At 41.2% G+C, this 144,179-nt stretch overlaps 3 protein-coding genes across 7 annotated transcripts in view; 2 read left to right on the forward strand and 1 right to left on the reverse strand.

Annotated features, from left to right (window-relative positions):
- Nucleotides 1-27,993: 27,993 nt before the first annotated feature.
- On the forward strand, nt 27,994-90,666 carry LOC137279154 (integrin beta-PS-like). Of its 5 annotated transcripts, none has more exons than XM_067811631.1 (21): nt 27,994-28,106; nt 29,127-29,202; nt 30,279-30,367; nt 30,483-30,593; nt 31,844-31,907; nt 32,245-32,285; nt 33,725-33,792; nt 71,209-71,260; nt 71,616-71,668; nt 72,047-72,143; nt 72,878-73,005; nt 74,838-74,901; nt 77,344-77,434; nt 80,821-80,933; nt 81,280-81,342; nt 81,698-81,785; nt 83,520-83,626; nt 85,786-85,872; nt 88,408-88,561; nt 89,451-89,549; nt 90,076-90,666. In XM_067811631.1, exons 2-21 carry the CDS (start codon nt 29,154-29,156, stop codon nt 90,084-90,086), a joined length of 1,629 nt encoding a protein of 542 aa, XP_067667732.1. In that variant the 5' UTR covers nt 27,994-28,106; nt 29,127-29,153; the 3' UTR covers nt 90,087-90,666. The 5 variants fall into 5 exon arrangements, with proteins under 5 accessions (XP_067667732.1, XP_067667733.1, XP_067667734.1 ...); XM_067811632.1 differs by having other exon boundaries at nt 72,878-72,945; XM_067811633.1 differs by lacking the exon at nt 30,483-30,593.
- Nucleotides 90,667-97,059: 6,393 nt separating this feature from the next.
- LOC137277270 (galanin-like G-protein coupled receptor npr-9) lies at nt 97,060-100,225 on the forward strand. The gene is made up of 2 exons (XM_067808929.1): nt 97,060-98,094; nt 100,055-100,225. Exons 1-2 carry the CDS (start codon nt 97,060-97,062, stop codon nt 100,223-100,225), a joined length of 1,206 nt encoding a protein of 401 aa, XP_067665030.1.
- A 36,157-nt stretch (nt 100,226-136,382) lies between these two features.
- LOC137277271 (ras-related protein Rap-2a-like) overlaps nt 136,383-144,179 on the reverse strand; it is a 9,687-nt gene continuing 1,890 nt past the window's right edge. Inside the window, exon 3 of the mRNA XM_067808930.1 lies at nt 136,383-136,504. Within this exon, the coding sequence (XP_067665031.1) occupies nt 136,383-136,504 (122 nt within the window). The remainder of the gene's footprint in view (nt 136,505-144,179) is intronic.

Here is a 144,179-nt window from a genome sequence, read left to right on the forward strand (position 1 = left end):
AAGTAATCACGGCGTGTCATTACGCTCTATTCTCTATATCAGGGTCCCACACCTAACATCACTTGTGTACCAAGTCCTTAAGGTTGTATCCCATTACAACTGGACGACGATCTCCACATTTTCATCCCTTAGAATTGTTGTTATCCACAACAGTTTTGTGATTATATTATAGTTGAAATACATTTGTTAATACCAACATGAGTCCTTCTAAAGTCCTTTGCATGTTAAATATACATCGCCCGATATCCATATCCGTTGATGTCTAAAGCATTCTATATTTGTCACGCGTAGGTTATGATATTCATACAGCTTGTAAGCACTTCTCGCGTCTGTTTTATAGCGGACACAAACCGTCTTCCATATAACCGTCATTACACAGTGTGCAAAGCCTCGTGTGTACAGGAATATTTGAATTTCTGCCAGTTTCTATTTTGAGACCATGGAAACTGCAACAAAATTCCCGAGAAAGATCTATCTGTCACAAAAACACTAGTTGCATGTCAGCCATTATACTTAACTTCAATTCGACCACATCTCAGAGCAACAGACAAATAACATCCCAGATCTAAGGTAGGAACAATGTCCAAGTATTGTATATATGTGTTGCACTAAATAACAATGTTATCAGCATCAGTCATATATGTTCTTGATGATAATGAAATTAGTTAAAGTACATTGGTGTAACTGTAAATAGTATGCACGGGCATTACTTGTAAGTAAGACTACCATGCAGTATTATTCACAAATAAGGCCAATGCTTATAGGTATGTTGAAATGTATCTTTGTTCATCTTTCGCCTAATCATTTCTGCATAGGTTATTCTCTGTGTTGTAGCTCCTTGATGTGAGTAACGTAGTGAAATTAATGGAATGGCCGTACTACTGATGCAGTCACACGGTAACTACTCGTACTCACTTGGCAGCTTTTACTTTGAAGCTCAATGGAAATCTGTATAATTTATACATATGTACATATTAAGAATATTGAGACTTTCGTTTGCTTGTCCTTGTAGCAACCAAATCTATCTACTATGTGATGAACATAGATACTTTATCCAAGTGACACAATAATATTGTTTATAACCTGTGCGTGACACTGGGTGTGAAAAAGCCATATCTCCCAAGATGTACGTTGGTACAACGTATTTGAAACGTTTTTATAGTACCAAGGAGTTATCGTTCTTGGTGGTTTCAGTCATCGTGTTAATGGCACTATAGCTATTACCGCATTATTATTACCGATTTGATATTAGATTTATGCCTTATATGTTAGAAATGATATTCGAGACGGAATGATTGTTTATAATTATTTATATTTATATGTTATCATGAACTTGGTATTTATCCTATAACATGTGTTTCAGGGCGTCTGTCAATAAAGATATAAATCCCACAACCCGCAATCAGTGTGTGGTCGTCAACATAGCCATTCACATCCCGGTTACACTTAAAAACTCCGTAAATCGTTTCATTATACACCGAAACCTTACAGTCGGGAAACATTGAAGAGTGTGGAAGGATATGTCCATATATATATACGCATGTACGCTATGTTGTCAACGGGCCAGTAAAGGTGTTGTATGTCATTTTCTACTGGTATATTTCGGGAGCGCCACCTGACCACCAGGACCCCAACTTCTCACCCCTTTATTTGCCTATTTTGTAGGGGTCGGGTATTGATTGTGAGGGTCATTCGGTGGAACATTTTTTATTAAAAAATCGTATAATCGTGCATTGTACGTGAGATTTGTTATTTTTTGGTACACTGAAGAGCGCACAACGCAAGAGTGTGAGATGTGTTCCTTGTTTCTGCCTGCTACAAAAGGTCTTCATTACATAGCAGTGCCAAACTTTCACACGGATAATGTTAATGTGTGAATTCAACATATTTGATTTAGAAAAGGACTTGATCAGTTTTAAGTTCAAGCCACTCATAAAATCCTGGTGCCCGTTGTCAATGACGTTCCTAACGATTTGTCGGACAAAAATACCCGAGAGCGTTTCTAGTCATCGAACGGAATCAATGCAAGCTACATAAAGCAAATCGAAATTTGATAATGATTGTTGTATCACATTGATTTGAATCATAAACGTTTCATTTAAGAACAAAATCTAGAATAAAATTATTGGCAGCGATATTTTTTGTATGTCATTACAGAAGCATCAGTATTGTTTGTCTAGACAGTAAAAAATTGTCACGGACAAAAGGCTTTGAATTTTGTTCTTTTTACAGGTAATTCTTTTGTATTACCACCTCTAAAGGTAGCCTTACACTGAGAGAAGAAACACGGGGCGGGGTAGGACATAAAACCAGTCTTGACCTAACTGCACAGGTTTACAGCTATTGAGTGGGTTAACCTTCTCATATTCTACAGTTTGCCCTGCGCTGTCATTACCAGTTTTATGGCATATTAATCGTGAAAATGTGACAAGCTTCTCACACCTAATCCCTTTGATAGAAGAAAACAATGCATTTCACAGTTCCTTCTTTTTATTAGAAAGAAACGTTCTTGAAATATTTTTCATATGAAAAAATGATTGTGAATGAAGGCAAATTACGGAATTAATATTCCGCTGTAATCGATTATAGTTTACTTCGAGATGCCTTTATTGCATATTATATTGAATGGATATATCGATATATAGGTACATTGATAGGTATATCGACACATTCTGCATATATTGGCAGTGACAATTTAAGTGTTCGTTGAAAAAAAGCCAGAAACTCACAGAGAAAGAATTAATTTTTAGCATTCAAATTTTTTACATGTGGAATAAATCTTTTCAACAAACCCGAACTCGCTTTCACTGATATGAATATCCGCATAGCTTCTTAATCACATCCTTGTAAGTTTATTAAAGATAAAAGATCTTCTGTTTTCCGTACATAGTATCCTGGACTTTACAGCACTGTTCTGTTTGATTAAGCACTTTTCTCAAGCCAAACCGGATCAAGGGTGTATCAACAGTTCATCACAGGTGTGTTTTAACGTGGCGCGTATTCGCTCTATCGACAGAGTAAAGTCCTGAGCCCAAGAAAGAAGCCACTGTTTGCTAAACAGGTAGAAATCGGTGATTATCTCCCCTTAATTGACTCTCCGGTGATGGTAATGCGATTGTCTGGGATCGGTGATGGAAAATGACGACGTTTTCTGATTGGAATTAAAGACGCTCCGATGCCGTAAATCTACCTAAGGAAGAAAATAGACGAATGAAAACCTGTACCAATCTCACATTTTCTTGTATTTGCAGTAGCGATTTAAGGAAGATTTAAAGCCTAATCTTTAAGGTAGCCCAGTCCGATCTAACCTTTGTCTATCCAGACAGCATTAACTCAGCCAAGTGGAAAACGACCATGATAGAATTCTTGCACTATCGTGGGTTTTAATAGAATAATTTGGTCTCTGTAATCCTATCAACTTGTCAAGTGGCTGGGAAAGAGGCTTGCAAGAAAATCTGCCTTCGTAAATAAGATTACAAACTCATATTATATTGCCCATTTCATACAAGTCTCATCATAAGATCGCACTGCCATGAAATTATGAAGAAAATCATTTCACGACATTGACCGGGGATTGAAGATGTAGTCCCCCTGGTGTACAAAAGCGTAGGAATAACGCCAGACGATTTGCCGCCGCGCAAGGAGCTAAAGCCTACACGCGCTCGGACCTCAAGCGCTAAGAAATTAGCGTCACTGATCCTCTTTTCGTTTCTTTCCCGATCCCTGCTTCGAGTAGAAGAAGCGACGGAGTTTCGTTCCGCTTGAGGTGATAGTTTTATAAGTTCTCTGCGGCGTTCGACATCGGGATAATTACTAGCGCCTAAAGTAATCATACATCGCCTAAATATGTCATAACGGAAGCCGGAGAGTTAGGGCCAGATACCTCGATGATCACTTAATTTCCCGGGAATTGCACTACGACGAATTAGCCTGTTGTCCTATCACAATCTGACGGTTGGGAATTTGTCTTGTATGGGAGCATCGATTGTGGAGTGACGGCATGTAATATGATTTGTCACAGACCTCGCTTTTCAGATTGAACGAACAAAATCAATCACTTTAAGACAAGCTGGGAAGTTAGGCAAGCGATTGCGCGCACGTCGCACGCCAAAATGCGACAGACGAGATTTCGTGAGACGTCAACGTCAAATTGTTCGGTGTGGAGTACGGTGCTTTTTAGGAATCAAATTGCACTCTATCCACTCAAACATTGTGTGGACGTGTCTAATATGTGTGATCAGTTGTATATTACTAACTTCATTATCCTGATTTTTTTTGTTAGCATTTGACTAAGCATTTAAAGAATGTGATTGGTTTTGATTCTGATGAGCCCATTTTAGCAACCAATTGCAGCAGATTGTTATCGTGAAATGAAAATACATTCGTACAACATGTCACATTATCAGCACCTAATGATATTCTTGTAACCACCATTAACCAACTTGTTACATGAGAAACGGTCGATCAATGTTGTAGGAATATTGTTCATTGTATCGGTTCGACAATTCAGTGTACAGAAAAACGTTGAGGAAAAGGCGATTGAGCGAGTTTTGGTATTACTCGGTGGTATTGAAGGTTCGACCAGATCACCGTGGAGTGGGGAAGTGGACCGTGTGTCCCCATGATGAAACTCAAGAGCAACATGCACTCGTACACGCACACACACGCACGCACGCACGCACGCGCACATACGAACATACATATCAAAACTTTTTCAGCAACATTATTATTGCTTTACTCCAAACATCATGCAAATCACATGCATGTATCTATTTCTGACGTGGGACAACAGCAGAGGATGGTGGGGGTCGTACTGGTGACGTGTTTATCGAGGGAAGATTAACAAAATCTGATCAGATTAATATATCTATCACTTGCGTAAGTAATCTTTCAGGTAAATAACAAAAAACGGGAGACAACCGTAAACGCATGGACAAATGAGCGGACGTTGCAATATCTTAATATGGCAAGTGTAACGTTACATCGAAGTTGATCAATTTCCAATTACTGCCGAGCGACGCCAAGACGTGGAGAGACTGTCCAGTCCCGCTGACAGATCAAGTAGCTATTTCCTGAAAAGGGGAGGACATAAAGTGGGCTTTAGCACCGAAACCATATCAAAAATGATATAAAATATGGTCAAAGAGACTTTAAACAAGCTAGGTTTTGATAGCCTTCTATTTGTGTTTAATAGCTTCTGAAGAAATGCCTCAATGTCGTACAAGGTCAGAGGTCTAACTCTGCAGTAAAGTCATCTCTTCCTCTATTATCAAAACGCTTCTAGTTTTTTTTAATTCCTGTTAAGCTGAATACTAAACTAATACTAAACCTCCCAAACACATATTCAACAAATCAATAAACATGCGTCCTTCATTTGTAGGACTGTCTCATGCTTACATGTACCTTATTCTTAAATGCCATTTAGTTCGAGAATAAACATGCCAGCATTCGGTGCCGATTGTCTTGTTTATTATATACAGATAAGTGATTTGTTGATCACAGGAGTTAAAAACATCCACGCTTTGAATTGAACACATGTGAAGTCAATTCTTTTCTGGCTATATACATCTTTCCAATTTTCACTGATTTAACATTGAAATATGGGTTTGCTTGCCACTTGCAGGGTTTGATTTTCACCAATATCACCGAGAGCCAATTAAATTGATGAGCCTGCTCAAGTCGAACTAACTTGTCACCTGCATACCAACTTAGAACTACACAATATGGCCATGAGATTAATTTCAAGTTGAGAAAAACGTACCCTTCCAAAACAGGAAAGTTTTTTCCCCAATTTCAATAGATTGCAAAGTTTTCATTTGCTTGAAAAACTGTTCAGTGGGGTTCTTGTAGTGACTACAAAGATTGCGAAAGAGTTTTAATTCCAAATGCAAAAACGCTAAGGCCCCGTGGACTGGAGTTATGTGGCATTTGCGTGAAAGAAACATTTGTTCCCTGTGATTTCCACAAATCGTCCTCCGATGCTGCGGATCTTTGGGTTAATTCACGCGCTTATCGCCAAGAGCTCTCTAACAGGCAGAGGCGCGTTTTGATTAACTCGCATCACGTGATTGGGGAAATCAAACACAGGGCATGAAGTGTTTGATTAAAGTTACCGCTGCACACGAGGCTGCCAATTAAAAGGCGGCGACGACAACGTCTCCTAGCTTCCAGCGGTCTGTCCTTTCACACACCACAACGAGGGCAATAAGGCACGTCGGCCTATAGCGCTTCCCGCTTTGAATTTTGACGGCATGCTTGAAACAAATTGAAAGGAAATCGCTCGAATTTGATGTGATTATGCATATCTTAGAGTTATCCCGGAGTCTTGATAGACAAATTATGATTTTCATGTGTCTTAAGGCACTTTACTAGTGATCAGAATGCTAATGGAGAACCAGAACCCAATGTACCGCTGCTTATTACCGTTGTGTCAGCCATACTGAATTGGCAAGTCACGTAACGCTGCGAGATGTCCCGCGAGATGTCCCGCGAGATTTGAGGTGCAGACGTGATAGCTCCTTCACACTACAAATGGTTATGTTAATGGTCACCTGGTAGGTACACCAGACGACTTGGTCAGTGGTAATGATGGCCGCCCCACACTGTGTTTTCGCCGAAAAGGCAAGACACGGGACAATGGGCACGCACGTGTTTTTCTATAATTGATGATGTCTGCTAGTTTCATACAAGATTCTCACTTTGATTCCCATTAGTGTCATCGATTGTTTGTCAGCTGTAGCCCTATCGTCGCGTCGGCGCGGGTTTGATCTTTCCCAATTACTACAAACTTAACACTTAATCTGTCTTTATCGGCAGTTATCATTAAGCAGCTTGGTCACCCACATACACCCATATAAATCAGACCACGTGTATGGTAATTAAAGAAATCTCGTGTAATGTGAATATGCAGCTTTAAACATACATTTTTGTAAAGACCGGGACCGTTAAACACGGGAAGACAAAATGTATCCTGACAACTGACCAAATAGTGAATTTAGATTAATATATTTTATCTTTGTTGGTGACATGAAGCGAAGGTGTAATAGTGGGACACAATTATATTACCTTCCCTCTTTATGTACATAATTATATATAATTACATAATTATTTATATATATGATGGTGATATCATTATTTTGTGTTTAAAAGACTTACAATTTCGATCAATTTCCATATTTTTGGGAATAGAATTCGTTATAGGCGAAGTTGCAATGGAAGCTAACATTATCCGTTATGTGCCTACAATTCAAGTTTCTTAGAATACGTTACGAGGTGGGGTTTTATCGAGTGGTATTCGGGTGAAATGGAACACGTGTAATTAGGACAACGCATATACTACCTCTGATAGTCTGTCTCACAGTCCCCTAACCACATTCTTTTGCCTAATGCCAAGTCTTCTCTGTAGTGCTAAAGCCTTAAATGAAGCATGTCTAGATTTCCCGAGGTTCTGAATCTCTAAGGCTCCTTCTCATTTATAATGGGTTCGTTTGTTACTGTCAAAATTATATATATTTAGAGACTAATCCTTAGTCTAGACCTGTGGCCACACCGAGCTTTAAGCAAGACCATGTATTCCTTAGACAAAGAAGAGTACACGAGCGCGCTAAGTGTACTGTGCGAGCATCGTATTCTGTCACTTGTTTGTCTCCGCTAGACTTGATCTGTAACATTCCGCTGTTGTATTTCTGCATGATAGGTGACTATGCACCATTCACTTGCTCGCCTTGGTCGTTGTATTCCAACAAGCTACATGTAACGTCTTTAAGTTGGTATGATGAGGATGAAGACTTTTATGGACAGACAACTTCTTTCTTGCACTGGATGCGACGTAACGGTGTAGATTCTAACACCGTTATCAAACCAAGGATGATAGCATCATCCTCAAGCTACATGTAGCCGATGGTCAGGACACGTTCTCAGTGTGAAACACGCAGATTGTCTGTACCTGAAACAGACCGCTCAAAGTCACATCTAGGACATGTAAAGACCCAATATGAACCTTTATACTTTTAAAATAGCATATCCTCCGAAGTGGCACAATCGGTTCTCAGGAAGTTCACGATATAATACAAACGCTTCTAGATACATCAGCGAGTTGATCAGCAATCATATGCATTTTAGGTTTTTATGCTTTTTTTCTGTGTGACAAGTTCTGGCGGAGGGATTACCCGTTTCGCACTACAAACTTTGGTGTAATTATGAAAAGCAAATAGAACACCCTCCCCCGTCTGTGAACCTGGCCAGTCATCGTTTAGAATGAATGGTAAAATAAACACGAGACCAATGTCATAAAGTCCTCCTCAATAACGTCTCTTAACTAGGGCGCATCTGAATGCGTCAAAGAGAAATATTTTGATGATATCATAACTCGACGAAATGTTATATTTCTTCAGTGTCCCTAGGGGAACAGCGACGTCCAGGAAAATAACCATCACCAGTTCCATAGATAAAACAGTGACAAGAAATCACTATTAATTCATTCCTAATAGCATTGTCATAATGGTTTATTACCGGTTCCATTTTAACATGCGCTAACCAGTTTCTTCCAGCCTAACCTTTACTGGCGGTTCTGATAGGCGTCCATTGTGCCCGGGAAAATTGCCAGATTAAACGCAATCTGCATGTGACATAACGTCAGCCTTATTTCCTGCCGGCAATGGCGGGTCACGAAAATAGGTGACCCCAGTCGCCGCGCTTGCAGAGAGTGAAATTGATGCGTTGTGTGGATTAAGACGATTAAAACGCTTCAATATGTCACACCTCGGCGGCAGTTCAAAATTCAATTACTATACATCATTTTGATGCGGCTGGTCTTGACGTCTTTGTCCGCCATTGTTGAGTACGTGCGGAGTTGGTAATGGCCGCGGTGCCGAACCAAACACCTAATTAGTAATCGGCATCTTCCGTCAGCACGAGATTGTCTGTTTCATCTTTGGAGACGATGTGGTGAGTGACAGCTACTGATTTGGTCGGCGCCGAAATTGACTCCTCCAAACGAAATGGATTCTCTCGTGTTCGGAAAGGACTATTTCCGATTTACGTAACTGAATACATGTAATTGTCTAGTTAAGGATGCTTTTAAATCAAACGTATGGACGGAGGTGGTAGGGTTAATTAGTATTAAGTATACGGCGCCGCTCGACGTCAGGTACACGGGGACAGAGACGGACGCCAACATGGCGATGCCAATTATAAGCAACACCCCTTCGAACGAGATATGAAATGATACCATGAACTGTACAGTAGATAGAGTAAGCTAGCCAACATTCTCTCGCAGTTGACTTATGTCTATCTGAGTGTGCTTCACTATAAGCAAATATTCATTCAATAAAGTGTACAATAAGGGTAAAGGAAGCAGTGTGAGTTTTGATACACCCCACTTTAGCTTAGTGTTAGGTGGCTCGTACTTCCACGTCTCCGCATGTGAAGGAAATTGCAGCCAGTCTGGTGATGAAGGTTACAATTGTAACGCATCTCATACAAACAGCGGAATAATAAAGTCGGATCTGCAATGTCACACAGAGGTGAGTGAGGAAAACCACGAATAGTAGTATCTCGAGGGAAAGCCCGAAGATTATCTCCCCTCACGGCAAACGAGTGATAATGTTTAAACACGTGTTCAACCATTACGAATTTGCTTGTTTTACGAAATCATATTCAGAATGTAAACATTAATTGCCGTAAGTCTGATAGCATGGCTTACTGCGAGACATTTATAACACGTCGTATGGTACAAATGGATCTCTCCTAGATGCATTCCAAAATTACCTCCCTTTGAGTCATGCGGAAGTTAACAATGTTTACATAAGCTCTCTACTGCCGCGTTGGACGGTAATTCAGTTGCGATGAGCAAATTGGGACAATGGGAAATGAAGTCAGCCAGAATTTTGATTTCATGTTTTCATTTTCTATCAAAATCACTTTATAATTAGAAGACTCTTCAGCAAACAATATTTACATTAAGTACTGGAAGTGTTTTTTGGCATCGATGAACAGCGCAGTTTACCAGTCATCGATTCCGTTTTGTAGTCTTTCCAATTTTAATGGCTGAAGTCTTTGCTTTCGTGATACATCTGTTGGTAGATCTGACAAAGTGGGGAAACGACAGACTTAGATTTACATTTCTAGATTTTAGGCATGTCTTAGTTTCTACACGTGTACACTGTATGATACGGAACCTCAATAGAGGAATCATTTTAAGTGCATAGTGAAATCCACGAGCATTATAAGGTATAGCAAAGAACCCGACATATATACAATATTTATAATTATGTCTATTTTAGTCATAGTATAGATCAGTAGCTCAACTTTCGTTAAACCACTGGCAACTGAAGTTATTGAATAAACCCTGCTAGTGAACAGTGCAAGGAGCAAACGTATCTGTGTCCATCGGCAATGTGTATTTCTAGGGACCTCCAGCCCAGTTCCAGAGTTTGTTGTTATTAATTGATAGTTTATTGTTTTAAATGCCCCGAAACTAGTTTGAAATAAAATGCATACACGTAAATGGTCATCTAGGTATTAAAATGTGCTTCGGCGACAGGATTTTATCCAGTTTATATATTATTCTAAAGCATAATTTTGTCTCACGGTGTGGCTGATATATTGACGACGTAACGTTGAGATGTAATCAAATCACCGATAAACCTAATATATTTAAATACCGACTCCGTGTAGGAGGAGATTATCTATCGGGAAGCGTGTTCGGCAGGCATGCAAGCCACCGGTTAGATTACATATTTACTATTTTGTCCGCCTTCAGTAATCAAACCGATATATACTCCTAGCTGTAAGATTTGTTTGAGTGATTGAGTCAGATCAGAACGGCCTTGCAGCTTAGTTCACTCACTCAAGCAGCATTGCGTGTAGTCGTGAAATACGGACAGAAGACGGTCATGATGTTAGTGGCAAGAAGAAGCACGTGTACTGAGTTGACATATCAAGAATCATTCTCATAGATTTTTGGGTTCGAACCCATGATTAATGGATCCTGAGAAGAACGCTAACTCTCTACAGAGATTTGTGGTGCATTATGCCCCGGCATCTACCTATAGTTTAGCATGGTTGCTCCAGCTGCCCACAACTAGTCGTTTTTGTCGAGACAAGCTAATGTCCATACTGCCGTACGCGTGGTGTAACTGTATCAATTTTAGTGTAATTACTGAATCCAACTGTTCATTTACATGTACCCCTGTAGAATTTCCATAAATATTTTACACAACAAAATCCGAAACTAACGTTTGTACGATATCAGTTTATTAATATGGTTCTAATTAATACAAGGCAAAGTCCTTTCGAATAGCCACTTGGTTGTTATTTATATTTACATTAGGAACTTTGAATAGAGTTTGAGTTTGAGTTGAAATTTTACTTGCAAATACGTATCATCCTGCATTCAACGGGAAAGTATAAATGGGTTATTCCGTACTTTATAATTACGTTCTGGAGTGATGGAATGATTACTTTTTCTCTTGGAATATTAAATATGTATCATATTCCATATAGACCAGACACCAGGTAACGTTTGTTTACAGCAGTCGTGATGTCTTTATATGATTCTGGTGTCAGCGCCCAGCTATTGCCACAAGAACTGCCGTGTTGTAGGACAGTATGTTAAATGAGACTAGGTATATTTTTCACAAGCCTCTATGTAACTGCAGTCTCTAATCAGTTATCACAAAGTCATCAAACGCTTGTCAGCTCAAATGAAATTGTGAAATCTCCCCTCTTCCTCAGCTGTCAAAGAGCAGTGCGTGGTAGCTGTTTTGTGTAACGAATGAGCCTTACCTGCGATTTATTTCATTACTAATCCCGCAGTCAATTTGCTGTGGGCTTACAACTCTGCCACGTGGTGAATGCGAAAACAAGACACCATGGTCATTAAGGCGACTTAGTTTCTCAGGTACCCCTTTTCTCTTAGCTGGGGCCCTCGAACCTGAATTAGTGGGCTTTGGTTGATGCTTGAGGAAAAGTCTTAAAGCCGAGATTTACTCGGCGAGTTAGAATCATGACATATTGATGAATGAAGATACCGGCGAAGAGAGACTTGCACGGGCGTACCATGTCCCATGGGAACATGGGAATCAAGTTATTCGGCAAATTGAAAATCAGATCAGTCTCTGAGCGGCGATAAAGCTCAGCGCGGCTTAGGCTCGCTTGCAGCCATCGAGGAAGGTTTTAATCAGCGCACAACACCAACCTACAAAAGTCACTTATCACTTTCGCTGATTTGATAAGGAAAACGCAATTTGCCCCGGCGAGTTTTTATTAATTGCGTTTGCCCTTAATCCGATCTAACCACTTCCCCGTCAAATGAAACACAAAGTATTAAGACATGTCTGTGAAGACGCAGCTATAAAGCGAGATGTGAGAGGCAAAATCCAGTTAAAGGGGATGAATAGGGGCCCTGTAAGGTAGGCGCCTTGGCCCATCACCATTGCGAGATGGGGCCCGGTGCATTCAAAGGTAAATGATATTTGAACGCCAATGATCTGATTATCTCTGTCGATGAAAACATTGGATCCAATAACGCGCCATTTGGGGGTGATCAATTCTAATTTTGGTCTCTAATTCTATCCACGAGCAAAAATCTGACGTCTTGAAGATTGAAGATAACACAAGGGAGACAAACATGTTAGACTCGCAAGTGAGCGAGATGGGATAAGTGGGGACGGGGGGACGTTTGATGGAAATGAAATCAAATTTTAGAATTCAATTTGTCCGGCACGTGACGCGACTCCACTCGGAAATGGCTTTTCTCGATCTCACAATAGAAAGTTTCCTACCAAAACTGGATTTGCCTAGAAACTGTTTGAAGAGCAACGATTTGATTGCTCGCGTCCCACAGGATTCCTCGCATTCGTGGGTTATAAAACGTCTATTTTTTTCGCTTTAAATCTATTTTACACCAAACTGGCGACGCATTAAAAGCAATGGGCCCGTGAGAAGGTAACTTTGAAATCCTGTAATCGACTAATGATAAAGTTTAGAAGTGTCCCATTTGAGCAGGGGTTTGAGATGTCAGGTGATAAACCCGCTCATCAGCATTTGCCATGTCTTATTGCCGCGGACGATGAGGAGTGCGTACCCTGTCTGCGGGGATCTACTTCCCCCGTGCCATCATTCATTGACACTCACAGGGCAGCGGTCAACAACCACGGGTTCCACCACCAGTCTGAGGCAGTGCTTTCAACCTCTGCTATACCCGGGGCAGAGGTGTGGCCTCCAGAAGAGTTTCCATCAGAATCTCCAGACGCCTCCAGCTTTCCCCAACAGAATCTCCAGACACTTCCAGCTTTCCCCAACCGAATCTCCAGACACTTCCAGCTTTCCCCAACAGAGTTTTCGAATCTCCAGACACCTCCAGCTTTCCCCAACAGAATCTCCAGACACCTCCAGCTTTCCCCAACAAAATCTCCAGACGCCTCCAGCTTTCCACAACAGAATCTCCAGACACCTCCAGCTTTCCCCAACAGAATCTCCAGACGCCTCCAGCTTTCCCCAACAGAATCTCCAGACACTTCCAGTTTTCCCCAACAGAATTTTCGAATCTCCAGACACCTCCAGCTTTCCCCAACAGAATCTCCAGACACCTCCAGCTTTCCCCAACAGAATCTCCAGACACCTCCAGCTTTCCCCAACAGAATCTCCAGACACCTCCAGCTTTCCCCAACAGAATCTCCAGACGCCTCCAGCTTTCCCCAACAGAATCTCCAGACACTTCCAGTTTTCCCCAACAGAATTTTCGAATCTCCAGACACCTCCAGCTTTCCCCAACAGAATCTCCAGACACCTCCAGCTTTCCCCAACAGAATCTCCAGACACCTCCAGCTTTCCCCAACAGAATCTCCAGACGCCCCCAGCTTTCCCCAACAGAATCTCCAGACGCCCCCAGCTTTCCGTAGGTCTTCGACCGTTGTCACTTTTACCGTGTGTTCCTGATTTAGGTGACAAACTGTGAAATACGTGAAATGCATTTCATAGCCAGGAATGTATAGTGCGAAGGGGAGATCTTGAGTGGAGTGGGACGCGTGTGACAGCTAGGAGTCAATGATATTATGGAAATGAGGCATATTTTCTAGTATTTGGAATAAGAAAACCTAGCAATAAGAAGTGGTCAGTGAATGCTGCATGGAATGAGAAGGGAATGAGAATGGAAATGTTCCAATTTTCGAATTTGATGCATCAGGGAAGGAGTTGAACTCGTCAATGGTCATTTATATATTCAATAATGTGTCTTCGTATCAATGTCTTACAACTTATCAGGCACAGTTCCGTGATGATTTCAAAGAGCGCCATAAGACGCTTGTCAGGCACAGTTCCGTGATGATTTCAAAGAGCGCCATAAGACGGTTCCTCTAAAGTTCAGATCAGCGGATCCGGCATCCGACAGCAAAACGTGTCAATCAGGCCGTTTGAGTGAATACTTTAAAAATGACCAAATAAGTTGCCATTTCATACTGCAACATTACTGTAACTGTACTAAGCAATACATCCCTACCTTCAGCTAAACCAAGTACAAGATCTACTGTAATGATACTGAAGCAAACATACTAGTTATATCTGTTCCAGCTTACATGTGAACAACGATTTGGCTCAGGGTCGCATACCAGACTGACGTCACAGCGTACAGTGTACATGAGCATTATATTTATTTTCTCTTCTTTGTTCTAGTTCGCCACTGAAACAAACGGCAAAATAACAAACACCACGTCCAATTTCGGCCTACGACAAAAAGTACCTGACAGGCGTTTCTCAAGTAGAATAATTTCTTCTGTTGTCTTGTGTGCAGCTAAATCTGGGAGGCACGAATACGCAATGCCACCCAGAAAGTAATAAAAAAGATAACAAATGCTATACTTGGGATAACACTTTCACAGTGAAGTGCAGATTCTAATACTTTTGTTTAGTTGAAACCAATGCGAGATTCGAACCCACACTCACAGAATCAGGTGCCTAACCCGCTCAGCAACCGTGGCTGCCGCAAAAATGGAAGTCATAAAACTGGTAGTCTAAGCCACGTGCCCATGTGATAAGTGTAAACTGAGCGGGTTAACTAGAATCTGTGCTTTACTGGGAAAGTAAAATCCGAAATATAATATTTGTTAAATCTGAAACGGCCCTTTTCAGTGCATATATAAACGTAGTTTAATTTAATACAAAGTCAATATGATTTTCATCTAAATCGTCTTTGGTTTTTAACTTTAAAGGAATTTGTGATGATCATTGCCAAACTCATACATTATTCATTCTGTGCTTGCGCAACACGATACATCTTTTAGCTTATTTCCCTTGAAGGCTTAGCATTAATATAATGTTGTTTAGTTATAGCAATAAAAATAATATCGTCATTAATAACTGCTCCACGGCGGTAGCATGACGTAATGTATTATTTTATTTAAGGTTCAGGACGACGACAAAATGGCCAACCCGATCAACAGGAGGAGATTCCAGGAATCCTCAGATAAGAACTATGCCCCATAGGAACTACAGTTTAAAACAACCCATGTTATGGCCCATACATGCTGTCACCTACGGCTGCTTAGTGGATTTGCCAAACAGAAAACATATCATATATTTATTTGCCACTCATTAACATCCATCCTCCACGCTACCAATACATCCAAATACAAAATTATATAGATAATGTTTAGCCACGTGCGTGCGTGCGTGCGTGCGTGCGTGCGTGCGTGCGTGCGTGCGTGCGTGCGTGCGTGCGTGCGTGCGTGCGTGCGTGCGTGCGTGCGTGCGTGCGTGCGTGCGTGCGTGCGTGCGTGCGTGCGTGCGTGCGTGCGTGTGTATCTAACTGTAAATGTCAGCCTTCATTGATTGTTGTGGATCATGGTGGATCGCCAGTCTAGATACGGATACAGGTTGTCTCGGGTGGAGAGACAAACGTTCCCCACATAAAACTGCTCTGCTGCAGTATAAATGATCACTATTTTCTATGTATTTGCGCAAATGGGTGTCTACACAAATGTGGGCTCTCGTCCAATGGAGAAACCGTGTGTAACTTCATATTTTGAAATTGTATTGATATTAACACAAATTTACGTGGTGGGATCTCACACTGGGTGGATGAAAGGGGTGGAAAATGGACCCACATATGAGTTGTAAGTCCGGCTATGTTTAAGAGAGACGTTTCATACATCGTTCCAATATCAGAAGTTATCAAAGGTTTCCACATGAAAAGAAAATCGATAGTTCTCTTCATATCTTTGGCCTGTTTGGTACTTACAGGATGCACTACATACATTAGACTAACATGTGACAAAAGTTGTTCGGAGTTTTCAGATAGCATTACGTCCATATTGGAGCATAAATACGCATTAGCATTAGGAGATGTAGGTAACGTATGTCTCCGTTAAGACTGATTGTTTTTTGCAATCCACCGACCTTCATCTCCAGTGCTGCATCAACTTACAAAAACTGCTGCCAGATAATACATTCAGTATTTCAGGGATATATTTATACATTTCCCCTGGCGCTGTTGTTGTGTAATCGAAACCATGTCTGGAAGTCCCAAGTGAGTGAGTGAGTGAGTTAAGATTTAAAGTCACATCGGCAATATTTCAGCCACATCGTGATTAAAACTAGTTCAAAGTTCAAAATACAGAGATATCAAGTAAATGTAAAATCCTGTCAGTAAAGGACAGTGAAGTTACTAGATTGTAAGAAATGAGTTGAAACTAGCTAGCAAATATCTTTAAAAGTAGAAAACTATTTTTGGATAATACAATGTGAAAATGGACTGATCTAGCGGACAAACTAGTTATTATTCTGACTATATTGCGTTTTTTCAAACTGTGTGTAAGGTAGAAACTTTGCTGTTGTCGTGTGTATTAACGCCAGATGATGTCTATACATTAGTTATTATTAAGTACTTATGATCAGAGTCACCTGTTTTAAGATATACATTAAATGTTTCACTACAGTCTTATACCCGGAAACCCAGACTGATGACCGGACGAGGGAGCAGATAAAACAAGTGATTAGTCAGTAGAAAGAATTAATGCTGAAAATCAGTTAATTTCCGCACGTCAAGACACCTGTCAGTTGTAACGTGACAGAACCTGAAGGAAGTACGTTCATCATTTTGTCATTCACGCATTTACGTGATAAGTGGTATTTTCTAGACTAGAAAGTTCTCTGTTTACCTAAGAGTACTTTACAGCAAGCAGCATGCATGGGCCAGCTTTGATGCCGCTCTGCTCACTCCGGTCGATGTACATAGTTCTCCGACTACTTTCGGAAACACTCCGACTTCTTTTGGAAACACTCACACTTATGTCTGTTACTGCGTTCACATTCAACAAACCACCTTCATCTGTGTCATGACTACCCTACGGTACATCTGGAAACACATGGATAACTGTCTCTGTTGGTAGGAAGTAAGACGTGCGTACATCTTATCAAGACTGTTGAACGCAAAGGTTGTGAAGCCTAGTGAAAATCTAACGTAAATCGTCACACTTCACACGATCACTTGTAGACTTCACACTTCACACTTGTAGACTTAAGGATGCGTACATTTCATATTGAAGAAGGAATGTCGCAAGACCTTGAAAGTTTGAGACCTGTCATGAACATTTTAGATCACATACCAATGACACAACGTTTGGCTGTCCGTAGATAGTACAAAGTATTTAGAATAACTGACTTTTAATCCAGAAACTAGCCCAACGTGAATACCGTATCGCTAAGACTCACACTTCTATGTTCAGACTTGATGTCACAGTCATTTTGTAATCTGTCCTGTGACAAAACGGTCTTCCCGTTAGCTATAGTAGCCCTAGAGTGGTCAGGAAAGCAGACATGTAGTGTAGTTGGTTTCTGGTGATGAAGCCGAGGAGGAGGTGGTCTAGTGACAGCATGTCCTCCATCATATGGAATTATACCTAGTTTGATTACTGAACACAACAATACTGATTCACAAACTCAAATCAACAAGAGTTTGATAGTAGTAAATCGGATAACATGTCCCGGCTTAACCACCACTGGAGTGAGGTACGTACATAAGAGAGTCCAGTCCCAGTTGTGTCCAGAAGGTTTGGTGCTTGCATTAGCTGCTCTGAGTGTGTTCATGGTGTCTATCACTGGTTTGTCTGATTCAGGATGGCACAATTCAGTTACAATACATCGCAATGTGACACACGTACGTTTAGTACACCATGATATCAATAGCCTGATGTGACGTAAGTACATTTTGATATCAATGAACTCCCCCACCACCGACTCTGCACGTAATGATTTTACTGGACACTGGGTCTTTGGACCGGTCTGACGAGGAGCCGGACAGTCACCTTTTACGAGCGTGTCCTTCTTTAATGAACTTGTACAGACATCGGATCCTTTATATTTTAAATGTCAGAGAATTACTGGTCTCGATGTACCGTGAAACAGATTCCCCTGGACATTAAGGACGAATTAGATATGACTATACAATAATTGGATCACCGATAGTCATTCCTGACACCAGGTGTTCGCGAAAGGAGTAACCATGCCCTGCATTAGCGGTGAACCGTCACTCACAATATTTCCTTAACAGTATACGTGTGTGGATGTTGTCGGAAGTCATGCGTAATCACGACGCGGACATCATGACGTCGGAACTACGTTGTCGGAACTACGTTTGGGATCTACGTTGTCGACTTGTTGCAGGCATGGAGATTATAAGGCGCTTCTCACATTAAGTTGCAATGATCTTTCAAACCTGAAAGCTGATAAATCACAATCAACAAGACAGATGCTGTATTGCGAACAAAGTATGATTCACCGGTGCCTTGTTCCACGATATGTATGTAGTGAGCCCATGCATCGGTGTAGTACCAGTACTTTATTTGTGGTAGGCACTCTTTTTCTATGTGAAAACGAATGGTAAAATATCATTATTATTTTTGATAGGGTTGAACAAATCTAGTCTCACAAACTATGTTTACACTTTCAGCAAAATAGATATGTTCACACACAACACAAAACAACATTTAACTTACAGTTCCGGTAAATACATGTATTGCGGACAGGAACGCAAGTACAATGTACATCAGGAGTGCGATTCTCCTGTCAGTCAACTCTTCACATCGCCCTTGAGAATACTGTATACATGCATATGGAAAAAATCAAATATAACACATGTATAACACAAACCGAAAATAAAAATATATTTACAAAAAAACAACAAACAAACCAAAAAAAAAACCCCAAACCAAAAAACCAAACACCCCCCCAAAACAAAACAAAACAAAAACAAACAAACAAACAAACAAAAAAAACCCCAACCCCAAAACAAACAAACGAAAAACCCATACATACATACCCATCTCTGTTTTTCTAGAGAAATACAAACCAACATTCAAATTACTTTGTGTTGCATGTGACATTCACACACAATTTTTATCTCTGAAATTAGTCTTTCTAGATTTTGTTTCCTCATTGTAAAACGATCCTAATTATCCCATGGAACATGTTCAGGATATGTATGTGTTTGTGTCTAATGACACTGTGCATGTGATCCAATACAGAGCAAACAAATTTCATATTAGATGACATACTGACATACAGGTATGTGAATATCGACGTCAAAGTGAGTTTAGTTTTACGTCACTTTTTAATAGTAATATTCCAGCAATATCACAGCGAGGGACACCTGAAATGGGCTTCACGCATGGTAGCCATGTGGGGAATAGAACCCGTGCCTTTTGCGTGACGAGCGAGGGCTTCAACCAGTAGGCTACCCTAGAGCGCGAATATGGTCAGAGTGTGTATGACAGAGGTCTGCTTACATGCGTAGAAACTAGCTCTTTAAGATGTGCTTCAATACCGCATCCACCATATGTCTAGGGCTGTTATAATCTTTCTAGATATCAGTTTTATAAGAAATGGCTGGCAATATATTCGGAGGTGACAATTTTCCGTTTTCCATTATCTTAACCACGCACTATATTCAAAAGAAGTTGTTTTAAATTATGGCTTAGAAAAGAAAATACAAGCTTTTACTGACGAAGGGATAACATATTACATTGTATAATCCATGAGTCACGTGATCATAACGGGTCCGTGTATTAAGACCGGCAATACAATTCATTACCCACCCGTCTCGGATATGCGCCGGGTTACCCGTCTCGGTCGTGCATATATCGTAAACTAGGAATATAAGTTGAACTCAGTGGTAGGAAGCAAGCATGGGATTGTGCACTTTGAACAACTGATGTACTGCTAGCTCTAAGCTGTTTCACATTCTTTACTTCAGTTACAGTATCAGAGGGTTCCAGTAACAACGTTCTCAGCATCCATAGCTTCAGAAAACTTCTTCCTCGGAGAGGAATAAAATTATGCACTAGACATTCAAAAGCCACGAGTCTGAATAATAAACTATATAATTATACACGTGTTGTGTCGAGCAACAATTCCAGATACTCGAATTCGACATAAACAAACCTGTAGAAATATTCCCTAAAAGGACGGATTGAAACTACTGATGTATGAATGTAAATTCTTAGTAATGTGTATCTGTCCAGTATTATCAGACGATCAGTAGAATACGCCACCTCCTGCCACTGTCCACCTCTCCGGCTGCCAGCGACAACCAGGTAATCGATATCTGACACAGTGCAATCTGCGACGTAAGGGAGGTAACTCTGAGTCTCTGCGATTTTGTGGTTCTTGGCATTGATTTTCGAGGCTCTCTTAGCGCTAAGACAATGGTAAGTGCCATGCATTAACATTAACTTACGACTATCTTAGCGCTAAGAGAGCTTCGAAAATGCAGGCCCTGGGTGCCGTTGTACCGCTGTACAAAGCGATCTTAGCGCTAAGGTGGCCGCAACTCCCACACCTGAACACGGACTTGAGGTAGATGTAGCGCTAAGGTTGATTTGTACAACGGCACCCTGGTTTGTTTCAGAATATAGAATATATTATGTATGCAGTGATAATCGTCACCTGAAGGCAATATCAAGGTACACAGTTCACAGCACTACGTGCTACCTTACGTCTAAAGTAGGTCCTCATGTCATGTATGTACATGTACGTCTTCGTCTCCACGTGGTACAATGTGAGAAATTCACATGCACTACTAATTTTCATCGGTGGAACAAGACCTGGTAATTGTCCCAAACACTGACTAGTAAACTTCACTGATGCACGTATGACGGATATGGCGAGTAGGACACCTAGTCTTGACTGTAACCCAGCTGAAAGACCTGGTTCCGGCTTTCAACAGCATATAGCTGACCCGCTGTCATCACGCCAAACTGTCCGAAAGAGCACTGGACCCAACTCAAAGGAAAAGTCAAACAGGAAATAGAAGCGCACAGAAAATCTTGCTTAGGACTCCAGGCATGAAGGTAATACGTTTTGCACAGTCTGGACTGGATGAATGCCAGGAGAATCAAAAGAAACATTCAAAAACAATCATTTTACACCCATGAATAAACAATTCACATTTTTTTATGTTTGTATATAATACCTCCGCGTAGCCTTTGGACTCACAATATGATCACAATCACACTTCAGTTATGCATGGGCCGAACGGGGGTCAGGTGGCCGTGTTGCCTTTGGACTCACAATATGATCACAATCACACTTCAGTTATGCATGGGCCGAACGGGGGTCAGGTGGCCGTGTTGCCTTTGGACTCACAATATGATCACAATCACATTTCAGTTATGCATGGGCCGGACAGGGGTCAGGTGGTCGTGTTGCCTTTGGACTCACAATATGATCACAATCACACTTCAGTTATGCATGGGCCGAACGGGGGTCAGGTGGTCGTGTTGCCTTTGGACTCACAACATGATCACAATCACACTTCAGTTATGCATGGGCCGAACGGGGGTCAGGTGTTCGTGTTGCCTTTGGACTCACAATGTGATCACAATCACGTTTCAGTTATGCACGTGCCGAACGGGGGTCAGGTGCACGTGTTGCCAAATCTGAAAATGATGTGGGACTTTCAGTCAGCTACCATTAAACGTACTGTGCCCAGAATGTGTCGTGTCTATACAAGAAAACAAGCGATCACATGGTGATCGGGACTGATTAAACATCACCAGGTTTACCAAACTGGTATCTAGGACGTTTACAAAGGAGTCAAGGTTTGCCTCGGATTCCCAGACAGCAGATATATTTGAGGGAGACACAGCGTGAAGCCGTGAAACAGTAAGTCAGGCATGACCATTGTTGAGGTTATATAATGTAGCACATTACTGTCGGGGGATTATGGTTCATACTGTAGACAATACGTCATTGTGGTGTTCACTGTAATGCTTCGTCGTTGCCCCAACTATTACACGTCCGCAATAATGCACTCAAATGTTCAACACGTTTTCCAACTCTCACATGAGTGTCAAACTATGTCATTCTTCCATCTCAATTCCTATTTTGAACTTAAAAGTAACCAATGAAAATGTTTGGCCAACAACACGTACAAGGATATAACATATTAACAGATTGTTTCCAAAGTTGGGGGTTGCCTTCCATAGTTGCAGGAGAGGTGAACACAGATCAGTGTCTGCACATGTCTGGACCTTCGGCGTGACGAGGAAGCGCTTTAACCATTGGGCCCCTACGCAGGAAGTACGAGATATGTAATACGCATGAAAACAACTAGTGGTCTGTTGGTCCAATGTACGTGCGGACGGACCTATTCCTTTCGATTTTCGTGTGGTTGTGCCACCTAAATATTTTGAGACATTCAGTACGATGCTTTTCTAAAGGTATCAGGTATTATACTTTTACATATCTTAACATAACTTTTATTGAAGAAAGGCACATAAGACGTGAAATGTTTATCAATAGATAAGACATACTCAACAAACATGAAGAAACACAAAATATCTTGGAGATGACCCTTGTTCCAGTAGGCAGCGCATGCCTTTCGTTCCAGGCTGAGCGAACTAATTGTCATCTATAGTTTTCAGCAGCTATTCGTATTTTTTCCAAGTTTTGTTCGATTTTTCCAGGAAACATCTTCCAGTAGATCTTACGCATCTCAGTGCATGCCCAGTTAGGCCGAAGTGTATTATTTCGATATATCCTATTTGCAGTTGTGTAAATTTGAGGATACAGAGTAACAGCCTAAAAACAGTTGTTTTTAAATCCCGACAGTACTTTAGTCGGTGGCGCTTGCAGGGAGACCTCGCGAAGTCCTAGACTGCGTCCATAAGCCGCATCGACTGCGCTTTCACAGCGACAACACGAAACTGCCACAACTATCATTGACCACCCACGTATGTGTATAGTTGTCACACATATACCTATATATATCTTACACTTCTCATCAAACAACACCACTGACTACCAGAGTTTCCAGTTTTTATTCATTTCATAACAAGTATATAAATACTTCAGTACTTCTGGTCAGAAGTACATTAGCGAAAACCTTTTCTCTTGATCCTTGTTATATGGCATATCCTCAACACTCCTCCATAAACTTCAGCTCCTCAAAATTACATCTGCCAAATCATTACCAGGACAGCTAAGTACGAGCATGTCTCTCCTGATCTCAAACAACCCCAGTGGCTATCAGAGGTTCCATAATCAAGTTCAAAATCCTATTCCACAGTTTCAAATGCCTCAAGACAGACTCTGCTCCTTCTCAGAGCCCCTTTTCAGCCTTGAATACCTAACGGACCCTGCGTTCCGAAGACGTTAATGCACCGTCAGCGTCTATGTGGAATGCTCTTCCTGATCACATGTCAAGTTACCAAAAACGCCATCACCATTTCGGACAAAATTTCTTCAAAATTGCCTGTGACTGTTAGAGTTGGCGGCACTGTGTATGTACTGTGTACATACTGGCATCGACAGTGAGCCGACAGTGAACAGTTAACCTGGAACCTTCTCCTACAGAAAATGACTAGATTATATTAGAGAGAATCATTAGAATTGTCAACCTGTATGATATGGGAATAACGGGTATTGAAGAGATTTAGACCAAAAACATATAAGACGTTGTATAACGTTGCTCGCAAGTACACACACACACACACACACACACACACACACACACACACACACACACACACTCAATGCCTCGGTGAAACTATACTAGCGGCCAAAAGAAACGCCACCAATATAAAACGAACGACTGTAAATTGTCAAAGTAATTGTCGGTCTGTTTGAAAATATCTGTCTTGTACACAATTACCCGTATCAAATTAGGGTATAAAAGCTAACCAGATTTATTCTCTGACATTATTTTAATCGACTGACAACCAGGAACATGCTTAATTTAACATCAGAGCAGAAGGAGAGAGTAATCGGTATGTTATGATGGAACAGACACCAGAGCATGTGACTAGGACCATTGGGTGCTGCAAATCCACCATCTACCATCGCACTGCAGACAGGCCAAAGCGTGATAGGCCGACGGTCACTACCCAACTAGAAGACTAGTATTTACGGGTGTCTTATTTGATGAACCGATACGTCAGAGTGACGTCATCAAGCGCCAACAGCATTGGACATCCAGTCAGCAAATAGACTGTGGCCTGACTCCGCATTCATGGTCTTCGTGTCAATCGACCTTTTAAGGTCATGTTGTTGACGTGCCAACACCGACGTACCAGACTGAGACGAACCAGGACTGTGCCTCACTGGCAGCAGCGACACTGCCGAGGAGTGAATTTCGGTGATGAAAGCAAGTTCCAACTGTTCAAGATCTGTCCCCATTTGATCACCTTTGGGAATAACTGGGACGTCGTATTCGGAAACGCCAAAATCAGCCATTGACGACGAATACTTTGGCATCTGCCATGCAAAAGGAGAGGTGTCAAGAAGCAAGAAGACTCAGTTACTCAATTCGAAGTCGGGTTCGGCCCTGCGTCACTGCTACGGGTGGCAACACACGATATTGAACAATATATGTGCTGTCCGGAAAGTTGTAAAAGCTCCCATTCCCGCATTGGTGATCGAATACTGGATAATGTACCCCAGTGTCAATCATGTGATAATACAACACGAGCTGCGCTGAATGACTGCTTTTTACAATAAAACATATAATGTTTCCAGATATTGCTTAAGATTTGTTTTAGACCAGGAAAATATTTGGCGTCGTTTCGTTTGGACGCTAGTTGCTAATTCAACCCGCAATATCAACGTTATCGTCAGTTTTATCAGGAACTATCTGTGGTAGCTAGACTAGCACTGGTATAAAATACAGAAAAACAGTCAGTCACAGATCATTCTGTGGCTCAGTTATAAACACATCGTTTGTTTACTCAGCTGTGATACTACTTCTACTTAAAGTAATTAATCCTCACAATATGTTATTATGTCAAAACTTTCATCTGTTTTACCTCAAGTATGTGCTACTACCCTTTGGACTACCTTCAGTTTTATGTGGAACATGCTATACTTTGATATAGTTCTCCGATATTCTCATGCACAACTATTCATTGTATTATTTCAGTTCTGTTTAACTTCGATGCACTGTTTACCATTATGTAGGTACGACACTTATAGAATTATATGTAAACTGTAGCATTATGTTGTATACCTTTATAAAAGGTATCGTGATTCCTGTAGGAGTATCTACATTGGGTAATCTGTAGCGTGTTCGTCTAAAGTTCATATCTTGTGCTTTTGTTACATGATTGCTAGCATACTCCAAATATTGCATTTTGAATATTTCCTTCTTTACTAATTATGTATAGAAGCACTCTGTGGATGACTAATAGACTCATATGTATGTATTCCTGTGTTGTTTTGTTGGTTGGTTGTGAACAAATGAACCTCTAGGATCTGCGAGACGATGTCCCCAACTGGTGTGAGACTGGTGAACTACTGAAACCTTCCAAAGTAGTACATACCTGGATGTGAAACGTGCATTACAACGATGATTTCATTATTTTTCTAATAGGTCAGACTGGCCAGATAGTCACTCTCATACCTTTATTGCATATGTAGTTCTTTTCCCCTAAAAACCCAAAACTATGTAGCCAAGCCATATGTTTGAGTGAGTTAGTTTTACGTCGCTTTTAGCAGTTTTACGGCGCGGGACACCAGAAAATGGGCATCACACATTGTACCCATGTGAGGTCAAGCCATATGCGCCTTATGTTTTATTTTTTAATCTACATTCACATCGCAGTGTATATTGTCATGTCAGCCACTCTGTTCCTCTTCGATTCACTACTGTATATATGACCTTTTAATGGTCATCCCTCTTGGTTGTGTCTGTCATCACTGCAACTGTACAAGGAAGTGCTATTGTTACTCTATTTGTCCATTATCGAGTCTATGCCTGTCCATATATCTACATTGAAAGAGGGGAGTCCGGTATTCCGACTGTGTAGGGACGACCGCCAGCAGAATGATGCGGCTCGTCAGAAACGTCCTGGGGTTGAGCTGGAATTCTGTTCACCCTATTCATGTGCACTTGCTCGTCATGTTTTGCGGAACTAACTCAACTTTGAACGCAGTTATGCCTTCATTTACGTTCTTCTTAATTCCGAGCTAATTCTCTGCCGACCGTGTGAACGCGATCACACTGGCTACGATTAAGTTAAACATGCCCCTAGTGCACGGTGAAATGTAAACTAATTATCTCTGTGTTCGTTATCTTCACTTAGTGGTGGGAAATCCAGAAGAGGTATGGTAATGAGTCACTGGTGGAGCATGGTACCTTCGCTTGTTATGTCACACCGGGTGTTACTATTTTAATAGTGAAACATGAACCGATTGTCATAATATTTGGAATTCTAATTTTGCCAGTGGTCTCTTTTTGAAGCATGCCAATGGTTTCTATCACATTCACCACGAACGCTGATTGAGAAATGAAATTTCTTTTGCGCCTGTTATTCTAACATTAAAGCAAAAGGTTTGAAAATGCGGTGAAGTGGGCGATGGTGGGTGATCTGGCTGAAGCGCCAGGCTAGTGATCCAGCGAGTTTGAGGTGCCGGGATGGAGCCCACCTGTGGCCGGGTGTAAAAACCTTGGAGTCAACTTTGTGTGCAGACTCTTTCAGTGTTGTCACAAACCCTAGTGTACAGTACACAACCCTGTGCACTTAAAAGAACCCACGAATCCGTTGGCATCTGACCAGATGGTGGCCACATGAATACGTGCAAACACCTAGCAACGTGCAGTAAACTTGTACAACGTACTGTGACTATGTGCATACTCCACCGTTGAGTGTAGACTGGTAATATGATGGGCCGTTGATACGCACATCCAATGATTGAGGGAAGTGCATGCCAGCTAGCGTCCTGAGCAAGCGCCTGGTTATGTGCCTGAATATGTGCACTATATAATAATAACATAATAATAAACTATAACAATAAAGTATCATGCTGTGTTTTCTAATCAAAATTTGTTCTAATTCACATATTTTTTCCTACAGCTTCCGGCGAAGTATGTCTATCAGAAGTGGTATATTGATAGAACTTTCTCCGCGGTTTACCACACCAACTTCTAAATACCACTTAAACACGTTCAGTTGTTACGTGTTGCAGTCACGTTGTTGTGTTGTTGTTGTTGTTGTTGTTGTTGGTAACTGTAACAAATAAACATACGCGGACTCAGCAACCACGGATAACGTTCCGAAGATAACCTACATCGTCAGCGTAGATCATATCACTTCATGGGTGTTGATCGTCCTCGGGGAACACTCAGTCTGGTAATTCCGGCGTTTCCATGTATTCCCTTCTCCTCTGTTGGCTACGCACAGCACAGTATATGTACGTACAGAACATTAACTCAGCCCCATCGCCCGTGTTATGGTTTCATGTAGACTTGCAGAGGTCTCTAAAGTAATAATTAATAGTTTAAATAATAACTGCTAAGAGGTCTAAAGAGAAAGAACACATTGACCCTCTTATAGACTGGTGTCCTTTGACGCACTCTCCTCTCATGCAAACTTGTCTCTTCAAAGGATAAATGACTATACATCCATGGGTTTAGCATTAGTTAGCCTGTTAGCAAGGCTTGGTTTCAAGTTCCATGGTTCATGCCCCTTCGTCAGCTGTTCAGCTCGTCATAATATTTGACAAGCCACTTCGTGCCGCTTGCTGGAGAGGTCAAGGACTTCATCTTGAATGTTTCACTGTAACTCTAGTGTATGAGTGTGAACGATCATTGACGAAGCCAGTAACATCCAGCCTGTGTAAGTACGATCATGTATGTGAATGTATCTATGCCCGTGTTAGACTTTAGGTAAAACAAGGTGCTGACTACGCATGTCATCCACTATACGAGACAGTATTTCAGTTATTATTCCAACACATCTCAAGTATGTGCAGTTTAACATAAGACGCTGTGTCTTAAGTGATGACTCATGTTTACAAATAGTTCGTATTCATTACAGTGTTTAGAAGAACGGATATACCCAGAAGATGATTTACGATTGCATTGCGGCGCTTAATCCAGCATGTGTTCCATGATAGTACCACAGATCTACCTTGTAGACTAGCCCCATGTTCGGAATCCCACCCAGTGCTGGCGATCAGCGTTAACCCTAAATACACTTATATTTAATACAGAAACGAATCATTTCGCAATATAAGATATTAGTCAGACACATCATATAGTCAATGATAGCTGACAATAACGTTAAAAACCGGAGGTCAGATTGTTTACAATTCACAATATACGTCAACAAACTGTATATAATACTAACCGTAGAACGCATGTGTTTGCAATCTTATTGAACATACTGAGTGTACCATCAGACCAACACACTTGCAACACACACATCACAAAAACAACAACACAAACAAAAAACAAAAAAACAAAACAGAAGAATTTAAGCATAATAGGGGAGGAATGAAGCACAGCTGATTCAAGCCAACCATTGACGTTTCTTGAGAATTTACGCTCTTCGGTGGCGGCTATCTAAACTGAATGACTGCGCAGCAGTAACAGAATCTCATGGCTGGCATCCTTCCATTGCATGGCTTACACCTTGAGTGTATTGTAGTTGTACCATTAGTCAGTCAAGCTTATCATCCCTTGTGTTACAGGAAAACGTGTTTTTGTTGTCATCAGTTTATTACATGCAAACATGCCGCAAGACATATAGAACTATTTGCGTTAACATTCTTTACGTTATTTTCATTTCTGCGAACTAAAAATATATAACATTTACATAAATGACTTTACCATGTAAGTTTTGTTACTGTGACAGCATACGCCGACTCCAGAGACAACAGAAATGGTCATCTTGACTGCCTTATTGCTGCTTACAGCTGCGAACTTAGCAGGTACCCGTGTGTTATATCGCCGTTGCTTCATTGTCCTTTTAAGTATGATGAAAGGGTAGACTAGTGGACAAATCATCCGCTACCCAACTGAACGCCCAAGTTTTTCTCCCTCATGGATGCAATGTGTGAAACCCGTTTCTGGTGTTCTACGTATGTCACATAATATACACACACACGCACACATACACGCACGCCCGGAGCCACACACATATAATACACACACAACTCACTGTGTGTGGAGTGAACGATGATGAGTGAGTATGGATTTACGTTTCTTTTACCAACACTCAAACAATATCACGGCTGGGGACACCATGGATGGACTTCACTTACTGTACCAATGTTGATAACTTAACGAGCTAACGCTTTAACAACCACTGGGCTGGCTACCCAACCGCCATTTGTGCAGTAATTGATCCCAAATGACGCATCATTGTATAGCATTATGTATGCTTCTATTCCAAATGCGGCAGTGGAGTCTGTTGTATAACGCCACACCGTAATACATGTAGTTAAGTCCACAAATACGGTGACTGACGTCATGAGGTCCGATGACATGCGTCGATCAAGTCATGGAACCAATCTGCCAGCTCTCGTTATTTACGACAATCATGGAAAAATTAACTGGACATACGATTCGTTGATCAATCTTCAGCTTGATGAGCAAACGTTTCCACCCATCTCGTGGCCAACGTCTACCCACACAGTCACACGTGCCAACAATTTCCACTAAGTAGCATCAGAGACCGCAAATAATGGTATCTGGTGATTGTGCTATACTCATTCACTGAAATAACTTTCTTTTCGCTTAGCCAGTATCATGAGTTCTGACTTGCAAGCATTGATGTCGTGTTAATGGAATATTTGATCAATGCGTTGCTAAAAATACGATTTAGTTGTTTAAAGGAATGTGTTTTTAAACAATTTCAGTGAACATGATGTACCTAGCCACGTGCGTTAATTTTTCGACACACGGAAATTCCATGTCAAATTGGCTGGATGTTTCTAATTTTAGAATGACTTGGTAACGCTCGTAGTCCTGTGTGTATCCTTACTGTGTATTGTTGTGTCTACAGTGTCCAGGAAGACCATCTGTCCCACAAACGCCACCTCCTGCAGTGCATGCATCACCGCCAATGTCAAGTGCGCGTGGTGCAGCGAGTTGGTGCGTAACTAACAGATTAGCCTTGCTTCATGTTGTAATTGTATACCACCATATTAGGTACGTACACCAAGCAAAACTGTGTCTAATGCATGTCATACCTATATATTATCGGCAGGATTATTCTCGGGGACCTCGATGCTTGCCCTTAAATAAACTGCAGAAGGGTTCAACTTGTCCTGACGAACATATTGTGTCACCGGAACGGGTCTCCGTGACAATTACAAAGGTAACGAATAAATGCACTTTATGACTGAAATAAGTGTCTTTGTCATGTAACACTATTTGTCTGGCACATGTCGAATATTCCTTCATTTAGCAGGGATATATATTAATGTCATGATTTTCTTGGATAGCAGTCGAAACGTATCCATTGTAGCTCCCAACAATATACATTGGATACGCTTTCCTCTAACTACACAGAGATATCCACGTTGTTACCCATGGTCTTCATGGAGCATAACACAGGTCACTACAAATGAGCTGGCAGATACATAAATATTGAATGAATAGCCATGAACGTTGTAATGTTATATTATATTTGAGGCTTTCGGGAGCATACATGTAGTACACTACTGAAAGAAAAGTTATAGAGCTAGCCGATATAGAGCTAGCCGATCAGATTACTACGCTCAGTCTGTCATGCCAAAGGAGATTAACGGTAGTAATATGAACATTCTGTTCTGCCAAGGGAGATAAACTGTACTGATATAAAGATTCCGTCATGCCAAGGGAGATAAACTGTACCGATATAAAGATTCCGTCATGCCAAGGGAGATAAACTGTACCGATATAAAGATTCCGTCATGCCGAGGGAGATACACTGTACTGATATAAGATTCCGTCATGCCAAGGGTGATAAACTGTACCGATATAAAGATTCCGGCATGCCCAGGGAGATAAACTGTACTGATATAAAGATTCCGTCATGCCCAGGGAGATAAACTGTACTGATATAAAGATTCCGTCATGCCCACGGAGATAAACTGTACCGATATAAAGATTCCGTCATGCCAGGGGAGATAAACTGTACTGATATAAAGATTCCGTCATGCCAGGGGAGATAAACTGTACTGATATAAAGATTCCGTCATGCCAGGGGAGATAAACTGTACTGATATAAAGATTCCGGCATGCCCAGGGAGATAAACTGTACTGATATAAGATTCCGTCATGCCAAGGGTGATAACCTGTACTGATATAAAGATTCCGTCATGCCCAGGGAGATAAACTGTACTGATATAAAGATTCCGTCATGCCCAGGGAGATAAACTGTACTGATATAAAGATTCTGGCATGCCCAGGGAGATAAACTGTACTGATATAAAGATTCCGTCATGCCCAGGGAGATAAACGGTAGTAATATGAAGATTCTGATATGCGAACGAAGAGTAACTGTAGCAAATGAAAGAATCTGCCTGTGAATATGATTTCGTCGTTAAATATTTTCACTCACTTGCAGAATATGTATGATTGCAGGCCCGTGAAGTCAGGCGAAACCGTCCCATTACACCACAGATGGTGAAGCTTCATTTGAGACGAGGTAGAGGAGTATTACCTCGATACACTCCAAACTGCAACACAAACGCATTGACTCACATCAACCTGACATTGCTTTAATTAAAGCTGTTGTCGTTACGTTTGTCCTTAAAAGCATCTCACTTCACTGTGGGCAGTTTATCATTATAATTTTTGTATTGTTATTGTGCTAATGTACACGAGCGTTGTACAAACGATTTGAATACTGGAACCAGCTGTCTGATTACACGGTGTCTGTACGCCTGTGTTGTAATGAGGAAACAAATACAACAACTCTCATTCCATGACGATGTAGAGCCATGATTTTGTGACACTTGCTGTTATACATATTCCATCTACAGGTGCCAAGGCGAACATTCCTTTCCGTGTTAAAGCCAAGACGGTAAGTCTTGGTGTTCATCTATATCTATATCTATATCTATATCTATATCTATATCTATATCTATATCTATATGACTACTCCTTGTGAAGTTATTTTTACGACAATCTGTTTTCTGTGGTTTCTTCAGTTACCTGTTGTGTATGTAGTTTACACGTCTTTTAAGATGTGACACTAGTTTCCTTCGAGACAATAAAGTATTATCAAACCAAGTCCAATATCAAGCCCCGTAAAGAGGTTCAAGTGAGCATATGGCCTTTTGTTTGTGTGCTGTACTGTCCTTGCCGTCATAATTGGTTTCTGTTAGGGTGGATGGCAGTTATGAATCTATGTGGAACAATAATGCGATGCGGTCTTGTGCATGGTATGTAAATAAGACTTTCCAAATTGAAAATATATTCTTAATTTTTTGGAAACTGTTTCAACTTCAGCTTAAGACATACGCATGCGTCATGCTTCTGACTTTTCGCAATGATGATGATAATACAATTTGGTTTGCATATGAGCATGACTTACGCACGTGAATCCAAGGGCAGTTTTAAAATTTGGTCCAACAGGTGATCATACCTTAGCGTACAGGAATTTATATGCAAAGCATGTGCTTCAGTCAATTTTTCAAAGGCGATGGGCCTGATGTAGATACGCTACGAAGACGCTAGTCATATTGACGTATAAATTATGAAAGTAGGGTATGTGCGCTGCATGTTTCGTAACTGATTTTACAGACGACAGTACAAGAATGAACAAGAATGACTGGCATATGTATCGCTCGGACGTAATGTTTCAATAATGATTAAGCTGTTAACATGGACAGTAATTACATAACGGACATAAGAAGCAAAGACTCGGCCAACACACGTTATGCGTGGACACGTGGCATTATAACAGGAGATGATCTCTGCAGCTGAACTCTTTGGTCGTGACCCAGTGATGTTTTGTTTTGTTGGTTCCGTTTCGTATTACTGAAGGCTGGATGTCATGACTGGTCTTGGAAAAACACTCACGTTATCAACAGGAAGTACTAGATACCATGTGTCAGTTTCATAACCATCCCAGCCAGTCGGTCGATATTCTTGGGTGACTACGCCACCCACGCCGTTCTAAAGACGGCATAGTCCGTGCTAACAACATCTCAGTGATACTTATTCAAGAAAGTTTGTGTGACAATCGCATTGGAGGCGTCGTCATGGTTTCCATACATAACTGATATTCTGTTTTTGCGTATTCCTCTCGGGCTGCAAGTTCATGTAAATTGTGTTAACGCCAAATTCAATTTCAGTTTATTAGAGTAAAAGATAAAGAGATAAAAAAGAGCTGTGAGAGTAAAAGAAATTCCAGTTTCCAATTTGATACGTGGGGTTTGGTTTACAAAAGCACACGAAACAACATGCAGTAAAACATAACGTCATTCTGGTACATTGGTTAACACTTTCGTTTTCCAGACACCGGTGATAATGCAGTTTCGCTACCCGCGAGGGGTGAGGGTTACAGTGCAGGCTGACTGTATGGGGTGAGTGGCGCAACGTATGTTGAGAGCTCCATATCTATTTAAGGGTTGACAAATACCGGTACTTTGAGTGAGTTCACTGGAATATATATACCCTCATGAAATGACCAAAGGAAAGCAAACACTCTCTGTAAAGGTTCATTTTCCAAAGAGTTCATAAAATGAATGGCAGTGAAAGACTTGTGGTTAGTCTTAAGCGGAACTCCAAACTCATTCTTGAAAACGTGTGGTTAATTCCTACCGAGCGATTAAAAGTTGCCAAAAGACCGTCTGACTAACGCAAACGAAACCACAGACGGGATACATAACTCTGTCGCCAGAGCCCTGAAGTGACGTCATAGAAGAAATGATTTTCAGTTAGTTGTATAGAAACTGTGTAGGAATCTCGTCATTTTGCTGATTTCTCGACGTCAACAAAAAATTGTTGTGTTGCCGTCAGTTGCAACTTGGGGTCGGGTGATGGTGTCACTATGCACAGATTTCGACCGACCCCGTAGCTTGTGCTTCAATTGGTTGTTTGTGTGTGCGAAACGAGCGTTGTGGGACGCTGTTGTGAATACTAAATGGATGGTTCGCCCCCTATCTCGCTTCCTTCATAGAAAATGCTATTGAGATTTGTTTTCATCCAGTTATATAATCAAGACTACTTGCTACACATTGCTGATCAAAAGGATTTTGCATGAACATAACGATTTCTTCTTCGGAAGCAGGTGAGCAGGGATAATTGTAAGCAGGGATAATCTACAACACTATGTAGTCTCCCTGTTGTAAGTAATATTAAATTGACCCCGGCCTCGCTTCCAAGAGTGAAATTGTTATGTTACAAACAATACCATGCAAAATCCCATTGTCCATCAATCAAATACATATGTTACTATCAGAAGAAATTAATTTTGATTTTGTAAGTCTGTGAAAACAAACTTAAATAGCATTTATCCTCAGACAGGGCTCCGCCTTTTCTTAAAATCGTGAAGTCACGGGCTTAAGTCCGTTCAATTAATGAGATTATGGTTTGTTTTCATTAAGTTAGAAATTCAAAACTACTTTCTACTATTAGTTAAATATGTATTTGGTTCATGGCCAAAAGGATTTTGCATGACATAAAGTGTAACATAACGACTTCTTCCACGGAAGCAAGGTGGGGGTTACTTGCTAAATTCACTTAGTTTGTAAACGTTCACATGTAGACACTTGTCAATGTACGTGCTTATATTTGGTCTTACAATCCTAATTACTTTACAGTCACACTTGTATGCATTTTGAAACTTAATAAAAATAACCACTCTGCTGATACTTATAGCTAATGTAGAACAGGAATGTAATATCTACATTTTATAGTTTGCCTGTGTGAATCGTTTTTTTTCGCGTGCACGCACGCCCTAATGCATGTTGTTTGTACACTTCACGACGAAAACAATGATTCTATTGAATTTTTCATTCAGAGCTCTCTGTAAGACCATTTCTGTAAAGATCATCATTTAATCTACTGTTTGAGTATCTTAGCTGGGTCCGAATTACATTGAGTTTCCTGTTACCAAAGGAGAAATATCCTGATGCTTTTGACATATGTGAGCTTATATACGATTTACAACTTTTAAGTGAAACTGATTCACTAACACATAAGGGGAGATTATTCCAAATTTGTGAAGATGATGGAAAAAAAACGATTGACTGTAGAGACTTGTGCAGGAAAAAGACAGGGAAAGATCACGAATGTTTCTAAGATAATAATTTGTCTTAGATTCAACAGTTTGAGGCATAAGATCATATAGGTAGTCTGGAGCATTTTTGTTGTAGATATTATAGAATAAATACAGTTTTCGACATGTTCTTCTCTCTTTTAACAATTGCCAACCTGTTTCACATAACAGAGATTCTCTAGTGGCATACTTTGGTAAACCAGTAACTTTCCTCACGGCCTCAAACTGAACTTTTTCAATTTTATCAGTTAAATCTACCGAACAACCATCCCACAATTCACAAGCATATTCAAGATGTGGTCTTATAAATACAACATAAATTTTATTTAGAATGTCTCTGTTTAACGTGAACTTTAATTTTCTCATTGATGAAAACATTAAGGACGTTTTCCTCACAACATTTTCAATATGAGCATTCCATTTACAATCAGAAGAAAGTGTTACTCCAAGATGTTTATGAGAGTTTTCCAATCGAACACATTGATTTTGAAATGCTAAATTCAGAGCTGCTTTGTTATTCTTAAGACTGAAAAGTAAAGCTTCTGTATTGTTAGGATTGTATGTCACAAGTCAACGTTTTGCCCAACACGATACAATTTCTAGATTCCTATTGAGCGTATCTTGCATAAGCTTGTGATTGATAGATGAAAATCCCATTGATGTATCATCGGCAAGCAAGCGTGCAGCACAGTCTAGTTCATCGGCAATATCATTAACGTATACTATAAACAGAAAGGGGCCGAGGACTGATCCCTGGGGTACCCCTGCTGCAAGTGATTCGGGGTTTGATAATGAACCATTTAAAACACCTTTTGAGTTCTACCACTGATGTAACACTGAATCCATTTAAGTAATTCTTTACATATCCCGTAGCTAATTAATTTATGCAGTAATCCTCTGTGCCATACTCTGTCAAAGGCCTTTGAAACATCACAAAAAAACATGCAATAGTCTTCACGTCTATCTAGAGCTGAGCAAATATTGTTATATAGTTCTATTAACTGATGAGTCGTAGAATGGCCTACTTGGAATCCTGATTGATATTTATATAACAATCTATTGTCCAGAAAATAATTTGACATATGCTTCATGACAATTCATTCTAAGATTTGTCCTAAACAACGGATTAATGAAATGGGTCTGTAATTACTACAAGTAGATTTATCTCCCTTTTTATAAAGCGTTCATCTACTACAATATGACCCAATCTACTAGTTGTACGCAATTCAAGTAAGGGAAGTGGTTTGTCTTTTTCATCGAATTTGCAAATAGATGCAAAGTATGAGTGTAGTGCTTCCGCTTTATCAAAGTCTGAAAATATATCTGGACTCTCGTCAGTATCATTACATCGTAATGGCGGAATAAGGCTTATAGATCCTGATTCTTTAATTAACCTTCTTAATACTTTCCAATATGAAGGTTTGTTTTCTCTGCTCATTTCAGATATGAATTCATCAAGGTTCGAAAAATACAGTGTCTTTGCGTAACACTTCATGTTGTTAACTTTATTTCGTTGTTTACGGTATGCCAATTTATCCTCGCATCTATCAGTTCTTCTTGCTTTTCTTCTCAACTTATTACGTTTTCTTGACTCACGTCGTATTTCCGAATTGTACCAAGGTTTGTCATTTGGTCTAATCGTCACTCTTTTAGATGGAACACATTCCTTAATATTTTTTTATAGATGATCATAAATGCATATGTTGCTTCATCTATATCAGTATTGTTTGTTATCACACAATTCCAGTCGGTACTAGTTATGCGTCTGTTCAATAACTCATTGTCACCTTTGTTATAACACAGTACTTCTCTGGTATAACATAATAACATAGAGGTAGCAGTGTTAATGGCAACCGATGTGCCCCTATGATCAGTAGACACTTATGTCACTGCTGAAATCCACCACACCACTGTCAAACACGTCAACATCGTTACTGATTAATACGGGATCTAAAAAAGCTCTGCTTGCTCTAGTAACACGTGTAGGGTCCTCAATAACATTATACAGTACCTTTCTGTTCATAATATCTTATCTGTTCGATAAGAGGTCTTCATTCAGATCACCAACAACTACAAGTTTTGAAGTAAAGTCAAATGAACGTTCTGTTGAGTTTTCTAACCTCTCCCCAAAGCTCCCGTTCGTGCCTGGGGGTCTATAGGCAGCACAGAGCATGATTGATTTCTGACGTAAATACATTTCTAACCAAATTGTTTCATCAATGCTGTTTTCCAAATCAAAACATCTTTTAAGACTCATTTGAGCTTTCACATAGACCATGATGTCTCCACCAAAAGCATTTCGGTCTTTACGTAATGGTTCGTGAAAACTGTCCCATGCGAACTTTGTGTTAATGATCGAGGTATCTAAGTGCGTCTCAGTGAAACAAACCATTTGGTTTTCAGATAGGCATTCGTTCAAGTGACCTAGCTTGTGTCGCACGCTTCTCGTATTGAGGTGAACTATTTGTAAAGTCTTGTCTAATGATTGAGTTACATCATGCACAGGGCCAGGATTCAACACAATGTCATCAGAACGCATACGCAACAATAGAAATACAAGCACCACGTTGGTGTTACCTAACGATGCTGTGACAAAACATAGAGCACATAATAGAACCCACGCCTTACACTCTAGGCTAAAGATACATTGTTGAGCTAGAAAGGCTTCTAAAATAAGACTATAGCTTAATACGTGTTTTTATACCTTTTGTGCTGGCTCGTTGTGTGAGTCCATGACAAAATCCGATAACAATTCTATGTTGGGTTATATCATTACCCATTCTAATGAAGCATTGCACGATACGAGTATCTATTCACTGACGTTGCCATAGCTTAATTAAACTTGATGTATAGGGGGTTTGGCTGGAGGTGATGGGATTAGGCAATGCAGAACTTCGAAGTACAAATATTAAAAGAATAGTAAGTTTTGTATAATAGGTTATGTAACTGTTAGATATAGCACATTTAGGATAGTAATTCTTAATAGCAAACAATGCAGAAGATGGATATACACAGCTGGTAAAGCAACGAAAAGAGAGGAACTATGACAAGGTATGATACAATGTAGTTAATCTACAACATATATACCATACAACAAGAATATGTACAATACAAGTGGGATACTCTAATGGTTCTGCAGCGGGAAGGTGTTTATACAGAACGATAGTTCCTTATCACCAAAACCGACTGGTGGTGATTACACCTTAGTCTACTAAATACTGAAACACTTTAGCTTCTATGAACATAGTGGGGGTTATATAAAATGTCAGGATTGTCCAAAATATACATTTATTTAGTCACTACATGAAATCCCAAACAATCCGTACGATAAGTCAACGAATATATCAAACTTATCTGCGATACCTATCCAAGTCACAATCATTTTTGATCTTACGGGTCGTACCCTTTGGCTGTTCTTCCACAAAGATTCTACCGTCTCTTGTCCAAGTGCCAGAGAACCACTTGTTCTTCCAGATATCTCTCGACTTCTTGAACAGTACACTTCTAACCTTGGTTAGGTCCTCATTGATATACACGTTCTTGTATTTCTGTGATAGGCGTCGACGGTGTTCGATCATGTAGTATTTGCTGTAGTGGCTCATGAATTTCACCATGATCTGTCGTGTTCTCCCAGTTTGTTTCACCAACTCTGTGGCATCTGTCTATAGCTGAGATAGGTAAACTATCATCAAAGGTATTTAACACATCCATCACCACTTTGTGGATTTCCTCATATGGGGACTCTGTTTCGCGTACTGTGTTGTTCAAGTTCGTCGGTTCTTTCTTCAGCATGTCTTTTTAGGGTTTTTATTTCGTTTTTCTGCTAGTTTTTCACTTAGTTTGTAAACGTTCACATGTAGACACTTGTCAATGTACGTGCTTATATTTGGTCTTACAATCCTAATTACTTTACAGTCACACTTGTATGTATTTTGAAACTTAATAAAAATAACCACTCTGCTGATACTTATAGCTAATGTAGAACAGGAATGTAATATCTAGATTTTATAGTTTTTTAAAGTTATAGGAGCAATGTCTTTCCATTATCGTGTTCGAGGAATGCATCCAACAATATCCACTAAAACGAGAGATATACCATTCATCTGCAGATTTCCCAAGTGATGTGTCTTTTAACTGTCTAATTAATATACGAAAACGTGATGTATCGTTTCAGGTTTTCTCACACTGGTGTATAGTCTCATTGGCCACCCAAGTTAGCTCAAATGACGACTAATTGCATAATGTCCGTCATTCTTTTATAAAAGTTATTTAGTTAGCCAATAGTGAGCAATCAATCAATGGATTGGTGGTTAATCCTTTGCAATATGGATGTTGTTAACGTTTTACACAGACACAGACACGACAGAGTGTATTCACTCAAAGCCCTCGGACATCAATCTCTTCCTCAATATTTCTGTAAACACCCTACTATTGACAAATTTGTGTATCTAATGAAATGTGACTATTCAGCACTTAATTCTAAAATTGCCAGATTTAGCAAAACTGAACTTAGCTCAATGTTTTGATGTGCATCAAATTGCTGTATGTTCTCTGGGTCACATTATGTGAGTTTTGAGAATAAAATTTCTGTTGTTCTGTTCTGTATTCAGTTTAGATTAGTAAAAGTACATATATAAGCACTACCTTTTGACAAATCCGCATTTAAATCCGCATTACGTAATTAATCAGCGTGTTATCGGTTAATCCTTTGATCGATCCAGACACAAGAAATGCCAAATGGGCACCTTTTCGGGTAATCTAAATGGCGTTACCACTAATTATAACTGTTATAAATTCATTAACTGAGCATCAAGTGAATGATGCCAAATAAAGTGTAGGTTTATACCACCTAAGTCGGATAACAACCTGGCGACACCAAGTGATTTTGACAGAATCGTCTATGAAAACAAGGGTTGTAACTCGGAAACTAGGCAAAGTAGGAAACAAAACTAAACGATAGTAAGTTGTGAGAACATTTGGCTTTCATTTTTCACAACAGCTATCTCGATTTCAGGTTTGTACAAACCTGTAAACGAAATAGTTTACCCCCTGAAATGTAGATGAATTCTCCATAGACCCTCATACTTATACCTCATATTATGTCACGGAGATGCGCTGATTGGCTGAAATTTCGTTCGCGGCTGAGAATTGGGCACTGTTGTCCAAAGGGTCGATTTAAGGTAATTAAAGGTCGAAATGCGTAGTTTTAATGATGGGGTTTCATTTATAACGATGCCAGTAAGTGTTTTATGTATTTGCACCCCTTAGAGTATATGTGATCTTTAAAGGTTTATATTGCATTTTTATAGGTTCACTATTTCATACCTTAAAGGATGTATACACGTTTTATTTTGTTGATGTTTCCACTAACAGCTACATAAGAACCAGCTGTGTCGCGGAATGAAATAGTTTCTGAAAAGCAGTTACTTGTGTATGCAAATCTTCTGTAGTTTGGTTACAACAGAGAGTTTCTAACATCTAGTCTATGACTGTTGTTCCGTATCTGAGTGAGCCGATCGCCATAATGCCTTTACTTCGATACACCACAACGGTGGAGGCATCCGAGTACAGAATGATGTGAGATGAGGGTGAAGCTCATTTCAAGAGTATGACGATGACCATCGGTATTAGCATCGCAAATACAGTACTCTCATCTCGAAAAATGACATTTCATATCACAGGTCTTTGTTTTATCTGGAAATGAAGTACAAGTGAAACCCGGTTCTATATATTTGTTTCTATTTTATAGCGAATAGTTACCAGTCATGTGAATCCTACTCCTTCCAAAAATTTACCGGTCTCAGCAGTCTTACTGAACACGACTCTCGGGCCCACTCTAGGAAGGCAGTCGGCCCTAATGGTTGTAACTGATATGGAGAGGACTGAACAAACAGTGTGCTTTATTACGTGTAACACCGTTTTAAATTGAAATTGTATCAGTTAGTGAAGTAAAGCGGGTGAATTTTTTCGGATTAACGACATGGTAACGTGGCCCCAAATTTGCCACAACTATGTGCACTGGTCATTTGGAATTGTCAAAATACGAAGAGACTCAGTACCAGTGACTCTGAATAAATCAGCTCCGTTTGAATAAATTAATTATAGATTGCAGAGAGACATTTCACACAAAACACAGGTGACGCAAACGCCTCCAGCCACTATGCGTGGCGAGATTTCCAAAATTGTTACTAAATTAATTAAGTCAGTTGGCTGACAAAACGAGATAAGTATGATTACGAAACGTGATTATGACATAGCGAAACTGAAAAAAATATTGTGAAACTGAAAATTGCAACGATAGTTTGGATGTATCATGTTAACTAACAGCTGTAGAGAGGATTAGTGTGCACGGACATGAAGTCAAATCTGTGACTGTAGTAGTATAGGGAATGACAGTCCGAAAACACTTTTCAAAAACCCCCTCTAAAAAGCCTCATTTACTAAATGAGGCTTTGGTGGGGGCCATTAGCTCTTGCTATTATTGCCCCTACTACAAAGCTACGCCATCACGTTTACCGTGACTTGGCAGGCGGTAACACTGTGCCGTACGGTACGATCAATAATTCTTCTCTTACAAACCCCCTACCCGGCCCACCCCTCAAGTAGTACAAGTTAGGTTCGTCGGCTTTTATATCCACTTTATCTATGTTGTAAGTTTTGACTGACCATATAGGATCGGTGGCTCGCTTACGGCAATCACCCTCGTGTTCCCCCGGCTGGTATAGATACCTCACTAGGGCCCTATCCGGTATCTGTTTCTCCTTCCCACGCAATGGAGCGGCCGACTCTGCAACTATTGATTTTAGTTTGATAGCGTCTGCCGGTTTCTTACCGGTGAGACGGGTGACTTCATGGTTGATTGCCGACACCACCTTGGGTAACCTCGTGACCCATTCAGTCGATCGTTTTCCAGGGGTGGCCATCTCCCTAAGTAGTATAGGGAATGATAGTCCGAAAACACTTTTCAAAAACCCCTCTAAAAAGCCTCATTTAGTAAATGAGGCTTTGGTGAGACCATTAGCTCTTGCTATTATTGCCCCTACTACAAAGCCACGCCATCACGTTTACCGTGACTTGGCAGGCGGTAACACTGTGCCGTACGGTACGATCAATAATTCTTCTCTTACAAACCCCCTACCCGGCCCATCCCTCAAGTAGTACAAGTTAGGTTCGTCGGCTTTCATATCCACTTTATCTATGTTGTAAGTTTTGACCGACCATATAGGATCGGTGGCTCGCTTACGGTTATGTTATGTTTACCTCGATGAAACAGTTTAACGTGAACCGCCTATGATCTCTTTGGTGTTCGTAATAAAGGCTTGTTGGGCTTTTTGTATCCCCTGTTCTATGTACTTTTTTTTCTCATCCTCGCTGATAGCAGACTTACGAGACTTGGACCGAATATCTTGTTTCATTCCGTTATATTTTGTGAGTTCAGATAGGATTGAACGAAACTCCTCTTCTGAGATCTTACTGTCAGAGAGTGCCGTGGAAATACGCTCACTAACTGTGTTCAGCTTTGCTTCGGCCAGAACCCTGATCTCGTCGTGTTTCAATGCCTTACGATTAAGTCTGCGTGATACTAACTTAAGCGCCAACCCTACCAACCCTGTCACCCCAGCCGTTATTTCAATACCTAGCACTATAGGTGCAGCCACGATGGTGGTTAACAACCCAACGCCTGCCGCCCCTAGTCCCATGCTGGTTGCCATAAGGGTAGTGTCAGCCCCGTCCACGATATTGAAAGCTCTATTATATTTTTTACATAGTGCTTTCCGCGTGTCACGGTCTTGTTCTAGTTGGCGTTTCATATCACATAACTGCCTCAAGCGGAACCCATCTACGGTTTCCAATGTCTTCGCTACTTCCTCTACGACTGGGTACAGGCCCATCCTATAATGTATATTTTGAAAGATATTTTAATTGGGGTTCAGTTAATATTCTATCAATGTATTTGAAGTCTATAAGTTCTAGACTGTTAGTCAGGGTAATAGGTGAGAGGCTAATAGGATTTATTGGTATAGAATGAACCCCACTGAGGCTTATTAAGCGGTTTATAGGACCCGTGGTATCCTGTTGTATAACAATACGGCAATATTTGCCTTTGTGTATGCTAAACCAACCTATTGCCACCCCGGGTAAAATTTGGTGTCTTATTGGGCGGTCTCCATTGTCTGAATACTCAAAGAAGACTTCTATGATGAGTGTGAAAGGGGGGGTTATTATTTCAGGATTACTAAATGTTAATTTATTTTCGAAGAAAGCCGATAACCCATTCATGCTACTTCTTATTAATGTCCTCTCCGGAATGAAATCCCCGACCCAGATACCGTTATTCCTAATCTTAGAGATACGCCCCAATTCAGTTAATGTGATATAAGGTGAGGTGGGTGTTAAGTTGAGCAGCCATTTAGGCTCTTTAAAATCTAATAACGACACCCGTTTGTACACGTTGTCTTCGAATTGTAGGATGTATAATTCACCTTCCTCACCAGGCTGATCGAATCCCTCTGTATCTCCCAGGTCGTTAAGTGTAGTGTTGGGATGATGACTAGTCATTATTATACTATTATGATATAATTTCCAACTGGTTTTCTGATAATAATTCAGGGGTTAACTTAATACCCATGAAGTGTATGTTGTCAGGCAGGAAGATATTGATTAGTGATATCTTGTTTTCTACGATCACGTTGACCCCCTGCAGACTGGTCTTGGAGTCGACACCCACCCGCACGTAAACGTTGCAAACTTGAAACTGGTGTCGTTTCACCCACCCGAGTTTGATCCCCTTCACGATCTCGACATCATTCCCCGATGGTTCCCCTAGGTAGACTTTGATGAACAGTGTTGAGTTTGCCGGTAGACTCTCTAGTATCTTAACCACGCCTTCGAATTCAGACACCAACTGCAATTTCACGTTTTGCATGGCCGGTTTACTCGATAGCATGTGGGCTGCTATAGTGTTGACTGGGCTGACGACTATGCTACGTCTCTGAGTTGGGACGTAAGCCACGAGCAGGGTTCCATTGTTCACGACTTTGTTTAGGTGGTTGTCTTTGTTATCCGTGAACACGTAAGGGGAGACGAGTCTAATATTGAGAAACCATTTGTTATCGGGTAACAACACCCACTTGTCATCTTCGGTGAAGACGAGCATATATGGTTTGTTTTTGACGACGGTAGTGCTCTCAACATCGTCTAAGTCGAACAGTTTACCTCCGAATGATGGGTATATTCTCCAGTTGTCATCACCGGTGTTGACGAGGGCGTACTTAGTGTTGGCTGTTGCCCCTGTGGTATCTATCATATCACTTAGGGCTCCACCGGAGGGGATTTCAACGCGTTTGTAAATGTTGTTTTTTAGTTGCAAGGCATACGATTTACCATCTACTCCGGGAGCGTCGAAACCGCGTGTGTCTCCGAGGTCGGAGATCCCGATATTGACGCATTTTTTCACTCCGGGCCCTTGTGCGCTAGTCATTTTACGTGAAGCGTTAAGCTTAGGTATCCTATATTTACAGGATTATGATTTATATCTAACACCGATATTGTCAGCTCAGGTATGTTGCCCTGGGTTAATTTCTTATACTGCCGTGGTGAAAATGACTCGGTTCTACCGTCGTTGAATTTCTCAGTTTTCACCGGCACTGCTCTCAATATAGTGGAAGGGTGACCTCCTTGAATGTTATACGTTGTGCTCACCTGACCTAGATGAATGTACAGCTCTCGGTACGGTACTAGGTCGGGTAACTTCGTGCCTGTGACGGTTGTTGTTGGTTTTATCTCGTCAGGAGACATACCGAGTATCCTCGCTAATGGTCGGCCTAGCCTCAATGAGGTTCTTCCGTTGTTGATTAACACTACTGTGCCGTTTGAGTCGTTCATTTTGAGTTCGGCTCCCAGGGGTTTGAAGACCTCGTCGTTTAGAGAGCACACGCTGTAGTAGCCGTCAGTTATTTGACTGCGAGTTCCACTGACGAACAGCTTATTGTTGCTGATATTAATGTTAGTCCATTGTGGTAGGTAGGTGATATCGCAGAGTGCGACTTCGAGTTGACCTGACGTGTTATCGATCGCGTGCGTCAGCTGAACGGCCTCACCGCTAGTTATTCCTGGAAGTGTTATGTACATATTACATATATATTTATTTATATAATAGTTTTAAAATGTATTCCCCTGGTGTGTTTTACCCTAAACTGGATGTAGATTTCTCTCCCATGAAGATCGTGGTTGCTCCTGAGTTGTATTTCAATGCCCAGCTTTTAGATGTGTTCGATAAGTATAAGCTTATGGTGACTAACATTGGGGCAGTCCACGCGTGGTTCAATAACCCTATGCAGTTCTGGCAGAATCAATTCAACTTTGCTGTGTGGTGCGCTACAACGGGGTGTGGTGTGGCATTGACCGACACTCGGCGTGGACCGCTGAGTCAGTCTGTGTTCAAATTCCACGTGTACTACCAGGTCAGACGTATCCTTAAAGAGATCAGTGCCCCCCTCCCACAGGACAAAGCGTGGGACGCAACAAACAACCCATACGATAGACGGGCCTATGAACGTATTTGTAATGAATTCGAAATAAACCCGAAGACGGATTGGCGTTTGCCGGGGCCGAACCACGGGTTGGGTATTCCTTCTGATGGCGTGCGATCAGTGAAAGAACTCAGTGATCTTATACTGAAACAAGGTAAACTACGCCCGGACTTTGCTTTGTCGAGTAATGAATGGAGGGATGATCGTATGAACTTTAAAGGTGGTGTTGCTTTCACAGTCCAGAAAGTGGAGCAGTCAACCGCAGACGGGTGGAAAATGTTCATGCTGGACACGTCGAAAGGATTCACTCGTGCTGGTACAATACGCTTGAACGACTCGATTCGAACGTACGTGTGGGCGCTGTTGGGTGCGCAGTCGATGACGCGTTCCAACATCCTCGGTAAGGGAACTGCTTACGACGCTCAGAAACAGTTCGTTTCCAACGTTGAGGATGCTATTAATTCTCCAGTTGATCTCCCGCGGGCCATCGAACGCTACCAAAACGTGTTAGAATACGCCAGATCGAAAGTTAACTACGTGTTCGGTGTGGGGCTGTATATGTCTCCGAGTGATATGCAACTGAGAGTAAAAAAAGTGGTGGGTTATAACAACAAAATAGTCATAGCCACGGCGGACCAAAAGTTGGGCATCAACCCCGATATTAACACCCCCTATATCCCACACATCCCACCACGTGAAACGGGTATAGTGGAGCCACCTCCGGAGCCTAAAGTTCAACCAACACCACAGGAGGTGGCCCCTCATATTCAGGCCTCCAATCAGCAGCATATTGATAATAAAACAGCCCTAGTGGTTGGTGGGGTAACTTTGGGACTTATTTGGTTAAAGATTTCTTAGCCGCTATGTACACCAGACCCGCCACGGCGACGATGGCTGCCCACAGGTTTTGACTGAGCCACATGGCAGTTTTAGACAGAGCGCCCAACAACCACGAGACGATGCTACCCAGGATGCCGGGAAGGGCTTCGGCGGCTTTACCAGCCAGTTTAGCTAGGCCTTCCCCGAGTTTTTTAATCCAGTCTTTAACACCACCACCACCGCTGGGAGTTCCACCGCCGGCACTTGGGGGTGTGGGGGCACCCCCCACCAGTGACACCACCAGGGTTGATATGATGAAACCCAATGCAGTTAGAATGCTGGCGATGGTGATCCCTTGCTCCCGGAACAATATCCGAATCCTGTTGGCTAAAGTTGTATCTTCGTTCAGTATTCTATCGATTGTTTCCCGAATACGACTGATCTGGGATCGAAGATGTTCACGATTCGAGGAAGCGGCTTCCAATCGTGTACGTCTCTCGTCTTCTAAATCACGTATTCGTTCATTGATGCGACGCTTCATATCATCGTCGTCAGTTTCGGTGAGTTTGGTTTTTTCCCTAGCGATGTGCTCGTCGATTTCGTTCAGTTTCCCCATGTTGTTCACGAGTTCTCCACGCACGCGTTTCACGGCTTCATCTAAGCCGCGCAGTTCCCTTACCGGAAAGTCAAATCCCGGTAACGGTTTGTCCCAGTAGGTGCTCAACAGTTTTTCTATGCTGTCCGAGGCTTCTGTAGCACGCTCTGGCGTCATTTCATCTATAGTGGTGAGGTGGGATCTGGTAGCTTGCAGATCTTCTTTAACGGTCTTAGGTATTGCACCACCGTAATCACGCATGTTTAGATGTTCACGGATAAATTCAGCACCACCATTGCGGCTGGCTAGAGTTGACAAGGCCAGTGGTTTTTTATTGATCTTGTTAAAGAGGTCAACCCCTGGGGCAGACTTAAGACGTAGAACACCCTTTGTATCAACAAAAAAATTCTTATGGTATATACCCTGGGGTTCAACGTAGTTTTTATCGCTTTTTAAACTTTTGTAATAATCATTTACCGTTGTTTCCAAGAGTTCTTGGCTCAATGGTGAACTAGTAAATGAGGTCTCCTGCTCATCATCGAATGCCTGGGCACTAGCGCCCGGCATCTCCGTCATATCTATGTCTTCATCCATTAGTATTTAAATATATTTTATTTATATATAACAATGTACGGTAGAAAATTAGATCCTTTCAGAAAATTGAGAGAGCCATTAGGTGCCAGAGCCGTGCGACAGTCGGTGACCATCACCAACAATCCCAGCAAGATAGACCAGAACCAAACTCTGCTGGTTAGATTTCCAAACCTTGGTGAGAATGACCTCATTGTACCAGGCACTGTTCGACTGGCGTTCAATATCACGTTGACCTCCGACAACGACAAACGCGAGCTAGTGCGGAACGTGGGTCGAGCTATCATCAAGAAAACGACCGTCAAGATCAGCGGTAACGAGGTGCTGAGCATCGACGACAGCGACGTGTTTCACTGCTACAAGGATCTCTGGAAAAGCGAGAGAGAACGAGTCAATGATGTGTACCAGGGTATCAGCAAATCAACCCGGGCGCGCATAGGATACGTCTTCACGACAGACCAGCAAGACAAGCTATCGGACGGTGAAAAGGCCATCGCTCTAGCATACGGGAATCGATTCTGCGTGCCGCTCGACTTCGAGTTGCTCACGGGACACGCGCCGTTTTACCAGGCCGCGCTGGGTGATAGGCTCGAATACGAGCTCACGTTTAACGACTATAGCAAAGTAGTGCGTACGCCGAACGGTGATGAGGCCAGTTATGCCATAGACAACATCTCTCTGGAGTTCGACATGGTCACTAGCCCGGAGCTGGCCAGGCAGGTTCGAAGTCAGTACTCTGGGAAGATGGCCATCCTGTACGATCGCGTACTGAGGCATAGATCAGTCGTGCGAGACAAGAGCGACACTGTGTGGAATATCAACCTGAATGTGCCGGCGAGATCGATGAAAGGTATCTTGGTCGTCCCCGTGGAGGATTACGATCCATTCCGGAGGGACAGCGAGAAGTTTTTCAACCCCGAGATTGAAAAGGTGGAAGTGACCATCGAGGGCGTGCCCAACCAGCTGTTCAGTCATGGTATGAGGCCACACCAGCAGTGGGATGAGATAAAAAAGCTACCAGTGGGGGATTACATAACAAAGGACCTGGACCTCGGCTCCGTGCAGATCGGTGAATACCTGACCACCAAGTACGCCCTATGGTTGGACATGCGATCCACGGATGATGATAAACTGCACGGTAGCGGGCGTCGTATAGATAACGGCAGCGAAGGGATAACCATCCAGATTAATAAGAAGGCTCAAACCGCTGGTAAGTTGAAATTATATCTGTACGTTATTATGGACGCGCAACTTAATATAGACAATGGGAGATTCGTGCAAGCCATCTACTGATGGGGGAGACCCCCTGGGGCTACCCACTGACCCACACTGCGCTATCATATGCGGGCAGACTGGCTGTGGGAAGACCGTTTTCGTGTTGGATATGTTGGAGGGTTACTACAAGGATGTGTTCGATAACATCGTTATCATGTGCCCTACTCTGGGCATGAATAAAACGTACGCGCGACCTTGGGTGATGACGGACCCGGACGTACACAAAATCGACCCTGGAACACGCCTGCAGGACTGGTTGAAAGCTCTTCACGAGAAATTTAAAGGGGAACCGACGCTGTTTATACTGGACGACTGCAGCGCTAATCGCGAGATAACAAAAAAAAGAGACATGCTATCGTACCTGGCCTTCTCCGGCCGTCATGCAAATCACAGCGTCTGGGTGCTAACGCAGAAGTTCAACTCGGTGTTGAAAGACCTCAGGGAGCAGACGCGATGGGTGGCCTTATTTCACTGCAAGGACAGGGATTCGTTCGAGGAGTGTTTGAGAGAGAACGATGTGATGAGTAAATTAGAACGGGAACGGGTGAAGAAACAGCTCGCTGAAACTAAACACGCTAAGCTCGTTCTAAAAACCGACCAACCAGTAGCATATATAGTTTGCTAAGCAAAGCTAAGTAAAAGCTAAGCAAAGCTAAGCAAAGCTAAGCAAATGCTAAGCATAGCTATGATATTTGAAGTATTTGTCGTGTGCAACTTAACTTTCATTTCTCTGTGTTTTGTTTGTATCGGGTATTATATAGTTAAAACTAAATCTTACTTGTTATATTATAAGATGGAGTGTGAGGAATTGCTCGAACAATTGTCTGTGGAGGGTTCCCCCACACCGCCCGCAGGCCCCACTGATGACAAGCGAGAGAAACTGGTGGCGTTGGCTGTTGGTGGTAAAGCCAAACATTACTTTGGAGACTACACCCCGGATAAAATTCACAAAATATCAGCCGAAGAAATCGATAAGCTGTACGCTAGATACAAGTCCCGGCTCGGAGCAGAAATGACAAAGACAATAGGATCGGCTATGACCCAGATATACACCGGTATTGTATCACAATTCCTTCCCATTCCACCAGAGCGCCGACTTTACCTGTGGGAGGACCTAGATAAAGACCCTTTTATCGAACACGCCGTGAGCTCTATCAGCTGCGGGCTGTACCACAAATATGGTATGTTGTTGGCTCCAGTGACGGCGGCGATTATCACAGCAAAACATTGCCAATTTGAGAGAAAAAATAATAATAATAGTATAGATGGATGCTGCACAGGAAACAGTGAGTCCCGAGGTGACGGAACCAGTGAGTCCCGAGGTGACGGTGGAGACCCCTTCAACAGTAACCAGGCAGAAGAATCCTAAGAGAGTAGCTGCCGGTAAAAAACGGTGGTGTAACCAACATAAAGTGACTAACCCAACCCGACTGTTGTTGGCTGTAGGCGTAACTGCTGCCGTGGTTATAACATGGTTATACGTGGGGGTACCCTCCCACAGTGAGCCACCACCCAACAGTGAGGTAACCCCCAACAGTGGGGGTATGGGGGTATCCCCCATGGTAGACCCGCATATCATGTTATAATTTAAAATATTTTATATTATATACATAATGTCTGAGGGGAAAACGTTCGTCAACGACGCATACCACGCCACAGTGGTAGCCAGTCTAGCCGTAGGGTACGCTCGGTTGACTAAAATGGTGCTTAAACAACCAACTATCAAGCTAGATTTCAACCTGCAGGATATGGGTATGCTCATAATGAACCTTGGTATGGCGATGGCCACAAAAGACATCCTAGTAAAACAAGGAATAATACCTGATAATATAATGAAATAAATATAGGATGGCCACGATAGCTATGATGGTTGGTGGGGCGTTAGTGAATGCCCTGGCATTTTCCGGGAGTAATTTCCTCTTCTCGAAACTACGAGATGATCACGCGGCTGAAATACAGGAAGAAAGGAAGCGACACGATCTCGCTACTGAGAAATTACAAAGAGCACAGGCCGAGTACGCTAAAAAACGCCTCCAGAGGCTCGATTTCATTAACGAACAACTCCAGCGTGAAAACCATGCCGTTCAAACATTCAACGATGTTGATGAAGCAATGAAAGAATACTACCTACTAACTGGTAAACGATTGGAAGCGCTCAATGAACCCACACTCGCTCAGTACTACACACCATCCAAGGGACAAATGAATCGTGAACTGGGCTTCATAGTGTTGGGTATAGCAGCTACTGCGTTGGTTGCTAAGCAATTAAACTAAAATACCTATATAAGTAAACATGAGACCCGCTCCATACCGATGTGAATATATACTTATGGGGAAGACCGAGGCCTGTGGTAGGAAATGCAGGAATCAGGGGTTCTGTTGTTTCCATATGGGAAGTCCTAACTACACGTGTTCTGTGTGTGGTATCGGGGTTAAAGGGCACTACTGTTTATGTAAAGCTCACGGAGCGAACGTAGTCAGACATCAACTCATATACGAGAATAAAAAAGACTACATAAAAGAACGTAGGCGACTGCTCAAGATAAAATCCAATTAGAGATTGGTTCTCTTAGGTGTAAACATGTCTACTGTATATTCTTGAATATGGAAGCCTATCTTACGGTAAAACAATTAAAAGCTATAGTAAAACAGCTTGGATGCCGGCGTTATTCAAACCTGGGGAGAGCCGGGTTAATCGAATTGTTATCAAATAACCAAACACTGATCGATGCCTACATAGATTCACACAAGCTGTTGGAAGACTTACGAGAATTGTGGCCAACAAACCGAGTTTGGTTAATAAGTGATTACAAGAAATAAAATATTTTTTATCAAGAGTGGAGGAGTTACCTCCCCTTACTGTGAACCAATTAGACATTAGTTCTCTTAGGTGTAAACACAATGACTACTGTGCGCGAGCTCAAGAGGGTCGCAAAACAGAGAGGTGTTATCGGGTATTCTAGAATGCGGAAGCCAGCATTGTTGAGATTACTAGGTTTAGAAGTCCCTCCTACGGTAAAACAGTTAAAAGCTCAAGCGAAACAGCTTGGATACACGGGTTATTCAAAACTGGGGAAAGCCGGGTTAACCACATTGTTATCACATGCCCCAGTAGCACGTCCAACTGTAAAACAACTGAAAGCCGAGGCACACGATTTGGGTTTAGGTGGGTATTCTCGTATGAGAAAACCACAGCTTGTAGAATTATTACGACAGAATAGAGCTATTGACCTACAGTTTGTGCGCACTGAGCACACCGTAGGCAATTATTTGAGAGGTTGGCGCATGCACATTGATAGAAACATAGACATTACAGATATTAAGCCTCTGATAGCTGATAAGGTCAACCAGGAACTAAATAATCTAGGAAGTATCAAGTTTCAGATCACAGTGAAAATGTCACTCGATAAGCAGGTTGGGAGTACCACTGAGTATATTCAACCTTACTTCCGAGGTAAACAAGAGGTCGTCACACATGCAGAGACCATTGACACATCAATCGATAATAGTTTTCAGCAGATACGAGAATACCTAGAACGCTACACACACATGGGGTCCGGGTGGGCTGTAGATAAAATCGATAATGTCTATCTAGATATAGCTAAATACGTGCCGTTCAGAGGTGGGTCATACCTAGCCTTGCCTCCCTACTATAAGAACAAACAAGCCATAGTAAACGTTAAGAATAGAGGAAACGATTGCTTGAGGTTATCTATCAGGTCAGCCTTATTTCCAGCTGCCACTAATCCGAACAGGCCTTCTAATTATCCACAGGACGATGGGCTCAACTGGGATGGTATAGATGAACCCACCCCAATATCCCAGATCACTAAAGTAGAAAAACAGAATAATCTGGCTATAAATGTCTTTGGACACGAAGGTAATACAACAATAATACACAGGGTCAGCCCGGTGAAGGATTGTCAAGTTATTAATTTATTCATGATTCAAAAAGGTGAAACGTATCACTACACGTGGATAAAACATCTCAGCCGGTTGTTGCACGACCAGTCGAAACACGTTGGGGAAAAACACTTTTGTGTACGATGCCTACACTGTTTCAGTCGGGCCGATTTATTAGAATCCCACCTGGAGGATTGCCAAGGTGTTGGGCAGACGGCCATACGAGTCGACATGCCTAAGGAAGGTGAAAATATCCTAAAATTCGACAATCACAAGAATCAAATGTCTGTGCCTTATATTATATACGCCGACTTCGAAGCCTTAATTGTAGGGGAATCATCCACTAGTGGGAGTTTCACACACAAAACACAAGAGCATAAAGCCTGTTCGTTTGGATACATTGTCGTCCGTTGTGACGGGGAAACGAAAGCTCCGGTAGTGTATAGGGGTCCTGACGCGGCTGAAAGGTTTCTAAAGTGCTTGCAGGAGGAAGAAAAAATTATTAGGAATGCATTGTATAGAATCGCTCCAATGCGTATGACCAGAGCCGACATGCTAGCTCACGCCAGTAGCACTAACTGTCACGTGTGCGACTCGCCACTTAACGGTGATTCGGTGAGAGATCACTGCCACATAACTGGTAAGTATAGAGGCGCCGCTCACAACGCGTGCAACCTCAAGCTTAAAATCAATCCTAAGACAATAAACATTCCCGTTGTCTTTCACAACTTGAGAGGGTACGACTCTCACTTGATCATGCAGGCCATCGCGAAAATCGATGGTAATATATCGTGCATCCCAAACAACATGGAGAGATACATCTCCTTCAGCTTAAACGGACTTAGGTTCATTGACTCGTTTCAATTCCTCCTGTCGTCACTCGACAGTCTGGTCAAGGCCAACAATACCTTCCCTATCACCGATCGATACACAGACGCCGAGACTAGACACCTGCTCATGAGGAAGGGCGTATACCCATATGAGTACATGGATAGCTGGGCTAAGTTCACAGAGACCAGACTACCTCCTATCGACTGCTTTTATAGCAAGCTGAATGAGGCGTCAGTCTCACGAGACGATTACTCGCACGCGATTAACGTATGGAATAAACTGGGTTGTAAGAACCTGGGCGATTATCACGATCTGTACTTGAGGACAGATGTACTGCTGTTAGCCGACGTGTTTGAAACGTTCAGGCGGACCTGTTTAAAGCAGTATAAACTCGACCCCGCATGGTATTACACCAGCCCAGGTCTGTCGTGGGACGCCTTGCTTAGAAAGACCGGAGTTAATTTGGAATTGCTCACAGATTACGACATGCACCTATTCATTGAGAAGGGCTTGCGAGGTGGGATTTCCATGGCATCCAAACGATACGCTAAAGCAAATAATCAATACGTGAAAGGTTACGATCCTAACAAACCAACCAATCACATTCTCTACCTCGACGCAAATAACCTGTACGGCTGGGCTATGAGTCAGTATCTACCTACAGGAGGATTCGAATGGGTACCAAACGTTGATGTTATGAGCATTGCACCAGATTCGAACAAAGGGTATATCCTCGAAGTTGACTTAGAGTATCCCAAGGCATTACACGCATCGCACAACAGCTATCCCCTTGCACCCGAACGTATGAAGGTTAACACAGACTGGATGTCTGAGTACCAACATAACTTGTCAGGTGGTCGTGTGGCGGACGTTGAGAAACTCGTGCCTAACTTAATGAATAAGACCAAGTACATAGTTCACTATCGCAACCTACAGCTGTACCTGTCATTGGGTATGAGGCTGACCAAAATACACAGGGTGCTCATGTTCGACCAGAGCCCATGGATGGAGCCCTACATCAGAATGAACACAGACCTACGAAAAAAAGCCACCAGTGATTTTGAGAAAAATCTCTACAAGCTCATGAACAACTCGGTGTTTGGTAAGACTATGGAAAACCTGAGGAAACGCGTAACCGTGAAACTGGTTAGATCTAATGAGGAAGACAAGCTCAGGAAATTGATAGCCAGTCCGGCATTCAACCGTAATAAAATATTCACAGACGACCTAGTTGCCATACACATGAAGAAAAGCCACATAAAATTCAACCGACCTGTTTACGTTGGGATGAGTATCCTCGATTTATCCAAACACCTGATGTACGACTTTTACTACAACGAGCTCAAGAAACAGTACGGCGACAGGTGCGAAGTGCTGTACACTGACACGGATTCCCTGCTGATGGAGATTCGAACCGAGGACGTGTACGAGGACATGAAAAAACACATCGATTTATACGACACCAGCGACTATCCTAAGACCCATACCATGCACAGCACGGTAAATAAAAAGGTCCTAGGTAAGATGAAGGACGAGTGTGCTGGCACGCCAATAGCTGAGTACATAGGTTTGAGGCCTAAGATGTACTCCATATTGAAAACCGACAATAGTGAGATCCGAAAAGCTAAAGGGGTTAAGAAGTATGTGGTGAAACAACACATCAAACACGCCAGATTCAAGGAGGCCCTGTTCAAAACCCGTACCTTTAGGCATAAGATGAACACGCTTAGAAGTGATGGACATAAGATATACGGACTGACTATAAACAAGACGTCCCTATCGCCTATGGACACGAAACGTTGGATAGCTATTGATGGTATAAACACATACGCGTATGGACATGAAAAAATTTGAGGCTATTTATTACAGCCCGCGTGGATATTGGAAAGGAGCTAGCGCAGTAGATAAGCTAGCTAAAATGGCGCGAGTATCACCAGAGAAAGCCAAAGCGTGGCTTGAAAAACAAGCCCTGTGGCAGATCTATTTGCCGGCGCCACGCTACGTACCTAGAAGAAGTTTCGGAATTAACATACCTAATAGCATTCACCAGGCAGACCTACTGTTCCTACCTCATGATAAGAGGTACAAGTATGCCTTAACCGTAGTGGACGTAGCCAGTCGTTACAAGGAAGCCGAACCCTTGACCACGAAAGATTCGGCCAAAGTAGCCAAAGGATTAGAACGCATATACAAACGCAGCCCGCTGACTTGGCCAACAGAGCTGCAAGTTGATCCAGGACGGGAGTTCATGGGTGCCGTTTCACAACTGCTAGCCAAACACGATACAAAGGTCAGACGTGGCACGGCCGGAGCCCATCGCAGCCAAGCTATAGTTGAGAGATTTAATAGGACTTTGGCTGAGCGTTTGTTCGGCCATCAATATGCTAGGGAAATGACAACCACTGGAAAACGATCGACTGAATGGGTAGCGAGGTTACCCGAGGTGGTGTCGGCAATCAACCATGAAGTAACCCGGCTCACTGGTAAGAAACCGGCAGACGCTATCAAACTAAAATCAGTGTTAGCAGAGTCGTCTGCTCCATTGCGTGGAAAGGAGAAACAGATACCAGATAGGGCCTTAGTTAGGTATCTATACCAGCCGGGGGAACACGAGGGCGATAGCCGTAAGCGAGCCACCGATCCTATATGGTCGGTCAAAACTTACAACATAGATAAAGTGGATATGAAAGCCGACGAACCTAACTTGTACTACTTGAGGGATGGGCCGGGTAGGGGGTTTGTAAGAGAAGAATTATTGATCGTACCGTACGGCACAGTGTTACCGCCTGCCAAGTCACGGTAAACGTGATGGCGTGGCTTTGTAGTAGGGGCAATAATAGCAAGAGCTAATGGTCTCACCAAAGCCTCATTTACTAAATGAGGCTTTTTAGAGGGGTTTTTGAAAAGTGTTTTCGGACTATCATTCCCTATACTACTCCCTAGCATACTGATGGCCGAACAAGCGCTCAGCCAAAGTCCTATTAAATCTCTCAACTATGGCTTGGCTGCGATGGGCTCCGGCCGTGCCACGCCTGACCTTTGTATCGTGTTTGGCTAGCAGTTGTGACACGGCACCCATGAACTCCCGTCCGGGGTCAACTTGCAGCTCTGTTGGCCACGTCAGCGGGCTGCGTTTGTATATACGTTCAAATCCTCTGGCTACCTTGGCCGAATCTTTCGTGGTCAAGGGTTCGGCTTCCTTGTAACGACTGGCTACGTCCACTACGGTTAAGGCATACTTGTACCTCTTATCGTGGGGTAGGAACAGTAGGTCTGCCTGGTGAATGCTATTAGGTATGTTAATACCGAACCTCCTTCTAGGTACGTAGCGTGGTGCAGGCAAATAGATCTGCCACAAGGCTTGTTTTTCAAGCCACGCTTTGGCTTCCTCCGGGGGTACTCGCGCTAGTTTAGCTAGCTTATCTACTGCGCTAGCTCCTTTCCAGTACCCACGCGGGCTGTAGTAAATAGACTCAAATTTTTTCATGTCCATACGCGTATGTGTTTATACCATCAATAGCTATCCAACGTTTCGTGTCCATAGGCGATAGGGACGTCTTGTTTATAGTCAGTCCGTATATCTTGTGCCCATCACTTCTAAGTGTGTTCATGTTATGTCTAAAGGTACGGGTCTTGAACAGGGCTTCCTTGAATCTGACGTGTTTGATGTGTTGTTTCACCACATACTTCTTAACCCCCTTAGCCTTCCGGATCTCGCTATTGTCGGCTTTCAGTATGGAGTACATCTTAGGCCTCAAACCTATGTACTCGGCTATAGGCGTGCCAGCACACTCGTCCTTCATCTTACCTAGGACCTTTTTATTTACCGTACTGTGCATGGCATGGGTCTTAGGGTAGTCGCTGGTGTCGTATAAATCGATGTGTTTTTTCATGTCCTCGTACACGTCCTCGGTTCGAATCTCCATCAGCAGGGAATCCGTGTCAGTGTACAGCACTTCGCACCTGTCGCCGTATTGTTTCTTGAGCTCGTTGTAGTAAAAGTCGTACATCAGGTGTTTGGATAAATCTAGGATGCTCATCCCCACGTAAACAGGTCGGTTGAATTTTATGTGGCTTTTCTTCATGTGTAGGGCAGCCAGGTCGTCTGTGAATATCTTGCTACGGTTGAATGCCGGACTGGCTATCAATTTCCTGAGCTTGTCTTCCTCACTAGATCTAACCAGCTTCACGGTCACGCGTTTCCTCAGGTTCTCCATAGTCTTACCAAACACCGAGTTGTTCATGAGCTTGTAGAGATTTTTCTCGAAATCACTGGTGGCTTTTTTTCGTAGGTCTGTGTTCATTCTGATGTAGGGCTCCATCCATGGGCTCTGGTCGAACATGAGCACCCTGTGTATTTTGGCCAGCCTCATACCCAACGACAGGTACAGCTGTAGGTTGCGATAGTGAACGATGTACTTGGTCTTATTCATTAAGTTAGGCACGAGTTTTTCAACGTCTGTCACACGACCACCTGACAAGTTATGTTGGTACTCAGACATCCAGTCTGGGTTAACCCTCATACGTTCGGGTGCAAGGGGATAGCTGTTGTGCGATGCGTGTAATGCCTTGGGATACTCTAAGTCAACCTCGAGGATATAACCTTTGTTCGAATCTGGTGCAACCTCCATAACATCAACGTGGGGTACCCATTCGAATCCCCCTGTAGGTAGATACTGGCTCATGGCCCAGCCGTACAGGTTGTTTGCGTCGAGGTATAGAATGTGATTGGTTGGTTTGTTAGGATCGTAACCTTTCACGTATTGATTATTTGCTTTAGCGTATCGTTTGGATGCCATGGAAATCCCACCTCGCAAGCCTTTCTCAATGAATAGGTGCATGTCGTAATCTGTGAGCAATTCCAAATTAACTCCGGTCTTTCTAAGCAAGGCGTCCCACGACAGACCTGGGCTGGTGTAATACCATGCGGGGTCGAGTTTATACTGCTTTAAACAGGTCCGCCTGAACGTTTCAAACACGTCGGCTAACAGCAGTACATCTGTCCTCAAGTACAGGTCGTGATAATCGCCCAGGTTCTTACAACCCAGTTTATTCCATACGTTAATCGCGTGCGAGTAATCGTCTCGTGAGACGGACGCCTCATTCAGCTTGCTATAAAAGCAGTCGATAGGAGGTAGTCTGGTCTCGGTGAACTTGACCCAACTATCCATGTACTCATATGGGTACACACCCTTCCTCATGAGCAGGGGTCTAGTCTCGGCGTCTGTGTATCGATCGGTGATAGGGAAGGTATTGTTGGCCTTGACCAGACTGTCGAGTGACGACAGGAGGAACTGAAAAGAGTCAATGAACCTAAGTCCGTTTAAACTGAAGGAGATGTATCTCTCCATGTTGTTGGGGATGCACGATATATTACCATCGATTTTCGCGATTGCCTGCATGATCAAGTGTGAGTCGTACCCTCTCAAGTTGTGAAAGACAACGGGGATGTTTATTGTCTTAGGGTTGATTTTAAGCTTGAGGTTGCACGCGTTGTGAGCGGCGCCTCTATACTTACCAGTTATGTGGCAGTGATCTCTCACCGAATCACCGTTAAGCGGTGAGTCGCACACGTGACACTTAGTGCTACTAGCGTGAGCTAGCCTGTCGGCTCGGGTCATACGCATGGGAGCGATTCTATATAATGTATTCCTAATAATTTTTTCTTCCTCCTGCAAGCACTTTAGAAACCTTTCAGCCGCGTCAGGACCCCTATACACTACCGGAGCTTTCGTTTCCCCGTCACAACGGACGACGATGTATCCAAAACCGCAGGCTATATGCTCTTGTGTCTTGTGGGTGAAACTCCCACCACTAGGGGGTGTGGGGGATGATTCCCCTACCACCAAGGCTTCGAAGTCGGCGTATATAATATAAGGCACAGACATTTGATTCTTGTGGTTACTGAATTTTAGGATATTGTCACCTTCCTTAGGCATGTCGACTCGTATCGCCGTCTGCCCCACACCTTGACAATCATCCCGGTGGGATTCTAATAAATCAGCTCGGGTGAAGCCATGTAGGCATCGTACACAAAAGTGTTTTTCCCCATCGTGTTTCGACTGGTCGTGCAACAACCGGCTGAGATGTTTTATCCACGTGTAGTGATACGTTTCACCTTTTTGAATCATGAATAAATTAATAACTTGGCGATCCTTCACCGGGCTGACCCTGTGTACTATTGTTGTGTTACCTTCGTGCCCAAAGACATTTATAGCCAGATTATTCTGTTTTTCTACTTTAGTGATCTGGGATATTGGGGTGGGTTCATCTATACCATCCCAGTTGAGCCCATCGTCCTGTGGATAATTAGAAGGCCTGTTCGGATTAGTGGCAGCTGGAAATAAGGCTGACCTGATAGATAACCTCATGCAATCGTTTCCTCTATTCTTAACGTTTACTATGGCTTGTTTGTTCTTATAGTAGGGAGGCAAGGCTAGGTATGACCCACCTCTGAACGGCACGTAGTTAGCTATATCTAGATAGACGTTATCGATTTTATCTACAGCCCACCCGGACCCCATGTGCGTGTAGCGTTCTAGGTATTCTCGTATCTGCTGAAAACTATTATCGATTGATGCGTCAATGGTCTCTGTATGTGTGACGACCTCTTGTTTGCCTCGGAAGTAAGGTTGAAAATACTCAGTGACCCCTGTGGTGCCCTCCTTATCGAGCGACATTTTCACCGTGATCTGAAACTTGATACTTCCTAGGTTATTTAGTTCCTGGTTGACCTTATCAGCTATCAGAGGCTTGATATCTGTAATGTCTATGTTTCTATCAACGTCCATGCGCCAACTTACCAAATAGTTACCTACGGCGTGCTTAGTGCGCACGAACTGTAGGTCAATAGCTCTATTCTGTCGTAATAATTCTACAAGCTGTGGTTTTCTCATACGGGAATACCCGCCTAAACCCAAATCGTGTACCTCGGCTTTCAGTTGTTTTACAGTGGGACGTGCTACGGGGGCATGTGATAACAATGCGGTTAACCCGGCTCTCCCCAGGTGTGAATAACCCGTGTGTCCAAGCTGTTTTGCTTGAGCTTTTAATTGTTTTACCGTAGGAGGGACTTCTAAACCTAGTAATCTCATCAATGCTGGCTTCCGCATTCTAGAATACCCGATCACACCTCTCTGCTTTGCGACCCGCTTGAGCTCGCGCACAGTAGACATCGTGTTTACACCTAAGAGAACCAATGTCTAATTGGTTCACAGTAAGGGGAGGTAACTCTTAAGTGGCTATCTTGAGCAGTCGCCTACGTTCTTTTATGTAGCCTTTTTTATTCTCGTATATGAGTTGATGTCTGACTACGTTCGCTCCGTGAGCTTTACATAAACAGTAGTGCCCTTTAACCCCGATACCACACACAGAACACGTGTAGTTAGGACTTCCCATATGGAAACAACAGAACCCCTGATTCCTGCATTTCCTACCACAGGCCTCGGTCTTCCCCATAAGTATATATTCGCATCGGTATGGAGCGGGTCTCATGTTTACTTATATAGGTATTTTAGTTTAATTGCTTCGCAACCAACGCAGTAGCTGCTATACCCAACACTATGAAGCCCAGTTCACGATTCATTTGTCCCTTGGATGGTGTGTAGTACTGAGCGAGTGTGGGTTTATTGAGCGGTTCTAATTGTTTACCAGTTAGTAGATAGTATTCTTTCATTGCTTCATCAACATCGTTGAATGTTTGAACGGCATGGTTTTCACGCGTGAGTTGTTCGTTAATAAAATCGATCCTCTGGAGGCGTTTTTTAGCGTACTCGGCCTGTGCTCTTTGTAATTTCTCAGTAGCGAGATCGTGCCGCTTCCTTTCTTCCTGTATTTCAGCCGCGTGATCATCTCGTAGTTTCGAGAAGAGGTAATTACTCCCGGAAAATGCCAGGGCATTCACTAACGCCCCACCGACCATCATAGCTATCGTGGCCATCCCTATATTTATTTCATTATATTATCAGGTATTATTCCTTGTTTTACTAGGATGTCTTTTGTGGCCATAGCCATACCAAGGTTCATTATGAGCATACCCATATCCTGCAGGTTGAAATCTAGCTTGATAGTTGGTTGTTTAAGCACCATTTTAGTTAACCGAGCGTACCCTACTGCTAGACTAGCTACCACTGTGGCGTGGTATGCGTCGTTGACGAACGTTTTCCCCTCAGACATTATGTATATGATATAAAATATTTTAAATTATAACATGATATGCGGATCAACAGTGGGGCCTGCCGGCGGCTTGGGGGTTACCTCACCGGCAGGGGGTGTGGGGGATACCCCCACACGTGTGTATAACCACGAGATAGCCAAGGCAGCAGTTACACCTACAGCCAACAACAGTCGGGTTGGGTTGGTCACTTTATGTTGCCACCGTTTTTTACCGGCAGCTACTCTCTTAGGATTCTTCTGTCTGGTTACTGTTTGGGGTGTGGGGGGTACCCCCACTGGGGTCTCCACCGTCACTGGTTCCTGTGAATCCACTGGGGTCTCCTCCTGTGCAGCATCCATCTATAATATTATTATTATTCTTTCTCTCAAATTGACAATGTTTTGCCGTGATAATCGCCGCCGTCACTGGAGCCAACAACATACCATATTTGTGGTACAGCCCGCAGCTGATAGAGCTCACGGCGTGTTCGATAAAAGGGTCTTTCTCGAGGTCCTCCCACAGGTAAAGTCGGCGCTCTGGTGGAATGGGAAGGAAATGTGACACAATACCGGTGTATATCTGGGTCATAGCCGATCCTATTGTCTTTGTCATTTCTGCTCCGAGTCGGGACTCGTATCTAGCGTACAGCTTATCGATTTCTTCGGCTGGCATTTTGTTAATTTTATCCGGGGTGTAGTCTCCAAAGTAATGTTTGGCTTTGCCGCCAACAGCCAACGCCACCAGTTTCTCTCGCATGGGGGAATCCCCCACACCCCCACTGGGGGTACCCCCCAACTGTTCGAGCAATTCCTCACACTCCATCTTATAATATAACAAGTAAGATTTAGTTTTAACTATATAATACCCGATACAGGCAAAACACAGAGAAATGAAAGTTAAGTTGCACACGACAAATACTTCAAATATCATAGCTATATGCTTAGCTTTGCTTAGCTTTGCTTAGCTTTGCTTAGCTTTGCTTAGCTTTGCTTAGCTTTGCTTAGCTTTGCTTAGCTTTTACTTAGCTTTGCTTAGCTTTAGTATACTATATATGCTACTGGTTGGTCGGTTTTTAGAACGAGCTTAGCATGTTTAGTTTCAGCGAGCTGTTTCTTCACCCGTTCCCGTTCTAATTTACTCATCACATCGTTCTCTCTCAAACACTCCTCGAACGAATCCCTATCCTTGCAGTGAAATAAGGCCACCCATCGCGTCTGCTCCCTGAGGTCTTTCAACACCGAGTTGAACTTCTGCGTTAGCACCCAGACGCTGTGATTTGCATGTCGGCCGGAGAAGGCCAGGTACGATAGCATGTCTCTCTTTTTTGTTATCTCGCGATTAGCGCTGCAGTCGTCCAGTATAAACAGCGTCGGTTCCCCTTTAAATTTCTCGTGAAGAGCTTTCAACCAGTCCTGCAGGCGTGTTCCAGGGTCGATTTTGTGTACATCCGGGTCCGTCATCACCCAAGGTCGCGCGTACGTTTTATTCATGCTCAGAGTAGGGCATATGATAACGATGTTATCGAACACATCCTTGTAGTAACCCTCCAACATATCCAACACGAAAACTGTCTTCCCACAACCAGTCTGCCCGCATATGATAGCGCAGTGTGGGTCAGTGGGGAGGGGGAGACCCCCACACCCCCCAGAGGTTGGTAGTTTATTGGGGGGTATGGGGGGGTACCCCCCACTAGTAGATGGCTTGCACAAATCTCCCATTGTCTATATTAAGTTGCGCGTCCATAATAACGTACAGATATAATTTCAACTTACCAGCGGTTTGAGCCTTCTTATTAATCTGGATGGTTATCCCTTCGCTGCCGTTATCTATACGACGCCCGCTACCGTGCAGTTTATCATCATCCGTGGATCGCATGTCCAACCATAGGGCGTACTTGGTGGTCAGGTATTCACCGATCTGCACGGAGCCGAGGTCCAGGTCCTTTGTTATGTAATCCCCCACTGGTAGTTTTTTTATCTCATCCCACTGCTGGTGTGGTCTCATACCATGACTGAACAGCTGGTTGGGCACGCCCTCGATGGTCACTTCCACCTTTTCAATCTCGGGGTTGAAAAACTTCTCGCTGTCCCTCCGGAATGGATCGTAATCCTCCACGGGGACGACCAGGATACCTTTCATCGATCGCGCCGGCACGTTCAGGTTGATATTCCACACAGTGTCGCTCTTATCTCGCACGACTGATCTATGTCTCAGTACGCGATCGTATAGGATAGCCATCTTCCCAGAGTACTGACTTCGAACCTGCCTGGCCAGCTCCGGGCTAGTGACCATGTCGAACTCCAGAGAGATGTTGTCTATGGCATAACTGGCCTCATCACCGTTCGGCGTACGCACTACTTTGCTATAGTCGTTAAACGTGAGCTCGTATTCGAGCCTATCACCCAGCGCGGCCTGGTAAAACGGCGCGTGTCCCGTGAGCAACTCGAAGTCGAGCGGCACGCAGAATCGATTCCCGTATGCTAGAGCGATAGCCTTTTCACCGTCCGATAGCTTGTCTTGCTGGTCTGTCGTGAAGACGTATCCTATGCGCGCCCGGGTTGATTTGCTGATACCCTGGTACACATCATTGACTCGTTCTCTCTCGCTTTTCCAGAGATCCTTGTAGCAGTGAAACACGTCGCTGTCGTCGATGCTCAGCACCTCGTTACCGCTGATCTTGACGGTCGTTTTCTTGATGATAGCTCGACCCACGTTCCGCACTAGCTCGCGTTTGTCGTTGTCGGAGGTCAACGTGATATTGAACGCCAGTCGAACAGTGCCTGGTACAATGAGGTCATTCTCACCAAGGTTTGGAAATCTAACCAGCAGAGTTTGGTTCTGGTCTATCTTGCTGGGATTGTTGGTGATGGTCACCGACTGTCGCACGGCTCTGGCACCTAATGGCTCTCTCAATTTTCTGAAAGGATCTAATTTTCTACCGTACATTGTTATATATAAATAAAATATATTTAAATACTAATGGATGAAGACATAGATATGACGGAGATGCCGGGCGCTAGTGCCCAGGCATTCGATGATGAGCAGGAGACCTCATTTACTAGTTCACCATTGAGCCAAGAACTCTTGGAAACAACGGTAAATGATTATTACAAAAGTTTAAAAAGCGATAAAAACTACGTTGAACCCCAGGGTATATACCATAAGAATTTTTTTGTTGATACAAAGGGTGTTCTACGTCTTAAGTCTGCCCCAGAGGTTGACCTCTTTAACAAGATCACTAAAAAACCACTGGCCTTGTCAACTCTAGCCAGCCGCAATGGTGGTGCTAAATTTATCATTAAACATCTAAACATGCCTGATTACGGTGGTGCAATACCTAAGACCGTTAAAGAAGATCTTCAAGCTACCAGATCCCACCTCACCACTATAGATGAAATGACGCCAGAGCGTGCTACAGAAGCCTCGGACAGCATAGAAAAACTGTTGAGCACCTACTGGGACAAACCGTTACCGGGGTTTGATTTTCCGGTAAGGGAACTGTACGGCTTAGACGAAGCCGTGAAACGCGTGCGTGGAGAACTCGTGAACAACATGGGGAAACTGAACGAAATCGACGAGCACATCGCTAGGGAAAAAACCAAACTCACCGAAACTGACGACGATGATATGAAGAATCGTATCAATGAACGACTACGCGATTTAGAAGACGAGAGACGTACACGATTGGAAGCCGCTTCCTCGAATCGTGAACATCTTCGATCCCAGATCAGTCGCATTCGGGAAACAATCGATAGAATACTGAACGAAGATACAACTTTAGCCAACAGGATTCGGATATTATTCCGGGAGCAAGGGATCACCATCGCCAGCATTCTGACTGCATTGGGTTTAATCATATCAACCCTGGTGGTGTCACTGGTGGGAGGAACCCCTGTGGGGCCTGCCGGCGGCGGGGGAACTCCAGGCGGTGGTGGTGGTGTTAAAGACTGGATTAAAAAACTCGGGGAAGGCCTAGCTAAACTGGCTGGTAAAGCCGCCGAAGCCCTTCCCGGCATCCTGGGTAGCATCGTCTCGTGGTTGTTGGGCGCTCTGTCTAAAACTGCCATGTGGCTCAGTCAAAACCTGTGGGCAGCCATCGTCGCCGTGGCGGGTCTGGTGTACGTAGCGGCTAAGAAATCTTTAACCAAATAAGTCCCAAAGTTACCCCACCAACCACTAGGGCTGTTTTATTATCAATATGCTGCTGATTGGAGGCCTGAATATGGGGGTGTGTGGGGGGTACCCCCACATGAACTTTAGGCTCCGGAGGTGGCTCCACTATACCCGTTTCACGTGGTGGGATGTGTGGGATATAGGGGGTGTTAATATCGGGGTTGATGCCCAACTTTTGGTCCGCCGTGGCTATAACTATTTTGTTGTTATAACCCACCACTTTTTTTATTCTCAGTTGCATATCACTCGGAGCCATGTACAACCCCACGCCGAACACGTAATTGACTTTCGATCTGGCGTATTCTAACACGTTTTGGTAACGGTCGATGGCCCTCGGGAGATCAACTGGAGAATTGATAGCATCCTCAACGTTGGAAACGAATTGTGTCTGAGCGTCGTAAGCAGTTCCCTTACCGAGGATGTTAGAACGCGTCATCGACTGCGCACCCAACAGCGCCCACACGTACGTTCGAATCGAGTCGTTCAAGCGTATTGTACCAGCACGAGTGAATCCTTTCGATGTGTCCAGCATGAACATTTTCCACCCGTCTGCGGTTGACTGCTCCACTTTCTGGACTGTGAAAGCAACACCACCTTTAAAGTTCATACGATCATCCCTCCATTCATTACTCGACAAAGCAAAGTCCGGGCGTAGTTTACCTTGTTTCAGTACAAGATCACTGAGTTCTTTCACTGATCGCACGCCATCAGAAGGAATACCCAACCCGTGGTTCGGCCCCGGCAAACGCCAATCCGTCTTCGGGTTTATTTCGAATTCATTACAAATACGTTCGTAGGCCCGTCTATCGTATGGGTTGTTTGTTGCGTCCCACGCTTTGTCCTGTGGGAGGGGGGCACTGATCTCTTTAAGGATACGTCTGACCTGGTAGTACACGTGGAACTTGAACACAGACTGACTCAGCGGTCCACGCTGAGAGTCGGTCAATACCACACCACACCCCGTTGTAGCGCACCACACAGCAAAGTTGAATTGATTCTGCCAGAACTGCATAGGGTTGTTGAACCACGCGTGGACTGCCTCAATGTTAGTCACCATAAGCTTATACTTATCGAACACATCTAAAAGCTGGGCATTGAAATACAACTCAGGAGCAACCACGATCTTCATGGGGGAGAAATCTACATCCAGTTTAGGGTAAAACACACCAGGGGAATACATTTTAAAACTATTATATAAATAAATATATATGTAATATGTACATAACACTTCCAGGAATAACGAGTGGTGAGGCCGTTCAGCTGACGCACGCGATCGATAACACGTCAGGTCAACTCGAAGTCGCACTCTGCGATATCACCTACCTACCGCAATGGACTAACATTAATATCAGCAACAATAAACTGTTCGTCAGTGGAACTCGCAGCCAAATAACTGACGGCTACTACAGCGTGTGCTCGCTAAACGACGAGGTCTTCAAACCCCTGGGAGCTGAACTCAAGATGAACGACTCAAACGGTACAGTGGTGTTAATCAACAACGGAAGAACCTCATTGAGGCTAGGCCGACCATTAGCGAGGATACTCGGTATGTCTCCTGACGAGATAAAACCAACAACAACCGTCACAGGCACGAAGTTACCCGACCTAGTACCGTACCGAGAGCTGTACATTCATCTCGGTCAGGTGAGCACAACGTATAACATTCAAGGAGGTCACCCTTCCACTATACTGAGAGCAGTGCCGGTGAAAACTGAGAAATTCAACGACGGTAGAACCGAGTCGTTTTCACCACGGCAGTATAAGAGATTAACCCAGGGCAACATACCTGAGCTGACAATATCGGTGTTAGATATAAATCATAATCCTGTAAATATAGGATACCTCAGCTTAACACTTCATGTAACATGACCAGCGCACAAGGACCCGGAGTGAAAAAATGCGTCAATATCGGGATCTCCGACCTCGGAGACACACGCGGTTTCGACGCTCCCGGAGTAGATGGTAAAACGTACGCCTTGCAACTGAAAAACAACATTTACAAACGCGTTGAAGTCTCCTCCGGTGGAGCCCTAAGCGATGTAGTAGATACCACAGGAGCAACAGTCAACACTAAGTACGCCCTCGTCAACACCGGTGATGACAACTGGAGAATATACCCATCATTCGGAGGTAAACTGTTCGACTTAGACGATGTTGAGAGAACTGCCATCAAAAAGAACCGGCCATATAAGCTCGTCTTCACCGAAGATGACAAGTGGGTGTTATTAACCGATTACAACAACTACTGGTTTCTCAATATTAAGCTCTTCTCCCCCTACGTGTTCACTGATAACAAAGACCACTACCTAAACAAAGTCGTGAACGATGGATTCCTGCTCGTGGCTTACGTCCCAACTCAGAGACGCAGCGTAGTCGTCAGCCCAATCGGCAATTCACCACTCCACATGCTATCGAGTAAAACAGGCATACAAAACGTGACATTACAGTTGGTGTCTGAATTCGAAGGCGTGGACAAAATACTAGATGGTATACCATCAAACACAACACTGGCCATCAAAGTCTACCTAGGGGAATCATCGGGGGATAACGTCGAGATCGTGAAGGGGGTCAAACTAGGGTGGGAGAAACGACACAAGGATCAAGTTTGCCACGTTTACGTGCGGGTGGGTGTCGGCTCCAACACCAGTCTGCAGGGTGTCAACGTGATCGTGGAAAACAAGATATCACTAACCAAGATCTTCCTACCTAACAACATACACTTTATTAGTATGAATTTAATCCCTGAATTATTAACAGAAAACCAGTTGGAAATTATATAATAATATTATAATAATGACTAGTCATCATCCCAACACTACGCTTAACGACCTAGGAGACACGGAGGGATTCGATCAACCTGGTGAGGAAGATGAATTATACATCCTACACTTCAAAGACAACGTGTACAGACGGGTGCCGTTACCAGATTTAAAAGAGCCCAAATGGCTGATCAACTTAACACTCACATCACCTTATATCACATTAAACGAACATAGGACTATCGCTAAGATTAGGAACAACGGCATCTGGCCCGGGGATTTCATTCCGGATAGTATAGCCATAGGAACTAGTAATACCGAAAAAAATAGGTTAAGGAGTGAAGTAAAAAATAAATTAACATTTAGCAATTATCCTGCTAACTTAAGGCCTGATATATACACCCCTTTCACACTCATCATAGAAGTCTTATTTACGTTTTTACAACATGAAAACATATCAAGAGTACACCAAATTTTACCCGGGGTGTCAATACACTGGTTTGACGAACACACAAAAAAATATTGTCGTATTGTTATACAACAGGATACCCACGGGGGTCCTATAAACCGCTTAATAAACCTCAGTGGGGTTTTTATTACAACAGGAAATTCTATTAGCCTCTCACCTATTACCCTGACTAGTAATCTAGACCTTATAGACTTCAAATTAATTGATAGAATATTAACTGAACCCCAATTAAAATATCTTTCAAAATATATATTATAGGATGGGTCTGTACCCAGTCGTAGAGGAAGTAGCGAAGACGTTGGAAACCGTAGATGGGTTCCGCTTGAGGCAGTTATGTGATGTGAAACGCCAACTAGAACAAGACCGTGACACGCGGAAAGCTCTATGTAAAAAGTACAATAGAGCTTTCAATATCGTGGACGGGGCTGACACTACCCTTATGGCAACCAGCATGGGACTAGGGGCGGCAGGCGTTGGGTTGTTAACCACCATCGTGGCTGCACCTATAGTGTTAGGTATTGAAATAACGGCTGGGGTGACAGGGTTGGTAGGGTTGGCGCTTAAGTTAGTATCACGCAGACTTAATCGTAAGGCATTGAAACACGATGAGATCAGGGTTCTGGCCGAAGCAAAGCTGAACACAGTTAGTGAGCGTATTTCCACGGCACTCTCTGACAGTAAGATCTCAGAAGAGGAGTTTCGTTCAATCCTATCTGAACTCACAAAATATAACGGAATGAAACAAGATATTCGGTCCAAGTCTCGTAAGTCTGCTATCAGCGAGGATGAGAAAAAAAAGTACATAGAACAGGGGATACAAAAAGCCCAACAAGCCTTTATTACGAACACCAAAGAGATCATAGGCGGTTCACGTTAAACTGTTTCATCGAGGTAAACGTGACATAGGGGCGATAGCCGTAAGCGAGCCACCGATCCTATATGGTCGGTCAAAACTTACAACATAGATAAAGTGGATATAAAAGCCGACGAACCTAACTTGTACTACTTGAGGGGTGGGCCGGGTAGGGGGTTTGTAAGAGAAGAATTATTGATCGTACCGTACGGCACAGTGTTACCGCCTGCCAAGTCACGGTAAACGTGATGGCGTAGCTTTGTAGTAGGGGCAATAATAGCAAGAGCTAATGGCCCCACCAAAGCCTCATTTAGTAAATGAGGCTTTTTAGAGGGGGTTTTTGAAAAGTGTTTTCGGACTGTCATTCCCTATACTACTACTGTTGTCAATTAATTCTTTTACACATAGTCCAAATGATGGCAGATAATACTTCTCGTTTGTTAATGTTACGGAATTTAATTTCAACAAGAGTGTCCGAATTAATATTAAAGTGGTCCATCGGTGTGAACGTATTTTCTAGTAAAATACCGTCTCTTGAAATGTGTCGTTCGTGAAAGAACCTCAATTTCCGGTCACATGGCTGGCCGCTCGCTCATTCGTATTAAGATCGTATATTGTGTAAACCTCGTGTGAAATAATTATTGAAAGATATGCTCAAAAGTGTGTAAATAAACTCATCATTAAGAACCCGGTATAGACTGTAAAAGGTGCCTATTGTTCTCAAACGAGTTTTCACATGTTTGACAAATGCTTTGTCTTTTTAGATTTCAATGGAAGAAGAAAATCGCGAAATGCCGAACAACAAACGGAAATGTGGTGAGATAACGTATCATGTGCATTGGTTGTCACACTGAGTGTATGTTGTCCTGCTTCTCCCTAACTCTATTGACATTGTCGAACACAGAGGACATATAAAGACAGTGGTTGATAGCATGAACGACGATCCGGACAAAATGCAAACCAAACATGGCACTCGTTGCGACACATTACCACTATTAATGGCGGCACGAAAGACTAAAGACATCGCCAGTGCATGTGCGTTTTCAGTAGGTATATCGTCAGGGTTAAGTTTCAGGTACAAATAATTATTTTGTGAATAACTAGAATTAGAGTTAGAGGTGACAGTACGATTTAAATGAATTTAGTAAAGTCTCATGATTTGTTGCTGCAGGTGAATGTTACTATGACGGTCCACATGAAGAGGTGCCTTCCTAAGCCCAAAAAGTACGTTTGCCTACTATATGTCTCTGTACGTTTATTGATGAACTTCTGCAGATCTGCAGAGAGAGACACTAAGTGTGTCATGAATTAGTAATACTACACATTAGGATAGAATGTAGGTCGATATAATGACTGTCACAGGGGGAATCAAGGACAACCTTTTGACATATACCCACCACCATTAGGCAGTTGGGGCATCTTATGCAACTCAAGGTGTAGTTTTCAGAATCTATAGACGAAGAATCCTGAATCCTTGACAGCTGCTCACCAGTCACGTACTGATTGGTGTCATCGTTAAACGCATCACTTTGTGTCTTACCATGAACTTATCAGAACTGCCCCGGTAGCTCAGTGATTACAGTTACTATTTCCCCCGTTCAGGATCAAGGTGATTGTTGGCAGCTTTAAGAAGAGGCCTCTGAAGGTTCTCCTCACCTCAGCGTGTCGTTGTGACTGCGAGAAACCAGAAGAAGCGGTCGTGAGTAGATATATAGCATAGAAGATAGATTTCCTTTAATTCTATGGTCGTGTCGGTAGAATAGCTGTCACATCACAGTGCCCCTGTATAATTTGTGATATCGGGCTACGAAAACGTTTCCCCAAGCCTTATTACAGATATACATGTACCTGCACAGTTCGATGACAGAGTTCTGTCTATTTGTTCAAACGATTTGTTGCAAAACATAAGAATTGTGACTGAAACGTAAGGAGTCCAACTATGATGGACTGGGATGAAGACACTTGCGAAACCTGCTGGAGTGTGTGGATTCCAGCTGATTAGAAGTCAACCCTATGTCTCGACCACTGTTAAAGTCGACAGAGTAAGCAGGATAATAAAACTAGCTATGACCAAGGGATAGCTTTGCCTGTTGTCATTGCACATTATGTAGAAATTGTAGGTATTCTTTTTACATTACCCGCCCATGTGTTGTCTTCTAACATATGTGCCCGTTGTTTTTCAAGGAATCAGTTGACTTGACGTTGCATCTGTTCCTTCAGTGGAACAGGGTACGTTCTCCCAGTATCATCACTACCAGATATTGATTCATAAAACAGTTGCGACCGTCCTATGACTTTTAGTAGACATTTCTATTCATTATTATGACGACAGGTTTTGGTGGTTTGATAAGAGTAATTTGTTCGAGTGTGTAGAATAGTGGATCTATTGGCCTGATGCCAGGAGACTTACTATTTCCCTCTCTGTTACAAAAGGTCGAGTCGACACTGTGCCACAGTCAAGGAACGCACGCGTGTGGGCTTTGCCTCTGTAATGAAGGCAGGTATGGACGCCACTGTGAGTGTCAAGGCACGGGTCAAGCCGTGGGTCAATGCATTGGCCGGTAAGACATCAATTCATGACGTGAGTCTGCTGAAAAGGTATTCGTCTTCTGCAGGACCTGTTAACTTCATGTGGTTGAAAACTGTGAGTCACGTATAGACGTATGTCACATTGTGTGTGCAGTATAAAGGTGCTTAGATGTATCAAATCATACCGATTAATGTTCATGCATCCAGTTAAATGTCTAGAACATCTGGACTGGTTTTTGCACTAAGTTGCTCAGTAGGACGGAACCCAGTCGACAGGAAACGAGACTGTTGTGTAATCAATGTTTTAGCAATCGCCAACCAGTCGGTCGATATTCTTGGACGACAACGCCACCCACCCAGTTCTAAAGACGTCCCAATCTGCGTTCACACTTAACTCAGTGATATTTAATTGAGAAAGTCTGTGTGACAATCACATTGGTGGCGTCGCCATGGTTCCCATCCTTTGGGACATAATTGATATTCCGTTTTTGCGTATTCTTCTCGGGTTGCAAGTATATGTAAATCGTTACTACCAAATTTCATTTTCAGTTTGTGCATTAATAAGAGTAAAAGATATTCCAGGTTCCATTTTGATACGCGGAATTTGGTTTGCCAAAGCGAAACAACATCATCGGTAGTGTGCTTGCTAGAATGATGCTCATGTATGTAAAATATGACTTCACTGTCAAGGAATGCATGCGTGTGGCTTTGCCTTTATAATGAAGACAGGTATGGATACCGTTGTGAATGTCAAGGCCTGGGTCAAGACTTGATTTCTATGACCAGTCAGCAACTGTCGCGCCGAAAATCACAGATTTCTGAGACTATCCAGCAGTTGTCACGCCGAAAACAACGGACTTCGTGACCTAATCGATAGAGTTTCTGCCCGGACAGCAGAAGACCGGAACTTCTCATTGTTTCATGCGCAAAGACGTTATGAGATGTCACCCGTCCTGCACGCCGACACCAAAGGGACAAAACAAGGACTGACTGAAGGAGTTTGATGTTACACGCGTTACTGTTGCCAACGTGTTAAAAATAATATTTTTTGCATATTTTAATGTGTTTTACGCACAACAGTTGAGTTCAAGAGTACACTTTGTACACTACAGGTAGGGCTACTGTAACCTGTACTTCTTAATAACAACGATACATACATGCGGACCTCAGTTTGGATGCCATGACACACACCATGTGTCCAGACGTTCAAACACATGAGGGGTCGACACGGCACAGTTACTCACAGGCACAATACGTGAAGCCCATACTTGTGGGCACTGGTCGCGGTAATTCTGGTATATTTCTGAAAGCGGCATAAAACCATACTCTTTTACTGATTCATTCATGTACGTAATTGTTGAGTATAGGATAAAACTAAAGCTGTGAATGCTGCTGCAGAGACGATCTTATGATTTGGTAGCCATAAAGAGTGCTTAAACAGTATACATATAATGTGAACAGGTAGAAAACTGAAAGCGTTAAAGGTTACTGTTGCTAGGACGTGGAGCGTAATGTCTCGGTATACTCACAGACCGCTATCATTGTCAGCAATATTATTATGACACAGGTAGGTGGTTTTCACACCCCATCATTCATTGATAAACACTATTTGTTCGGGACAATCAATGATTTGGTATGGCCAAAACATAACGTCATATATTTCTCTCATTTGGTTAAGTTTTCTGTTTCCCTATTCTACAAATATTCTCATGAAAAATTAAAATTCAGTTGAAATAAAGTTTTGGAAATATGTTTAGGAACTAGTGTTCTTGGCTGATCCAACAGATGCCAAACCCGGCTTCTTGTGAATATGCGCACGTGATGCAGGTATTGTTCAAAGACGTACATTGGTTTCCACTTTCAGAAAGATGACTGCGCAGTGCTCTGGTCGCGGCGACTGCATCTGTGGAATGTGTCACTGTAACTCGGTAAGCACGCGAGCACATTTGTTCAATAAACACAGTCCTCCAACAGCCCCTCCTTAACGTCATACTCGCCACCGTCTCCAGGCGGCCAGGTGTGTATAGACGATGGCTGTGAGTGAGTTTAGGTTTACGCCGCAATCAGCAATATTCCGACTATGTGGCAGCGGTCTGTAAATAATCGAGTCTGGACCAGACAATCAAGCGATCAACAGTATGAGCATCGATCTGCGCAACTGGGAGCTAATGACATGTGTCAACCACGTCATCGAGTCTGACCTGCCGACCCCGCCAGTCGCCTCTTATGTGTATAGCGTATGGAGCGTCTGTAGTTGACCAAGAGATCGATGCTTAGATTCTGTAGCGTCATCTTACCAAAAGGCGTTAAAAAACATGCTTACCCTGCCTCGGACTTGGTCCTAAGGGTATAATGGGCGACATTTAATCCGGATTAGTAACATGAAGCCACAAACACGTCCCTGCATCCATATAGGTGAATTATCTTGAATGCCATGTTAGAGTTTCCACCAACCAACCGTCTTTATTATTTCATTCGTAATCCAGCCACTCGACTATGACCATGCAGTGACCGTCCAGATAACAATATACTTTCTTTTACTGTGAACAGGTAGTTCAAACACTTACGAACGGTTCCTGCTGTAAAGAACAAAACACATAAGCCAACGGACAGCGTGACACTATGAGGAGTTTTATGTTATGTAGAGAACGCTATAAATCAACGAACAGTTTCAATGTAGAAAGTTTGAATGACAAACCACTATGAACAGTTTCTTGTGTAGGGAACGTAGTTTTGAAGTTTTGAATGCAACGAGCATGCTTCTTAATATCAGTTACTGCAACAATGACTACGATCCACGAACCCAAACACGATTTTCGTCTGATATGCTTCTAGTATACTAGTGTAACTAGTGCTGTTTTATTTCAAGATATTTCCCAGAGAACTTAATTCCCAAAGCTATAGGTCCAACGAAAGCATATCACTAACAGTTATTTAGGAAAATATGAACAAAGGGTTTAATGACACGTTACAAACTACATGTATTAGTTTGAGTGTAACGGCTCACACTTATGTAACGTAAGACCGAAACGCCAACATTACAGACCGCGATTATAATTAGGAGATAAACATGCTATGTTGGAAAATCAGAGGTATAAAACGAAATTATAATAGCTCTAAATCTGATATAAAGCCGAACGAGTAGCATGAGCTATTATTGGGTCCTGCCACTTACAAACATATTTATATTATGTTTCACTATGAAGACATCAACAAAAAAGCAATAGTCAGTATTTTAGAATTTGAAGTCAGAGTAGGGTTATTATTATAGTATTTATTGGGCATTGCACCACAACATATCGACAAGCTTTGTCAACAACACAGGAATAGCACCCATTGTAGAAGCATTACTTATTGGGCGCAGCACCCACACTAAATGGGCAAGCTCCCTTCACAGAGACGGGAAGAGTAACCATCATGCTTAAAGGGTCTGAGTCGCGCGGTAAGGTTAGGCTCCTGGTTTCAAATTTCTTCAGGCGAAACATTTGCTGAGATGTTTAATGTATACATTTATGACAGTATTCATTATTTGGTACTGGGCCATCAACGCTAAGGCAGACTTCTGCTACACTTGGTTGCGAAATGTACATTTCAACGATCATTTGATTATTTTTCGGAAAAGTTTGTTTGTTACCGTATTGTTCGTCTTAATTATGAGCTAATTCCCTGTCTACCTCACATATACCACAAGTTGACGATAACATACAGTTCGACACAGGTGAGTCATCATTGGTGACTTGCCAGAATAAGTTTCATAAAGCTAGTTTCAGTCGAATTGCGTCCGATGCCAATTTACCAGATGGGAAATCATCTGTTCAGCTACATACGCATAATTTCCATTCAATTGTCCGATGATATTTATAGAAAACTGCAACAAATTAAACAAGATATGTTTAGATATCAAGGTTTAACATGGCTGTCTATGGGACTGACTAAACGTTGTACTTGGATATATATTGGGCTTAATTAAATGTCATAGTTAATGAACCAAAAGATGAAAGAGAACTATGTATACGTAGCTAAAGATGATGTTTGCAAATTATCAAAATAAAATACCTTTCTACATGTACATGATTCTTGCCACAGTTAATCTAACATGTACGTTTAGAGAGATTTCACTAATGATGACTGACTTAGGGCCAACTACTGCGGTGCTGCAGCTGAGTGCGACAGTAGTGAAACTATGAGAGAATAAATAACAGTGAAAGATCCACACAATGTATGTGTAATGATTGTCACTAAACACTAAAAAATTAATCACCATCTAACTATTTAAGATTTGTCTCCAGTACGTAAATCCGCAATATGTTAAATTTTATCCCTCAAGGAAAATAATTATTCATGGGGAACATTACCTCTTGTTGTTGCAGATATCCAGCGCCAGTCCAGTGAGGTACACAGGACGCTTCTGCGAGTGTGACGACACCGCATGCGCGTATCACCAGGGACAACTGTGTGGAGGTGAGTACACTGTAGAGTTTTGTCTCCTCTGGCTCGGGTCTGTACATTTCGCTAATACTTCCTGTTGAATCCCTCTTCATTGACAGGGAGTGGGGGCAGATATGATGCCTTGGAATTCTCCGTCCTGTGAAAGGATAGTGTGACCGTACCCTAGAGACAGAACACAATGGTCCAGCACCACAATAACATAATGTCAGCTCTTGCTGTCAATGAAATAAGGATCACCTTCCATAATGGCAAGGGGAGCCGTAATCGACAGAAACGATACATGGTCATTTATTGTCAGTTCACCTGGATGAGTATCACCCGTCCGCCCATTTCGTGTCACTGAGTGATCCTGTTATCCTGACATGGCAGACGGTACTGTTATCCCGACGTGACTGATGATTCTATTATCCCGACATGACTGATGGTGCTGTTATCCCGACATGACTGATGATCCTGTTATCCCGACATGACTGATGGTGCTGTTATCCCGACATGACTGATGGTGCTGTTATCCCGACATGACTGATGATCCTGTTATCCCGACATGACTGATGGTGCTGTTATCCCGACATGACTGATGGTGCTGTTATCCCGACATGACTGATGATCCTGTTATCCCGACTTGATCAGTGGTCATGACTGATAGCCATTGTTGAAAATATGCATGTGAAAGTCGATCGGTTTGTGCATGGAATTAGTTACATGTATAAATCACTCCTCCTCGTGATTACAGATGTTTGTTTAACCCAACGAGAAACTGGTGGTTTTTCTATGATATGTAGGCTGAGTTTCTTTAAAATAACAACTGATATGAGGATATGTAAGTCCAAAAACAATTATAGTAAATTTAATCGTACTATTTGTTTTTGTCTGTAGCATATATGTTATTGTAATTTATGGTTAGATTATCAAAAAGTGCGAACATCTGAGGGGATTGTGTAAAGCCAGCTTGGATCCATGCAGAAAGCGAATGTAATGTATGACCTGAGATTAACTGCCCCTGAATGGTACAAAAGATCAGCGTTACGATTCTAGAGCCTGATCATTCGGTTCAAATCTTCCCTACTTACCGAAAAGAAAGACACGTCTTCAACTTAAAGCACATTATTTAATGCCTCATGAGGATAAAATAAGCCTTACCACATGCGTGGTAATTTAGTCATTTAATTTGCGATGATCTTAGATATCTCATGCCACCTTGACACTTGCTGGAAGTTTGCTTCCACACTGCTGCCAAAATTGTGGTGGCAATGCCTGTAATTTAGATTGCACGCATGAAAGCTTGTAGCCTTGTTTGCACTCTTTTTGTGGCCTGTTTTCACATAAGTTACGCACGTGGCACGCAAAGTGCGACCGAAAACGATGCGCATTGCTGTGCAATGGCGCAACCTATCTACGTCCAGGTGAAGTATTGTCGGCGCATTGTTTACGTCTTGAGTAAAGCAATACTGAGGTTTACAGGGACGAAGTTCTCAGGTGCTTCAATACTGAAGAGGAGTGGAAAGTGGTTGCTGAAGTTTTCACTTCCAGATGAAACTATCACCAACTGTCTGGTGGCTGTGGAAAGCAAGCACGTTGATGTGAAGCGGCCACCCAAAGCTGCGTCTTTCTACTACAATAAGGACTTCCTCAACATCTGTACTCATGTTCCATGTAGTTGCTTGAGACAAGTTCTTGTATGCCGACGTTGGGGCAGAGGGTGGTGCTGCAGATGGAGGAACAAGGAAGTACAGTTGTACGATGGGTACATGAAGCTGTCTGTCGAGCACAACAGTGCTGGGCTGCCTAGACAAGCGCCTCCCCCTAATGATGACAAGCCTGTTCCAAGTCATTTCGTAGCCAATGACGCATTTGCACACAGAACTTGTCTGATGGAACCATACTCCCATCGCTCTCATATTAGCAAATACAACAAACTAAATCTGATAAATCTGAACCATATTTTCTACTGTGTTTGTGGGGATCTTCTTGTAGCTCTCCGGAAACATCAGTCTCTCTCTCTCTCTCTTATTTCTTGATGTTTCTGATATTCCTCATCTGTTAAAGACACATCTTGGTTATTTGACTGATGTTACTATCCATTGAGAGTCCCGAGTCCACGATAATACCTAAGTCTTTGGCACTCTCTGACACCGGTACCATTTGACTTTGGTCCAACCACAACAAAATCTGTTTTTCTTGTTTTTCTTGCCTTCAACTTGAGTTTGTTGGTTGACAATTCTTTCTGTATGTCATGGCAACACTTCGTCATACCTTGAGCTGCTCGCCGTGCTTCAGACTGATTAGACATCAAGAGTGACATCAGTCGTGCGTCGTCTGCATATAAATGCCTGTTGATCTCTTGTACACGAATGATTGAGCAAAGTGCCTTGGTGTACAATGTGAATAGAATTAAATCCAAAACATATCCCTGTGTCACGCCACTTGTGAGGTTCACTGGAGCTGAGCAGACACCAGTCATATACATTGATTGATACTAATTCGACAGATAAGATTCGAATCAGGACCACACACTACCATTAAGAAGGAAGTCGTCCTTGGGTCGCCTGAGCAGCGTTTGCTGGTTTATTATATCAAAGGCTGGGCCAAAATCACAGGGAGGCCAATACAATATCTACGATCATTAAGAACTTTCAACAGGACTATCTGCGTACTATGTTTAGGACGGTATGCCGTCTGGAAATGCTCGTGCGAATCGTAATGCTCAAGATGTTCTGCCAACCAACTGCTCTCTCAATTACCTTGGAGATAAACGACTAGCATGTAGCTTTGTAAATTATCTTTGTACAAAGTGGATTTCTTCATTACTGGTTTCACTTTTGACTTGAGTGTTGGCGGAAGTATTCATGACCTGAGACTTGAATTGACGATCTAAAGAATAACTAGTATGAGAATATCGATGTTCCTGTCAACAATCTTGGTCGGTATAGGATCCAGAGCACAAAATGTTGGCTGTATTTCTTATTTAAGAGTTAACAAGTCCTCGGTTTTTAATAAAGCAGACTCTACAATCAGTCTCATCGTGAGCAAATGTCTGATAGAGTAGGTCGTGGGTTGTCTGTATGTGCCGGTTCCTGTCTCCCCAAGAATAGGTCGTGGGTTTTGCATGTCTATCTGTTTCTGTCTCCCAAAGAATAGGTCGGAGATTGTGTGTATATATATCTGTTTTGTCTCTTCATGAATAGGTCATGGTTTGTGTATATATGTCTGTTTGTTTCTCCCCAGGGTTGTGTATAGATGTCTGTTTTTGTCTCTCTCAGGAATAGGTCATGGGTTGTGTATATATGTCTGGGGATTTTTTTCTCCTCCGGAATAGGTCGTTGGTTGTCTGTATGTGCCAGTTCCCGCCTCCCCAGGAATAGGTCGTGGGTTGTGTATGTCTATTTGTTTCTCCCCAGGAAGAGATCGTGGGTTGTGTAAATGCGGCAAGTGTCTTTGCTTCCCCGGCTACACGGGACCAAGTTGTGAGATAAGCATGGCTGTTGACCGGTGCAGAAACCCCCGAACTTCGGTAAAGTGGAACACTCATCTTGGATAGTTATCAGACATAAGGGTCACTGGTGACCCAGTCCCCAAAGACAACGTAATTGTCCCCGTCATCCCTTAGACGTGACACAAAATGACGTTTTATATTTCTTATAGCTGTTCATACTGATTTGGGTTCTATGTGAAAATGAAACCAATATCATAAATGCTTAAGAACTGCATTTATTTGGTATACTATTCGTGCAACACGGAACGGTGTTAAAGCATTCTATTAACCCTGACCACATCCCCTGTAGGTGCCTTATGCGATAGTGAGTGTCTGTGTGTGTCTGGAGGACCATCCTTACAGTTTAGGCTGATTTATATTTCAGATGTTGTGTAGCGGACTTGGCCGCTGTGTCGATAACGTGTGTGAATGCGAAGAAAGGCTTGAGGTAACACAGATCCAATACATCAGACAGTCCTATCTTAGTCTGTTATTGATCCTTGTTTAAATGTATCCGCGTAAAATATCACGGATCCTGTGGATATAATGTCGAAAATATCCTCTTCCATTTGACAATACCGTAACAGAACCATAATCCGAAGTACATGTTTACATGTTTATTGTACTGCAGTCAAAATAATCATTGTTTATGCACTTTCTCAGACATCAATGTAATAATAATAATGCAATGCTTACCCACTTGGACTTATACTTACTTTGATTCTCACTGGATACTTACTTTGATGCCATTTTAGTGTTTGAACTGGGCTTGATTTATCCAGTATCCAACTTGAACGTTGCAGCCAGTAACTGGTAAACAGATGATAAGCGGCCAGTATTGCCAGTGTGACAGCGGATCCTGCTACTACTTTAATGGAACTATTTGTGGTGGTGGGTGAATATGTTCCAAGGTCTGTTACCATCTTCTCACAGAAACAATTGAAATCACTTTTCCACACTTTACATGACAAATGTAATGTAATTTCAGAATATGAAAGGTCACAGTTTGGATAACACACTTGAACATGTTGCCATTCCTCCTGCAGTAGATACTCTTGTTCTGGGTAGATAGTTGAAGGTCTGTGATCACATGTTTCACCTTTAAACTGGCAGACTCGCGTACACGTGACGCATTTCTTTGTTCAAGTGGGTTATTGAGTTAATAGTTAATATCTCCACATTGGCAATCTTTCAGCCATATCGTGGCGACAATAATTACTAATGGTAATATAGACCAATGGAACAAGACATTAAAACTCCGTTGAAGAAGAACAGTAAAACTACACTCTTCAAAATAAGAAACGCAAAACCCAAATATCGGTGAAAATTTGGTGTTATTCAAGGACGCGTAGATCAGCTGAAAGAAAGATACATAAATGAAATTCTGTGGAGCAGTGCATTGCTATCTGGTCTATATTTCGTGAGAATAACAGTCATCACAGTCAATACATCTGTCCACCAATCTGGTCGAACAATCTGGTCGATGTATCGATTGGCCGTCATATTGCCTTGGACAAGCACAAGTTCAGATCTGCGGGTGTATGAGATCGCACCCCACACCATAATACTCTCCTTACGGAATCTGTCCACCTGTCTGATGCAGTTAGGAGCAAAACGTTCATGACGACGCCTGTAGACACGGTCTCTACCATCACGTCGCCTGAGGAAATTCATCGCAAAGCCATATGCGCCTCCAGTTTACCAGGTTCCATGGCAGCACCGTTTTACACCATCTCACTCGTCGTGTCAAGGAGAGGGCAACTTTTGGACGTTTGGCACGTATCCCTACTTCTTGGAGACGGTTCCTGATTGTCTGATCGGACACTCTTTGGGCTCCAAACTGTTCTCGTGCTGCGTCCCGGGCGGTACGATGGTGGTCACGTCTTCCTGATCTTGGACGATCATTTGTCGCATTCGTTTGAGGAAATCGATCCCACAATCGAGGTAATGTGCTGTGATGAACGTTGAAGATCCTTGCCACCTCACTCTTTGATTCGCCACCTCGTGTACAGTACTTTCAAAGATCGTGGATGAAATTGTGAGATTCATTTGGGTCTTTTATACGCACACGTTGTACTCATTCTTTGCAACAATCATTGCCCCTGATATTCGTGCTGCATGACATCCACGGAACATCATAACAATCCTGATTGATAAAACCGTTCAAAATCAGTCTTGGTTGCGTTTGGTCAAGCATAATGTTCTAAACCATTCCAGAAATAATGTGCAACTCTAAGAAATATTTAAGTTTACATATGTGTACACAATTGTAAGTATCATTTATTAATTTCATTTTGCGTTTCTTTTTTTGAAGAGTGTAGTTGTTTGTCGCAGACATCCATTTAAAACTAGTTATAAAGCGAAAATATTTTAACTAGAAATAACAAGACAATGCAGAAAAAACAGTCTACAGACTGCCAACAACTGACGGTAGATCGCCATATAAAGGACCACTGGGACTTACAGTACATTTGCTTCCTGCATGGATTCATCTGGGTTTACACCATCCCTTCAGTTGTAGGCTGTTAAGACAAATCTTGCCAGACGTTAATCTCTGTTTAAGATAGCACATCTTATATAAGATTGAGAGGAACAATTGTTTCACCATCATCGGCGATGTTGCAGGCCGGGGACGCTGTTCGTGTGGTCAGTGCATCTGCAACGACGGCTTCAGCGGGGAAGACTGCAGCAATGACATGTCTGTTGATAAATGCAAGAGTCCCGCTACCGGGGTACAGTACACATTTCAAAACCTTTAACTTTTACTATATTGTACGTTCAAGTATATGCATACCTGTTTGTATTTATCAGTTTGTTAAAGGTCACATGCAACCAAAAAATCAAACATAATTAAAGCAAAATTCACTTATTCGTGACATATAACATACATGACTGCTTGTAAAAAAACCCCAAATAAACAAAATTATAAGCGTACAATCGTAATTCAAAAGTGCAATATTTACCTGGGCTTACTTCCCTCGAAACGAAGCCCTCGGGAGACCGAACCCAGTCAAAGCGGGTGGATGTGCACTCAAGTGTAACGACGGCTTTCGATTGGCTGGTTCATTTGCCGATAAGCTGAGGGCTCGTTGTGTGTACAGAAAGATGATATATTTGATTGGCATTTTAGAAGTTTGGCGAGTCACACAAGAGTAAGATTCTTTATGGATAATAACGTCTGTTATTGTACTTGGTGCGTTGTTTCAGTATGGATTCATATACAGTTGTCAAACAAAACCATGTACACTAGAAGAAGTTGTTATCCATAAAGAATGTATATATAGAGATGATGGGTTTTGTAAATACATGTTCTCTGAATTTGCGTTCGATCCAATAAAAAATCATCTCAGTAGGGATGGTAAACTACTGCGTGGCTGGTCATTCGTCCAAGTACAAAGCAGGACTGACAGAGGGAACTGACAGAGAGTATGCACCAGTTTCCGTCAGATCCAGGCATCCGAGAAAATGGATGTACACGTAGTTTGTTTGCAACCCACAGGTATAAAGGCATGTTATGGGTACAAGTACCACACCTGCCTAATCACATAATGTGGCAGAGACAGCAGTCGGGTGCACGAGTCATAAATCAGTTTATTTTGTTTATGGTGTATAGTCTGATAGGTGTTAAGTTCAAATTGCATGTGGTCAATGATTGAAGCTGTGTATTGCATATTGTCTTGAGCAGACAGGCAGGCAGACATAATGGTGTCAATAAACCAGACATTGATCTTTCTTTGTGACAGAGGCTGCTTACCACAATCAACAATTGTTTTTATGTAGCGAGTAGATTATTTACTTGTTTATGTACACATAACCTGCGCGTTATGGGCGCAGCTCAGCACAGTTGTTGAAACCACTTTTCCCCCCAGCGCTGGGGGAAATTTAGTGAATCGTTTGAACTCCGATTTCGCTGGCTTTTTGGGTTTTTTTCAACTTTATAGGTTGAATTGGCATTTGTGATGATTGTTGTGTTTTACGTGGCGTTTAAAGTATGATATTCCGACTAATATTGATACGTACGGAAGCGGATTAGGACCACGGTGAAAATATTTTTTGGTGTCACTATCTCCAACTTAGGACATACTATCTCCAACTTAGGACTTACTATCACCTACGTAGGACTTACTATCACCTACATAGGACTTACTATCTCCTACGTAGCACTTAGTAAGTTCTACGTAGGAGATAGTAAGTCCTACGTAGGAGATAGAGACACAAAAAAAATTTCACCGTTGCCCTAATACGCCGCCGTAGATACGCGTTGTGTACTGGAGCGATAATACTACTTAAAACCAATCAAGCCCCAATACAAATCAGTACAGTGAACGAACAGAGAAGCATGCACTTTCTGCGTGGAACTGTTTTGGGTTGGTTACAACATTCAGAGCCTCAGAGTGTTGTGAAAACTCAGCAAACTTACGTGAAGGACTTTACCCACTCTAACTCAACCAGTGACCGTTGAAATTCACTAATGTGAACTGTACCATATATTTCCTCATGACGGATGCCACTGGTTGGACAGTTATGTATGACCTACAATCATATTAATCCTAAACGTTCAAGAGCCATGAATCATTATCAGTGTGGATTTTATGGTAAGGACACAATATTTGAACTAATAGTCATTATAGAATATAACATGGTGTAACGTAAAACCCGCCATAAAATTTAATTTATCTTTAGATATTGGGCACAGTTTGCTGGCACAATAACAAATCACTCTGAACAGGTGTTTGCTGCATTCACGTGCTGAAGGAGCACAACATCACCGGAAACGTCATATAAAGCTGCTTCATAAAACGTGATGTATTTACAGAACGAAGATTGCTCTGTGTCGTGGATGTGTTCAACACAAAAGTATGTATTTTAATTTATGTTTTCCAACTTTCAGCTGATCTGCAATGGCCACGGGCAGTGTGTCAGTAACCAGTGCATGTGTGAGCCTCCCTATGCCGGGGTCAGGTGCGAGGAATGTCCGGTACGTCAATCTGGTCCTATTTTCGCAGCATACCTTGCGTAGCCTAACGTTTTCGGTGCAAGAACTCGCCAGTCATTACTCACAATCTAACATTGTTCCCGAGAAAGGTGTGTCATCACAATACCCGGGCTCAAGGAAGGTATTTCCAAATCTGAAAATTTTCATTTTCTGAATCATTTTGAATTGAACCGTGTATTCCCATGTTTTTCTGGTGTTACGGTTAATAATTTGTCGTGACAAAAGGTATAAGATATCTCCTACGAACCAGCAAAATATAACACTGACAAGTCTGAAATATTCAATGATATAGCAGGCAAATTGCAAGGTACAACGATTCACAATAGAGGTTTCAATAGAGGTTTCATGTACAATGCAGCCGAGTCAAATCTGAAGTAATGGGTCACAAATGTAATATCGACTCACCAAAGCGTTGGTATTCAGTGAGAAACAGTTCTAGTTTATGTTTCACAGTGAGTGGTCTTGAATGTAGGTCAAAAGATGACGAAGAGGCAGACAGATATAGGTAGACCGAATAATGAATAATGACCCCAGGATAACTCCGAGTGTAAGTTCGTGTGTGTGTGTGTGTGTGTGTATGTGTGTGTGTGTGTGCCAGGATTTATATATAGAGTCACAGATTCTTGAACTTTCGAGCACTGTGCCACCACATCGCCATTAACTTCTGGTGTTCACAAACAGTCAAAACACATACTCATATATAGAAGAGCGCCTAAAGGGAGGCAACTCTAAATATCATTACCGTGGTACGAAATGTGACCCATCATAACCATCGTTCACAATTCTAAATATTGGGACCCAGTAATAACTATCATTTAATCAATAATGATAGAAATTAAAGACAACACACCCTCGTAACACTGGGAAAAACTTGACTAGGACTTGCCTGGCACCTGACTGCTTATTTCGGTTCATAAACTATATTTTTTGGTTGATGTAGCGGTAGACTTTTGATAATGTTAAGATCATCTCTCAGTCAAGTAGACACATGTTTCTGGAATGGATCGTTTTGGTAATGTGCCCATCTTATTTACTTACGTGCATCTTGAAAGAAACGGAACAAATTTATGCTTTCGAATTCGTGCTCACAGTCACGATTCTGGTATTGTCGCCGGGAAGTAAAACCAGTCTATCACCGTTTAGTGATTGCACCGTTTCTCTCTCCCTCAGTATTCCGACTTATACTCCCGTTCGGCGATGCCAGGTGGACGTCCTTGTCCAGTGACGTTACATTCAGTGTTAGACAAGTGACCAGTAAACTTGATTCTCTACCTGTATATTGCCATACGTAATGCATGTATATAATAATCTTGGTTTATCTCCTATGTGTCTGCAACTTTATTCATTTGTAGAAACTGTTTTTGTTAATTTGATGTTCACGTTGTGGTATGATCATTTAGGCCCTCTTGACATGTCTCATGTATTTATGGTCTGTTGTGCCTCCTGAATAATTGTACATATCTAAATGTAACTTTTTTTGTGGTATCGTTGGATAGCTTGTCTTCCGTCCTGTATTTCGACGCTTACATCCTGCATACTGGTTTAGAACTGGGGTGCCTTTTTCGGATTTCACAATGTCATCAAACACATTTGATCTTTTACCAGGCACTTTCCACCGACTTTCGAGTTCAGGTTACAATGTTCGAGGCTGACGCACGTTGTTTACACAATGTCAAAATCATACATGTTTAACTTCAGGAGTCGTTAGGCAGTTTAGATGGTTAGTCAGTGGTCATTCAGAATTCAGCTAAACTGTTTCATACTTCGTGTTTCTGTATTGTGGGTATAGAAATTCCGAAGGTGACGTACCTTGCATTAGGAAGACTTAGTATAGAATATCATCCATCCACACATTTAGTTAATAGTAATAGAACTGTGGACTTTTAACACGTTTTGAATTATTCAAGGTAAATGACACCTTGGTCTCAGAGCACAGCCCTCTGACATTATGTTAGTAGTGTAGAACGTAGATTCTTTGGGGCTGTTAAGTGGGTTGAATTAGTACCGTGAAGAGAGTGTCCATTTGAGAGGGTCTGCAAGACCACTTCCTTCGAAATGCGTCTATTGTTGTTTCGTTGTATTCTTAGAATCATTGGTTGTAAAGCTTTTGCCTAAATTTGATGACATCAGCAGCTAGATGGGTGCTTCAGATGAAGGTAGCGGATGTATCCACGGTCTCTGTTATGGTGGCCAAACTGTTGGTAGTGGCTAATTACAGACCGTTTTCGTATGTATTGTTATGTATCGTAACAATGGAATTTATTTTGCAGTCATTCGGTCGTCTCCGTTTCTGCCTTGGTTTGCGTGTATTGTTGGCGTCTGAATTTCCCCGGGCTTTATCTAGGTAGTACATATCTTTGACTGCGAATTTGCGGTAGCATGATTTTAAAGCGGCGAATCGCTTCGTTTGAATCCAGGGGTTTAATTGTCATCGTGTGGACATTACGCTAAATGCTAGGATGACACCGAGAGCGGTGATAAGGGGCCTCTCTCTCACTGGTCCTTTTTCCTCCGCAGACGTGTCCAGGACAGTGCCAGAGGTTGAAGGACTGTGTCATGTGCTTCGCGTTTGTGAGCGGTGCATTCAACCAAGAAGAATGCCGACAACGGTGTGAGCACCTGGAAATACACCTTGTCGACGATGTTGCGGTGATGGAGCGTGGTGGTCCAAGTAAGCGTTTGCAACTGAGTCGCAACCTTTCTGTTGGATCAATATGTTTGACTCCATATTTCACGATCGCGTGTTTCTGTTTTCTGTTTGTCTGTTCTGCTAACAATTAAACATAATGGTCGATTAGAGAATTGTGGCGGAATAGAACGTGATACATTATACAGGTTAGTTTTGTAGGTTATTGTGTTTAGTAGAGCTGGATGACAATTCATGACATAGGAGGCAGAGTATTGGTAAGGGCGGTCGTAAATTTTGATTATTTTTTTATTACGCAAATGTAAACATTGGGAGCTATAGTACGATGTGTAGACATGCAATTTTAAGTATGTATCGATTATACAAAGCAATATTGGGTAACTGAGTGAGCATTTGACGAAATACGTTCTGGTGTCGTCGTGATAGTGGCCAGTAGCAGTTACCTGGGGTGTATATGTCTCTACTGTCTTTGTGAACAGGCCGAAACAGAAATATATAACAACTATTGGTCTTCGTCAATCGGCCCATGGTTGTATTTAACTGGCATAAGCTTTGTAAGACTAGTGAACGTGTATGAGACACACAGGACGAGGGCAGGAATGTATGAATGTCATAGCGCTTAATCTCGTCTGACTACGTAGAATGATATCATACGGTGAAATCCGTATAAAACATACATATAATGCAAATCAGAACCGCTCACCTCTTTTCGAAAATCTACTATCGTCACAATACTGACTCATTAGCACAACCACATAATACATTCATTATTTACGATTTGCTCTCTCTTACCAGCTAGTTGTATTTTCGGAATGGGTTTTCACGCTATTGTTTAGGTTAGAAGCACGATTGTGCATGGGGACCTTTTGTTGTGCGTTTATTATATGACTACTGCAAATTGTTAACATTACAGATTATCGAATGTGTCTGCTCCGGGACGAGGACAACTGCTTCTTTAAGTTTGCATACGCTGCCAGGGGGCGTATGAGGGTTCGTGTTGAGAGAACCAGAAGTAAGTGGACGAATGGTTGTTGGACATACGTGCAAACGTATTGAAGTGCTTCAAGAGAGATCAGTGTGATAAAATATATTGTTACCAATTGACTTTCAACTGCCTGTAATATCGGTGTCAAAGAGGTACATTTTTTAGACATATAGGTACAACGTGATGTCATTTATAGAAGTTACAAATAATATCGTGTGTCATACGGCAAAACAAGATCACGTTACATCACGTAAAAATCTAAGAGTGATAGGTGTAGTATGTGTATTTGAGATCAACCGCATTAACGTTGTGTCCATAGCTAGTGTATGTCCCACACACTCCACGGAACCTGCGCATGCAGATGCATTTTCGGTTTTACACATCTGACTGATTAAACATATAGTGAAGTTTATGTAGAGAATATCACACATACACTGAATCATGAATTTAATATAAGTAAAATAGGCCTTTTGAAGTTAAAGGTGCGACAATGTACGAAATCCCGGCAGTATGTAGAGACCGTCCTTAATGTGCTTGTGTCTGTCTGTTTCAGTGTGCCCCTGACCTCTGCTTCGCGGCGTGCGGCTGTATACAGCTTGAGAAACATGTGGCTTCAGCTGCAGGCGTGACAGGTTGGCACATGTGCAACGACACACATGTAGTATGGAGACAACGTGTCTTCTTCTTCCACTTACTTCCAATTTTCTCTAAATCTCTGTAGATTAATTTTTTTTAAAAAAAACGTTATTTCCCGATATTTCTGGAAGCTGCTTGATTATGTCTGGTGTCCCATTCTGTTGTATCTAAATTGAATCAGCCGATGTTTTTTAAATAAAAAACAGTTTGACTTTTGACCCTCATAAGACACATGCAGATATCCTGTCTAAATGTCATCAATTTCTAAGTACTACGACAAACACCCTGATTCAAAATATCCATTTGAACTATGTACACGAATATATTGTAATGATACAACATTTAAACATATATAAAGATATGCAGAAACAAGTCATTGCTCGCTGAGAAGAAAGTGTTTTCTAGCAACCTTTATACGTAGGCGATTAAGTAAGCAACCACGTCGTGTCAATTTGCCTCACAAAGTAAAACTAGCATTACGTTTGCAAATAAAGACTATATACCGTTTTGTGCTTGCGGACGTTTTTATCGCAACATGACGGGTCGTTACTGTACTGGATTACAACTGGGACAGCGTATGAAGTGTTGGGCATGCGTCGGATGAAAGAGCTAATTTAAAGAGCATCTTTGCTTAATGTTACCCTTCCCAGAGTATATCCTGCTCTATCTAACTGCATCGTGATAATAACCGATTTAGCAACTTGGAGAGTCAGAATGGTATGTTTCATTCAACAACTGGGTTTGAGACCTATCGGGAAAATGACGGACTTTCAGACGTCAACGACGTGGGACTGGACGTGAACAAACTACAGAATGGCGTGCATCCTCGATATATTGACGTTGATGTGGTCAACACACTTCATTCTTCATACGGACCGCGTAGTAAAGATGTGAGATGCTTGCACCAGGAATGTGCAGAGTTCACGCTACATCATATTTAACATTTGACCTTTCATCCCTGCACCCGACACGGACTGCGCACGTCAGACCCAGTGACCTACTTTCCAAACGTCACCACCAACACCCTCTTGCTTCTCTCGGGGAACGTGGCAAGTGGACCCATTGGTAATGACATTGCACGTTTGATTCAAGAGATGAAGGATATGAGATGTGAATTTAAGAAAGACATTCAGGAAAGTGAAGGATGAAGTTATAAGTGTCCGCAGTGAATGTCATTCTTTAAACAAAACTCTTAATGGTATTGGGAATGACGGCAAGGATCTGAAATGCAGTTAAGGGGTGCTCCAGTTGGCCGTTACTACTCTAGATATCCACATTAATAACATTGAAGCATATCTTTAAGGCAGAATAGACAAAACCAAACTCGACAAGATACACGAATATCATCATTTTCTACGACATAGTAGAACATGACAGTGAATCTCCTAGTCCTTTTGTCGACACAGTACCCAGTACAATAGCAGACAGGAAATGGAACGTTCGCGACATATATAAGTCATATTGACTGGGACGTAGCTTCAGTGGACACTGAAGACATCTGCTGTTTTCTACGTATGTAAATGTGTTATGACCAAATGATACAGGAGTCATAATACATGACTATTCAGCTTATAAAACTAATCGATTTACAACATTTACAACTTGGAAATGTCAAATCTTACAAAGTTTGGGACTCACTCTAACAGAATCGGCTGTCTATCGGGAAAATGGTATTTATTACGGCCAACTTCCGGTCGAGTATGGACAGGCCCACCTGTCTTAGTCTTGTGGCTTTGGTTGTAGACCTTTCACTTTGATGAATTACATGTGTGGGCGAGCTGCCAACGGAATCCTCCAATCTGTGATCTGAACCAACACCCAGGAAATCAGCATACGGGGAAGAAAACAGTGCGAGACATTGTGTGAGCTTGCATGTTCAGTGGAATGACGTACATCAATGCAGATGATATATCAGCGCATCAGTTGTTCCACTGACAAGATCTCAAATATAATAACCATTACATCATAACATATACATGATACATCACACAACATACATGACAGGCATCCGAGACACGTGGGATAAATATATTGAGCACCAAAAGAAACGCATTTTTCGAAAGAAAATGAAATCTCATGGCAGAAAGCGCTCATGTTTAATTCTTCTATTTAAACAATTTACAAAAAGCCAGAGTTGTGTTCTTTTGCTGTTCAGTATAGTATCTCAGAATCTGTGTCAAAAACACAGACGTACCCACTTATCATTTTCAGAGGTTCAGGACAATTTGTCAAAACTGAAAGCACGCGTGATTTGAAATTTGCCGGGAAAACAATATATGGACTTTTGTCATTGGCGACATCTTTCTCATTGGCTACATCTTTGCAAAAGAATTTTTCGACCAAGGTTCCAACATTCAAAGTCTCAGTAAGGGTTTTGGTGGATCAATGACAAAAATGATTTTCGATGCGATTCCTTGTTTTGACGTGTACAATACGTACCCGGATTATTTCAGGTGAACGACGCACATGTTTATGGCGGGTGCCACCGCTGAGGGATGATACTCTCACCTTTTCCCTAACACCTGGTATCACCGTTATGTGATGGTTATTGAGAAACACGTGCTCTGTCATCATTTTGCATTGTGACAGTCACTGGGCTGTGTGGACCAGACCCGATTGTTTACAAACAACATCGTACAGCTGTAATAGTGTTATGACAAATACGAACTCATGATATAGTCATAAGTGAAAATCAGACTATTTCAGATGGATGTGGAAATGGTTTTGTCTGTTCTGAAAGATGGGAGTTGGTGGGCGAGTTGGCTAAGGCACCAGGGCTACGTTTCACAAAGCTCTCGTAAGCTTAAGTGACTTTTTTTCTCGTAGCATTCCTACCTCCTATACTGTAACCTGTAGGAGGTACCAATGTTACGAGAAAAGTTACGAGATCTTAGGCTTACGAGAGCTTTGTGAAACGAGTCCCAGCAAGTGGTCCAGCGAGCCTGGGGTGTCTTGATCGAGCCCATCTGTGACCGGGTGTAAAACTCCTGGAGTCAAGTTTGTATGCAGATTCTTTCCGTGTTGTGACAACCCCTAATCTATAGTACCTAACCCAGTGCAATAGAATTCACGAATCTGTTGGTATATGACCACATGGTGGCCACATGAATACGTGCAAACACCTAGTTGCAGCACTTTGACGTCGCATCGTAACCTGCAGTGATTTGGAGAAAGTACGACAACTATGTGTCCCTGTCTACTGTGAATAGATACCTCGTTAGGATGAAAAAGCCGCAATAACTCTGTGCGGCTAGTGGCTGCAAGAGTTGTATCCTGCCCGGGGAGTTGAGATTGGCAATAGCATGTGCCGTTGAGACTGACACTCAGTGATCGAGGGAAAGAATACCAGCGCCTTGAGCATGTACTAGTTGCGTGGATATGTGTTATAGAAATATCCTATAACAATGTAACAGACGCAGTAAAATATACCCTGCCATCATCTTTTAGTTAAGAAAACTATGATGTTCAGTGGCACTCCTAGTAGTAATAACCATGTAAAACAAACAAGAGGAACTGATGAAATATTGCAGCTGTGGGAATGAAAGCACAATAGAATACATATTTCCACACAAAACTCTCATGAACCCGAGACAGTACTCCCGACACCGAATAATTAGGCGTGGCCAGACGTCATGGAGGTGATTAATATCATTCTAATCAGAAAACCTACGTGACGTTATTGTCTTTTATTATGACAACGCCCGATATGTTAAATATCTATAAGTACACAAATGATATGGCCACTGGCAGCTATGTATTGTCGACGAACGAGCCACAGCCGTCACAATATAGAGGGGTTTCCGAGCGGAGCAACCAGTCTCTTGTCGGACGTTGGTGTCGTTTGGTTTAGTACTCATCGGATGTCAAGGTGAGTTGATGAGTGTAGAATCAACCTTGTTTGTTATGGATCTTTTTCAGCGATAATGTACAGCAGTAAAGCTTTTGGAAAAAAATGTATGTAGGTTCGTGTTATTTTTTGAAAAATTACAAATAATAATATTCTGTACAATATGTACGTAAAATCACAATTAAAATATGACTTTTGAAATTCAGGAAGGTATAAGTTTTTGAAGTATATACTCGTTCGCGGTTATTAGATGATGATTCATTTAATACATTGCCTTTTCTGAGAGTGCTGTCAACTCTAGAGCGTTTTGAAATTAAACGTTCTTGATTGTTTGATCTACCCCAGTTGTCGAATGAACACTTTAATTGCTCGACTGCGTGTTTTTGAGATACTGTGTAAATATACGACTGTATAAACACACATAACATCTACAAGAGGGATAGCTAAAACCCGGCACTTTGATGTTTCTATACATATTTACCAATGTTGTATGAACCAAGAAGATTAAAAAACTATACCTCTCAAATATTATTTTAAATGTTTGCTTATATTTCATTTAAAATCTTAACTGTACTGGTTTTAGTTAGAGCTCAAATAATACTTATATGTGTTATATATAAAAATGAATAATTTTATAACTTTACAAACAATACAAAAGCATTTCCCATAACACACCCATAATGTCACTGACATTCATATATAGTTTAGAAAAACAGGAATACATGATATATTTTTATGGATACCAACTTCCTAGTTTTTTGTTATGAAATATAGGTAGATACTACATAAGTCACTTGAGTTAATGTGCTGACGTAAGCTTGGCGCCCTCAACGAACTTTGTGTGAAAATGTTTTCCATCATGAAGCAGTAGATTTGACTTTAACAAAGCATGAAAGTAGCTGATATTTATATCGAAAAATGTCAGACATTCCTATTGAATATATATTTAAGATCTGTACAAAAAGAAATGAACCTGCTTTCTAGCTCAAATCTGTAACATTTCAAACACGACAGGGATTTTCTTCACCCAATTTTCAGCGAACCAGTGTAGTTTTCAAACGTTTTCATTAAATCAGTTTAGTTGTACACAAAAAATGGAACAAACACTTTATCAGACTGTTGCAAAAGGGAGTGATTATTAAACAGACACAAGTAAATTTGATGGTTTTTTTTAATTTTCAGTAACATGAAAAGAGTGGTAATCATGTTTGTCCCTGTGTTTACTTTGTATGTTTCACTTATACATTCATGCTTTCCTCTGGTGGTATTTGTTTTTGATGCACAACTATAGGTTTATTTCAGTTTTCACCTGTTTAGAGGTGCCTTAGTATTATATGATTACCTTGAAAAAAAATAAGTTAAAAATTGGATGTCAGATGTGTACGTTATATAAGTATGTATATCAACATTCAGCACGTCATAATAATTGTTCAAATTTGGCACAGGTCATCTTCACTGACCGAGGTTAATCATGGCATACATGAAACAATCGAATGCCAGCGTAGTATCTTGTATGTCCCCGATGAGAGTACAGAACTGCCTGGCATTGTCGCCCCACGGAACCAGAATACGCATTATGACATCCGAAATGTTCATCCGTGTGGCTTTGTGTTGAAAAAGTACGTTTGCTTGTGTGTTATCGTGTGTCGAAGAATTTAACCTGGGTAAAATGGTGCCGTTAAATTATCCCTGACATATACCAAGTCTGTCCGACAAGGGAGATGATACGGTGCATCACTACACTGTCACCACCAAACCTGTCATTTCCTGCATAATGTTCCCCTACGGCGTCTGAACAGAGAAATAAAAAAACCCCCAAAACATACACACAGCACATGACTCGTCACTAAACGAAACATGTTTGTTTCGATCGCTATTATGGCAATTCTCTGTGTCTTTCACATAACTGATGCATGCAACCTACAAAGCAATTCTTCTCATACTGACAACTCTAACCGGGAGCATACCTGCGGCGAATAGTGAGTGAGTTTAGTGTTACACCGCATCCAGCAATATTCCAGATATATGGCGGCGGTCCAACGGGAAAAATCGGGTATAATGTCACGGTAGAACACACAGATGTCGTTGCATCTATGCAATAATGAAAATAAAACTAAACTCACTCACTCACTCACTCACTCTCTCTCTCCATCCCTAATTCTTTAACTATTGCCGCATTAAAATTTTACAATGAGTGAGTGAGTTTAGTTTTTCGCCGCACTCAGCAATATTCCAGCTATATGGCGGCGGTCTGTAAACAGTCGAGTCTGGATCAGACAGTCCAGTGATCAACAACATGAGCATCGATCTGCGCACTTGGGAACTGATGACATGTGTCAACCAAGTTAGAGAGCCTGACCACCGGATCCCGTTAGTCGCCTCTTACGACAAGCATAGTCGCCTTTTATGGCAAGCATGGGTTGCTGAAGACCTATTCTACCCGGAAACCTACACAGGTCGAATAGACGTTTCATCAATATCTGGTCTGAAAGCCCACACAATCCCTCGTAGTGCCTTAGCTGTACAGGTGGCTGTGGTGAGTCTATCACGCGAGTGTCCAACCCATTTGAACCCGCCTTGCACTGCTGTTATGACACGCATTTTTGTTTTCCCCCACGAAGGTTCCGGAGTAGAATAGGCCTTCAGCAACTCATGCTTGCCATAAAAGTCGACTATGCTTGTCGTAAGATGCGACTAGCGGGATCGGGTGGACAGGCACGCTGACTTGGTTGACACGTGTCATCGGTTCCCAAGTGCGCATATCGATGTTCATGCTGTTAATCATCGGATTGTCTGGTCCAGACTCGACTATTTACAGACCGCCACTATATAGCTGGAATATTGCCGAGTGCGGCGTAAAACTAAAAACTCACTCACTCCCTGTTTGGCTTATTTATACCCGCACAAACAGCATGAAAAATTCAAATCTTCTTCAGACATTTAATTTTCCGCACGTGTGAGTATTTCACTTACAGCGTACACTTCTACCGTGGTATAGTCTCAATTTCATGATAAATGTTGCCTGTTTACAACATTCTTGTAATGTTTACAGATATGGCCTTCTGTTTTTGGATCGTCTTCCTCCTGTGCATTGTACAAGTTGAACTTGCAGACAACAGTTCATCTCCGATTCGGAATAGCACAGCCAACTCCACACACATGAAACCTACATGGATCTGTCTGAAGGGTGATATCAGGGTTGAGGTTGGCGACGCTGACAACATAACATGCGACAGAGACCCGTTAAATGGTACCGATGGCCATGGAGGCGGCGGGAACACTGTCACCGAATCAGACTATGTTGGTCTCATAACAGTTCCCACCTTCTTTATACTGAGTGTATGTGGGAACAGTCTCACAATAGCAGTGATGCTTGGGAAAAAGTTCAGATCGATGACTAGCAGTCTAATTCTTATTGCCATGGCGTTATCTGACACTTGCTTCTCTTGCATAATTCCCTTCAACAAGATGTTCTTCAGAGTTTGGGTTGGCTATGACGTCAGAGCCTTGTCCCCCGAAGGATGTGCCTTCTTTTTCATCATGCACAAATCCAGCAAGATGTCCTCCTCCTGGTTCATAGTTTTTGTCTGTTTTGAAAGGTTTGTTGCTGTCCTGTTTCCCCTGAAAACCAAATTAATCTGCACGAGACGAAATGCACTGATTGGCATAGCGGGGGTGTATACTGGCCTTTTCTTTTACAACGGATTCTGGACGTTCTCCACTAAAATTGTAAACGGGATCTGTGTGCCCAACTACGCCACTTCAGAGACTGCCGCCATGGCTAGAGCGTTCCTCATCCTCGGTACGTTCATCTACTCGCTGGTCCCAAGCGCCATCTTACTTGTCCTGACGCCAGCCATCTGTTTCCAGCTAGCAAGACATTCTCGACTGAGGAAGAAGATGTCCAGCAAGCAGGACACTAAGGAGGACGAGACCAACAAGACCACCGCCATGTTGTTGGGGGTAACCTTCGCTTTCTTCATCCTCGTCACACCCATTTCCATCGCTCACAATATCGCTTTTACGCTCGGTGTAAACTTCTTCGAGAGCAAAGATTTCAAGATGGTTGTGGTTCGGGAAACACTGCAGGTACGTTTTAATAGGCAATTAGAAATTTGGACTTCTAAATGGGGTCACTCCATCCTGCCTATATGTTTGAATAGGAGCGACAAAACCCTTTCCATATTCATAAAGCAAACAGTGCTGACACCAGGTGTTGCGAAACGGGAAAGGATATTTCGCCCTACACAGTGAATGAGCGAGTGAGACAGTTTGGCTTTTCGAAGCTTTAAGGAATATTACAACAATATCACGGCGGAGGACACGAAAAGCAGGTTTTACACTTTGTACCCATATGGGGAACCGAACATGGGCCTTCGGCATGACGAGCGAACGCTTTAACCGCTAGCCTTTCCCACCACCACTCCCTATATAGAAACTGTGCCTTAAACAGAGTCGACTATATCATTTATATATCTTTATATATTACCATAAAATACAATAGTCCATACTATTTTAAGATGTGCGGAGAACATTATAATTTCTCACATATTTCTTTTCTTTCGGAATGCATAATATTAGTCAAGTACTCTGACAGAAGTACAGAAAACCGACGACTGTCGGTTCGAAAAGAGATTCGTCCTGATATGGATTTGCCAGAAGAATGTCTATGTGGTTTCTGTAAAACCTACACCACTTTGGGCTTTTCTGTCAAATGTGAATGTAAATAATCCACCGGCTACTCATTTGTATATCCCATAAATTATCCGACTTGAAATGTTATCATATGTTTGTTTTCGGTTTCATAGAATAGCGATATTACACATTTCTACAGAGAACGTCTGTGTGTGCTGTAAGACGGAGACGAATATTTTACGATTATTATCCCATTGTTTCAAAACAATACGATTCTCACAGATGTCTCTTACATTATCCGAAGGGTTAATGAAGACAGACAAACCTAACACATTGTGGCTGTGTAATTCTAGGTTTAAAATAGCAAATAATCCTCGGATCCTTTGTTTTATCACTTGTATGTTGCTGTTTCTGTTCAATGTAGAGGCATTATGCTACTTCGTACTTATGATATAGAGGCATTATACTGCTTAGTACTGATAATGTAAAGGCCTTTCCTATTTAGGACCTATAACGTAGAGGCATTATACTAGTTAGTACTGATAATGTAAATGTATTGTGCTGATTAGTATTGATAATGAAGATGCATTATACTGTTTAGTACTGATAACGTAGAGGCATTATGCTGATTAGTACTGATAATGTAGAGGCATTATGCTGATTAGTACTGATAACGTAGAGGCATTATGCTGATTAGTACTGATAATGTAGAGGCATTATGCTGATAAGTATTGATAATGAAGATGCATTATACTGCTTAGTACTGATAACGTAGAGGCATTATGCTGATTAGTACTGATAACGTAGAGGCATTATGCTGATTAGTACTGATAATGTAGAGGCATTATGCTGATAAGTATTGATAATGAAGATGCATTATACTGCTTAGTACTGATAACGTAGAGGCATTATGCTGATTAGTACTGATAACGTAGAGGCATTATGCTGATTAGTACTGATAACATAGAGGCATTATGCTGATTAGTACTGATAACGTAGAGGCATTATGCTGATTAGTACTGATAACATAGAGGCATTATGCTGATTAGTACTGACAACGTAGAGGCATTATGCTGATTAGTACTGATAACGTAGATGCATTATGCTGATAAGTATTGATAAGGAAGATGCATTATACTGCTTAGTACTGATAACGTAGAGGCATTATGCTGATTAGTACTGATAACGTAGAGGCATTATACTGATTAGTACTTATAATGTAGATGCATTATCCTGATTAGTACTGATAATGAAGAGGCATTATGCTGATTAGTACTGAAAATGTAAAGGCCTTTCCTACTTAGTACTTATAACGTAGAGGCATTATACTACTCTAGCATTTCCTTGAAATGTTTGATGATTTGTGGACACTGTCAGCATAGAAACTGCCTCAATGATGACTGGCTTGTTGCAGGTGATGGAACAGATCAACTACTCCATCAACTTCTTCATGTATGTGATGTGCAGCCAGGCCTTCCGACACCGACTGGGCCAGATACTGGGCTGCAATTCCCTCGTAGCCCGGAGATCGGAGAGTCCAGCGTCATCCATGCAAACAGCGGTATCGACAGTCTCCGGGAACTGACAGCGCAGATGCGCACACTCTACCCACGTATAACGCATTTCTTTTGTCCTTATTATTGTTTCGTACTTATATTTAGATTTTCTGTTGTATGATTGTTGTTTTACACCGCATTCAGCACCTTTTCGAGGAGCAAGGCTAAGACCGATCCCTAATTATTTAGAAAGAAAACATATATTTATACCCATAATTCCAACGTCTCCATGAGATGATGAGTCTATACACGTTGAGCAAGATGCGCACAGTGAAGGAATGTGTGCCAGACGAACTACTACCGGTGTGGCTACCAGCTCTTGAAGTCATCAGCACTTGACATGCAGTGAGGAAAGATAATTTGATAAATTCCTTATTCGGCTATTACGGGGAAGTTTGCACCGTCACACACAAATTAGTTGCTCAACAGATAGAAAAGCGTTAGATGTGACGCTCTGAGATTATGTCACACATCTACTATTTCGCGTGTTTTTCTCTATTGTACCCGTTCGCATGTAGTGTTTTCCTCTACCCGCATGTAAAAATGTTTCACCGTGGCATTCCTGTTCTGAATGACTTGATAAGAAAAAAGATATAACTTATTATTTTTAAACGTGACAGTAAGATTCTCTGTAACTTTTTTATCCTAGCTTGTATACATGTTGTTTGGTAATAAATATGGTAAAATGAAGGTACGTGTGTATGTACGGGTCTTCCTGGTTCACAGAAAGAACAACACGCTGGTAGAGAGACTGGAGAAATTGAGATTTTCGTCAAAGATATACTGACGGGCTAAAGAAACTTCACTATAGATTAAAAACCCTGTTGTAAAATAACCACAAAAGACAGATCAAGAAAACAAAATGAACATAGCGAATTGGCTTTCATCTGAGATTATTTACCCTCTGTCACTCACGCTGTCAACGTAGAAACATCCGGGCTCATCTAAGTCTCCGACGACGATGTTCGACTGTCAACTGCTGTTCCCGGAAAGGTCTGTAAGCCCGGATTCCATCCGTCGTCGGGCTACTATTCATTGGCTAACATGGTGACCTTAGCCATCCACCGTCGATGACGCCATCCAAGATGTAGCGGGTGCAAATACCGTTTCTCCTGAGGCGTGGTGACTCGAGGACTGCCTTGATAATGTCCTGTCTGAGATCAGTCTCTCGTCTGACGGACGGTATCTCTCAACGAGCCTGGTAATGATGACGTGTTGGCAACGTGGGTATTTTGATCATTCCGATTACCCGTTCTCGTTGTCGCAAAGTTAATCGAGCCACTCGTTTGATGTTTCTTTCTGTTTTCTTCTTTATAGAATGTATGTTTGAGGCACATCTAGCCACAAATTAAAAATACACATATACGATTAAAAACAGTGGAAGTGAGTGAGTGATTGAGTGAGTATCGTGACGAGAACATACGTGACATAAAAACGAAATATATATGCATATTATGAAGAACCTGTCGACAAAAGACAGAAAAAACACTAGACTATCACAGTTAGTATTTAAAACTAGTGTGGAAACTTAAAAAATAATAGTATCACTCCTTGGACAGTACAATATAAAAACAAGCTATAGATCGCCAACAACTGAAGGTAGATCACCATACTAGAGGCCATGGGAACACGGTACTTCTGCTACCTGCATGGTCCCTAGCTGGATTTACACCATCCCCTCAGTTGCTGGCGACTGTATGCAAGCTTAGCCACAAATTAAAATGACAGAAATACTACGACTAGAAAGAAGGAAGATTAAATTTGACTTCAAATGTTTTGGGACTTACGTACCCTCTCGGGAGGACAATAATTGTACAATACTTCAACCCCCTTCGAGGATACAGCCACTGACGATCTCAGTTACTAATTTAACTTCCAATCATAAAATACGTATCGGTTTACAAGTCACTCAACAAATCTAATTCTTTTAAAAATGCAATAATTAAATGAGAACCGATGTTGCTAAAAGGGTCCTTCATAGTTCGTGATTTGAAATAATTATCCCTTGTGATGGAATATTCAACACAGTCAAGCAAGACATGCTTGACCGTGATTATTTCATCACAAGGGATGCAGAACGGAGGATCCTCATCTTTCAATAAGTATTCATGAGTATATCTTGTATGGCCAATACGACATCGCCGCATGATGACCTCTTCAAATCTGGACTGACAGCCCAAATAGGTGTAACCAATATACGGTTTTATTTCGTGTAATTTATTTGTACCTACTTGGGTGTCCCACTTCTTCTGTATCAGATCACGGATGTAAGTTCTAATGCTAGCTTTGTAATCAGAGTATGCAATAAGAAATGGTGTCACAGATTTGTTAAGTGGTGCCGTAGCAGCAAGATCGGCCATTGTGTTACCAGAAATGCCCACGTGTCTGGGTAACCAACAGAAGACGATGTCGTACTGGCCAGTAGCAAGGTCGTTATATAATTCAATAATTTCAATTAAAAGTGGATGTTTACAAGACAAATTTTTAATCGCCTGTAGACAAGAAGGAGAGTCGGAATATATTATATACTGTTTATGTTTAGGGTGTCTTTGAATAAATTTAAGAGCTGTTAATATGGCGTTTGCTTCTGCAGTAAACATAGAGCTGTTATCTGGAATTCGAGACGATATTGTTCTGGATCCAATGACAGTGGCACAAGTAACTGCGCCACCGTCCTTGGACCCGTCTGTAAATAGGAATTTGTAATTGCTGTATTTACTTTTTAGTCGATTATATTCTTGTTTATATTGTAGTTCATTTGTTTCTGATTTCTTAAAAGTAGTTAAAGTTAAATCGACTTGTGGCCTAACCAATTGCCAAGGGGGAGAAGAAAGAAGACGGGAAGGAGATATATTTTCCAGATCAATGCCGGCAGCAATAACAAATGGCTTAATCCTGAGCCCAAGAGGAGGAACAAGAGGAGGAACAAGAGAAGATTTCTTATTATACAAATCCTCATAGAGAGGATCGAAGACACAGGGTTTGACTCATTGGAATATAGTTTTGTGATATACTGTAAAGATAATTTATACGGTGTTGTTCAAGAGATGTCTCATCAGCCTCGACATATAGGCTGTCAAAAGGTGAAGTTCTGAAAGACCCAAGACAAAGCCTTAGACCTTGGTGGTGGACAGAAATCTAAAAGGTTCAGGCTGCTTTTGCAGGCTCCACCATAGACTATGGCGCCATAATCAAGCTTCGAACGGACAAGTGATCTGTATAGGTGTCGGAGGGTAGTCTGATCACCTCCCCACTTTCAATAAATCAAGTGCCTTCAGACATTTAGTTTTTAGGGATTTGATATGCGGAAGAAAAGTTAAATGCGAGTCGAAAATCAGACCTAAGAACTTGGCCTCCTTGACTACTTTGATGGTAGTGCCCTTTAAGAACAGTTCTGGGTCCTTATGTGGTTTGTATTTACGACAATGTATGCAACTAGTTTTGGATTTAGAAAATCAAACGCCTTTATCTATTTTGTTTAAACATAATTGCAGTTGCCTTTCAATAGTATGCATATTTTTCCCACGGCAAGAAATATTAAAATCATCTACAAAAAGTGATCCATCAATTGAATTATTAAAAACCTTTGATAAACCTTTAAGACTAAATAATGTGTCAGACAAAATACTACCTTGTGGGACATCCTGATCCTGACTGTAATGATCAGACAGGGTTGAACCCACTCGGACTTGAAATTGCCTGTCATTTAAAAAGTTGGATATAAATTGAGGCAAACGGCCTCGTAATCCAAAGTCATGTAATCTCTCAAAATCCCATGTTTCCATGTCGTGTCATACGCATTTTCTAAGCCATAAAAGATCGAAACTGCATATTGCTTATTAATTATGGCATTCTTAACAAAAGATTCCAAACGCACTAGATGATCGATAGTACTTCTGTTTTTACGGAAACCACATTGTATATCTGTTATGAGGTTATTGGTTTCCAAGTACCAAACAAGTCGATTATTTTTCATGCGTTCCATGGTCTTGCAAACGCAGCTAGTTAGTGAAATGGGCCTATAATTGGAAGGATCAGTATGATCACGTCCAGGTGTAGGGATGGGAACAACTATAGCATCACGCCAAGACGAAGGGAAAGTTCCAGTTGTCCAAATGTCATAAAAAATATGTAAGAGTGTCTCCAAACATGATTCCGGTAAGTGTTTCAGGAGTTGAAAATGGATGTTATCAGCTCCAGAAGAAGTATCGTGAGCCTGATCAAGAGCAGCATAGAGCTCATCAATAGAAAATATCTCGTTGTAATCTTTCCCATTATCTAAATTGAAATTAATAGATTTCTTTTCTTGCTGGTTTTGGTACTTTTGGAATTTAGGGTCATAATTGGACGAGGAAGAATGTTTTGGTAAAGTTTCACCAAGTTTATTTGCAATTTCGGTTTTACCAGTTTACAACTGGTTTCCGTCTTTTAGATGGTGAATGCTACATTTGGAACCCTTCCCTTTGATTTTTTTAATCCAGACCTTAGATATTGCCGAACGCGAATTAATGTTACGCAATTGTTTGTTACATAAGTTTGCCAAGATTGGCGTTTACTGTGTTTAAAAGTACACCGTGCTTTAGCATTTAAAATTTTAAATCTATTAAAATTATGACCATGTTCCATACCTTGGACATGGGTGTCCGCGAATTTATTTTGGATACATAATTTTGCCAAGATTGGCGTTTGTTCTGTTTAAAAGTACGCCACGCTTTAGCACTTAAAATTTTAAATTTATTTAAGTTATGCACCATAGGATGGCGACGGAAATAATGTTGTGCTTTTTTCCTTGCCTTCCTAGCTTATTTGCATTCATCGCTGAACCATGGTTTTCAAATATGTGGAACTGCAGAGGACTTTGGAATACACTCATCAGCTATGGAATTCAGTTCATCAGAAAAAAAACATTTAATAGCATCAGGAACATCAATAAAACGTTCGGGTGTTTTTCAGCACACAGTGTTTCATATAAAGCCCAGTTAGCCTTTTTAACATTCCTTCTTGATGACGCAGGATCATCAGAAGGAGTTACAGCTTTTGATATAGTAGGAAAATGGTCACTTCCACACAGGTCATCGTGGACTGACCATTCGAATTCATTTAGTAGTTCTGAATTTGTGAGTGACAAGTGGAGAGCAGAATATGTCTATGTACCAGGTTGTAAATATGTGTTGGAACCATCATTATAAATACATAAATCATTGTCAGAACAAAAGTCCTCCAACACTATACCTTTATCGCTTGTAGTTACACTACCCCAGAGTGGGTTGTGCCCATTTAAATCTCCCATTATAATACAGGGCTTCGGGAGTTGGTCATATAGTTCTTGAAGATCAGTTTTGTGAAACGTTGAAGACGGTGAAATATAAAGAGAGCATAGCGTTAATGCTACATGTAAAGTAATTCTCACCGCAACTGCATATTAGTAATAAGTGAAACAGGGCTTTGAATACCGTTTTGTCTGACTAGAATGGATGATCAATGACAAACAATGATATGCATTAAAATGACGAAAGTCAAATGTATCTGTTTGTTTTAAGTATGTCTCTTGGAGACATATTAGCGTGTAATTCATGTAAATTAGTCCCCAATCCTCTGCAGTTCCACTGTATAACATTATTGGAATAAATATTTTGGGGGGATTTATTGGGGATTTACCCCGCACTCTTTTGGAGGGCGACAAGCTATGTGCCCTAGAATGGACGTTTTCAGAAACGCCAAAGCCTTCAAGAGACCCATATTTATTAAACAACTGAATTTTATTTTGTGACCCTTTAGGAGCTCTCCCACTTTGTTGTTTTGAAGCATCAGGCTTAGGTTTAGGTTTACTTTTCACCGTTTGTTGACTATCAGCTGTCGATTGAGACTTTGAGTGTGACTGAGAGGATGATGATTTGCGATCAGAAGAAGACTTGGATGCACTAGGAAGTGATTCCTCAGTCTGTGATGATATGGCAGAATATAGCATCTGTGAAGAGTCGCAATTGACCCAAGTCAAGGTAGTTTGGCAGCTTGTGGATGATTGTGTTATTTTAGAGCTGTACACAGATGGTGTGTTTGCTATTGTAGCATAACTTTCTGTAAGGTCAGATCTCTTCATCAGTTTCTTTGCTTCAGAAAAAGAGATATTTTGGGTAAACTTTATTCTGTTAATCGCCATTTGCTCTTTCTAAATTTGACACTGTTTCGAAGAAGATGAATGGTCACCTGAGCAGTTAGTGGATTTTTTGGAAAATCACTGTCACTGTCTTCTGTTGTGTGTGTCTTCTCACCACAGTGAACACACACAACAGACAATGTACAGGTAGATGCACCGTGTCCACATTTCTGGCATTTAAAACACCAGAGCGGGTTGGGGATGTAGGTTTCAACTTGGATGTTACAGTAACTTGCCTTTACTGACTTAAGAGCACTTGGAGACGAGAAGGAAAACAGATAGGTGTTTGTTTGGATATTTCCATTATTTTTCATGGGTTGAAAAACGCTTGACATACAGCACACCTTGATCTTTCATTTCGCATGTTATGTCGAGCTCTGACATATCAGCAAACAGTCGATCACGATCTCTGACAATACCTTTACTTGTGTTTAGGGTTTTGTGAGCAGAGACCGTGACCGGAATGCCCACGAAAGATTTAACAGTCATCAGATTGGTTGCTTGCTGTTTTTTTCTCGCACTTAACTAGCAGTGCAAGCGAACGTAAGCGTCTAATGTTTTTAACATCCCCAGCAATACCTTGAATACCCTTAGGTACTGCAAAAGGGTTCAACTGTAATGGTTTCTTGTCAGGAGTTTCAATTACAAGGAAACGTGGCCAGTACTCAATCGATGCTGACGGTCTGTGGTCAGTATCAACAGGGTCAATATCAAGTGGACGTTTTTGGTTTCTTTGGCGGGATTTCATAAGCCATGGTTAGTATAATACGCTTCATCATCCGAGCTCCCCACCCACCACGGAGTATCACTAGGACAATGCTAAAAGCAAGTGGGTCTCCAACTTGCAGCACCAAGGATACCCGGATGATATACTCCAGCAGAAGAATTATAAATAATTATTGTACCCGATTGGCCCATGAGCCACCCCCTTCTTGGCATAAGACTCTAGGCAAAGTTCAGACCGTCAAAAATGCATTTCAATATAAGAAACTATCGAACAATTAAGCCAGGACCGAAATTAAAAGTCCAAATCAAAGTTGTGCAATGACAGATGTATATATATAGTCCATGCACAGGGCTCGAAGTGACCAGCCGATTGGTAGAATCGGGCCCATTCAACGACCCGTCTAGGTGAAGTAAGGGCCGAAGTGATGTGTTAGGCAAACAAAAGATGGTTGTAGGCCCGATTGCCCTCAACCACCAGGATCCCGTCCTCCACCGACAGGGGACGCAACCCACGGCAAACGGGTTGCCCAATTCGGCCGCTCCTTGCGACCAGCAGTGGGGTGCTATGGACCTTGCTGACCCGGGTCCACACGGGGGTTGGTGAGCTCTTGGCGTTACCCAGCACCCACCACGAGGAGGTGGCTCACCACGGGTGCCTATACTAGAATGAACCAAATACATTCTTCCACATCTTCGAACACAGTGTGGCATTCAGAGAACTGCTGTTCATGGGCCCTGTTGCAGTAGGAAGACGACCAATGCATTTGTGAAGCCACATCCCCCTAAACTGGGTTAATCACTTGCCTGTTTATTTGGCACCATATATTTGGAAACATACAACTTTATGGATATCAACTTTATCAAACATGAGATGCTACAATCAAATAAGGAGAGAGGTCTCTATGCGTGATATTTGTTGAAATAAACATTTATATGAACTACATAATGGATAACAAGTAGCACACAGTGAGATGAAGAGTAAGAACAAAAATGAAATCATATTCATTTTGATTCAATACCAGAAGACTAGAAAGTATAACAATTCTAATGAGGGAGTTCTCATACGTTACATTTCATGCACAAGGCTTTCGTTGTGATACAAAAGGTGTTTGATGGTGAATCCTTTGTAAACACTGCCATAGGTTGCCATGGATACAGGTTTACTTCTGACATGTCGCGAATATTAATTATGTATATCTAGTGCATTGTAAGTAATGACGGTGTACGCTTCCACTGGTACAGCTGGGTTTATAACGAATAGCGTGTTAAAATCTTGAGGTGTGGCTGCATGTGTCGACTGTAACACATGACCGGATGCTGTTGCTGGTTCGTGGCGTCCTCAGTCTCCCACACTTGAGGACCTCCATTACTCTCTTTCGGAACGATCGGTTACACATCACGTACATACAGAAGTTGATAGAGAAGTTCAACTGTTCCATCACCTGAAACGTGTAAAACATGAATAAATACAGACGGACAAATGTGTTCAGTAATAAAGGCCATCTACCACACTGCAACTAATATGATACTGCATACAAGTGTTCCCATTACAAATTATTTAACTTGCGTTATATGTGAAACGGATCTCAGTAAATACCAAAGAGTGGATTAAGTGGATTGATGAATGATCTGTATAGTGACTGAGTGTGTTAATATTTATCGCCACATCGGCAATATTTCAGCCATATCGTGACGAGTAGATATATATTTAAACACAGTAATTAATGCTAAATACATATAAATATATAAAGAAAAACCAAACTATCAACAAAAGACAGCAAAATAACTAGATTATCACAGATATGACTATAAAACAAGCAACTGAATCTTAAACATTTTAGTCACAGATGACAATACAATATATAAACAGCCAAAAGATAGGCAACAACTGAAGGCAGGTTACCATACTAGGACAAGTGTATCGAATGGATGTATATGCTGTCTTTGAATGTCATTTAGAAGTGAAAATACATAAGAATGAAGATTTTTATGGATATCAACTTCTTTATGAGAGAACACAACGTTTCGGAGTTAATGCTTACTCCTTCACCTGATGAAGGAGTAAGCATTAACTCCGAAACGTTGTGTTCTCTCATAAAGAAGTTGATATCCATAAAAATCTTCATTCGGATGTACATGCTGTCTAAGATAAGGCAAGCGTTCACATATCGTAAGCACAATGCACGTTTCTTCTTTCAAGGTGATTTTTTCAGATAAACATGCGATGTCTCATGAAGGAAGATCGGAAATGCTTCAAAATCAACCCTTAGACTTGGAAAACGTCTGAGCAGCTATGTAGAATGTAGACATGCAGTCAATGGTTGACGATGTGTATCCACGTCAAACACGAGTAGAGGTTCCTGTTCAATATGTTTTTGTCACACTAGGGTCCGATTACAACACGACTTTTCAAAATTGATTTCTAATTACTTTCGTTGTAGGGGACCTGCCTGTTAGCAGTTTCAGTAGATTATTTCATGTGATGAGACATACATTCAGTCAGTATTGCGGTTTCATGTTTATTCAACGGATGAACGTACGATACTTGTGCGTACTGTCAGCGTTTAGAACATTTTTGCAAAGTTACAAGCGATCTGTGATCTCGTAGCAGATGTCAAATATATATGACGGTTATATAGGATACGGGGGTATCCTGTTGAAAATGTTTTCAGAAAACAACGTAGATGTCGGAAAAATGGATAACGCAATTAACCTCCTGGTGAGTATCCCATAGCGACACACTTTCCATATTCAGGTTACCTTGATCAAGAGGAAATGGTTTGCGTCATCTCTGGCAGATGGCAGAGTGATGAATGTATGGGGACCGCTGAAACTTACTGCTAGTCGGCCACACCGTGAGTAATGCATGTAAAAGTTTCCTCACTATCAGGAAGTAGGACTGTGTGAAATGGAGAGTGTTAATCAGACACTGATTTGTATAAATGACGACTGTTTTTCGAATGTCATTTGCGCTGTTGACTTGACATTTCAGTTCCAAAGGCGTTTCAGGTGTTTAGTTTCTACAGACTAAATTGTATGGCAAATGAAAGTGTACGTGTTATAGCTGCACAAAATGACATAAACAATTGTTATTTGATTGTTGTGCATGTACATATGTATTTGATATAAAAACGGACCTTATGAGGAAGGTATTGCTGGCAAGTTGACAAAGCGTTCTCTCGTCGCTTTCAAGACTTGAACACGATTCCCACATAGGTAAAAGGTGTCCTCTTCTGGTGTCCCCTGCCTTGATATTGCTGAAACATTGCTAAATAGCGCGTAAAACCGTAGGTTTGTAGACCTTAGGTTTGGAAATCTTCGGTGACTGTTTTCTTTGTTGTGTCGTTTTGAATTTTTCGGGTGTATGTATCTAATTTTCTTTGCTGAGCATCTCCCGGTACACGTTTAGGTTTCAAATGGTCTAAATGTTATCTGTTCAAACCTGTAACACAGCTCTTGTAATGGTCATGGCAAGATGGTTAGTCTCATAAAAAATTATGTTCAGAGAGAAAAAGACATTATGATCGATGGCCGTTGGGGTGACGAGGAGGATGTAGGCTATGGTGACTCCCAGCAACATGGCATTCGTGCGAGCCATCTCCGAAGATGTGTTGTCTTCAACGTTTATGTTTAGTGAGCTTGTAACAGATAGCTGGAGTCAGGGTGAGGAGAATAGCAGCCGGAATCACAGAGAACACAGCTGACCCTGCCATTAGGTAAACCCGGGCGAGGACAACAGTGTTAGGGGTAGCGTAGTTTGGAATACAGATGTCGTTGATTATTACAGTCGAGAAGGTCCAGAACCCAGTGAAGGTAAAGACTGCACCAGAGACGACGAGGACGACGATCATTGTGTTTCTTTTGGAGCATATTATCCCTGCTTTCAAGGGGATCCACACAGCAATAAAACGTTCTGCACATAGAGCAACAATGAACCAGGACGACGCAATTTTGGATCCTTTGTTCACGATGAAGAAAATGTGACAGCCGACCCAAGACAGGGCTATATCGTACCCAATCAGTTCTCTGATAAACAGTTTGCTGAAAGGGAATACGATGCTGTACGTAGAGTCAGAGCTAGCCAAGGCAATCAGGAAGGTACTGCAGGGAGAGTTCCAGAACCTTCTACTGATCATTACGATGATTGTCAGGCAGTTGCTTGTCAGACTGAAGACCAAGAACATAGGCACCGTGGTGTACCCCGCGTATCTGATGACCGTGTTTGCTATGGAGTCTTCAGATGATGACGATGGGGCATTAGAACATTCAACATTGACATCACTATAAGTGCAATTGCACCACGGTGTAGAAGAACTTGTATTCCTAGTGGTGATTTCGTCTCCCTGTGAACTACTCATGCCAGCGGCGGTGCTGTTTTTGTCACATGATCTATGTTTATTCATGGTGGCGAAGCTTGGGGTTTCTTTGTCATCGGATGTCTGCAATGCCTCAGTGGTGAAACCATCATCTTGTGTACTGACGAAGGTGTGCAGAGTTAGGATCATACCAAGCGAGAGGCAGCGCATCCTGAAAGTAAATACACTATTCATGGTCCTAACTGAAGTAAAGTGCCTTAAATATGAAGTTTCAAGACATATCCACTCCTATAAATTGAAAACTGTTGATGTAAAATCTTTTGTATTTCAATATGCAGTGACATAACTGTTTAACGTACGTGTGTGGAAAGGGGATTGTGTACCATCCAAGATTCGAATAGACTCTCCGCGAAGCTCAAATGTGCCTGCATGTCATACTTCACGCACCCTTTGCGACTTCCACGACACTAGGTACATGTTTTACTTCACTCATCCACCGAGACTTCCACAACACTAAGTGCATGTTTTACTTCACTCACCCACCGAAACTACATGTCGTGCTTCACTCATCCATCGAGGCTTCCACAACACAAAGTACACGTACTTCACCCATCCACCAAGACTACCACAACTCTAAGTACATGTCGTACTTCACTCATCCACTGAGACTTCCACAACACTAGGTACATCTTGTACTTCACTCATCCACTGAGACTTCCACAACACTAGGTACATCTTGTACTTCACTCACTCATCCACTGAGACTTCCACAACACTAGGTACATGTTGTACTTCACTCATCCACTGAGACTTCCACGACACTAGGTACATGTTGTACTTCACTCACTCATCCACTGAGACTTCCACAACACTAGGTACATCTTGTACTTCACTCACTCATCCACTGAGACTTCCACAACACTAGGTACATGTTGTACTTCACTCATCCACTGAGACTTCCACGACACTAGGTACATGTTGTACTTCACTCATCCACCGATACTTCCACGACACTAGGTACATGTTGTACTTCACTCATCCACTGAGACTTCCACAACACTAGGTGCATCTTGTACTTCACTCACTCATCCACTGAGACTTCCACAACACTAGGGGTACATGTTGTACTTCACTCACTCATCCACTGAGACTTCCACGACACTAGGTACATGTTGTACTTCACTCATCCACCGATACTTCCACTACACTAGGTACATGTTGTACTTCATCCATCCACCGAGACTTCCACAACACTAGGTGAGTGAGTTAATATTTAATGTCACATCGGCAATATCTCAGTCATATGTTGACGAGAACATTTATTACTGAAATGAAATATATGGATGCTATTAAAATGACGAATGTCAAATGTATCTGTTTGTTTTAAGTATATCTCTTGAAGACATAACGCTGAAGGTGTAAAATCTTGGACTACTGGCTGTAATGCATGTAAATTAGTCCTCAATCCTCTGCAGTTCCACTCTACAATATTCTTGGGGGGATTTATTGGTGATCTAGGAGGGCGACAAGCTACGTGTCCTAGAATGGACGTTTACAGAAACGTCCATGTCTTCAAGAGACCCATATTTATTGAACAGTTGAATTTTGTTCTGTGACCCTTTAGGAGCCCTGCCACTTTGTTGTTTTGAAGCATCAGGCATAGGCTTAGATTTACCTTTAGAAGTTTGTTGTCTATCAGCTGTAGACTGAGACTCAGTGCATGACTGTGAAGATAATTTATGATCAGAAGAAGACATTGATGTTCCAGGACGTGATTCCTCAGTCTGTGATGACATAGCTGGGTCTAAAAGTTGTGGAGAGTCGCAACTGACCGAAGTCAAGGTAGTTTGGCAGCTTGTAGATGATGTGTTTCCTACTGTAGCATAACTTTCTGTAAGGTCAGATCTCTTCACCAGTGTTTTTTGCATCAGAAAAGGAGATGTTTTGGGTAGTCTGTTTATTGGGGGGTGGGGTGTGGGGTGTGGGGTTATTTCAAAAGCGATGATTGGTGTCATATGGTTCATCATCCGAGCTCCCCACCCACCACGGAGTATCACTAGGACAGTGCTAAAGCAAGCGGGCGTCCAGCTTGCAGCACCAAGGATACCCGGATGATATACTCCAGTAGAAGAATTATAAATAATTAATCTACCAGATTGACTCGTGAACCATCGCCTTCTGGCATAAGACTCTAGGCAAAGTTCATACTATCATAATCAAACAAGTTACAGATCACCAGTATTGCCAAGGCCGAAATTTAAAACAATTCCAAATCAAATTAGTGCAATGATACATAGACAGTCCATGCACAGGGCTTGGCATGACCAGCCGATTGGTTGAATCGGGCCAATTCAACCACCCGCCTAGGTGAAGTAAGGGCCAAAGTGGTGTGTTGGGCAAATGGAAAGCAGTTAAAAACCCAAATGCCCTCAACCACCAGGTTCCCGTCCTCCACCGACACGGGACCCACGGCAAACAGGTTGCCCAATTTAGTCGCCTCTTACGACAAGCAATGGGGTGCTGTGGACACATTCTGTCCCGGGTCCACACGGGAGAAGAGCACTTAGCGTTACCCAGCACCCACCACGAGGAGGTGGCTCTTCCTGGGTGGCATATAAAATTATAAGCGTAGAATCGCGATTCAAAAGTGCAATATTTGTAGCAATCCAATAGCCATCGGGAGACCGAGCCCAGTCATAGCGGGTGGATGTGCACTAAAGTGTAACGACGGCTTCCGATTGGCTGCTTCATTTGCTGAGACGCTGAGGGCTCATAGTGTGTACAGAAAGATGATCTGTTTGATGGGCATTTTAGAAGTATGGCGAGTCACAAGAAAGTAAGACTCTTTATGGATAACAACTTCTTTTATTGTACTTGATGCGTCGTTTCAGTATGGATTCATATGCCCTTGTCAAACAAAATCATATACACTAGAAGAAGTTGTTATCCTTAAAGAATGCATTTAGAGATGTTGGGTTTTGTAAATACATGATCTCAGAATTTGCGTTCGATACAGTCAAACATCATCTCAGTAGAGATGGTGAACTGCTGCGTGGGTGGAAACTGTCATTCGTCCAAGTACAAAGCAGGACTTGAAACTGACAAGAGTTTGCACCAGTTTCCGCCAAATCCAGTCATCCGAGAAAAATGGATGTAGTTTATATGTAACCCACAGACATAAAAACATGTCATGTGTACAAGTGTCACACCTGCCTAATTACATAATGTGGCAGAGACATGACTCGGGTGTACGAGTCATAAATCAATTTATTTTGTTTATGGCGTATAGCCTGATATGTGTTAAGTTCAAATTGTATTTGGTCAATGATTGAAGATGTGTATTGCATATTGTTTTGAACAGACAAGCAGGCAGATATATAGGTGTCAATAAACCAGACATTGAGCTTTCTCTGTGACAGAGGCTGCTTACCACAATCAACATGTTTGTTTTATGTAACGAGTAGATTATTTACGTGTTTGTGTTCACAACCAAGACTACTGCTCACGACCTCATACTCCGGGCAGGCATACCGCGAACCTATTCACCGCGCATACGTTATGGGCGCAGCGCAGCATAGCTGTTGAAACCACTTTCAGTTTAGTGAATCGTTTGGACTCCGATTTCGCGGGCTTTTTTCATCGCGTTTTTTTCAACTTTATAGGTTGAATTGGCGTTTTTAATGATGTTTTGGTAGGTGCATACCGAAAGGTATCGGAATCTGCAAAGCTGTGTTTTACGTTGCATTTAACTAGCTCTATATAAGTGGACTTTTATGTTATGTAATGTATTCTGTGCTTTACAAGAGAAAGAATGCCAAACAATCAACGTTTAGTTGCTACATCGACGCTATGAAAGCTGTCGATACATTTGATAGACTGCATGTGGTATAAACGTCAACTCTTAGGTACAACAGGTAAATTCTACGAAGGTATGAAAACAATGTACGACAATAATCTAGTCAAGTGAATATCAAAGGCCATCTCACTAGCCCGTTTAGTGTGCCCTCCAGAGTCACACAGGGTTGCGCGCTCTCCCCTACACTTTTTTCAATCTTCATCAACGATCTTGCTAATGAAATTAACAATCTTGACTGAAAATATTGGATAGTGTCTTCAGTTTATTACTCTACCCGGATGACACTGCCCTTTGTGCGCCCGAAGACGCTTATGCTTGACGTTATCGCTGTGTCGTGTTCGAAAAGGAGGATGCTTAATAGAGAATCAAAGGTGTCCATTATCGACCGAATCGGACACATTTAAGCGAAAGACATTGTTGTATGCAACGCAGTTAAAAAATTCTTCTTATTTTCCCCACTTCTTATAACTGTCACTTTATATAATAAAACTAAAAAACGCATTTTGTTTATTTCACTCCATAACGAGAATACTACATGCTGTCTTAGTTAATGATCATCTTAATTTTCTAAGTTTTCTAAGCTTTGTATGGCCCTTCCCAATTTCTGTGCGTTCTTCTCAGCTGCGATACATCAAGTGTACTTTATTTTCCAATATATTATGAAGTGTCTTCACTTCCGTGCAGTCTTTGCAATTGTTTATTATACGATGCATGGTAAGTAAGGGTTACGCCATTTTAATTCAGGTTTCTCAGAATATATTAAATGCCTGACTTTGGTATTTTGCTGATGTTTTATCAAGAAATGTAAAGGTCTCATGAAATACATCGAATAAAGTCCGGCCACTGATGGATGCGTTTCTTGGTTATTTTAAGGTATTGCGGTCCCAAGCTCATTCAGCGACAAAATAATCTAGGCATTATAATTATCGCATACCAAACATCAACCCTGAAAGGTTACCAGCATGTCCTGCAGATTATTTTATATGTATCTAATACAGGGAGAGCGGATGAAAACTTTAACACAAATCCTCATAAAAATACCACTAGAACACATTAAGATATAATGACTGGATGGAGTTCTAAACAGATAATCTTACCTGCAACTGCTGATGCTGTGTCATGAGGTAAAATGAGGTAGACACGTGGCGAGGTGATGTATACACCTCAACTGTCTGCACCAATCACTGACCATTTTGCTTTCGCCTGCTATTTCAGTAAGCATCCAATATTGCCCGCCCACATGGTTGGACAGATTGCTATCACATTATTCACATATACAAATCAGAAGAGACCTTACATTTTCACCTTTTAGTTTACTCTCAAAGAAAAACACCAGCACAAGAGTAGATGGATATCACCAGTCATTACTTGTCTTCTGACTGACAAAAACAAATCTTTCATCCCACGATTAATGAATTTATCATTCCATGAACAGCAAGATGAGGACGGGTCCAGTCAAAGGCCTATATTCATTGTGTACATTCCTCCTTCAAACAGAGTTTGACTTTATCCACAAACAAACAGTTGAAATATAGTTTTCCCCTTTAAGATCTTATGTCGTTAGAACCCGAAAGATCTTTCAAATATCTCTTGAATAGTTCTACCTGAAACGATACAGTATAAAACTGAATTCAAATGTTTTTTGCATGAGAGTATCGGATCACAAGAAAGATTGACCATTTCCATTCGTGTTGGAGTTTGGACGCATATTTGAAGTGTGACGTAGGAGATTTTAATAGTTTTATAGTTTCTGGTTTCTATACGACGAAGAAATTATTGTACATAAAGGCAAATTAAGTACATTCTTTCGGAGTGTACTGTTTTGGAATGTTGTTTAAGGATGAACATGCAAGGGTGAAATGATCTTCGATTTTGCAATTTGTACATATCCTGTCAGACTTTGGATTTTCATTATGCGTCCCAGTATCAATATGTAGCCAGAAACATCCACGTCGTATGCACCGCCTGACACAAGGGGCCATCTAAAAATAGTTTGTGCTTTTTCATGTGAGTTGAATATGTCTCATCTATTTATTAACATCTTACGTGTTTTTCTTTCACGACATTTATGTCAAGATAAGTAAAAGACTGTGATGCCCATTGAAAAGCATCGTATTACATTTATAAAAATAGATAGGTGGCTTGACCATCCAAAGATCGACAGGACGATGATTGGATATTGTTACATATATTAGGACATGCTGTGTATTTACCAAATTTCATTTCCCTGTGGGATTTTCATATGTTAGCTGATATTTCTACCCCTAGTCCGACCTCAACCGTCTCCTCCTTCCCCCGTTTTAGTTTTGCATTAGAGTCTCCCTCTCCTACCTGTTTCTTTTCATTATTATAGCGAGACTCCCTCTTCTACCTGTTTCTTTTCATAATTATAGCGAGACTACCTCTCCTACCTGTTTCTTTTCAAAATGATAGTGAGACTTCACGGTAGCTACATCCTTATTACTTTTGGCATGACAGTTATTCATATTTACAACTATCGTTTAAAATGAAGTATAATATCAAAATGGGCATTTACAAATACCCTTTGTAATACAATATCATTGCACATTGATTTGCATAAATCCATGGTCTGTTCCAAGTAAGAATAAGTCGCTTTGGACTTTAAAACAATCCACATTGCTCATTTCTGCACCAATCTCTCCTCAGTAAAATCCTAATTTCACGTTTCCTATCTCGCTACCACTGGAAATGTAGTTAGGCCGAACGTATTGTAAAAGATATTTCACATTTTCGCATGTCAACTACATAAATTGAGATTATCGTGAAAATACATTTTCCTCCTATTTCCAACAGTACTTGAGTAAACAAACAATAGCTTTCTGCTTAGAACATTAGAACTACTTACAGCACAAATCTGCCTGAAAAATATCACGAAAGAATGGACAGATTCTAACATTTCAAGGTTATCTTTCGTATATCCATTTAGAGTTGTCACATAGTAATGAATTAATCTGATATGCTTTAGCCTAAAAACACGTATTATTTCTTATGTCAGTGTCTAATCAGGCTCCATGCTGGTAGCAAAGGTATTGTAAGTCCCCAGGGACCCTAGTATGATGATCTACCTTCAGTTGGCGATCTATAGCCCGTTGTGATATTGTATGGTCCTCCATAGTTAAACTGTTTTAGATTTAATTACTGATTTTAAATATGTATCTGTGGAAATCTAGTTGTTTTACTGTCCGTCGTTCTTTATAACTCCCTACCTTGACTTAGTAACAATATGGCTGAAATATTGCCGATATGAACTCACTCACTCTTATGTGAAATTAACGTATGAAAAGAAATAGTGAGTTCAGAAATTGTGCTTAGATCATTATTAATACAAAGATCAGCCGTTATTTATTATCGAAGGAAAACTGTTAATAGTGGTGGTACGTTGGCCTTTTATATAATTCTTAACTAATCTCCACCATGCATTTGTTCTATGTTCATCATTTATCTGTTCATCCATTTTCTTTATGTAAATTTCTTAACCGAGGATATAACTTAATTTCTTCTCAACGTAAACAGTGTTTACAGTAACCTGGAAGAGAATCTAATCTAACAATTCTTTAAAAAAAAACAAAAAAATGAAAATGTAATTAAAACTTAATGCTTGACCCAATATCATTATACATGGAACAAAAACATACATGTTTAAATTTTCTACCGATTTTAAATTTAAGTATTAGCCATTTCTTTCAATACTGTCAAATACTGTAATCTAGACAAGCACAAACAGGTTACCTCGAGCCGTTCGAAATTTATAAAATGAGTTAAGATTTACAGTCATATCGGTTCTATTTGGGCCGTCTTATGACTAAAACAAGTTATAGATTCACCCTAACTGCATATAGATTACAACAAGAAGGGCAACGAAGGGCAGACAAACCACTAGAATATCACAGATAACAATACAAAAATGGTATGTAAATCTAAATCATCACCATACTATTCACGATACTGCTTCTGGAGCTGATAGTACACATTATCAATACCTGACACACTTCCCAGACTTATTATTAATAGTATTTGGACAAGTGGAAAATTCCCTTCGTCGTGGCGTGATGCCATTATTGTTCCCATCCCTACACCTGGAATTGATCATACTTCTAATTATAGGCCCATTTCACTAACTGGCTGTTTTTGCAAGACCATGGAACGCACGATCAATAATCGACTTGTTTGGTACTTGGAAACCAATAACCTAATAACAGATATACAATGCGGCATCCGTAAAAACAGAAGTGCTATCGATCATTTAGTGCGTTTATAATCTTTTGTTAAAAATGTCATAATAAACACTATGCAGTGTCAATCTTTTTCGATTTAGAAAAAGCGTACAACACAACATGGAAACATGGAATTTTAAAAGATTTACATGACTTTGGATTACGAGGTCGTTTACTTCAATTTATATCCAACTTTTTAAATGACCGACAATTTCAGGTCCGAGTGGGTTCAACGCGCATTTTGTTCGTACGATAGTAAATGGGATACGATCATTTCATGAAAAATGTAATCAGCTTATTGCTTGACAAGACATCTTGACCTTTCATATCAGAGATACAAAGAGAATATGATAACCCATATTATTTCCTTTTATATGTCATCATTAATCATAAAGGTCTTTTATGTGCAACCATGTTTTAATTTACTTCCTCCAGTTCATTCTTATTAAGATCACATGCTAGAAATTCATGCTAGTTTTTCCATTGCCACATAAAGCCCATTTAGGTCGTTATTGTTGTACAAAGGTAATTCAAGGTATATATCCAGAGACTAACATTTTAATTGTCCCTCCAAGTTTGTTTATCTTTCCAATGTTACGATTGCAATTATATATATTAGAAGCTGAAGGTGATATTGATTATAGAGTGGAATTATAACCGAAGATGAAATGTTTTCTACTCATTGATATTTCCACCTTCATTAATTTGATAAGAACTGAAACCATTGGTAAAACTGAATACTGAACTGAAAAATAACGATGGTAATGCACGTCTTTATATTTTATCACATAATCCTCATTAATTCATAAATACATTTTTATGCATTTGGAAACCTCACGATCTGTGTATAGTTAATTTATAACTTAACTGTAAAGTATAGACATAGATTGCCAAGGTCAATAATATTTCAGACACACGCCCTAAATGCGACCAAGTGCATGTTGTCTGTCACATTACTCTTCACGACAAAAATAATTACGTTGTTTCAACAAAAGGCTTAAACAAATGCAAATATTAAAATTAAAACAGATCAAAGCTGTTGTAATAATACCAATCTATTACCTTGATGAATCTATTCATCAATATGCGGCACCAGTGAAGAGCCACGTACTTGCTGGGTAACGCTAACATGTGTTTGCCCTCCAGTGGATCCGGAGCAGAATGTGTCCACAGCAACAATGTATCAATCGGCTGTCATGCCAGAACACGGTGAATACTTTTGCACATAATACTGTGATTATTTGGTTTTGGCTTTTTCGGATTTCAATGTGCTAATGATTGATATATTACTTTGCGTCTCATGCAGCAAGGTGGTGGCTAAATGGCCAACCTGGCATAACTGACCTCCTGGTTCTATTTCTCATCAGGTAATTGTCAAGGGCCGAACCAGTTTCACCTTTTACACTATTTTACTATTAAAGCGACTTGTGTCCTTTTTGCTGGAGTATAACATTGTTGTAGCCCTGGGTAGCTATTCTCGAGTGAGTTAGGATTTATCGTCACATCGGCAATATTTTAGCCATATCGTGACGAGAACATGTAATATTGAAATGAAAAATATGTCTGCTATAAAAAAAACCTGTCAACGAAGGACATTAAAACTACTAGAATATCACAATTATCATTAAGACTGGCGAGGAAAGATAAAACTAATATTACTATGTGGACAATACAATATAAAAACAGGCTATGGATCGCCAGCAACTGAAGGTAGATCATCATACTAGGGACCATGGGGAATTACAGTACCTTTGCTACCTGCATGGACCCTAGTTGGATTTACACCATCCCCTCAGGTGCTGGCGTTTGTAGGAAATTGTAGCCAAAATTAAAATGACAAATATACTACGCTTAAAAATTCTGGTAAGTTTACTTTGACTTTGAACGTTTTGGGACTTACGTACCCTCTCAGGAGGACAATAAGTTTACAATACTGCAAACCCCTTTAAGGGTACAGCCACTAAGAATTCAAGGTATTAATCTAAGCTACCAATCATTAAAATACATCTTTTTACAGAAATTGTTGCTCAAAATTCAAACAAAAATCAATTTCTTTTAAAAACACCCAATAATTAAATGAGAACTAACAGTTGTAAAAAGATCCTTGATATTTATGATATTGAAATACTTATCCCTTGTGATGGAATATTCAACACAGTCAAGCAGAATATGCTTGACCTTGACTCTCTCATCACAAGGGATACACAACGGAGGATCCTCACCTTTCAATAGGTATGCATGAATAAATCGTGTATGGCCAATACGACATCGTCGTAATATAAGCTCTTCAAATCTGGAGTGACAACTCAAGTAGGTGTAACCAATATACGGTTTTATCTCATGTAATTTATTTATACCTACCTGGGTGTCCCACTTCCTCTGCATCAGATCACGGATGTAAGTTCTAATGCTAGCTCTGTAAACAGAGTATGGAATAAGAAGTGGTGTCACAGATTTGTTGAGTGCTGCCTTGGCAGCAAGATCAGCAGCACGATCAGCCATTGTATTCCCTGAAATGCCCACGTGGCTTGGCAACCAACAGAAGACGATATCATATTGGCCAGTAGCAAGATCATTATACAATTCAATTATTTCTATTAAAAGTGGATGTTTACAAAACATATTTTTAATCGCCTGAAGGCAAGAAAGAGAGTCTGAATAGATTATATACTGTTTACGTTTAGGGTGTCTTTGAATGTGTTTGAGAGCTGTTAATATGCCGTTTGCTTCTACAGTAAGAATAGAGCTGTTATCTGGAATTCTAGAAGATATTGTTCTGGATCCAATGACAGTGGCACAAGCTACTGCGCCACCGTCCTTGGATCCATCTGTAAATAAGGGTTTGTAATTGCTATATTTATGTTTTAATTGATGATATTCTTGTTTATATTGTAAGTCATTTGTTTCTGATTTTTTAAATGAAGTTAATGTTAGCTCTACTTGTGGCCTAACCAATTGCCAAGGAGGAGAAGAAAGAAGACGGAAAGGGGCTATATTGTCCAGTTTGATGCTGACAGCAGAAATAAGTGGTTTTATCCTTAAACCAAGAGATGGAACAAGAGAAGATTTCTTATTGTATAACTCCTTATACAGAGGATTGTAAACACAGTTATATGCAGGGTTCGACTCATTGGAATATAGTTTTCTTACATACTGGAAACCTAATTTTATACGTCGCTGCTCAAGAGATGGTTCATCAGCCTCGACATACAGGCTGTCAACAAGTGAAGTTCTAAAGGAGCCAAGACAAAATCTTAACCCTTGATGATGGACAGAACCTAATAATTTTAACTTGCTTTTGCAGGCTCCACCATAGACGATGGAGCCATAATCAAGTTTAGAACGGACAAGTGATCGATATAGATGGAGAAGGCTAGCTTGATCCCATCCCCATTTAGAATTTGAAACCACTTTCAACAAGTCAAGTGCTTTCAGGCATTTACTTTTAAAGGATTTAATATGCGGTATAAACGTTAAGTGTGAATCAAAGATTAAACCGAGGAACTTAGCTTCCTTCACAACTTTAATTGGCGTGCCATCTAGAGATAGTTCAGGGTCTTTATGTGGTGTGTATTTACGACAAAAATGTATGCAGTTTTCGATTTAGAAACTTTAAACCCGTTGTCAAGACACCATTTATTTATTTTATTGTATTTAAACACAACTGTAATTGCCGTTCAATATTTTTATATTTTTATCATGGTAGGAAATATTTAAATCATCCACAAAAAGTGATCCATCGATCTTGGGTAAATGTTAATCTTAATACTAAACAAAGCGACAGACAAAATACTGCCCTGAGGTACACCCTGATCCTGATTGTAATGATCAGACAGGGTTGAACCCTCTCGGACTTGAAATTGCCTGTCTTATGAAAACTGTGATCTAAAAAGAGTTAAACGGCGTCTTAAACCAAAATCATGTAGATCTTTCAAAATGCCATGCTCCCAGGTTGTATCGTAAGCTTTCTCGAGATCAAAGACAATTGATACAGCATGTTGTTTAGTTACTATGGCATTTTTAACAAAGGATTCCAGACGTACCAGATGATCAATGGTATTACGATTTTTCCTGAAACCACACTGGATATTTGTTATCAGATTGTTGGTTTCAAGATACCATGTTAATCTATTATTTACCATTCGTTCCATGGTTTTACAGACACGACTCGTTAACGAGGGCACCCGTGGCGAGCCACCTCCTCGTGGTGGGTGCTGGGTAACGCCAAGAGCTCGGCGACACCCCCGTAGTGGACCCGGGGGGATATTTGGTCCATCAACCCGTGGGTTCAGCCCTGTGTCGGTGGAGGAGGGGATCCTGGTGGTTGAGGGCAATGGGACCAGGACCAGTGTTCCCATTGCTCAACACACGACTTCGGCCCTGACTTCGCCTAAACGGGAGGTTGAATGGGCCCGGTTCAACCAATCGGATGGTCACGCCAAGCTCTGAGCATTACTGTATGTAATGTTACACAAAATTTTGAGAATCGTAAGATGTATATTATTAGGTCTTGGCCGAGTTTTGGATCTTCTGAATTTCAAATTTTACTAATTCATATTTTTGCCTAGAGTCGTATGCCCAGAAGGCGGTGGCTCATGGGCCAATCTGGTGGAATTATTAATGTTTTAATTCTTCTGCGTGAGTATGTCATCCGAGTATCATTGGTGGTGTAAGCTGGAGGCCCGCTTACTTTAACCCAACAAAAAAAACCAAACGTCCACTTGATATTGACCCTGTTGATACTGACCATAGACTGTCTGCATCGATTGAGTATTGGCCGCGTTTCATTGTCATTGAGACTCCTGACAAGACACCATTGAAGTTGAACCCCTTTGTTGTATCCAAGGGTATTCAAGGTATTGCATGGGGATGTGAAGAACATAAGACGCTTACGTTCAGGTGCCCTGTTAGTAGAGTGCGGGAAAAAGCAACAAGCAACTAATTTGCTGAACATAAAATCTTTCGTGGGCATTCCGGTCACGGTTTCTGCACACAAAACCTTGAACTCAAGCAAAGGTATCGTTAGAGATCGAGACCGATTGTTTGATGATGTGCCAGAGCTTGATATAGGATCTATAATGAAGGATCAAGGTGTACTCTACGTCAAGCGCTTTTCAACTCGGAGAAACAGTGAAACCATCAAAACGAACACCTATCTGTTTACTTTTTCATGTCCTAATGCTCCGAAATCAGTGAAGGCAGGCTACTGTAAAATTCCAGTTGATACATACATCCCCAAGGTGTTTTAAATGCCAGAAATATGGACACGGCGTAAATACTTGCACATTGTCTGTTGTGTGTGCTCACTGTGGTGAGAAGACACACACAACAGAAGATTGTGACAGTGGTTATAAAAGAATGCACCAATTGCTCAGACGCCAATTCTTCCTTTTCTAAACAGTGTCCAATTTGGAAAGAGCAAATGGAGATCAACAAAATAAAATTTACACAAAATATCTCTTTTTCTGAGGCCAAAAAACTGGTAAAGAGATCTGAACTTTCGGAAAGTTATGCTACAGTAGCAAAAACATCATCGGGGTGTAGCTCTAAAACAACATCAACCACAGGCTGCCAAACTACCTTGACTTGGGTCAGTTGTGATTCTCCACAGCCTTTATGCACTGCTATATCATCACAAACTGAGAAATCTCTTCCTAGTACCTCAAAGTCTTCTTCTGATCACAAATCATCATCTCAGTCACACTTAAAGTCTCAGTCGACAGCTGATAGTCAACAAACGGTGAAAAGTAAACCGAAGCCAAAGCCTGATGCTTCAAAACAACAAAGTGGCTGAGCTCCTAAAGGGTCACAGAACAAAATTCAACTGTTTAATAAATATGGGTCTCTTGAAGACATGGACGTTTCTGAAAACGTTCATTCTAGGGCACATAGCTTGTCCCCCTCCAAAAGAGTGCGGGGTAGATCCCCAATAAATCCCCCCAAAAGATAGTTTACTCCAATACTATTGTACAATGGAACTGCAGCTATTACAGCTATTAGTCCAAGATTTCACACATTCAGTGATATGTCTGCAAGAGACATATTTAAAAGAAACAGATACATTTGACCTTCGTCATTTTAATGCATATCATTGTTTTTCACCTCCGGGTGATAGAGCCACTGGCGAGTCATCCATTCTAATCAGACAAAACGTTATTCAAAGCACTGTTTCACTTATTACTAATATGCATAAGCGGTGAGAATTACTTTACATGTAGCATTAACGCTGCCATCTTCAACGTTTCACAAAACTGATCTTCAAGAACTATATGACCAACTCCCGAAGCCCTGTATTATAATGGGAGATTTAAATGGGCACAACCCACTCTGGGGTAGTGTAACTACAAACGATGAAGGTAAAGTGTTGGAGGACTTTTGTTCTGACAATGATTTATGTATTTATAATGATGGTTCCAACACATATTTACACCCTGGTACAGGGACGTACTCTGCTCTCGACTTGTCACTTACAAATTCAGAACTACTAAATGAATTCGAATTGTCAGTCCATGAAGACCTGTGTGGAAGTGACCATTTTCCTACTATATTAAAAGCTGTAACTCCATCTGATGATCCTCCATCATCAAGGCGGAATTTTAAAAAGGTTAACTGGGCTTTATATGAAACACTGTGTGCTGAAAAACTTAAACCTGAACGTTTTATTGGCGTTCCTGATGCTATTAAATGTTTTTCTGATGAACTGAATTCCATGGTTCAGCAATGAATGCAAACAAGCTAGGAAGGCAAGGAAAAAAGCTGAACATTATTTCCGTCGCCATCGCATGGTGCATAATTTAAATAAATTTAAAATTTTAAATGCTAAAGCGCGGCGTACTTTTAAACAGAACAAACGCCTATCTTGGCAAAATTAGGTATCCAAAATAAACTCTCGGACACCCATGTCCTAGGTGTGGAACATGGTTCAGAAAATTACAGGTAAAGGTACTAAATCTACTGTCCATCATCTTAAACATGGAGATCAGTTACTCACAGATAAATCAGACATTGCAAATTAACTGGGTGAAACCCCCGAGAAACATTCTTCCTCTTCTAATTATGTACCAAAATTCCAGCAGTATCAAAAACAACAAGAAAAGAAAACTATTAATTTCAATTCTGATATTGGGGAAGATTATAATGAAACGTTTTCTATTCATGAACTCCACACTGCTCTTGATCAAGCTCATGACACTGCTACAGGAGCTGATAACATACATTATCAACTCCTGAAGCACTTACCAGAGTCCTGTTTAGAGACGCTCTTATATATTTGTGATGATATTTGGACTTCAGGTAAATTTCCTTCTCCATGGCGTGACGCTATAGTAGTACCAATACCTAAACCTGGACGTGATCATACGGATCCATCCAATTATCGTCCGATTTCGTTAACTAGCTGTGTTTGCAAGACCATAGAACGCATGATAAATAATCGACTAGTTTTGTACTTGGAAAGAAACAACCTCATAACAGATATACAGTGTGGTTTCCGTAAAAACAGAAGTACGGTCGATCACTTAGTGCGTTTGGAATCATTTGTGAAAAATGCACTAATTAATAAACAACATGCTGTGTCTATCTTTTTTTATCTCGAAAAAGCATATGACACAACCTGGAAATATGGACAAATAACAGGTTGGAGGTTGGCATGGGAGGTTAAAGTAACTTGTTGGAAAAACCCATCCCAACGTTTTCGAGATGATAAATTTCATGTTGGCCTGGAGACGCAAATTAATAAACTGAACATGGTGCAACATGGTGCTGGCCAGACACTGCTCCCAAAGAAAAGGAAACATCAAGACCTCCAGAGAGAACTGCTCACCATGGAACATAGGGCATTATTGATATGTTGTATTATTTTGATAGGTTTTCTCATGGAACGAAACTTTCTAAAAGGTCACATAAAAAAGGAAAATACAAATTTGCAGATTCTGATACCCTTCGGTATGCAGTTACCGAAACAAATCATAAAAAATGCCAATTCAACCTATAAAGAAAAAACATGTGATGGAAAAAACCCCGCGAATTCGGAGTTCAAACGATTCACTAAATTTCCCCCAGCGATGGGGGGAAGAAGTTGTTTCAACTGTTGTGCTGCGCTGCCCCCAAAACGCATGCGCAGTGAATAGAGCTTGAAACAGTATGCATGCCCAGAGTATGAGGTCGTGAGCAGTAGTCTAAAACAAGTAAACAATCTACTCGTTAGATAAAAAAACATGTTGATTGTAAGAAGCAACCTCTATCACAGAGAAAGCTTAATGTCTGGTTTACTGACACCTATATGTCTGCCTGCCTGTCTGCTAAAGACAATATGCAATACACAGCTTCAATCATTGACCACATGCATTTTAAAGGTCACATGCAACCAAAAAATCAAACATAATTAAAACACATTTATCACTTATTCATGACATATAATATACATTGCTGCTTTTAAAAAAACAAATAAACACAATTATAACCGTACAATCGCGATTCAAAAGTGCAGTATTTTGTACTTGGGCTTACTTCCCCCGAAACGAAGCCCTCGGGAGACCGAACCCGGTCATAGCGGGTGGATATGCTCTCAAGTGTAACGACGGCTTCCGATTGGCTGTTTCATTTGCTGATGTGCTGAGGGTTCATTGTGTGTACAGAAAGATTATCTGTTTGATGGGCATTTTAGAAGTATAGCCAGTCACAAGAAAGTAAGAATCTTTGTGGATAACAACTTCTTTTTGTGTACTTGATGCGTCGTTTCAGTATGGATTCATATACTGTTGTCAAACAAAATCATATACACGAAAAGAAGTCGTTATCCATGAAGAATGTATATAGAGATGTTGGGTTTAGAAAATACATGTTCTCTGAATTTGCGCTCGATCCAATAAAAATGTCAGTAGAGATGGTAAACTACTGGGTGGCTGGAATCTCGTCCAAGTACAAAGCAGGACTTGAAACTGACAAGAGTTTGCACAAGTTTCCGTCAGATCCAGTCATCCGAAAAAAAATGGATGCAGTTTGTTTGCAACCCACAGACATAAAAACATGTTGTGTGTATCACACGTGCCTAATTACATGATGTGGCAGACACGGGACTTGGTTGCACGTGTCATGAATCAACTTATTTTCTTTATGTCGTATAGCCTGATAGGTGTTAAGTTCAAATTGCACGTGGTCAATGATTGAAGCTGTGTATTGCATGTTGTCTTTAGCAGACAGGCAGACAGACATATAGGTGTGAATAAACCAGACACTGAGCTTTCTCTGTGACAGAGACTGCTTACCACAATCAACAAGTTGTTTTACGTAACGAGTAGATTATTTACTTGTTTGTGTACACAACCAAGATTAGACTACTGCTCACGACCTCAGACGCTGGGCATGCATACTGTTTCAAGCTCCGCGAACCTAGTCACTGCGCATGCGTTATGGGCGCAGCGCAGCACAGCTGTTGAAACCAGTTTTCCCCCCAGCGCTGGGGGGAATTTAGAGAAACGTTTGAACTCCGATTTCGCGGGCTTTTTTTTCATCGCGTTTTTTTCAACTTTATAGGTTGAATTGGCATTTTTTATGATTTGTTCCGGTAAGTGCACACCGAAAGGTACCAGAATCTGCAAAGTTGTGTTTTACGTTGCATGTGACCTTTAAACTTAACACCTATCAGGCTATACGCCATAAACAAAATGAATTGATTGATGACTTATGCACCCGAGTCCTGTCTTAGCCACATCATGTAATTAAGCAGGTGTGATACTTGTACATATGACATGTTTTATGTCTGTGGGTTGCAAACAAACTACATCCTTTTTTCCCGGATGACTGGATCTCACGGAAAATGGTGCAAACGCTTGTCAGTTTCAAGTCCTGCTTTGTACTTGGACGAATGACAGTTTCCAGTAGTTCACCACCTCTACTGAGATGATTTTTGATTGGATTGAACGCAAATTCAGAGATGGGTTTACAAAACCAAACATCTCTACATACATTCTTTATGGATAACAACATAGTGTATATGATTTTGTTTGACAACGGTATATCAATCCATACTGAAACGACGCATCATATACAATACAAAAAGTTGTTATCCATAAAGAATCTTACTTTCTTGTGACTCGCCATACTTCTAAAATGCCCATCAAACACATCATCTTTCTAAACACACTATGGGCCCCACCTTATGAGCCCTCGGCGTATCAGCAAATGAAGCAGACAATCGGTAGTCGTCGTTTGGTCTACCGCGGGCTTCGTTACGAGGGACGAAAGTACAAGTACAACCAGGGATACTCTACAGTACTCTATATAGGCTCCCTGGTACACCATATTGCACTTCCGTACGCTTGTAAGTTTATTTATTTTCTTACAAACAGCAGAACTGATATAATGGAATATATGTTACTAGTACTTATAGTGGTGGAATATTTGACATGTTGATATTTCATATGTTTTGGGGGTTTTTTTATCTCGTGATCAATAGTGGTAACGCCAAATACTAGTGAGTTCTTATTCACCTTGTGCCTGTAAAAACACAGAATTGCCTTCGTTCGGCTTTGTGCATTGTCATTTTATTCACATGGCATAGGAACCATATTTGTGCTGTGGCGAGTCACACTGCTTCCTTTTCCCTCGCTACTCTGCTGCATCTTTATTGGATAATAAATTGGTTAAAGAAACATTTTGAAATTGTTTCTGATGAGTTGTATCCTGGTTTGATATCTTGCAGTGTCATCATCGCGCCGAGGAGTGCGTTGTTTAGGTGGTGAAAGTTGTAATGTGCTGAATTTGGTTTATGACGCATGAACAAGGAATTTAGCATATCCTAACATTGAAATAAATTTGATGTTCGCTTGATAGTGCTCCATGGTCAATACTGCACTGTTGATGGAAATGGTATTCTATAATGCTGAACTTGTTTCACTTTTATAATACTACCGTCTTTCATGCGAATTAAATTATCCCAAAACAAACAGACAGTGTCATGCTTACACTAGATGTTTATTTACAGATTACAACAAGAAAGAGGAAGATTAAATTTCCTACAAAAACATTCCATTTACAAATTTACGGAAAATATGTTACACATTATTATCAAATATGCAACCAAAAACAATGCGGTAACATTGTAGTTGTGCATTCTTTAATACTTGTTCATATTTTGCTTTCTTATGGCTGGGGAGGTCTGCCTGTTGCATCCCTTCGACTCGATTTCTGAAGAAAACAGTCAATATGATTATACTTGCATTAAGTGAATGGTAAACCAATGTGAAAATAGAATCAATGGTTATTCTCATAATCTCATAGCAAGTATTATTGATACTTGTGTATTTAGTGCATTAGAACACAGGTGTTGTATGGTACAGCCTTTTTTCTCCTTTGAAAGATAACACGGATTAATACTGTGGGGTGATTGTTACTGTATCTCCCAGCCTTGATCAAAGCCTCAACACATAACAAGGCCTAATCCCTTGTTCACTGATGAGCAAGTCGTCAGTAAGGGTTCATTAATTAACAAGGCCTAATGCCTTGTTAATTGATATCATCTCAGTTAAGATTCATCAATTAACATGCCTTCTTCCTTGTTAATTGATGGTAAGCCAAGTTACGTAGTGCATCCTCTTCAAACAGTTTCATCTAATTCTTGATTCCCGAAAGCTAGTTAAACTGCTTTTCATGTTTTACTTACTGTAGACAGAAACTTTATGTTTCAATAAAACTGACGTATATTATAGAGTGATTACAGAATTATAACAAGAAGTCACCAAACACATGCACCCGATTCAAACGGTTGAACAAAATCGCCCATGAACATCACATTTTGTTGCATAATTTTACTGTGCAACAAAAGTCACGTTTGGAGCTCAAGAAATGAGCATTCTTATTTATATGACAGTGGGTTGTGCTCATTTCTTATTGCACACTGATGCATATGGGACAGAGCATTAAGCAGAACTGCAATACCTTGAAACTCAGCTTGCGGAATAACAGGGAGAGCTGCCTTAGCGTTCTTATTCTGTCCTGTTTCCATCCTGAAAAAATACAATTCTAAATTTATTTTCAGCACAATGAAGATAAATTCATGTCGAGGTTATTGTAGAATTTGATGAATGGTTTAATTATTTGATGAATGGTTTAATGCATTGAAACTCTTGCAGTTACTGTATTCAAATCATATTAAAGTATATTCTTACGTCTGTTGTGGATTTACAGACTCAGCATTCTGTAGAGCCTGTCTCACAGTTGTCTGTGAAAGTAAATTCATGGGAAAAATGCAATTAGCATTTTGAAAAACCTAACAAAATGACTAACAGGTATTACAACTAAAGTCTTAAATAAAGTCGAATTACTGCTAATATCACATCGTATAAGAATATCTTGTCTGAAAACGTTACAAACATTTACCCAAAATCTTATACAAATTATACATTATAATTGAAATTACATGCAACAGGTAATCCTTCAGTTCAACCACATAAAACAGCTGGTGTTACCTGGGGAATATATTCCACCCCATAGCCTGATTAAGTCCCAGGAAGGATATTTATGACATGTAGTAAACCTTTGATCAGCCAATTAGTCGGGCTGTTGTTCTCATATCGTGATTTTAAACACTTACTGAATGGCAGGGATACTCTACGACTCTGTGTATTGAGCTCCGTGCTAAATGATATGGTGGTCTTGAATGTAAGATTTCTCAACAACCATGCTGCTGAAGGAACACATGGCATCATCAGGATTGCCTTACTGATTTTACAAATAATATACTTGCGTCATCTGCAATATACTCACCTGCGCTGAATGTGCCCTCTGAAGAAATATCGCTGACAGACATTCTGAACTGCTTTGTAGATGTAAAGTCTCAAATTCACGATAGCAAAAATGTCCGTATGTTGGTGTGCAATGATCAACTGCATTTTCCCATCGGGTGTTCATATATGTATTGTAGATCTCGAAAGGTCATAAAATTACTTTGAGTTACTCTTCCTCTCTGTAACTTCTCCAACCAAAAAATAAAATGGACAGTGCACGTGTACACAACGGTTTGTAAAACATGTAAATAAAGGTATGTCACTTTAATATGAATTTTACCAATTGAACATGTACTTGAAATAGACTATTGTTCATCAAGACTAAGCGTTATCAAAACACTAACTCAAATCAGCCAAATATTCCCACTAGTGGTATCCTCTTTCTTGTTGAAGTTGTTTATTTTAAGAGTAAGAGGAGTATAAGGCATGCTCAACTGGGTTTGGTCATTTAACTAATCCCACACAGCCATCACCAGCAGAGGGAATGATTTACACATCTCATTTTTTGTACTTAATTATTGTGCTTTTTTTTATTGATAAAAAATGAAATGGGATTGTGAACAGCTTTACAGTTTATATCGACACCGGTACCATACAACATACAATACAAAATTTAATGCCGCATGTATTGTCACATATGTGTATAAATTTGAATTACAAACATGGGTAAAGCTTGAAGACAATCTTTTATGGAAATAGTGAATTATCTGATCGTAATAATCTGTCCATCTTAAGATCTGCCTACCTCTTCGATTTGATACTAAATATGATTGAAGAATTAACCTCGTGGTTTGTCATATGATAATCTTGTATTAGAACTTTGGTTTATTTACCTTTGTAAAGTGCATTCCACACATACAAACTAACTGTATCAATATAGAGCATTCATGAGAACGTTATTGGTAAGATAATTATTTTTGGTGTCTTGATGGTAAAATTGTGGATGCTCACCGAAGTAACCATAGACTTAAGACAAAAAACACCTTCAAGCAGAAAGGAAGACCGTGACAGAGTATGGAAAAGTTTTTCCCCATCTTGTTGAGACAATTGTGCATGAAGTGAACTATCACTGTTGACACTGATGATGTATGATTGTATAGCACTTTAAGAATTTCTTATATTTACGAAAGTTACCAAATGCAAAGCAGAGTGTACTGTTATGTAAGTTATGTTTTATGTATGAATGAAAATTACAAATTTATGTACGCCGACCATAAACAAGCAAATGATAGACCGGCACGCACCATTTAAATAGTCTGTAACATGCTTCATGCAAATGATTATATAAATCTTGTTACACAATGATTTTTATTAATTCATTTGAGTATTTGCTCCAATCCACACATACTGACACCACAACCAATTATCTGTTGACATGTTTATGAGATTTCTTGAATACGCCAGTTGCATAACACCGTTAATGAACACCAACATAAACGGTCTAGTGACAGGTGTTATTTAGAGAATGCATATAGTTAGTAGAGTGGTAAAATCACCGGAATGAGCTTGGGATGACGATCTCGAACAAAGGCAAGACATCTGTTTTAACAGGCACAAGTATTTGGTATATAGATCAATGCTGGCCGTACACATCAACTTTCATGTTTTCACGCACCAGACGCAGTTGCATTGATATAAAGCACAAATGGACTATACAAAATATGGCTTATTCCTTCAGTTTTCATGAATAAATATGTCACATGCAAGATCCATTATGCATATCAACAGTAAAAACTCTAACAGAACAAGAGAAATAATAAATTTGTAAGTTTACAGAGTCATGGGGAATTCTTGAGAAATTTCAAAATTGAAAGAAGTAGCGGTAAAATCCTTCCTAAATTTACAAGCCTTGTAAACATCACCTTTACAATCGTTGTAAATGTTTGTAAATATGACATTTAAATTTTGTAAATTTTTGTAAATCATCATTTTTTTTCTTGTGGTGGAGCCTGAAAAGTAACCTTAAACTTCTTGATTCTGTCCACCATCAAGGCTTAAGACTTTGTCTAGGGTCTTTCCGAACTTCACCTATTGATAGTCTCTACGTTGAAGCCCATGAACCATCTCAACGTCGTATAAAATTGCCTTTACAATACATTACTAAATTATATTCTAATGCATCCAACCCTGCCTATAACTGTGTGTTCAATCCGCTTTATGAGGATTTGTTAAACAAAAAGTCGTCTCTTGTTCCACCTCTTGGGCACAGAATTAAACCATTTATTTCTTCTGCCGGCATTGAGCTGGAAAGTATATCGCCTTCCCGTCTTCTTTCTTCTCCTCCTTGGCAATTGTTTAGGCCACAAGTTGACCTAACATTAACATCATTTAAAAAATCAGAAACAAATGACTTACAATATAAACAAGAATATCATCAATTAAACCATAAATATAGCAATTAAAAACCCTTATTTACAGGTGGATCCAAGGACGGTGGCGCAGTAGCTTGTACCACTGTCATTGGATCCAGAGCAATATCTTCTAGACTACCAGATAATAGTTCTATTTTCACAGCTGAAGCTAACGCCATGTTAACAGCTCGTAAATATATTCAAAGACACCCTGAACGTAAACAATATATAATCTGTTCCGATTCTCTTTCTTGCCTTCAGGCTATTAAAAATATTTCTTGCAAACAACCACTTTTAATAGAAATTATTGATGTAGCCATGTAGGCATTTCTGGTAACACATAGGCTGACCTTGCTGCTAAAGGAGCACTCAACAAAACTGTGACGCCACTGCGTATTCCTTTCAGTGATTACAAAGCCACCATTAGATCTTATATCCGTGATCTGATGCAGAAGAAGTGGGACACCCAAGTAGGTATAAATAAATTACATGAGATAAAACCTTGCATTGGTTATACCCGCTTGGGTTGTCAGTCCAGATTTGAAGAGGTTATTTTACGACGATGTATTGATCACACTAGATATACTCATGCATACCTGTTAAAAGGTGAGGATCCTCCATTTTGTGTCCCTTGTGATGAGAGAGTCACGGTCAAGCATATTCTGCTTGACTGTGTTGAATTCTCCATCACAAGGGATATGTATTTTACAGTTAAAACAATGAAGGATCTTTTTAGTAGCGTTAGTTTTCATTTAATTCTTGTTTTTGTTTACAAGAAATTGATTTTTTGATTGAATTTTGAGCAACACGTTTCTGTAAAAAGATGTATTTTAATAATTGGTAGTTTGGATTCGTAACTAGAATTGTTAGTGGCTGTACCCTCAAAGGGGGTTGAAGTATTGTAAAATTATTGTCCTCCTGAGAGGGTACGTAAGTCCAAAAACAGTCATAGTAAATTTAAGTCTACCAGGCTTTTAATCGTAGTATTCTTGGTGTTTTGATTTTGGCTAGCATATTGTACACTCGCCAGCAGCTGAAGGGATGGTGTAAATCCAACTAGGGTCCATGCAGGTAGCAAAGGTACTGTAAGTCCCCATGGTCCCTAGTATGGTGATCTACCTTCTGTTGTTGGCGATCTATAACCTGTTTTTATATTGTATTGTCTAAATATTGCTATTAGTTTTAACTTTCCATGCTAGTCTTAATTCAAATTGTGATACTGTAGTTGTTTTACTGTCCTTGGCGACAGTTTTTTTAACACACATATATTCCTTTTCAGTGTTTTGTTCTCGTCACGATATGGCTGAAATATTGCCGATGTGACGTTAAATATTACCTCACTCACTCACTTTAGTTTTAGTATGGTCACTTCCCCAAAGCGGGTTGTGACCGTTCAGATCACCCATAATGAGGCATGGCTTCGGAAGCTGGTCATACAGATTCTGTAAATCTGACTGTGTAATATCAGAGGAGGGAGGAATGTCTAAACTGCACAGAATCAATGCAATGTGGAAAGTGAGACGCACAGCTATAGATTTGTACTAAGATGGACAGGGCTGTGTGTTATACCTTGCAGTACAAAGATTGAAGCACCTCCAGTTGCTTTATCTCCTGGAGGAGAAAAAGAGTGGTAATCGCTTAGATTAAAGTTATCTGTATCTTTTAGATACGTCTCCTTGGAGACATACAGCTGACGGTTGAAACTCCTGTATTAGTAATTGAACCTCTCCAATTCCATTGAATACTATTGGACAATTGGGTCATGGTGCCTCAACTGGTGATCTTCCGTGGGAATGTGAGGGAGTTAAGCTACTTCGTGTGTCCTGAGAGGACGGTGACACCTCCATATCTAGAGGTTCAAAGGAATTCTCAAAGGGAACCTCTGAAGGAATTGGGATAGTTGGTAACTGTTTCTTATTGAATTTTCTATCTTTCTGTTTTGGTAATTGGCCAGTAATTAGCTAACGCTTGTGATACGTCTGGCTGAGTCTTTGTCTGAGGGTCTGATAAAGTCTGGGAAGCAGATGAAATCTGAGTGGCAGATGTAGATTGAGATGTCAATGGTAAGGATGGAGCAGAAGTCATGGGCTTCTCTGACTTGACCCATGTCAGATCTGTTTGACAGGCAACGGAGGATATCATTACAGTCCGAGTTACTGCAGCAGAGTACAAGAGATGTTATGGGGTCGAATTTGCACTTTGAAAGAGCTTTTTAGCGTCAATGTATGATGCGTTCTTTTCGCACTTCAACTTCATTACTTTTGATTCTGTTTGCCAAACGGGGGCAGGACTTGGATGATGAATCATGTGGGCCAGAACAGTTTGCACATTTAAACTCCTTGTCACAGTCTGTATGTTCATGATTGTCACCGCAGCGATGACACACGACAGAGCCAGGACAAGAGTTGGACCTATGACCAAATTTTGGGCACTTATAACACTGGAGTGGATTGGGAACATACATGTCCACTCCAATATTAAAGTATCCTGCTTTTATTGACTGCCTCAAGGATGTATGGGCAAACGTCAAGAGGTAGGTATTCGTTTTCACAACTGTACCCTGTCTCTTAACAGTGAAACGTTTTACAGCACTTACCCCTTGATCTACAAGTTCTGTGGCAATATCATCCTCTGACATGTCGAACAGACAGCGAACTCTGTCACGAATGATTTCACGACATGAATTTAATGTTCTGTGCACAACAGTGTCAACGTGGACAGTGTCAAATAGCACCGGATATCCAAGATGCTGAAACCAGGGCTGCAGGAATGTTATACTCCAGACATGAAAAGCTATGAAAACCTAAAAGAATAAATGTCTGGATGGTTCAGCCCATGACATCATCCCCAAGAATCACAGATTTCAGAGGTCTCATATCACCAGATTGGCCCATGAGCCACCGCCTTCCGGCATAGGATTCTAGGCAAGTTAAAATAATGAAATATTAGCACACTGCACATCAAAATAACCAAGATCCATTGATAATGTATTGTGCAAACATAATCACCATGCACAGGGCTTGGCGTGACCAGCCGATTGATAGAACCGGGCCAGTTCTACCACCCGTCTAGGTGAAGTCAGGGCCAAAGTGGTATGTTGAGTAAAAGGAACATGGTTCAAGGCCCCAATTACTTCCTCCGCCGACACAGGGATGCAACCCACGGCAAACGGGTTGGTGGACTAAATATGCCCCCGGATCCACACGGGGGGTTGGCGAGCACTTAGCTTTATCCAGAGCCCACCACGAGGAGGTGGCTCGCCACGGGTGCCAGCTATTCTCGAAACTTTTGTAGTCCTACGAACTTTTTAAGCCCATTCTTGACACACTGGCTACGATCAAAGTTAAGAATTCTTAGGGCTACGAACGTTTCGAGAATAAGGGCCTTGATGTCGTAGTCGGTTTCCACTACTACTCCACCCTTCTTGACTCTCTACAGTGGATAGGGAGAAGGGATATTGAATACACCTTTACACGATGGCTACCCAAATACACACTAATGTACGTTCTAGAACCATGAAGGAGGCACATTAATAGTGGGGCTGCAACATATTCCGATGAAGAAACTTTTTACAATTTTTAAAATGAAAAATACTATGGTTGTAATGTATATATGCAGCCACACTGACATGTTTAAAAGTTATACAGCAGTTATAGCTTTGAAAAAGAAAGATGAAGAAACTTGACACAATACTGATTCTTGGACCCGATGTCTTGTTGTCACTGAAATCCAGTGTGCGCCCCTCAAAATCAATCAATCCAATTATTATCTCAAAATGAAATGGACCCGTGAAGGTCCCGGGGTAGAATAGGCCTTCAGCAACCCATGCTTGCCATAAAAGGCGACTCAGCTTGTCGTAAGAGGCGACTAACGGGATCGGGTGGTCAGGCTCGCTGACTTGGTTGACGCATGTCATCGGTTCCCAATTGCGCAGATCGATGCTCATGTTGTTGATCACTGGATTGTCTGGTCCAGACTCGATTATTTACAGACCGCCGCCATATAGCTGGAATATTGCTGAGTGCGGCGTAAAACTAAACTCACTCACTCACTCACTCACTCAAAATGAAATGAGGGCACCGTGGAACTGTGGAAAACGTTTCTTGTCTCAGGGCTGTTTCCCTGCTTGTAGAATGTGCAAGGGCGAAACAATCTCGAAATGTTCTCAAAGCACTCGGGCCGGTGGGGTACCGTAATGGTTAAAGCCTAATGGTAAAGACCTTGGTTCGATTCCCCACATGGATACAATGTATGAAACCCATTGTGGTTGTCCCACGGCGTGATATTGCTGGAATATTGCTAAAAGCGGCGTAAAACCACACTCACTCTCAAGGCCCAGTTTATGTCGAGGCATTGTACGTGATCGTCCACGGTGTCTGAAGAGGCAATTGTAGATGAAATGAAATCACAATGATTACCGTGGGTTAAACGGCTCTCTAGAGAAGGCGATAACATCATCAAAACGAATATTTACCTTCACCTTTGCTCCCACAAAGCTTCCTCCTCCTCTTAAATTGAGGTATTTCAACATCGGGGTGGGTGTGCACATACCAAATCTTCTCCGTTGTTTTATATTCCAAGAATCTAGTCATGGTGCGAGGTCATGTCGAAAGATCCAAATGTGCACCCGTTGCAGTAATATAACCTCATGATGGGAAAAAACTGCACTGCACAGCTGATGTGCTAGTTTTAAGGTTAAACATATGTCATCTACCGAACCCCGTCCATGTTTAAACAAGAAATAGATTGATTCCTCTTCCCCAGTAAACTGTTCCGGAGCAGGTAGCTCTTCTCCAATCAAAACTGTCAAACTGTTATTAGTGGGACCTCTGATGATCCGAAATTATTCCGTGTGAATACAGTGTACACTCAACCTCTGCAACATGTCATGCAACTCTGCGTCAAAATCTTATCAAGAGCAAAAGTGTCAAAAGAATGTAATCACTAATATGACTTTACTTTGAATTGAATTGATTGACAATTGTTTTATTCAATAACAGTATACTTATTAACTGAAATTGTTCATGGCGATACTCTCGGCGTGGGTCGTAGTACCATAAAATTATACCCTTCGCCTCTCACAGTGTTTGTAAGTCCATGTCTCTCAAGATATGTTTGTATCTACCAGTGTAATAATCGAAGTATATTTGTTCTTTTAAGTGAAGGCCAATCTTCAGTCTCCAGCGGCTGAAGAGATGGTGTGAGTCTAGATGAGATCGGTGCAGGTAGTAAATGGACTGTAAGTCACCAATGTCCCTCGGTAATCTACCATCAGTTGGTGGTAATAAACAGCTTATTCATATTTTGTAGTATCTTCTATAGTTGCACTGTTTTAGAATTACATACTAGTTATATATTCATACTTTTTATATTCTTTACATGCGGTGAATTAAAAATTTGATTTAGTCACGATATTGTGTATATATACTAACCTCGCTCGATGCGGTAAACAAGGCGTTGTTATCCATAACGTCATATGCTTCACTGTTTCATTTGAACTATGTTAAAAGTCTTCCTGCAAAGAACTGGAAGAGATGAAACCATGAAAAGACATGTTAGTATATGCATATGGTTTTCATGTTGGTCAAATTTTTAATGCATTTCAAAAACTATATTTTCCTTATAAATGCAAACATTGCTAGTTCTCATATCGAACAGGGTATGTACCTGGAATAACCATTTGTAACAATACAATATATTATAATATATGACAACAGTATGTTGCTGACACTGATGTAATTCCTGGTAGTACTGACACCTCTGCTATTGATTCAGTTTTGCAGAAACTTTCGTATTTTAAATAAACATAGATACGACAAAAGGCAAATGCTTTTCTGTTTTTATGTAAAGATCTGATACACAAATTCCAAACTAGTGATTGGAAGTAACGGGAATCGAATGTATTACAAACCTAGATGACCTGCAGGTGATCAGCACATGAAAAAAACCCAGAGGAAATAATTAGACTACAAGCACCATAGAAAAAATATCTACTGTATCAGTTACATCAAAACTGGTGCATATGCTCATATTTACGTACCAATCCTAAAACATATACAACTTAGTTGGCAACAATATTTTTCAAGTCTATTTTGAATGATAAAATCGAAAAATAAAGGAGGAATACTTTGAAAGCACACAAAGAAGGTGGGTTGCGAATGATTCATACCAAAATGCCAATTTAAGCCTTGAAACCACAAATCTTAGAATATAAACATATGGTGTCAACCACTGATAATCCATGCAATACACCTTTTATTCGCATGTTAAGATTTGGAGCAAATGTTGATAACTAATTCATATTGATAAGTCATTGATAAGAACGTGTGGTTGGTTCTGGGTAACGAGCTCTTCAGCACCTCCTATGGACCCGGGAGCATATTTGGTCCCCAGCAAATCATTTCCGGCAATAGGTCGAATCTGGCAACCTGTTTGCGGCGGGTTGCGCCCCTGTGTCGATGGAAGATGGGATTCTGGGTCATTTGAGGGCACTGGTTCCAGGAACGATGTTCCCTTGCGCCGCATATCACTTCAACCTTTACTTCCCCTAAACGGGTGATAGAACTGGCCCGGTTCTATCAATGAATGGCACACTGCGTTAGGGCAAGTACATGCCACAGGTACAGGGGCTGTTAACATCCGCTATCATCAATTAAACATTTACCTAACACATGACTTGAAGTATTGTCAAGTGTTTTGGACAAAATATGAACTATTGGCAATTTTCATGGTGGACCGCGGTCGTCATTCTGATACTAAACCTGGTCTTAATCATACAGATCCTGCTAATTATAGGCTTATATTGTGGAATTTTCTCTCTCAAGGTTGACGCAGTCGATGACTAATATTATAGGAGTGATTTTTAATAGGGTTGAGAACTGTCAAAAGGTTGTCTTTGATGATAGCATGTTTGTCTAGACGGTACTGTGGTACTTTACAAATAAACAGTACTTTATGTTCCTATATTTTGACATGTTTTAATATATGGCTACCTTTCCTTACAAGTACAGGAAACCAAACTACTGTACCTATGATCCCCACTAAGGTAGTCTGGCTTGGGTGACTGATGGTCTATAGCTCGTATATTAATGGTATTGCATGTATTACATCTTTATGTTAAACAAAGTCTTTCATCAGTTGAAATGGTTAGGTTTTAGATTCAAATTTTAATAACTTGCTAATGTTTACTGTCCCTTGGGACAGAGGTTTCTGATAGTTATACCATATGTTTCTCGTCACTATATGGCGTAAATGCTAACTCATTCACTCAAATTGATAATTCTTACGGAATTATGAGTATGTTATGAAAATAACAAACTCATTCTTGCCCAAAAACAATCGGATAATTATGATATCATTGCCATTTCGTACCAACCCCTTTGGGCCGAATCATAATTTTAAACATCCAACACATTATATATCAATGGGATAAGGGAATTTGACAATTTATGGCTTGTGTGGTGAAACCGGTCTGATTGCACTTGACACTTCGAAAGAAAAGTATCATACAAACGGTACTTGTCTGGATAATTGGGACGAGTCGTTATTGAACCTTGGCACTATATTCTTACAGCTCAACTGTTTTTCCATAGTGATCACTGGATGCCAATCTCAACTCCCAGGGGGATCATACAGCTCTTGCAGCCACTAGGCGAACCGAGGATGCCTTTTCGATACTTATGAGGTACACATTCACAGATGGAGGACTGGAACACATGATCATAGTACTTTGTCCAATGTACTGCACGTTGTTGTACCTGCATATACCCTTCTCACTGTAACGCCTGGTCAAGGTCATCCAGAGTGTGGGAGTGAATATGGAGACCATCAACAAAACTTCCAATACTGCCCCAAGTATGTTCAGTAGGATTAAGATCAAGTGACCTTTATCATCCATAAAAATTAACTTTGGATCCACATGTTGTACCAGTGGATCGACTGCAGGTAGGTTTACACCGATGAGGGTGCATGTGCGAAGAGTGATGCACACTCATGCCCAACAGTTTGCATGTTAATTTCCGTAACATGTCGGCAAAACTCGCTATCGAGATTAATAAAGATAATACACTGAATATGCTCGTTTCTTATTTTGTTGTGAGGAGTGTGTATCTGTCTGTATTACAATATTTAAGATTTTAGTGTTAGTTATTATGGGTCACATTTCCTACAGAGAATTATTTCAGTGGCACGCCTATATGGCAGTACTTTAGAGTTACCTCCCTTTGAAAACTATAACCTCGAGACCACAATTGTCCTAGAGCATTCAACGTTAGTGGCGATAGTCGTATGAGCTCGACCTTTCAGGAAATGACTGAATGTATATATATGCTACTTGCCGTGTTGTAGACGGACGCGGACACACAGACTACTGGAGTATATCTTTCTTCCTGCCTCCGACAACGTTCTATGTAACTGCCGCCGTCAGACCGCTCGCTGTGTTACATTCTGCATAACTGTTTCTCTCTAGCACTAAGACTTTTCATGAGTTTGCTGTATATTTTTGTTACCCATTGCCTTAGATTTTGCCTCATTTGGATTGTATTTGAAATCGGTATTCCAAAATTGATTTGTGACTTTGTATAACTTGCTCTCTTTGCTTACTAATACAATATTTGAATGTTTTAGACTTGTCTTTGTTCTGTTTTGCTGGTTCACAGGGGATTTCTTACACCTTTTGTCACGGCAGATTCTTAACCGTAACAGTATCAATGAATAAAGGCAGATGATTTCCAATCGAGAGAAATTCTAGGATATGTCCAATATGTAAATCGGCTGTAGCTTTTGTACGCTGATTTAAGAAAACAATAGACAGCCCATCGACCACCACAGATTGGTAACATTCACATGCAGTAGTTGACATATTTATTAAAACCATGCAGACATTCTAGACTTTTGTATGATCAGTTCATTTCTAGAGATGATTTACCAAATATCTGAAGTAGGTACCAAGCAACATAACTTGAAAAAATGGTTTAAAGATATTTATTGATAAGTAGAGTAGAAAATTTGCATGGTATTGTTAGTACAAGAAAGATTGTTTATGGGGAAATTTGTCTCTGTAAAGACTGGAATGGGTGTATTTTCCCACTTGTATTGGGAAAGTTTTGGAATAAAAGGACCAATATCTCTGATCTTATCATCTTTATTTCCCCCTTTTGGGGACCATGGGTATTTTGCACATGCAATTTCACAGAAACATTAGGAGGTAAATTTAGATATCGGTATTCAAACTTCGTACAAGACAATATATTGCATTGAGAACTTGCAATCATTACGTTTATGCACATGTATGTACATATATACTGCCACAATACTGATGTGTCAACTTGCTTAGTGTAACGGAAACACTTGAATGTAGCTATCGGGAAGAATAGAAGACAACACAAAGACATTAGTCTTTAGAGCCGTTTATACAACAATACCATCTTGATAACTGGACACGATCACATTCATTCCTATATCAGCTGAAACGCCGTTCCGAACCAGTAGTCAGGAACCTTTGTTTTAGTGGACAGAAAAAGACACTCTTTCATCGAAGAATGTCCTTCTTTACTTAA

The sequence above is a fragment of the Haliotis asinina genome, chromosome 3 (assembly GCF_037392515.1).
Source record: "Haliotis asinina isolate JCU_RB_2024 chromosome 3, JCU_Hal_asi_v2, whole genome shotgun sequence".
Taxonomy (NCBI): Eukaryota; Metazoa; Mollusca; class Gastropoda; order Lepetellida; family Haliotidae; genus Haliotis; species Haliotis asinina.

Bases quoted from the DNA above. Each gene is read 5' to 3' on its own strand.
- LOC137277270 (XM_067808929.1), top strand. From the start codon at position 97,060: ATGGCCTTCTGTTTTTGGATCGTCTTCCTCCTGTGCATTGTACAAGTT. The intron at 98,095-100,054 runs GTACGTTTTAAT...GGCTTGTTGCAG, and splicing joins TGGTTCGGGAAACACTGCAG to GTGATGGAACAGATCAACTA.
- LOC137279154 (XM_067811631.1), top strand. From the start codon at position 29,154: ATGGTCATCTTGACTGCCTTATTGCTGCTTACAGCTGCGAACTTAGCA. The intron at 71,261-71,615 runs GTGAGATAACGT...TTGTTGCTGCAG, and splicing joins GAACAACAAACGGAAATGTG to GTGAATGTTACTATGACGGT. The intron at 81,343-81,697 runs GTAACACAGATC...TGAACGTTGCAG, and splicing joins AATGCGAAGAAAGGCTTGAG to CCAGTAACTGGTAAACAGAT.